Consider the following 141,379-nt stretch of genomic DNA (forward strand, 5'->3'; position numbering starts at 1 on the left):
AAATGTCTCCCTTCAAACACACCGCAAAGTCCCAACTTCGGAGACCAGCAGTTAGTCAGTAATGACTCTTCAAACCTTGAGGGGAACATTAATTGCATTGAACCTATACACACTCCACTGATAAATGAGCAGAACATTGGAGCAAGAATCCTGAGGACACCGACATCGAGTAGACAGATAAAGAACTTCAAACCCGCAGCAGTTTCAAGTGAACCAATTGTTCTTTCCACTGATGGTGAAGATGCAGATAAGGTCGACCCGTCTATCCATTGTACCACACTAACCCCAGAGGTTAAGCAGTTATGTCTGGGGAGTATAATGTGGGCAATTGAGAACACTAAAAGAGAGACTGTGACTATGCCAGTCCCAGCAAAATCAGACCCAGAGACTATGAAGGCATGTACATTAAACAAAGATACATATGAAGTCACTGAAAAGAAAACTGAAACGGAATGTTCTTTGGAACATAGTACAATGTCGAAAGAAACATTGGATCCAACATTCAAGGCCATACATATGGGAGAACTTGAGGGTAATAAACAAGGTTCTGCAATGTCTGGGGGAAGATTTAAAATTCCAAAGAAGAAAAGCCCAAATGAAGGACAACGGCAAGACAATGACAGTCCACCGACATGGTTTGCACCACCAGATGAAAACTCTGACAATTTACCCAACCCTAGTGAACAGCAAGCTGCCAGTGAGGATCCATCCACTTCCCATGCAGGGGGTGCAAAGTGACGGACCTCGCCTAGTGCGTACGGAGGCACTCGACGATCACGGTGGGACCACTGACAACTGCGGTGACACCGCACCACTTCCACCCTCAATGGCTCGAACCTCTCTACTAATCAATGCACTCCTGCATGTCCCGACTCCACAAGTGCAGCTTCACGAAATCTCAGCTGCCTCCAGTGAGCCTGCTGGGACTCTGGACGGGGAGCATCGGCGGAAGATGGACCGGACTCCAGATGGGGAGCGGCCAGGCGCCGACTCTGATTCACGTACGCCAGACTTTGCTCCAGACGGGCAGTGTCGCGGCCTTGGTGGTGGCACGCTCAGGGTGACAGCGGATGCCACAGCGACAGGGAATGGATCACGTGACAATCACACTGGGTCAGCAATAACAACCAGCACCGACAGTCCAAGACAGATACACCAATTTACACCACAGCTATGTCCACACATTTGTTCCACACCGACAGTGCGGCCAACGACAGCTCATGCTGGACAAACCCAGTATTCAAGCCTGCAGCAGCTGGCAGTCTATGCAGCATATTCTCAAACAGGCCAACACTGCGGATTGTCCACTAATGAAATCAAGACCGAAGGAGGACTACCGCCAGCGCAATCTGCACTACAGACTGTATGCCTTAGTTACTGCCCAGGATTTGCTGCACCACAGCCTGGCCAGATAGCGTTTTCCTATCTGGTGCAAGGTTCCAGTTTCACACCATCACCAGACATTGATGCGAGCAGCAATTCTCTCTCCAAGGCGACATGCTTCGACGCTTCTCAGCAGAATCACCCTTCCAGCACAGCATGTGGCCAGAACCAGCATGCACAGTCTCATCCGACTTCAACATCTGGCACATTCATCGCCTTGCATGATATTAATGATGGTACCTCTTCAATGTCAACGACCCATCAGCTACAAGATGCCATCCAACAGCACCACCACAAACATAAAAAGAAAAAAGACTCCACCTCGTTCCTGGTATGCATGGCGAGTGGATTGGTGCGTAGGCACAATCGGCGAGCCTTGCGCCGCCTTCCACGCTCGCAACTGAACCGTGCACACACGCCGGATCCTCCACTGGTTCCCAAGGATGACTTCGTGGAGCTGCCGCAGATCACGCCCCTTCCATCGCCACCCGTGGCCAGGCTTGCACATCAGCCGGTGGTTCTTGACCCACCCTTGAGGCGGTCAACCCAAATTCGTCGCACACCAATTAGACTGGACTTATAACACTGTTCATACATTTAAACGTTAAACACTACTGTATGGTAACCTGTTGTTGTTTTATCGTTCCAGATATCGTTTGACCAGACCACTATTCAAAGTTTTTTTGCATTCATGTTTTGTTATGGTACAACCTCATTAGCATGACACACCCGACATCGCCCCATGTATATAGTTACGTCGTATGCACATGCTGTAAATAACACACACACGCTTCCTTAGATGCACACACGACACGATTATATTTATAACCAAGTAGGCACATATCTTTGTAAAAAGGGGGGATGTCATGATATTCAAATACACACATCATGATAGACACACCAACAGACAAATCAGAACACACAACACCACAACCAATCACAGACAAGGACAGGGACAGTATAAAAGGACAAACACGACACCTGGTGGCCCGTAGAGCTGGAGACCAGGACAAGGACAGGACCTGTTACACTACACACTCAGGGAGACACCACGTGCAGAGTATCCAGACCGAATTGTATATAGCAGTTGAAATAAAATAGAGTTGTACCAAATACAACTATGTTGGTTCATCTGTGCATCAGAGCACCCAACACCACAGGTGGGATTACGGGGATAGGTTGGAAGTGTGGGCTTAAGTAGGGTACTCTTTCCAAGGGCTGGTGCAAACTCGATAGGCCGAATGGCCTCCTTCTGCACTGTAAATTGTATGCCTGGAAAGAGAGGAAACCTTATTTAAATACATTTTAATAAATATTTACCAACTCCCCCCCCCCCCCCCCCCCCCCCAATACATGACCCTCCCTCACTGAATTACTCGATGAAGTTCACAACAGCTATTTTAAAAAGTGCTGCTGGAGAGGGGGCCCGGTGGAGGGGGGTTGGGTGCGGACGGGCTGGCCTTACCAACATTAATGAAGTACTACTGGGCAGTGAATGTCGCCATGGTTAGGAAGTGGGTGGTGGAGGAGGGGTCGACATGGGAGCAGATGGAGGCAACCTCATGTAAGGGCACAGGCTTAGGGCATTATTGACAGTGCCTCTGCTGTTCTCACCGGCCAAGTACTCCACGAGCTCCATGCGGTAGCGGCAGCATCTGTGGTTGCCTCGGTGTGGGCACCGATCTGCGGGACGCATAGGTTTACACTGGGGCGCTTAGATGCAGGGTTTCGAAGGTGACTGTGGGCGGGGATCGAGCGGTTTGGGGACTTTTTTGCGGGGGGCAGCTTTTCGAGTTTAAAGGAACTGGAAGAGAAGTATGAGCTACCCAGCGGAAATGGGTTCCGGTACTTACAGGTGCGGCATTATCTGGGGAAGCAGGTGTCGTCCTTTCCCGACCTGCTACCCCCAGGGCTGCAGGACAAGGTGGTATCAAAATGGGAGAGGGTGAGGGTGAGGTTTTGGAGATTTAAAAGGAGTTAATGGACTGGGAGGGGGCCCCGATAGGAGAAGTTAAACGGATGTGGAGGGAAGAGCTGGGGTGGGGAGTAGGAATGAAGGCTGGGTTGTGGGAAGAGGCTCTTCTTCGTGTGCTAGGCCTAGCCTTATTCAATTTAAGGTAGGGCACCAATGACGGTGGCCAGGAAGAGCAGGTTGTTTGAGGGGGTGGAGGACAGGTCTTGATGGTGCGCGGGGAGGCCTGTGAACCATGTTCACATGTTTTGGGCATGTCCAAAACTGAGGGGGTTCTGACAGGGGTTCGTGGACGTAATGTCTAAGGTGCTGAAGGTGGTCCCGAGTCCAGGCTTGGCGATATTGGAGTGTACGAATGCCCGGGAGTCCAGGGGGTGAGAGAGGCCAACGCCTTGACCTTTGCCTCCCTGGTATTCCGGAGACAGATCTTGTTGGAAAGGCGGGACTCGGGGCCACCAAAGCCGGAGGGTGTGAGTGAGCGACCTGGAGGAGTTCCTTCGGCTGGAAAAAGTTAAATTTGCCTTGAGAGGATCAGTGGATGGGTTTGCCCAGAGATGGAAGCTATTTATCGACTTCTTCAAGAACAGTTAAGATGTCAGGGGGTGGGGGGTACACAAAGGAGATAAAATGGGCGGAGGGGAATGGCAGAGAGGGTGGGGCAGTAGGGTGTTAGTTAATTGTTTGTTATGAGGTTTCCTGTTCTCATTCTGGTTTTGGTTGAGTACAATGTATATACAAAATACCTTAATAAAAATATATTATTTTAAGAAGTGAATCAGTCGAGGAGATCCTCCCAGGGTTGCAAAGGGGGGAAAGGACATGCACAGGCAGTACCTAGCACTGCCCCCTGGCAATGCCAAACTGGGGCAGAGGTGGACCCTCTGGGAGAACCCCATTGGGGGCCAGGTTCACGTTATTGTTTGTTGTGGGGGAGGAGCGCCCGATGCTTGTGGTTGGTGGGGAGTCCGTGTGGGCACCACTGATGTTGATGGCTGTGGGGAGAGTCTCGGTGTTGATGTGATGGGGGGTGTCCCGGTGCTGACGAAGGTGGAGAAAGCCCTCAACGATGATGGTGGTGGGGATGGGGAGTCTATAGTGCTGATGGTGGTGAGGGGGGAAATCTCTCAACGATGATGGTGGTTGTGGGGAGATCCCCGGTGCAGATGATGGTGGGGGCACAGGGCCTGATGATTATGGGGAGGGGGTTGGTTTATTTTCTATGCTCCGATCTCTGTTCTATCAGGCCACGCCGCAGTGACTACATAAATTACGTCCACTGAATAAAAACTCGGCTCTGCAGCTGGAGAGCTATGCACCGGGTTTCAGTCTGAGCCTGACATTCTGAAAAATAGGAGAAAACTCCAACCGCACGTGTCTGCAACTTGCTGAAGTGCAATGGAGTATTCCTTCTGTTCACAGTCATGGGTTCCTGTTGCTCAACATTCAGTCCTTGACCACTGACGTGCTGCCTCTTTCAATTGTTTCAAGCAGCCAACTGGCTGGGAATAAGATATCGGAGCAGAATTAGGCCACTTGGCCCATCAAGCCTGCTCCGCCATTCGATCAGAGCGGATTTCATCCTAGCCTTAATTCTACTGTCCTGCCTGTTCTCAATAATCCTTCAACCCATTACCAATTAAAAATTTGTCTTATCTCCTCCTTAAATTTACTCACTGTTCCAGCATCAACCGCACTCTGGGGTAGAGAATTCCACAGATTCACAACCCTTTGGGAGAAGTAGTTTTTCATCAACTCTTTTTAAATTTGCTACCTCTTTTCCTAAGACTATGACCTCTCTTTCTAGAATGCCCCACAAGAGGAAGCACCCCTCCATGTCTACTTTATCCATACCTTTTATCATCTTGTACACCGCAATTTGAGCTCCCCTCATTCTTCTAAACAGTTCAATCTCTCTTCATATGACAAACCCCTCATCTCTGAAATTAACCGCATAAACCTCCTCTGAACTGCCTCCAATGCCACATCTTTCCCCAAATAAGGGGACCAAAACTATGCACAATACTCCAGGTGTGGTCTCACCAATGCCTTGTATAGTTTCAAAACACTTCCTTGCCTTTATACTCTATTCCTTTAGCTATAAATGCCAACATTCCATTTGCTTTATTTATTACATGCTGTACCTGCATGCTAGAATGCAGGTGATACTTCAAGGTTAAACTGTTAGGGACTAATGCTGGCTAAGTCAGTCCAATGGTGGTTTCTACAATTAGGAAGAAGTTATTCTGAAGTTAACGGAAAATGTTGGCTCCTGAAAGAACAACAGGTTCTTTTTGTTCATTTATGCTATGTTTGTAAAGCGTTATACAAATTTCATCTGCGAATTAGCACTGTGTTGTTGTCATCTAGTGGTCTATGAAGGTGTTACAATTTTGATGTCATTTTCATTTTTGTGCCACATTCATCCCAGTCACCAATAAATTTGTATGTTGTATTTTTCCTGGGCAATTAAATGTTTGGAGATTTAATTTCTAATCCTATTATTAAAGGAGTAGAAAATTTAGGGGAGCTCTATTTTTAAAAGTTGCTAATCTAATGCAAAATTAAGTGGAACAGGATATGCTGCAGGCAGAGCTGATATTGCTTGCAACTACTACATGGTCAGGTGATAGTGACTTTTCCAAACTCAGGCTTGGGTTTTGGGCAGTCCATAGTACAAATTTGTAATGACATTTCTCAAACACAGTGACCTGTAAAATAGGGCACCAGAAAATTTGAACATAGGGGAACATAGGAAACATATATAAAATATCTTCCCAGGTAATAAAACTGTAGCACTTTTCTATCACTGATTAATTTCCCATTATGCAAGTGTGGATGGAGACTGAGCAGCAAATTGAATCCAACTTTGTGAGAACTGTTGCGGGAACTGTTGCAATTTGTCAGATTCACGAAAGAGGGCAGTGTTGGACAACAATGTCTTCTAAAATTGACCAAAGTTGTTTTTCTCCCTGTTCTATTTTTTCCATGGTGCAGTGTTTCAGAAGGACAATCCATTTTTAAAATCTTACGCTGGCCTATTGTTGCTTATACTATCAAAGAAAAATAGTCCTGTCGATATTGTCCGATTTGTGTTTTATTTTATTTACTGCTTACAAAGAATTCACAGAATCGTAGAATGGTTGCAATGCAGAGGCCTTTGGCCCATCATTTCAGTGCCAGCTCTATGTGAGAGCAACTTGGCTAGTCCCATACCCTGCCCTTTTCCCAGAATCTTTTAGCTCACCTATGCCTGCCACATGAAAACCATGGTGGGATTTGAGCCAGAGGCCCCAAGGCATCGCTCTAGGTTTCGGGGATACTAATTCATCCCTTTTCCAGGGCCCTGCAAATCGTTTGTCTTCCGATAATTATCTAATTCCTTTTTGAAAGCTTCAATTGAATTTGCCTCCACCACACTTGCAGGCAGTGCATTCCAGATTTTAACCACTGACTGGGTAAAAATGTTTCTCATATCGTCTTTGATTCTTTTGTAATCAAGGTCCTTTGGTTCTCAACCCTTCCACCAATGGGAACAATTTCTCCCAATCTTCTTTGTCCAAACCCCTCATGATTTTGAATACATCTATTAAATATTCTCTTCAGGAGAACAACACCAACTACTAATGAAAGCACTTCAAATTAATCCAAGGGTTCTAATGATGTTGGAAATTGTGAAAAGAAAGCTCAAGTGTTGTAACCCGTATTGGAGCCCTGAAATTAAATTACTTCTTTACTCGTTCTGATATCAACAATATATTGACATTTACTGTTAAAATTTGCATTGTAGTATCAAAAAATGGAATCATATTCTACCAAGTTTTGAAACTTGAAATGTTAATATTCAGAGACTTGGGTGTACTTGTGCAAGGAACACAAAGTTAGCATGGTGATGTGGCAAGAAATTGGGAAGGTAATTTCTGCAGCAAGTAACTCGCAGAATGACTGAATGGGTGTGCTGCAGGCTGCAGACACCCCCTCGAGACGGGCGTCACAGTGGTTAGCACTGCTGCCCCACAACTCCAGGGACCAAAGTTCAATTCCGGCCTCGGGTGACTGTCTGTGTGGAGTTTGCACTTTCTCCCCATGTCTGCGTGGGTATCCTCCGGGTGCTCCGGTTTCCTCCCACAGTCCAAAGATGCGCAGGTTAGGTAGATTGGCCATGCTAAATTGCCCCTTAGTGCCCAAAGGTTAGGTGGGGTTATGGGGATAGGGTGGAGGTGTGGACTTAAGTAGGGTGCTCTTTCCAAGAGCTGGTGTAGACTCGATGGGCGAATGACCTCCTTCTGCACGGTAAATTCTATGATTCTATGAGATCATGTTGTTTGGCAAATGGACAATGTTCAGGTCAATGAAATTTTGCTGCAGGATTACATTGCTGTCAAGGAGAAATATGCCAGGTACCTCCCAGGCAGTTCTAGATGCTATGCTGCAAAACATTTCCCACAGTCCCATCATCGAGTGCCTGGCCAACTCCATGATGATGCACGCGTACAACAATGGCATGAGGCTGATGTCTGTATGATGAAGGTGAAGCACACCTTCAAGATCATTCACTTACTGACCGGTGAGAATCCACTGCAGGTTCTGGTGAATGCCATCATCAACAGTGATTCTCGTGAAGACTCCACCCATGTTGGCCATACTGGCACCATTAGGCGACAGACTGTCGATGTGTCCTGTTATGGTCGAGGCGTTTTCAGAACCCCAAAATGTATCATGGATTTCAACCAACCTCCCCCGGACAATATGGCGGAGCCCTACAGGGGCCCGGCGCGGGGTACAATTGGCCCCCACGAACCAGCCCGCCCGCCAATCGGTAGGCCCCGATCGCGGGCCAGGCCACCATGGGCCCCCCCTCCTCCCTCCAGGACAGCCTCCGCAGACTCACCTTCTAAGTCCCGCCGTGTGGGACCTGAGTAACTCACGCCAGCGGGACTTGGCCAAACCTATTGGCCACTCGGGGCCCAGAGAATCGCCGGGGGGACCGCTGTCAACGGCCCCCGACTGCTGTGGCGGGAATCCCGCGGACGCCCGAGAATTGGCGCCGGAGAATGGGGAACCCGGCGTCCGGGCGCGATTCTCGCATCTCCCCGGGGATTCTCCGACCCGGCGCTGGCCATTAAATCCATTGCATAGTGTGTGGCTGATGAACTCATCAATGCTGCTCAGGGTTCCTCCAATGTTTACGCCATTAAGAAAAAGGATGAGCATGTGGCCAAGTCTAACCATTAGTTTTGTAACTGGGCATATGCATTCTCGAATAAAATGTTTAAAAGATCTTTAAAAACCCGCCTCCTGACTCCAAATCCCGCCCCAAAAGCCTGCTCACCATTTACAAAGCACAAATTAGGAGTGTGATGGAATACTCGCCAGTTAGTTGGATGACCAGGATTTTATGGGTGGTGTTGACCCCATACACAAGCCAGAAAGCTGGGGCAACCCTGTCTCAGCAGGTCATGAAAGTCCTGACTGAATTTTAAATTCTCAGGCAATTAATTGCCTGCAGTTGGGGCTTCTGCCCCCAAGAGCTGCTGCTCAATTGTAGGGCTGGAAGTTCTATTTTTATATCACTTAAGGCCTTCAACTGGCCTAAGGGTGGTCAGACAGGTTGCCACCTTTCCTGGTAATGTCAATGGTAGTAGGAGGGTGAAGGTCACAACCCCCCACCAACCCACCGATTTACCTTTCCCCCCCCCCCCCACCCCTAGACTTCCCAGCACATTCCTTGGGGCCCTGTAAAATTCTGGCAACGTGTGCAGCTCCAGCAACACTCCATATCATCCAAGGCAAAGCAACCTACTTGCTCAGCACCTCGCCCATCACCTTAAGTCTCCAGTAGACTCCTTCATCACTGATGCACAGTGGCATCAGTGAATGCCATCTAGACGTTGCACTCGCAATTTGCCAAGGCTCTTTTAACAGCACCTTCCAAACCTGTATGTTAGGCGTTTTAGTTGCTGTGAAATGAAGAGTCTAAAGTTCTTGTTCCTTTTCACCAAACACCATTTATTTCACTTCCACAGCCTCTACACAAAACTCTTAACAACACACCACCTGACAGAGGCCACCTGAAGCCCCTTTACATATCAGTGTCAATTAATGGATACTTAACATAAATGAGACAACTAATTGCAATGTCTCTTAACCCATTACGTAACAGTCTCCCCTTCCTTGGAGAAAAAAAAATTAGGTGAAAACAAAATTTCAAGAAACTCAAGAACACACACATGATGCCCCCACCCTTTTTTTTTTGTTTGGACGAGAAAAAAAAAAAATGGTCACAGAAACAAGCGCCCTTCATTAACAATATCCCAAAGTTTCTGTGAACTCGCCCCTCTTTTCGTAAAACAGTCTGACAGTTTGATAGTTCCTGTCGACCCATTTAATTTTTGTTATTTCCCCTCTGTCCAACATCTGCTTCAAACTTGCGATGTCTATCCGTAACCTCTTTTCATTGACACTTTTTGTAGAGTGCACATTTTCCCACAGGGATTTATTGTCAATGTGACAGTCAATAGGTATATTACCCAGATCCCCTAATCCCAAAATTTCTGTCAATATCATACTTATATAAAAAACCATATCCACCGCCTCTACAAGGCTTAACGTCTCAGCAGCCAAAGTGCTTTTTACCACTCTCCTTATTTTCTTTGTTTCCCACACAAGTGAACAACATTTACCATTGATCCCCAAAAGGAAAATTATAAAACCTCCTGCGCTTGAAACCCCATCACATAAATTTGCGTAGGATGCATCACTATAAATTATGAGTTTCAAGTGCTAAAGGTCACCTAAAACCGGGAACTTCAAAACACACTCCTGCATTTTTAGTTTGGCCAACGCTTTATTTGCTCTTATTATGTCTTCCATTTTGGGATCATTCATTTTTGTACTCAACTCTAAGACATCAAAACTCACGTCCGGTCTAGTCTGTCTACCTAACCAGTTCAGTTGCCCAATTAAACTTTGCAGTTGCTCTTTTTCTATCTTTGAAACCATTGCGTCTTTTTGTGAAACGACGCCACGACGAATTGCTATTGGGGTGATGCTTTCCAAATAAGATTGTGGACGTAAAGTTGCCTCTAACTTAGTCCGTCCAATTTCCAGTCCAATATATTTAAATGCACCGGAACAGGCCTGACTTCCAACCCTGAATTCTTTCCTCAAACCAGAGATTACAATAGCTTCAAAATCACTAGTCCCACCCCACAAAAAACTATCGACATGCATCATAAAAATGCCAGAAAGATTACCTTTATAATGCCAGTAAAACATTGCAGGATCTGCTTTCAACTGGCAACAGCCTAACGTTAAGAAAACTGACCTTACCGAAAAATACCAGACTCTAGATGCATCATTTAATCCATATACACATTTGTTCAACTTCCAGAGTACCCCTTCTGTGTTAGCTGCTTCTTTAGGAGGACAGAGAAAAATGTCTCTCTGGAGCTGGTGCCCCTGCAAAAAGGCAGCTTTTATATCTATAGATTTGGATTCCCATGCCTTTGTGGCTAATAGAGCCAAGAAGATCTTTAAAATAACCTTTCCTGCTGTAGGTGAATCTACCCTTAAATCCTGATCTAAGTTTTCTTTAAATCCCCTTGCCACGAGCCTGGCCTTTGCCTTACAAGTTCCATCCGGAAGAACCTTTTCCGTGCAAATCCATCTGTGGGATAGAGCTCTTTGTCCCCTATCCGGTACTTCCGTGTATACCCCAAATTCACTCCAACTATGCAATTCTTGCTGTTTAGCTTCTTTAATAACTTTTTCATCTAATTTATTTGAAGCCACCAAAATCTCACGTGCATGTGGGCTTCTACTCCTATTTGTATTCGTAGTCTTACTCATGTTCCGAGATCTTGACAAACTACGTCCCCTCTCCCGCCTGGTATCTCGTTCTGTACTGCTACTGCTTGATCTTTCCCTTCTGCTGTGGGATGTCCTTTCAATAGTTCTCGACCTTTTCCTGCAGACCTGTTCACTATCCGATGTACTATCTGAACTGGCACTGCGTTTCTGTGCCCTCCATTTTTGAACTTCGTTTTCCCAATCCATTGTCTTGACTCCTTCCCTGAATGCTGTACATTCAACCAATGTTTATACTTTCCAGTGGCCTTCCCTGCTCTACTAATAACAGTTGCATCCTTCCATTGACTAGACCCTTCAGGCAAGTGTGTCACTTTTGTACCAACTTTTGGAAGTTGCCCTTTCGGAAAAATGGCCTGTTTTAATTCACCAGAAGTGTTGTGTTCCTCCACAGAAACCCTGTCTATATCAGTTAATTGGTCCTCATAGTTCTGTAACACATGTGTACCAGATGACTCTGGTTCCTCGTCATGTCTGTCGGCTCTGTCTAAATTTGAAAATTTGTAATCTGTACCCATTATCCTTGATGAATGGACCCTAACAGTTTGATTACCATGTTGCAAAATAATTGTTTTGCCATCTATGCCTATGATCTTCCCTGGGCCTTTCCATTCATTAGAATTGTCTCTCTTATAGTATACCATGCTTCCTTGCTGAAAAAACGGCATCTGATGGCCGTACGTTATGTCTTAAAGCTCTGCGAATTCATTCAGAGATTTCTGCTTCCAAAAAAGCTTTTCTACTGCTATGTAATGCATTTAAATGTTCAGCAAAACCAGAGCTAATTGTAGTCCCCTCCCAAGCTGGAGGCTGGTTATCCAAAATGGACGGAATTTTAGGATTTCTACCAAACACTAATTGATAAGGACTATAGCCCCCAACCATCTGCAATGAATTCTTTACATGTACTGCCCATGCTAAAGCTGAATTTAGCCTGCAATTTGGTCGATCTGCCAAAATTTTCCGAAGCATGTCATCAATGACAGCATGATTTCTTTCACAGACACCATTACTAAATGGGCTTTCTGCAGCCGTATTCATAACTCTGATATTCATGTTTTCACACATATCCCTAAACTCATCATTAGCAAATTCTCCCCCATTGTCAGTAAGGAATTTTGCCGGTGGACCCATTCCTGTCCCTATCTATTTTTCCACGATTTGATCCAGAATTACTCTCTTTTCTTTATTTCGTACAATCGTTGATTGACTAAATCTGGTTGTTAAATCTACAAAATGCAAAATAAATATATGATTTGCTTTATCCCAGATCTTAAGGTCCATGGCCACAATGTTGTTAAAATCCCTGGCCAAAGATAGGGTTACTATCGGTCATGCTGGTGTCCTTCTGTACTTCCTACAAACTTCTCAGCAGTCACTAACCTGTTCTATCAGTTTAGTATAGTCGTCATCCCTTACCCCTGCATCCTTTAATACATTTTTCAGCCTCTTATATAGTCTGCCAAATTCCATTATATAGTCTTCCATGGAGATATCCTCCATTTTCCGGAACTTATCAAAATCCGACCATGCTTCATACGCACTTAACAAGTCATCTTTCTTATAAATCTTATCCATATAATGTAATAAAGTCTCTAGACATTCTTCTGAGTCTAACTCTTCCAATTGCAGCTCAGAAAGCACTTTGTTTTGGATTTTACTGTCATAAGGTAGAGAAAGAGCCAATGCCATACCTTCTTTTCTCTTTCCCAAAGCAGTTACTTTAGTCCACATAACCACTGCATTTCTCCATTGGTTGTACGATTCCCTTTCAGAAAATAAGGGAGGATAGTCATATCCAGCCATCTTTACCCTGGGTTCAGCCATGTAACTTCTTTTTTTTTCCTTCTCACTCACTCCTTGGTTTGATCAGGAAAAGTTGTATCTTTCAAACCTTCACATTTGCACAGCAACCATCCTCTGCTACCATTGTTAGACGTTTTAGTTGCTGTGAAATGAAGAGTCTAAAGTTCTTGTTCCTTTTCACCACACACCATTTATTTCACTTCCACAGCCTCTACACAAAACTCTTAACACACCACCTGACAGAGGCCACCTGAAGCACCTTTACATAATCAGTGTCAATTAATGGATACTTAACATAAATGAGACAACTAATTGCAATGTCTCTTAACCCATTACTTAACACTGTAACCCCTACTATCTAGAAGAATAAGGGCAGCAGCCACATGAGAACACCACCTGCAGAATCCCTTCCAAGTCACACACCATTATGACTTGGACATTTATCACTGCTGCTTCACTGTTGGTGGGTCAAAACCTGGAACTTTCTCCCTAACAGCGCCATGGTATACCGACACCACACAGACTGCCGATGTTCAAGAATGCAACACCACCTTCACTCCAGGGCAGTTAGGGACGGGCAATAAATGCTGCCATTGTCAGCAATGCTCACCTCCGATGACCGAATATAAAAAACAATAACATGTAAGGAACTTGGAATACAAGAATAAGAAAGGCTTGCTTCAATTGTGTAGGGCTTTGGAGAGCCCACACCTTGGGTACTGTGTAGAATTTCCATCTTCATATTTAAGGAAGGATATACCTGCATTGGAGGCAGTACAGCGAATAATCACGAGACTGGTTCCTTGGACGAAAGTGTTGTCCTATGACGAAAGGCTGAATAAATTGGATCTAGATATGCTAAAGTTTAGGAGAGTGAGAGGTGATCTCGTGGTAGTATTGTAAGAAATCACTGAATAATAACTTATAAAATCCTACGAAATGAATTGAATATTATAATAGCTCTCTCTCAAGAAAAGACCCATAACAGCTCCTGGGCTGACGAGCATGAAGGACATTCTATCTGACAAAGGCGTTTAGCTAGGCATGGAAACAAAACATAACCAATCCTGATGTAGGTGGGTGGGAAGAGGGAGCGGTGACCTCTTAACTCAAATGTAAACAAACTGTCTGAAAGTTAGACAGGAGGCGTGATCGAACGGAAAATTTCTAACTGTTATTTGTGGCGTGTTTTGCTGGGAGTTTCCCGCCGGCTCGTTCCCCACTGTTATATAACCACACTTTGTCACTTTTTTAAGCCCTGGGGAGTTTCTCACTGGTTTAGAATTATTTTCATCACTAGGGACCTAAACATGCTGGCTAGACCTGCTCCTCAGAGATCAGGTCACCATTTTGAAACCTTACATGCTATACATCACCAAAATTACTTACTTCCATCTCCGTAACATTGGCGCTGCCCTCATCTTATTCTTATTAATTCTCATAATTCTACATCATTCTTGTACCCAGATTCTACTTATTCACACCCTCCCTAGCCGACAAAGTTCTCTTACACAATTTGTCAAAATCTGCTGCCACATTGTCCCTATACTATTCCTATATTGAATTCTGTCTTCCCAGTATCTCATCCTTACCATTACCTCCCTTGAGTCCTGATACTTTCAAACTCATTTTGATATAGTTCTTCCATGGCTTTTCCCTGTCCTATCTTCCTAAACTTTTCCAAGCTTGGTCTTCCATGCAACTTTCAGACCTCAAACTCCGGCTCTTGTGCATCTTGTCCTGCCTCGCCTGTCATCAGTGGCCAAGTCTTCAGCTATTTTAGCATTAACCTTGGAGCTCGCTACCTAAACTGTTTCACCTTGTATTTCTCTCGCCACCTTTAGAAGTTTCCTCAAAGCTTATCTGCTCCGCCAACTCTCATAACTCTTCTGGTAAAACTCGGTATCCATTTCTCATCTGTGAGGTTCCTTGATGTTAAAGGACTATTAATGTTAATGGTTTTCATTTTGATTTTTGGGGAATTCTAATGTTTCTTGTTATCCTCCGAAGGGTGTCAGGCCAGTTAGAGATGTTATTACTCCTGGTTTAGATGAAAATCATTTGCACAAAAATATCTGATCTAAAATGGTGCAAAGGAGGCCCGACCAACCACGCCCACATGTTCTGGTCTTGCCCCAGACTTGTGGAGTACTGGACAGCCTTCTTCGAGGCAATGTCCAAAGTGGTGGGGATGAGGGTGGAGCCTGAAAGTGGCGGTCTTCGGGGTTTCGGACCAGCCAGATCTATTCCTGGGGAGGAGGGCGGACGCCCTTGCCTTTGCCTCCCTGATTGCCCGCCGTAGAATCCTGTTCAGCTGGCGGTCAGCAGCACCACCCAAAGCTGCAGACTAGCTGTCCGACCTCTCGGAATCTCTCCAAATGGAGAAAATCAAATTCGCCATCCGAGGGTCAGACGACGGCTTCCACAGAAGGTGGGAGCCCTTCACCCAATTGTTCCGGGACCTGTTTGTGCCCAACAAACAAGCAGAAGAATAGCCAGGTAGCCAAGAACCAGGGGAAAGTAGGCAAAGCATGAGAGGGAGAGATAGACCGGGGGTGGGGGTGGGGGAAGCTAAATCTAAGAGGAAGGAAAGGCGAACCATGGGGGAGGGGGGGGGGAGAGAGACAGGGAACAATAGAGAGCCAGGGAGGTAGGTGGGGGGAGGAGGCAGGGAAACGTTAACAAACTTGGCATCCACAAGGAACAGAGAAAAAGGAGAATACAGGTGGAAGACAGGAGGGCCGGCTGAAGCGGTAGTGAGCACGAGACGACAACGGCAGCGAAATCCGTCCGGGAGAAGCAAGGGACAACACCAGCACCAGACCCATTCGAGGATTGCTCTCCGTAATTGTCTTTCCGGCACCCAAATGTATATCTACCACCCACCCCCCCCCCCCCCCCCCAAGTCTCTGCCACCCCCCCACCCCCACAAACAGATGCCTATTTATTTGTGTAAATAATTTTGCCAAGTGTACAGAGTTGCTGCTGTTGAGCGGGTGCATAATACCCTACCAGTAACTTTATTTGATTTTGTATTTCTCTCGTGTTGTTACTTTTTTTTTTCTTTTTTCCCTTTGTGATTTGTGTGTATGTGTGCCCTTCTCTTCCATATATATAGATATCATATCCTGTGTGCATAACGGCAAATATACTTTGTTCAAAAACTCAATCAAAAACATTTATTTTTAAAAATATATCTGATCTAAAACAAGCTTTTACATCCTTCCTTTTCCTTAGGTTTAAATTTAGGGGTTTAAAATTATACTGCAACTAGAATACAAAAGTCCTATTTGAAATGTGGAAGTGTTGCTATTGAATGTATCCAACAATGGGAGAGTTTGTGTCCTTCACAGTCAAGAAGTTTCTAGGCAGCTGTACACTGGAAACTCTTGGTTACATTCCAAGAGAGTTATCCTGAACAGCAGCAGACAAAGAATATTCTTGCCAAGTTTGGCCCTACGTTGACAACACACGAATGACAAACTAGTGTGTGTTCTCTGTGCTACTGAATAGACGTGTGTTCCCCTTTGGAGTTACTGCTGCCAAAGCGGGTTTTACAAATGGTTTGTTTTGACAACAGTACATGCAGTGAAAATGCCCCAGACAAATCTTGGAACAAGTCAACAAAAAAATGAAAATCTTGACCGGAAATATGTTTTGATTATCTAACAATAAAATTAACCTTATTCAGCAAAGGAATCACGTCTAGATCACAGTCTACAAACTAGAAGGAAGCACTTGATGGAATGCAGCCTTTTGCATAATTGTAGAAAGCAATCCTACGGAAATTGTATCATTTTGGATTGAATAAATACACACAAAGCACAAAATTATATAGTATCTCACTCCCGAGACTCAAACATAATGGGGGCGATTCTCCGACCCCCGCGCCAGGCCGGAGAATCACTGCAACCGCGCCACGACGCCCCGACGCCGGCGCGCTATTCTCCGAGGAGCAGAGAATCGGCGCCATTTGCGCCAATGCATTTGGCGCGGCGCCGGCTGCGGGAATTGGCGAGACCGCCGATTCTCTGGCCCGGATGGGCCAGGTGGCCGCACCGATACGACAGAGTCCCGCCGGTGCCGTTCACCCCTGGTCGCTGCAGGCGGGAACTCTGCGTGGACGGTCGGGGGGCGGCCTGTGGGGGGGGGGCCTGTCAGCGGGCTGGCCTCTCCCCCCCTGGGCCTACTTTCTGGCATGGCCGGCCCCTGAACACCGACGCCATGTTGAGTCGGGGCCGGCACGCTAAAGAAGTCCCCCACGCATGCGCAGGTTGGCGTGAACCGCTCCAGCGCCGTGCTGGCCCCCTGTGGGGGCCAGAATCGGTCATACCCGGGCCCAGTTCGCGCCGTCGTGAGATGCGGCTCCCTATTGGAGAATCGCCCCCAATGTTTCCTTATGTAACACATTTTCTGACAACAATGGAAATTGTGCGCAAATACAGATTTTCTAAACCTTTCTGGGTGGGAGAGCGGGGGGAGAATAAAAACAGTTTTGGTTAAATGCCAGCTTTTTTGGTGTTTTCTTATTTTTTGAGGTTGGTGTGTGGTTGCTGTTGAGTGATTTGTTATTAAATAAAAAACAGGAATGTCTTGTGGTGGAAGCCATGAGAAAGCTCAAAGCAGCAGTTTAGTGGAGACATTAAAGTTGATTTTTCAATTGACTTTTGACTGATCCATGGTCACTTTGAGTTTTCAGAACATTTCTGGTGTTGGGTTAAATCATAGAATCCCTGCAGTGCAGAAGGGGGCCATTCGGCCCATCGAGTCTGCACCGGCCCTTGGAAAGAGCACCCTACTTAAGCCCACACCTCCATCCTATCCCCATAATCTCAGCTCACCTTTTGGACAATAAAGGGGTAATTTAGCATGGTCAATCCATCTAACCTGCGCATCCTTGGACCGTGGGAGGAAACCAGAGCACCCGGAGGAACCCAATGTAGACACGGGGAGAAAGTGAACTCCACACATCCACCGAGGCAGGAATTGAACCCGGGTCCCTGGAGCTGTGACACAGCAGTGCTAACCACTGTGCCACCCAATGGTGCAATGGAATCTTCATTTTGATATTTAAATAAATTGCAATGGCTCGGTGGTAATCCTTTTACTTCGAGTCAAAGATTGTGACTTTAAGTGGAACTCCAGATACATGAGTGCATAATGACACATTCCAGCATTGAGGGAGTGCTGTCTTTTGGATGAGACTCAACGATGACCCATCTTCCCTCTCGGGTAGATGGAAAAGATTCTGTGGAACTATTTGGAGAGCAGAGCAGTGACCCCTGGTGCCCAGGTTAATATTTCTCCCTTAAGCAACATCAATAAGACATAATATTTGATCAGTAACACATTGCTGTTTCTGGGGTCATGCTGTACAAAAACTGTCTGCTACATTTCCTGCATTACATTACAGTACTGGCTACATTTCAAGAGTACTTTGTTGGCTGGAAAACACTTTGGGACATCATGAGAAAACTACGGGCGGGATTCTCCGTTCAACAACGCCAGATTCACAATCGGGCGTCAGCCGAAAATCGAGGTGGCCGATGGTTGCCCAACGGAGCACCATACTGCAGTGCCTCAATGTCGGCATGAATGCTTTCCACACCCCATGCCGGCGTGAGCATGCAAAGAGTGCAGTAGCATTCGTTAACCTATCATTAACGGGCCTGACCCGATAGTCTCTGGCCTTCTGCGATGCTCCGCCTCTGTCAGGCGGAAGTGACGTTGTCTGCCGAGGGAGCGAGGCAAGAGGTTTCCAAAGGCGCAACGGTGGGCTGACCGTTGTGCCGCTGACTTGGGGGGGGGGGGGATGAGGTTGGCCTCGCACGCTGCCGACTGTGTCCCATAACTGTGCAGAGCCGGTCGGATCTGCGGCCCCCCGCCTGCCCACTGTGCCCCAGCTCCCATCCATCCTGCCCCCAGACAGGAATGCACAACCCATGCATCACCAAGAGGACGCACATCACCACTGCAGCTATGGTCCCAGTGGGTGCTCACATCCCTCGCCCAACCTCATCCATAGGCCCTAGCCACATGCTTGCCACCAAGCATGGTGCCAGTTGGTGACACAGGGTGGTTACCTACCCACTCACCCACCCCACAACCAGATGCCACCCTGATGGTGGGGTATCACACGGCCCATCAAAGGAGGACACTCACGGTAAACCCCACAGGAGGGCAGGGTAGGGGCCACAGATTGTATTGCTGGCATGGGTAGCGCCAGTCATCGGTACCCCTGCCAGCAGGGACAGGTGGCACGGTCAGCGTATTCCGCTGCCAGGCACCAATAGGGCCAGGGACGTGATCTGGAAGGCAGAGTGTCAGGGCGAATGGCTGGGGGTGGGGGGTGGAGGGGAACATGCGGAGGCAGGGGCTGCAGTGCATGCCAAGGCCACTGTGTAGCTCATTGGACCTAGATGGGCATGAGTGTATGCACCATGCTAACATGTCTGCCTTTACCCCATGCAGACAATGGATTTCGGATTCCAGCCAGGAATGGTAGGCCATCTACCTGGCCGTGTGGGCCCCTGCAAACGCAATGATGCTGCACGAACAATAGCTGCTCGGCGAGGGCCCTGCAGAATGGGGGAGCAGAGGCCAGCCGGTAAGGCAGAAGAACCGGCCATCCAACAGGCCAAGGAGGAGGTTGAAGGAGGAGCTGCATCAGGCATTGTGTATATCGGCAGTGCCTGTCCTCGAGTATCTGCCGGACCAAACGTGTCACCGACAACTGCGGCTGAGCAAGGAGACCATGCAACCTATCTGCCAGGTGATGGCGGACCTGGAACCGCTGGGGGTATGAACCGTCAAGGTGACAGTCACCCTGAACCTTTACACCATGGGGTCCCTCCAGGCCCCGAGTGGGGACCTGTCTGGGATCTCGCAGATGTCATGCACAGGTGCATCTGCGCCGTCATTGATGCCTGGGCGGCACAATGTATCAACTTCAATGTGGAACGTGTCCACCAGGTTGCTGGTGCAACAGGATCTGCCACCTTTGCCGGCATGCTCCAGGTCCGGTGGGCGATCAATGGGACACACGGTGAGTCATGGCGCTGTGGCTGGGGGCATGGGACCCTGGACAGGGCTGCCCCGTTGGGAGTGACCCTGCAAGTCACAAGACAAGACACATGGTGAGATCGTAGGTAGGCATGATGCAGGGATGGGGGGGGGGGGGGGGGGGGAGATGGTGACACGTGCCATAGGGACATCGCTCCGCATTGGGGAATCACCTGGTTGTGCCATGCCAACTTCTGCATTGGCAACTCCTGCTCTCCCACTCCGCCTATCAGGTCCATTGCCCTCTGCTCCGCAACAGTGAGGGGCCGCAGATCCGACCGGCTCCCTCCGGTCTTCTCCCACTCCCAATGTTGTGGGCCACCTTTTCCTGGGGGACAGATAATGCCATGTGAGACACTCAGACATTGGTAGCGCAGGTCTGTCCGTAACTCGTGGCCTGTGTGTGCAGGCACCTAGCCCTGGTGGGTGGCATGTATGTTGGCATGTGATGCAGGGTGGGGTGCGGGGGTGTGGTGTTTGCTTGCCATCTCGGAGGGGGGAATGGGTTAGCGAAGTGTGAGACAGGGGTGGTGCCAGTAATCCACCCTGGCTGGCCTGGAGGTGTTGCCCATTCTTACCTAGCACTGCCTACCGGTCCACTTGGTGGGACTGCATTAGAGGTGATGGGTGTGGGACGGTGGTGGGTGTCAGGAGCATGAAGCTGGTGACTCACCCGGGTTGCCGTGAGGTCGTGCAGCTTCTTTCTACACAGCTGTCCAGTCCTAGCGGTAGGGGCCCATGGTCTCGGCATCCAGCAGTAATTTGAGCTCTGCGTTCATGAATCTCGGGGCCGCTCTCCATGGGGCCATCTTCTTAGCTAGAATGAGGGGATGTGGGGAGCAAGTGCTTTTATGCGGCTGCAGCTTGTCAGGCTCTCGAGTGCCATTCCCCACCCCAGCGAATCACAGACCAGCGTACGTTGGAATTGCATTGGTTCCACGTGGTGCGAGTACTGGCACATTAGCATGTCCTGCATGGCTCGGACAGTGCCCCCCCCCCCCCCCCCGCCGCCATCGGGACCGTGAAACAACCCCCATTCAGTCCCTGCGTCAGCATTTGAATTCCACCCTACATAAATGCAATTTCTGTCTTTCTGATGTAATGTTAACTTTCTGCTGTACGTGTTTTCAACCTGCATTTCTACCTACTAATATAAGATGGGGTTTAGAGTTGCTATGGAGTCATCTGAATATATAAATGTTAATAAAGAGATTCAGTAAACAATTTTCAGAACATTCTTGCACTATTTTTCTTGCTGTAATTTTTCTATTATTACTCGGATTTCCATCAGCCTTTGTGGCAGTGTCTATGCTATTGTGTATTCCCGAAAGCACCAGAATGGACTTTCCTTTTCTAAACCTTTTGAAAAAAACGAATGGAGGTGTGCCCAAAGTGGGGTAGGCTGCAGCAGACTCTTCTCACACATCAGAATTTACAGGCAAAGTATCCACGGGTGGGATCTACCTGAATTGGAACAGAGTTCTGTAGCGAGTGCGTTTAGCCGAGAAACACAACGCTATTGAAAGCCCATTCAGGCAGATACGGGCCCTCAGCAAGAAACGCCCCAACACCGCCCGCAATTAGTCCCGTTTTCTAACTGAGGAGTTCCATGCTACCTTTTAGGTGCGACGCGGCCGGTAGATCGCGCCCCTCGGGCGAAATTCTCCATTATTGGCGCAAAGTCCACCAATCGGCGCAAAAAATGGCGCAAATCCGACTTGCGTCACGCCGCAAAAATCGTCGCGAAGTCTCCGGCCCGGAATGGGCAAGCAGCGACGTGACGGGATCCGCGCTTGCTCACGTGGTTCACGCCGTGCAGCGTCATACACGCCGCACGGCGTGACGGCTCATAAGGACGCGCTGCTCCCCCCCACCCGACCGGAACACCCGACCGGAACACCCGAACGGATGGCTGGCCGCCGCTCAGCCCAGAGGTTCCAGTCACGGGATGCGGAGGCGCTCCTGGACGCAGTGGAGCAGAGGAGGGACGCCCTGTATCCCGGGCACGACCGCAGAGTTGCCCCACGCCACAGCCGGCGTCTGTGGAGGGAGGTGGCAGAGGCCGTCACCGCTGTGGCCCTGACACCACGGACAGGCACCCAGTGCCACAAGAAGGTGAACGACCTCGTCAGAGCAGGCAGGGTGAGCCTCCCCCCCGCCCGATATCCATATCCCCCTCCCCATATCCCCCCTCCCCATATCCCCCCAACCCCATATCCCCCCTCCCCATATCCCCCTTACCCCATATCCACCCTCCCCCATATCCCCCCTCCCCCGTATCCCCTCTCCCCATATACCCCCTCCCCCATATCCCCCTCCCCCATATCCACCCTCCCATATCCCCCCTCCCCCAAATCCCCCCTCCCCCATCCCCATATCCCCCCTCCCACATATCTTTCCTACCCCATATCCCCCATCCCCATATCCCCCTCCCCCATATCCCCCTCCCCATATCCTCATATCCCCCCTCCCCCGTATCCTTCCTACCCCATATCCCCCATCCCATATCCCCCCTCTCCCATATCCCCCTCCCCCATACCCCCTCTCCCCATATCCCCCTCCCCCATATTCCCCCCTCCCCCATATCCCCCCTCCCCCATATACCCCCTCCCCCATATCCCCCCTCCTCCATATCCCCAAGTGAATCCAGCCCTAACCTTAACCTCTGCAATACACGCGCAACCGATGGCGTGCATTCATATACCTGTCTAACACTGTTGCCTTTTACCCCTGCCACCCCCACCCACCCCCGCCACAGGAGAAACGCGCACACAACACCAGGGAGCATGTGAGGACTGGAGGAGGCCCTGCTGATGAGAGGCCACTGACTGAACACGAGGAAAGGGCCCTGGAACTGGCTGGCGGACCTGAGGACCGGGAGGTTGCTGATGCAGAGGTCGGGGGCGTACTAGCAAGTGAGCCACTGACAGCCCGTCCCCATATCCCACCTCCCCTATATCCCCCTCCCCCATATCACCTGATCACTGCCTGCGTGTCTAACCATGCATGCTTGATTGTGTATCGCAGGAGCAAGCGTCGAGGCACCCATCCCCGCAGATGCAGACCGCCCGCAGGATGCCCCTCGGAGGCCACGGGAGACGGAGAGACCCGGACCCTCCGGCATGCGACGCCCGCAGGATGCCCCTCGCACACCACGGGAGACGGAGAGACCCGGACCCTCCGGCATGCGACGCCCGCAGGATGCCCCTCGCACACCACGGGAGACGGAGAGACCCGGACCCTCCGGCATGCGACGCCCGCAGGATGCCCCTCGCACACCACGGGAGACGGAGAGACCGGGAGCAACAGGGAGACGACGCCCCCGTCACGTGCGGGTGCGACGATGCAGGCGTGTGCCACCCAGCGACGAGAGGGGCAGCCACAGGCCCCCGTCACAGCCGAGCCAGGACACCACTACCCAGGACACCCCTACCCAGGACACCCCTACCCGGGACACCCCTACCCAGGAAGACGAAATACCGGACAGTGACACAGAGTGGATGGGTGGAGACGAACCCCCATCCCAAAGTGCCATGGACTCAAGAGTGGGATGAAGAGCACGACACAACACCACTGCTGTCACCAACACCCTCCACCATCGCAGAAACACTCACCTCGGTTGGGCACTTTAGTGATGAGGCGTCTGGTACACTCACTGGTGCGCACAACACAGCCATCCCGGTACAGCAGGTGGAGGTAGGAGCAGCAGAGGGGCCGGGCGGTCAGGGGGCAGCCCAGCCCAAGCGAACATCTGCTGCCCAGATGGATCCCGGGTTCCTGGAGTTACCACACCCACACATAGATCCGATGCAACCACCGACCCGGAGACGAGCGAAGAGGGTGACGGGCGGCTTGCGGCGGCTGAAGTCGCAGGTGGAGGAGTCCACCCGCGTCCAGGAGCTTGGAGTGGTGCCGGTCTTACGTGCCACCCAGGCCGACACCGCACGGGTGGCGTCCGCGGTGGAGGCAATGGGTGCGACGGTGTCAGACATGGAGAACGGTTTGCGAGGCCTGGGGCTTTCCGTGCAGGCGGCGTCTGTGGCCCAGGACATGGCTGCCCTCTCACAGGAGGCCATGAGCCAGCGCCAGCGGCAGATGCGCTCAACGCCATAGCCACATCTCTGCAGGCCATGGCCCAGTCTCAGCAGGCCATAGCCCAGTCTCAGCAGGCCATGGCCCAGTCTCTGCAGGCCATCGCTGAGGGCATCGGCGCCATTGGCCACGTGCGAGCCGGCGTCGCACAGTCACAAACAGGGTTTGCCAATCCCCTGGGCTCCATGGCTGCAAACCTGCAGACCCCTGTCCATACCAGCACGGGCCTCCAGGACTGGCAGCGCCAGATGTCGGGGGGGCGTCAGATGGCCAGTCCGTTCGCATCCCCCACCCATGTAGAGGCCTGGGGGCCATCGGGCACCCCGAGGGAGGAGGAGGTGGTGTGGTCCGTCCCGGGTCCCCCTGTAGGGGAAGTCCCGGAACACCGCGACACCTCGGACTCCCCCCCTTCCGTCCCAGGTGCATCGGGTGGGCAACGGGCAGGACAGGCTGGCAGCTCGCCATCCCAGTCGCCCGGGCCGCAGCCTGGCCCATCTAGGCCAGGACGCCCCAGGAAACGGCCGCCACAGGGATCCCGTGTCAGAGGGCAGGAATCACAGGAGTCCACCTCCAGTTCTGCTGTACCGTCTGGGGAACCACGTAGACGTAGTCAAAGGGCCCGTAAGGCCAAACAATTAGACACTGAGTAAGTTGGCATGGGTGCAGGTCACAGATGAGTTTTAGGGGCTAGGGTATGTGCATGAACTCCTTTGGTTATTAAAGTCAATGTTACACCTACAGAAGCTGCCTTTGTGCTCTGTCCAAAGCGTGCGGGGGTGTCATGTACGTTGAGCGCAAGTGTGTGTGTGTGAGGGGTGGTCTTACCTCAGCCCCAGGTGAGTCTGCCCCTTCCCCCTGGGCCGCCATCAACATCCCCCCGGGCAGAGGACGGGACCGTGCGCTGCAGTGTCACAGCCGCATGCAGGGATGGTGCGGGTGGATGGTGGTACTGTGGCTATGGGTCAGACATAGTCCAACGATGTGGAGCCAGGAGCTCATCGCAGGGCGGGTTGTCATCATCCTCCATGGCCTGCAATAGACACGTGTCCACCCGCAACTGTGTGAGCCCGGCTGTTGTGCCGCAGGTGGATCGGCAATGGGGGGGTGGTGTGCATGCGGGTGGGGTTGGGGAGGGGGTGAGGGTGCTGGGTGGGTGGATGGGTGGGGGGTGTGGGTGGTCAGCTGTTGCCATGGTGTGCGGTCTGTGGCCGTACTACCCGATTCCCACGCTCATCTAGTCAGTGACGCGGGCGGCTATCAGCATGTCCCGTGCCCGCTGGGCCAGCCGGTAACGGTGGACAGCCACCCGCCTGTGTCTAGCCCATCTGCCCTGGCCATTGCCCCCATCCCCCTCATCTGGGGAGGACTGCGCCTCTTCCTGCTGCTCCTCCACTCCGCCCTCCTCTGCCTGCGGCACATCGCCCCTCTGCTGGGCTATGTTGTGCAGGATGCAGCACACCACAATGATGCGGCCGACCCTATCTGACCGATACTGGAGGGCGCCCCCAGAGAGGTCCAGGCACCTCAGCACGCCAAAGCATCTCTCTATCACTCCCCTTGTCGCTACATGGGCATCAATGTAGCGGTTCTCCACCTCATTGCGTGGCCTCCGTATAGGCGTCATCAGCCATGATCGCAATGGGTAGCCCCTGTCGCCCAGCAACCAGCCCCTCAGCCGGGGATGGCGTCCCTCGTACATGCCGGTGATGGATGACCGCGACAACACGTATGAGTCATGTACACTGCCCGGGTAACGGGCGCTGACGTGCAGGATCGTCATGCGGTGGTCGCAGACCACCTGTATGTTCATCGAATAGGTCCCCTTCCTATTGGTGAACACGGCCGTTATCTGCAGGTGGCCGCACGGCGACGTGCATCCCATCAATCGCGCCCTGGACCATGGGGAACCCGGCCATGGAAGAGAAGCCCACGGCCCAGGCATCTTGGCTGGCCCGGTCCACAGGGAAGCGGATGTAGCGGTGCGCCATGGCATATAGGGTATCTGTCACTGCCCGGATGCACCGGTGCACCAATGTCTGCGATATGCCGGACAGGTCCCCACTCGGTGCCTGGAATGACCCCGTTGCATAAAAGTTCAGGGCCACCGTAACCTTGATGGACACGGGGAGAGGGTGTCCCCCGCCAGTGCCACGCAGTGACAGATGTGCCAGCAGGTGGCAGGTGTGTGCCACGGTTTCCCGCCTCATCCGGAGTCTCCTCCTGCATTCCCGGTCCGTGAGGTCCTGGTATGACTGCCGGGGCCGGTACACACGGGGCGCCCTCGGGTGCCTCCGTTGCCATGGGGCCGCGACGTCCTCCTCCCCGTCGGTCAGGTGTCCCTCCAGCCTGGGCGGCTGCCGCCTGCCCCTCTGCGGCAGCCTGCGCCGCCTCTCTGGCACGCTCCTCCTCCACATCCAGGGCAACAAAGACATTAGCGATGCCGCCACGGCGGCCAACATCACTGGATGATCGGAAAACATGACGGCCTGGTGGGGGGGGGGAACGACGACATGTCATCATTGCCCATACTGCCTCCTCCCCCCAGCCAGGTGGCATGGACGGCATGGGGCCAACTGTTGGAGGCTGGCACCTGGCCAGGTGGACCAACTCACTTGCCCTCGCACCCCCCCTCCCCGGCACGGACCCCTCCCCATCCCCATCCTCCACCCCGGCACGGACCCCATCCTCCTCCCCGGCACGGGCCCCCCCATCCTCCTCCCCGGCACGGACCCTCCCCCATCCTCCTCCCCAGCACGGACCCCCCCCCATCTTGCTCCCTGGCACGGACCCCCCCATCCTCCTCCCCGACACGGACCCCCCATCCTCCTCCCCGGCATGGGCCCCCCATCCTCCTCCCCGGCACGGGCCCCCCCCCCCCCATCCTCCTTCCCGGCACAGGCCCCCCCATCCTCCTTCCCGGCACGGACACCCCCCCCATCCTCCTCCCTGGCACGGACCCCCCCCATCCTCCTCCCCGGCACGGACCCTCCCCCCCATCCTCCTCCCCGGCACGGACCCCCCCCCATCCTCCTCCCCGGCACGGACGCCCCCCCATCCTCCTCCCGGCACGGATCCCCCCCATCCTCCTCCCCGGCACGGACCCCCCCCATCCTCCTCCCCGGCATGGACCACCCCCATCCTTCTCCCCGGCACGGACCCCCCCCATCCTCCTCTCCGGCACGGCCCCCCCCTTCCTCCTCCCTGGCACAGACCCACCCCCCCTTCCTCCTCCCTGGCACGGACCCACCCCCCCATCCTCCTCCCTGGCACGGGCCCCTCCCCATCCTCCTCCCTGGCACGGGCCCCTCCCCATCCTCCTCCCCGGCACGGACCCCATCCTCCTCCCGGCACAGACCCCCCCCCTTTCCTCCTCCCTGGCACGGACACCCCCCCCCCCCATCCTCCTCCCCGGACCACCCCCCCCCCCCATCCTCCTCCCCGGACCACCCCCCCCCCCATCCTCCTCCCCTGCACGGACCCCCCCCCCTCCTCCCCGGCACTCCCCCAGAGCCCAGCCCACTCTAACCACCCCCCCCCAGGCCGTCACCCACCTCCACGCTGGGCGGCGTAAGCCTGGAGCACAGGTTGACGCCGATTAAAAGGTTTGATTTACGTCGACGGGACTTCGGCCCATCCGGAAGGGAAAATATCGGCAGGCCCAAAATCGGCTGCCTTGCGCCCACCTGTGCCATTCTCCGATGTCAGCGGCGCCATTAACACCCCGCCGACTTTTCTCCCTTCGGAGACTTTGGCAACCAGCGGGGGCGGGATTCACGGCGGCCAACGGCCATTCTCCGACCCGCTGGGGGGTCGGAGAATGACACCCCTCATGTCTGAATTTGTCAGAGGAGCTATATCTGTGGAGGCTAAGCTTTGCAAGGCAGATGGTGATAGGATTATCCAACCAAATTCAGGTCCAGGCACAACTTTTGATGCTGGCTGTCAAAGTCACTCACAAACACCCTTAACTTTTATGTTCCTGGAATAATTTAGGTTTTCACACAGGAATTATCAGAAGCACAGATGTGCAATGCAAGTGACCAGTCTCTAATTTGCTCCAGCAAGCAATCTTATTTTGTTTTCTGTGGCAACATGACAGAAATATGCAATGTTACAATGGCAGAGTTCCAAAAGGTCTGGAAGGTTATAGTATACAGTGTGGTGCTCTTTGTCCCAAACATGCCAGTACCTGCCTCAATAAGAAAGTATCCCACTCTCTGTCACTAGGTGATTTCCAACCAGCAGAATTAAATTATGGAACTCAATGTCTGGTTCATGTGTCATTTTTATTTGAAGATAATCCATCTGCAGGTGCCTAATAATCCCTTGGAACTCAGGTATTCCTTGACTATTAGCTGCTTCATAAGCTATTGCAAAATAGCTATTGCATAATTGCATATGGGCAGCACGGTAGCAGTTACTTCACAGCTCCAGGGTCCCAGGTTCGATTCCCGGCTTGGGTCACTGTCTGTGCAGAGTTTGCACTTTCTCCCCGTGTCTGCGTGGGTTTCCTCTGGGTGCTCCTGTTTCCTCCCATAGCCCAAAAATGTGCAGGTTTGGTGGAGTGGCCATGCTAAATTGCCCTTAGTGTCCAAAAAGATTGGGTTGGGTGGTGCTACGGGGTTACGGGGATAGGGTGGGGTACTCTTTCCAAGGTTCCGGTGCAGACTCGATGGGCCCAATGGCCTCCTTCTGCACAGTAAATTCTGAAGCTGTAATTAACAGGGCAATAGCTCCCTGACAGCGAGATGTCTGGATTGTTTATTTTCATCTCCCTTCACGTTTGACTGCATTTCAAGAATCCTGCTTTGAAGCTAACCACAATATTTGTAAACATCTATCTATGATTGAAAGGTCCTCATCACATCAAAATAAGTCGTGCTTTCTGGTGAGAAAAATACTTATTTCCTAGATGCTTATAAACATTGGGCTGGATACTCCAAAAATGGGGCTATGTCCCTACGCCGGCATAAAACACTGGTGGTTTCACTCCCCAGTTTCCTGAAATAAATAAAGAGCTATCCACTTACCTGCAGGGGGCTAGCAGGAACCCGGGGAGCTTCAAGCAGCTTTGGCTGCGGATATATGACTTTAACATTTAGACTGAATTAAATTAATGTGTTCTGATCCAAGTATCCGCTATTTTTATCCGTTTCACTTGCAGCTGACAGTGGGTCACAACTCCATGTGGGCCATTTAGACTTTGGGCAATAGTGTTAAGTGGATGATACAGGATTAGCCACCCATTATTTGTCTCTCCCAATTTTCACTCCCATGAGTTTTCCTTAAGACTAGTCAGAGCTCAGGTTACATTTCATTCATCTTGAGCAGCCGAAGTAGCAGACTTTACAGGACAAACTACTGTCCATAGTTGAGAGTATAGGAAAATTAAACATATGCACTGTTCCTTAAGCAATTTCTCAGAAAGTACAATTGAATAAACAGCAGAATGCACCCCTGGACACTTTTACTTCCAAAACCAAAATTGCATCCAAGGGTCAAAATTAGCATTTGAGGACAGGAAGTGTTATCACCTCAGTCACTGGATCAAGAGCAAGGATTAGTGATCGTTATGCAAACAAGAGTAAAACAAATATAAAATAGCTGCATTCTCATGTGAGGATAGTGATGAGTCCCAATAATGTTCAAAATAGTTACCAATTACAAGTTTTTAGAAGCTAAAATGTTATTTAGAAATTTGATTAAGTGTACATCCATCCACAAAAGGCTGTAATTTACTGAAAATATAACAGCATGTGAACGATGCAGATGTTGTTAACATGCAAATTAGCTACCCACTCATGGTGAGGAAGAGATATGTGAATTGCAAATCCCTACTAATTAATGGGCAATTTGCACATTTTGCTGTTAGCTCCATGAAAATAGCATTTCATTTTTAACTGCCCTGCGATTTTCATGAAAATTATGCCATATTTGCACATTAATTGGCCATTAAATTCACCACAGAAGGTCTAGCAAATAATTTTGATGAATTTAAATTCTGATAAAAGGTCATCTCGAGCTGAGATCTTAACTGTTTTTCTCTCCACAGATGCTGCTTGAACTGCTGAGTATTTCCAGCACTTTGTTTTTATTTCTGATTTCCAGCTTCTGCATTTTTATGCATCCTTGTTAATACATTTTATTTTCCTTTTAATTTTCGGACAATTGCTAATGACCGCCAATTAGTCTATTTGGCTTAGAAAGTGAACAATTATTTGTATGGAGTCTCATTCCTTTAAGAAATGAATAGTTGTTGGAGATTTTAAAAATGTCAATTTTAAATTTTAAGTTTTTTTCTCATTTTCCTGTCTGTTTCCTCCCACACTTCCCTATTTTCTCCCTTTATTTCTCTTTAAGCACTTGATTTGACATTGAATCATCCCATTCGAATTCATTCTCTCTGTCAGTTCTTTCACTGTTTGGGCTTATTCTCTGATCCCCAGCCACAGGTTTCTCGGCAGCACACCATTCGCTGGTGACTGGATTCTCTACTCCCATTGTTTGTCAATGAGATTCCCCATTGAAGCCACCCTACGCCGCTGGAAAACACACCGGCAGGGATGCGCTGCCAGCAGAAACAGAGAATCCCTTCTCCGGCCGTTATTTCTCAATCCTTAAATTCAATGGTTAAGGAAATACCGAGAGATTTTCTCTGGCCTCCCAGTGGGGTGTCGTTGGCTGGCGGCAGGGGTGTGCCATCAGTGGGAATGGAACATCCCGCTGGCGTGAACAGTCGGAAGATCTTGCCCACCTTGTTTGTTCCTTTACTCACCAATATCCAAGGTACCCTGTTGCCCGTTACATTATCAGCTTGCACTTCCAGCTATTTACAGAGCAAAATATCGTTTGAGCAAAAGGTTGTTGGAAAATGGCGAACTAACTGGCACACAGTGAATTGCCCTCCTCCAGCAAATTTTGGCCTATAGAATTTCACATCCCATCATATCTCTGCCAGGTTTCCACAAAAGCTAAGGCCATTCTCCTGTCCTTTTCAAAATGTGTCTTTTCCAAATATTTTGCCTCTGCAGGTTTTTAAAAGTTTCCTACATTACAACAGTGGCTACAGTTTTGTACTTCATTAACTCTAAAGCACTTTCAAACACTTAATGATCATGAAAAGTATAATATAAGTGCAATTTTTAAAAAAAATGTTTTGATTCTGGTAGAATATTCTGTATCCTAACAACTGATTTCTTCAACTTCTCCTTTCATTATTTTGGCGATTTTAAATTTATGGAAATCTAAATTAATTTTTCACATAGTTGTAGCTGTTGGAGGCCAGTCCCAAAATATGGCTACAGGAGATTCTCAGGACAGTGTCTTAGACCCAACATTCATCAGTTGCTTCATCAGTGACCTTCACCCCAACATGAGGTCAGAAGTGGAGATATTTGTTGATAACTGTACAGTTTTCAATTCACAATTCTTCAGATAATGAAACAGTCCCTGTTTGTATGCAGCAAGACCTGGACAATACCCAAGCTTTGCCTGATGCCTGGCAAGTGACATTTGCCAGCTCATGACCATCTCTAACAAGAATGTCTAATCACCTCCCGTGACATTCAATGGCATTACCATTGCAGAATGCTGCATCACTTAACATCCAAAGCCGGGGGGGGGACCAACTGGACCTGGCACATATATACTTTGGCTCCTGGAGTAGGTCTGTAGTTGGGTATTTTGAGTTGACTGGCTTACCTCGTGACACCCCACAGCTTTTCTATCAGCTGTAATGGATGTCAGGAGTGTGCTGGAATATCACCCACTTGCTTGGATGAGTGCAGCAACAACAACACTAGACCTGCAATACCATCCAGGACAGAACAGTTTGCTTGGTTGGCATTCTATTTTTTTTTAAAAGGTAAAATTTCTACTTATAGTTATACCTTTGTCAGAAGTACAATTTTAAAAATGAGACACCCCTGCTAGTTAAACTAGGTTGCCATTATACATGAGTGGTCTGCATCTTGTTGCTCCCTCCCACCTGTAGTCTACTTCCATTTCCTAGTCACTCCAGCTGATTAATATAAATCAGTTATTCAAATAACAATACACTTCACATCACGTCTCGGAAAAATGGGTTAAAGGTAAATTATTTCAAAATATGTTTAAAACATCTATTCCCACATGAAAGTTGCAGAAAACATCATGATAATCATGAGTAAACAGATGGGATAAATGTTAATGCTAATAATTATGTAAGTGTTTGCAGGGACTGCTTTCATCTACCAACTCGTTCTAAGAATGTGACTGTTTATTATGCATTATCGCCTCTTCTTTTGCTAATCAGAATTTATGATTATAGTTATCCATGTGCAAATTATTAGTAACACATTGCTACATCATTGTTTAATTATGGAGATACTCAAGAGTGTATTTTACATATTTTGTCAACAGATATTCCAATAAACTTTGTATGAAAAGGTGAAACAGAGAGAAGTAATCATTTTCTGGTAGAATTTTGATACAAGGTGTCAATTCTTCAAAAACTTTAGTAAAAACTGGATTTTTTCTCCCATTCTTTTCATTTATGCAAATGTTCCTTGAGCAGAGAGAGGTACTGTGTCATCTTCACCATGATAATAATTACAGTTCCACAAGCAAACATACACATTGGCCAAAAAGCTGAATTTAACAAAGCTGTAGGAAGATCAAACCTTGTCAAGAGAACATTATTTTGTTGTCCTTCTGGGTCATAGTAACAAGAAAAAGGGTTAGGCTGGGATTGTGTGTTGTTTTCTGTTATAGAAGCTATTAGCATTTCAGTTTCTGAATAATTTATATTACACTTTGTAGCACAGAAACACTGAAAAAGAAAAAGAAAGATTATTCATTTTCATCTTGCAAATTTAGAGTATTCAACATGATGATTCACAGCAGCTAAATTGAGATAGTTTAAAAACTATACATAATTTCCCACTAAAAAATTATAATCTACAGGCCGCAATCTAGCAGCCCTGTTAGCCGCAGGTGAAAATCCCATGATGGGCACTAAATCTCGTGAGCAACCAAAAACGGAATTAGTGTGGGGACATTCCCTTCTCTGCTGGGGTGTCCCAATCTACATGGGAGAGAGAGGGGGGGGGGGGGGGAAGGAGGAGAAGAAAGAGTCCGATTGGGGCACCCTGTAAAAACAACAGCCCAATCTCAGAGTCCCGGTGTTGCTGGTGTGTTTCAACTCCGCCCCTCCAGCTGAATGTGTAATTTCAAAGTGCTGCCAATCAGAGTGCTGTTAAATCAGGCCAGAAAAGGTGTCTGTAACACCAGCTTTTCTCGCTGTGTTGTCCTACATTTTGAAATGAATGTAAAGTTGATAAAACTGCCGAGACACTTGCCCAAATCTGGCCTTGGAAGACCTGAGCCATTTCACGTGTGCAATGCAGTCCTTGAGCGGGGATGCAAAATGAATTCTGATTGTTGTGGGACAGTAAATAATAAAATTATACAATGCTATAATATAGAATGAGGTCATTCAGCCCATTGGCTTTCAACAAACGCAATTCATCTAATCCAACTCCCTCACTCCCTATGCTGAGCCAGCTGGCAGTTTAGGTCTATGAGAAGATCAGATACAATTACTGGGATGGGGGTAGTGGTGATGCGAGAACAGGTTGGCAAGTTGTGGGAATACGGATTTTCACTATCCACATACTTCAATGTTGCTCTCAATTTGTGGGATCAGCACTTGGTAGTTCTGAACTAAAAGGCAGAGAAACTGAAAAATTGGGAACGTCACTCAGCCATGCCTCAAGGGTCTGGGACATGTTAGTTTGGTCACTGTGCCTCGAGTAGTAAAGTCACTGTGCTTGTAACAATGTTAACAAGGAGAGGCTGATGAACCTGAGTGCATCTTACTGACTCCATGGCCGGGATTCTCCGCCGGCATGATTCTCTGTTGTGCCGGAGTGCATGCCAATGTAGAGATCAAAAAGGTAGAATTGGTACATGAATGTATACAGCAAGCCCCTATTTACTGTAATCACGCTGAAACCGTGAAACGTGGCATTTTGAGCTCTTGGAGTGAATCGTGAACTCAATAATAAAGAATTGAAACATAATTCCATAGAAAACTGGAGGAGTAGGCCATTTTCCCCGGGGAGCCTGCTCCACCATTCCATTCATTATCATGGCTGGTCATCTAACTCCGTAACCTCTTCCTGTATCCCCCCTTATTCTTTGATCTCTTTAGCCACAAGAGCTATCTCTAACTCCTCGAAAACATACAATGGGCGTCATTCTCCGACCCCCCCAGCGGTTCGGAGAATGGCCGTTGGCCGCCGTGAATCCCACCCCCGCCGGTTGCCGAAGTCTCTGGTACCGGAGATTGGGCGGGGGCGGGAATGGGGCCGCGCCGGTTGGCGATCCCGCCCCGCTCGATTCTCCGGCCCGGATGGGCCGAAGTCCCGCCAATACATTGCTTGTCCCGCCGGCGTAAATTAGAGTACCTATTTACCGGCGGGACAAGGCGGCGTGGGCGGGCTCCGGGGTCCTGGGGGGGGCGCGGGGCGATCTGGCCCTGGGGGGTGCCCCACAGTGGCCTGGCCCGCGATCGGGGCCCACCGATCCGCGGGCGGGCCTGTGCCGTGGGGGCACTCTTTCCCTTCCGCCTCCGCCACGGTCTCCACCATGGCGGAGGCGGAAGAGACTCTCCCCACTGCGCATGCGCGGGAAACTGTCAGCGGCCGCTGACGCTCCCGCGCATGCGCCGCCCCGACATGTCATTTCCGCGCCAGCTGGCGGGGCAACAAAGGCCGTTTCCGCCAGCTGGCGGGGCGGAAATCCCTCCGGCGCTGGCCTAGCCCCTCAATGTTGGGGCTCGGCCCCCAAAGATGAAGAGCATTCCGCACCTTTGGGGCGGCGCGATGCCCGTCTGATTGGCGCCGTTTTGGGCGCCAGTCGGCGGACATCACGCCGTTTGGGGAGAATTTCTCCCAATGTTTTGGCCACTGCTGCTTTCTTTGGTAGTGAATTCCACAGGCTCAGCACTCTCTGGGTGAATAAATTTCTCCTCAGCTAAGTCCTAAATGGTTTACCCTGTATCCTTAGACTGTGATCCCTGGTTCTGGACTCCCCCACCATCAGGAACATCCTTACTGCATCAACCCTGTCTAGTCCTGTTAGAATTTTATAGGTTTCTATGAGATTCCCCCCCCCGCCCCATATTCTTCTAAACGCCAGCGAATATAATCCTAACTGACTCAATTTCTCCTCATACGTCAGTATGTCTGTTTTGACTAAGTACTGATGTTGAATTTTGTATAATGAAGTTCTTGAAACAAATAGCTAATTCTTAGTTGTTTTAACTGATGCTTGTGTTTAATGAATGAAAATATAAAACAGGAAAACAATCCAACTGAGCAAAGGGCTGCAGTGTATTTTGAACCAGGCTACTTGTCCCACAAAAAGGAAAAGAAATTGAGTTATTTTATAGATGGCCACCACAGATTAGCCCACTCAATGCCTGCAACATGCTCTGTCCATCTGTACTTCAAAATTACAATTGCGTCCAATAATATATAGTACCCTGGTTAGACATTTAAACAGCATCCCACCAGAAAAATCTCTTTGCCCATATATAGGCCCACCAGAAATTGCACCAGAGAGGCCTTCAGCGTCCAAAAGGTCACTGAGGTGCTCTTCCTCAATTTTCTACTGCTAGCCTCCCAATTTATAGTCGAGAAATGGGTGGCGTAAACATTTATCACATTTGACAATTGCAGTTACAGGCCTTTGGACACCAAAATAGCCATTTTACCAAGCATGCTTTGTATTCTTTGTACAATTTTAACCAAAACAATTTTACTGCCATTTATTTTTAAGATTTGAATTCTTTCTCTACCTGAATAATGCCCTTGAATGCTTGTGGCATAATAATGGTGTTACGTGTTAAGAATTAATCCAAGCTATTCCACAAATTATTCAAATACCTTAACTAGTCGAGCATGGAACCTATAAGAAAACAAAATTCTTGCTGGCAAAAAGATCCCTTTAGGTGGAGTGGAGATGCAGTTTATGCAGGCTTTGTAGAAACACATCAGAATCAATCGGCCTACATTAGACATAATGAGCATACAACACCCATGGAGGTAATTTTCACTTTGGATATGAGCAAAAAAACTGGCAGTCATAGATTGGCTGCCCATTACATGCCCTGCCTGATTTCTTCCTGGTCCATCAAGATGGAAAAATAATTTGTCTGGTGCAGTGGCTCCTTTAAAGAATACTGGTAAGGGTTCTCTCTGCGGGACATCATTGGATGGGTTGTGCTCGATGCATGGCCTGCCTGTTAATCCACAAAAATTACATCAACAACAGAGAGAGGATTCCAATTTACAATTTAAATAAGGCTTTAGGAAATGGGGTGGGCTGTTAATTTTGAACAGTAGCACTATTGTTATGCCTTAAACATTCAAGAGCGTTATTTAGGTAGATGGGTAGATAGAGAATTCAAATCTTAAAAATGCCCCACTATTTTCTGTTGGCAAAATGTAATTACCAATATTGTGTTAGAAAATTGTTGTATCCTTAGTTGACTATGCTACATTTTAGGAACTTAAATTATAGAAAACATGCCTGGATCCAAACATGGGGCGAAATTCTCCCCAAACGGCGCGATGTCCGCCGACTGGCGCCCAAAACGGCGCCAATCAGACGGGCATCACGCTGCCCCAAAGGTGCGGAATGCTCCGCATCTTTGGGGGTCGAGCCCCAGCATTGAGGGGCTAGGCCGGCACCGGAGGGATTTCCGCCCCGCCAGCTGGCGGAAACGGCCTTTGTTGCCCCGCCAGCTGGTGCGGAAATGACATGTCGGGGCGGCGCATGCACGGGAGCGTCAGCGGTCGCTGACAGTTTCCCGCGCATGCGCAGTGGGGAGAGTCTCTTCCGCCTCCGCCATGGTGGAGACCGTTGCGGAGGCGGAAGGGAAAGAGTGCCCCCACGGCACAGGCCCGCCCGCGGATCGGTGGGCCCCGATCGCGGGCCAGGCCACCGTGGGGGCACCCCCCGGGGTCAGATCGCCCCGCGCCCCCCCCAGGACCCCGGAGCCCGCCCATGCCGCCTTGTCCCGCCGGTAAATAGGTACTCTAATTTACGCCGGCGGGACAGGCAATTTATCGGCGGGACTTCGGCCCATTCGGGCCGGAGAATCCAGCGGGGGGGCCCGCCAACCGGCGCGGCCCGATTCCCACCCCCGCCAAATATCCGGTACCGGAGACTTCGTCAACCGGAAGGGGCGGGATTCACGGCGGCCAACGGCCATTCTCCGACCCGCTGGGGGGTCGGAGAATGACGCCCATGAAGTATATTTTTATTTCTTTTTCCTCATACAATTTAGGGATAACTTTGTTCCAGGTGGTGTGCCTTGCACACAGAGTCTGTACACAGGAAATTCAGATGAACATTGTTCATGATTTTCCAAGCATTAAGATTAATGGTCAGAAACTTTGATATTTTCAGGAGGCGTGAAGTTAAACAATTGCATATCATTTGTAAGCACATCACAGAAGGAGAAAAAAAGCATCTTTATATCTGTCAAATAAGCTATCTACAAAGAATTTTGTCCTGATTTAACCTTCATATATTGCCAGGCCATGATCTCTTCTTTGCAATACCACCATCCACCTCTGAACTCTCTCACTTGTCTTGTCACACACACATATTTGATTCACTCATTACCATTGGCTCATTATCATTATCAAGACAATGAGATCATGCAGCATTGTTTCCTACCTCAGAATTGACGCGTACACTATCTTCTGAGAGGTGTAGCAGAGCCCTCGACCCTGAAGCTGATAGGTTAACATATATCTGGATGCAAGGATAATGTAATGCCTTCTGACAATTTGACACACAGCTCTGTATGCAGTTTTTGCAGTTTGTAATTCTTGTTTCAATGACAGTACATTTTGATTCCCCTTTCCAAACACTAAGTAACACAAAGAAAACTGTATATCAAAGTATTGTCTTTATTCCTTAGTTAGTTGCCGAGCAAACATATTTAGGAGCTGCATTATTGTTCCAATAATACTTTTTGTAAATAAATCTAAATCCATTCCATCACTCTCTCAATATGAATTTCAGTTTTCGTAACTGATAACCAAGACCAATAATTCTTAAGTTTATCGAAACTGCAAACATGTAAAAATGCATCTTTACTTGATGATTAAGTGTTTTTTAGTTCATAAGGAATTAAATAGTCAGTTGAAATTTCAATGTTTTTTTTGAAAAAACTGGCATTGCATATTTTGTAAATGATAATAATTAGACAATGAACTTAGAGACTCTAGTATTTAAGGTCTGGATTCTCTATACTTCGCCGCTGCGATCTGGAATTGCGATCGGGTTGAGAATGGAACACTGGCTGAATAACGGGTTCTCCGCTCTTCTGCCATTGGCCACAGTGCGCTGCCTGCCCCATGCCAGCAGAAGCATGCAAATTCACGATAGGTATGCAATTAACAGGCTGGAAATCCAATTCTCCACCCCCAACGTAACGCTCCGACCCCTACAGCAGGCGAGATTTGGTGCGAGGTTGGCCAGGCACAGCCCTGGCGCGGTAGAGCCCAAGGGTGGTCTGGGCACTGATAATGTGCCCCTCTGCCGCTGCCAAGCTACAGAGGGAGAGTTCCTCAAAGGTCCTGGGGGTTGGTTTTGCTTGGGCTGTGGGTAAGAGAAGTTGAATGGAAGTTTTGCTTTTCAGGGGATTTGAAACCTTTTCAAGTGCTGTGGACTTTCGTGGAAGCCTCTGACACTTGTAACAGCTGCTGTTTTGTCTGAGGGTATAGATGTCAGGAAAGGGAAAGTGTTTCTGCTTTGTCAAGAAGGACAGTTCAGACTGCGAAGGCCACATCAGAATTTAAAAACTTTGACCGGGAGGATGCTGTTGAGCACAGGGCTGCCCGAGATCACCATGTCAAGGGAAGGGGAGTCTCACCCCTCACCCACTGCCCTCGCTTACCCCCCCTCCCCCCACCAGGTTGCAAGGCAGCAGGACACATTATTCATGCCCTGATCCCTTTGGGGTCCACCACGCCAGGCATGGGTTTCAGGTGGGGTGGCTAATGGGGAGACTGGGGAGTGGTTGTGTCACCCTTACGCAAGCATGGTATGTTTGGGGGGATGGGAGACATGTTATTCTCGTGGTGGGGGGAGGATGCCTTCCTTTTATCAGCAGGGGCGGAGGAGTCAGGATTTGCATTGTGGGGGGTGGGGCCTGCCTGTGGAATTTATGATTGGGTTGCCCGCTCAAAATGACGACCCGATACTGGAATTCTGATGGAATCCAGTGATCTCCCCATGCATAAATTTGCATGGCTAAACAGTGAGTCTCGCTCCTGGACACTGCTCTTAATGCCAACAGGGATCAGTCCTGATTATCTGCTGGTGGGAGCACCTCGACTCAGGAACGGAGAACCCCGGCCCCAGTCTTAAGTGTAGATTCACACCACAAGTTTCCTGCATCAGAAATGTGGCTGGCAGAGATGTGGAGGAAATTGTCACGTCCTTCATTTTTGTCATCTTGTTGGTAAACCAAGGACTTATAGTAAGGGGTTTAGAGATATTAATATTTGCTGTCCTTTTTTGTGGGTGAATATATCCCAGAATTGAGCTTTTTTTCAAAATTTAGAGTAACCAAATATTTTTTTTCCAATTAAGGGGCAATTTATCATGGCCAATCCACCTAACCTGCACATCTTTGGGTTGTGGGGGTGAAACCCACGCAGGCATGGGAGAATGTGGAAACTCCACACAGACAGTGACCCAGGGCTGGGATTCGAACCCGGGTCCTCAGCGCCGCAGTCCCAGTGCTAATCACTACGCCACATGCCGCCCCTGGAATTAAGCTTAACATGAAATTTTCATGTATAATTTTACTGTGGTGGTATGTATTAGGGGTAGTACGGTACCTGTGATGCCAAGAGGCTATTGGTAGACAGACACTGGGTCCTGATTGGATCTGCCGCCTGCTCGCTCCACCCAGTAAGGCGGAGTATAAGAACCCGGGTTCTCCCAGCAGCCGCATTCTGTAACTGAGCTGCTGGGGAACAAGTCTGCTTAATAAAGCCTTTGATTGACTTCATCTCTTCTCGTCTCGTGAGTAATTGATTGTGCTACAATTTATTAAGCAGACTTAAAAAGACAATGGAGCTCCGGATCGCCCCGGAGTGTCTGCGAATCAGCCCCCATGCAGCAAACTCAGCGGCCGTATTTAAACACTGGCTAGCGTGCTTCGAGGGATACCTCCGAATGGACCCCGGCCGGATCACAGAAGACCAGAAAATGCAGGTCCTGCATTCCAGGGTGAGCCCGGAGATCTACACGCTCGTCGAAGACGCGGAGGATTTCCCAACGGCGCTCACCATGCTGAAAGGAGTCTACATTCGGCCCGTAAACTAAGTCTACGCACGCCACCAACTCGCGATGAGACGGCAAATCCCCAGAGAATCGCTGGACAAGTTCTACAGCGCGCTGCTAATATTGGGAAGGAACTGCAACTGCCCATCAGTGACCGCAAACAAACATACGGAGCTCCTAATCAGGGATGCTTTTGTGGTAGGTAAGCCCTCATCCCAAATCAGCCAGCGACTGATGGAGAGGGGCTCACGGAGGCACGGGCCCTTGCGGCCTCCCTCGATGTGGCCTCACAAAATGCCCGCGCTTACGGCCCCGACCGCCCGGCAGCCCCTTGGGCTCCGTGGACCCCCGCTGCGACCGACTCCCCGGCACCCCCCATCCCCCCGCAAGCCTGCGCGGCCAGAGCACCAGACCACCCGGGGGGGCCCCGCTGCTATTTTTGCGGGCAGTCGAAACACCCCCGGCAGCGCTGCCCGGCCCGCTCGGCCATCTGTAAACGTTGCGGGCACTATTCGGCGGTGTGCCAGTCCCGGGGGGTCGCCGCAATCTCCGGGGGAGAACGGGGACAGCAGACTCAACCCCCCCAACGATCCATGTGCGGCCAACGGGCGCGCCATTTTGGGTCCCGGACTGCATGCGGGGAGGATGGGCGCCGCCATCTTGTGACCCTCCGGACATGTGCGATCCATGGGCGCGGCCATTTTGTCCGCCCCCGACCGCGTGCGATCCATGGACGCCGCCACCTTGGCTGATAGCCAAGGACTCCAGCATGGACGGCTCCACAGGGTCTGAAGAAAATGCCCCGATGCAGCAACCACGATTGGCTTCGGTGACCCTGGACCAGTCGCGGCTCCGGACACTCCAAACGACAACAACGACGGTGCTGGTTAACGGGTACGAAACGCCATGCCTGATCGACTCTGGGAGCACGGAAAGTTTTATCCATCCGGATACGGTAAGACGCTGTTTTCTTTCAATCCATCAGAGTACCCAAAAGATTTTCCTGGCAGCGGGATCCCATTTCGCAGAAATCAAAGGGTTCTGCATCGCGAACTTAACAGTGCAAGGGAGAGAGTTTAAGAATTATCGGCTTTATGTCCTCCCCCACCTCTGCGCTCCCACTCTCCTAGGGTTAGATTTCCAATGTAACCTCCAGAGCTAAACGTTCCAATTCGGCGGCCCAATACCCCCACTCACTATTTGCAGCCTCGCGACGCTCAAGGTTGAACCGCCTTCCTTGTTTGCGAACCTCACCCCGGATTGCAAACCCGTCGCCACTAGGAGCAGACGGTACAGCGCCCAGGACCGAACGTTTATCCGGCCAACCTCCGCAAATTCCTCCAGACCGCTAACGCACTGAAGCTCACCTATAACGAGGGAAAATGCGTGTTTAGCACCGACCGTCTAGCCATCCTTGGCTACATGGTGCGTAATGGAGTGATAGGGCCCTCCCCCACTGCTCCAAAGCCCTGAAACGCTGCCTGGGCTTCTTCTCTTATTACGCCCAGTGGTTCCCCCACTACGCGGACAAGGTCAGCCCGTTAATTCAGTCCACTACCTTCCCCCTGTCGTCAGAGGCCCGCCAGGCCTTCTGCCGCATCAAAGCGGATATCGCAAAGGCCACGATGCACGCAATCGACGAGTCCCTCCCCTTCCAAGTCGAGAGCGACGCATCCGACGTAGCTCTGGCGGCCACACTCAACCAAGCGGGCAGACCCGTGGCCTTTTTCTCCCGGACCTTCCACGCTTCAGAAATCCGCCACTCCTCAGTGGAAAAGGAAGCCCAAGCCACAGTGGAATCTGTGCGACATTGGAGGCATTACCTGGCCGGCAGGAGATTCACTCGCCTCACTGACCAACGGTCGGTAGCCTTTATGTTCGATAATGCACAGCGGGGCAAAATCAAGAACGACAAGATCTTGAGGTGGAGGATCGAGCTCTCCACCTATAACTATGAGATCTTGTACCGTCCCGGAAAGCTGAACGAGCCGTCCGATGACCTATCCCGCGGCACATGTGCCAACGCACAAGTAGACCGCTCCAAGCCCTCCACGAGGACCTCTGCCACCCGGGGGTCACTCGGTTCTACCACTTTTTGATGACCCGCAACCTCCCCTACTCTGTTGAGGAGGTCCGAACAGCCACCAGGAACTGCCAAATCTGCGCAGTGTGCAAGCCGCACTTTTTCAGGCCAGATAGAGTGCACCTGATAAAGGCTTCCCGACCCTTTGAGCGCCTCAGTCTGGATTTCAAAGGCCCCCTCCCCTCCACCAACCGCAACACGTACTTCCTAAACATGGTGGACGAATACTCCCGTTTCCCTTTCGCCATCCCCTGTTCCGACATGACCGTGGCCACGGTCATTAAAGCCCTCTGCACCATCTTTACACTGTTCGGTTTCCCCGCATACATCCATAGCGATAAGGGGTCCTCCTTCATGAGCAACGAACTGCGTCAATTCCTGCTCAGCAAGGGCATTGCCTCGAGCAGGACGACCAGTTACAACCCCCGGGGAAACGGTCAGGTAGAGAGGGAGAACGGTACGGTCTGGAAGACCGTCCTACTGGCCCTATGGTCCAGAGGTCTCCCAGTTTCCCGTTGGCAGGAAGCCCTCCCGGATGCCCTCCACGCCATCTGGTCGCTGCTGTGTACCACAACTAATCAAACGCCTCACGAGCGCCTCCTCGTCTTCCCTAGGAAGTCCTCCTCCGGAACGTCACTTCCGACCTGGCTGGCAGCCCCAGGACCCATCTTGCTCCGAAAGCATGTGCGGGCGCACAAATCGGACCCGTTGGTCGAGGGTTCATCTTCTCCATGCAAACCCCCAATACGTCTACGTGGCATACCCCGACGGCCGACAGGGCACGGTCTCCCTGCGGGACCTGGCGCCCGCCGGAACCACACACACCCCCCAAACACCAATCACCCCCTCCCTCCCACCGGCGCACCCCACGGCCGCTCCCTTCCCGGGTGGATCGGTCCTCCTCCTGTGCCCGCCCAGGAGTAGTGAAACAGGAACAAACAGCGCGACACTCCCAGAGACGACAGTGCCCGAGCCAGCACCTGCACCACCACCGGGGCTGAGACGATCGACAAGGACGACCAGGGCACCCACTCGACTCGTGGAATCCGCGTGACAAAGCAAAACATGTAAATAATTCAATAACCCAGTAAAGCGGCAGTGTAAATAGTTCACCGTTGAGATCGATGCATAGCACTGTGTTAAGATAATTCCAGTACCAGCTTTGTATACCCCTAGCACCATGCGATCCACCACCCCGCCGGGTTCTTTTTTAACAAGGGGTGAATGTGGTGGTATGTATTAGGGGTAGTACGGTACCTGTGATGCCAAGAGGCTATTGGTAGACAGACACTGGGTCCTGATTGTTTCTGCCGCCTGCTGGCTCCACCCAGTAAGGCGGAGTATAAGAACCCGGGTTCTCCCAGCAGCCGCATTCTGTAACTGAGCTGCTGGGGAACAAGTCTGCTTAATAAAGCCTTTGATTGACTTCATCTCTTCCCGTCTCGTGAGTAATTGATTGTGCTACATTTACCAAACAAGATTCTTACTTCATAGCACTTCTGAAATCATATACACAATTTTTTCCTGAGTATTTTATGCAGACTGCTGCAGAACAACAAAGTATACTGTCTGTTTAATCTTAATTTCAGCATTTGCAATGCAAACAATACAATGTAAATTTGGAAGAAATTAAAAAATTATATTGACTCAATCCAACATTATTTAGTTTCCAATTTTACTTAAAATCTACATAATAATTCAGCTAACTTGTTTCAGAAATTGGATAACTATGTTTATTAATTCTAACACTATAATTCAATATCTACAGATCTATTTTAAAAAAAATTTCCCAGTACCTCTCGTTGTAGGAGCGAACCAGTTTTGTTCCCAATAGGAAGGCAAGCACTATTGAACATATCAGCATTCCAAGACCCAGATATGTGGCCCTGTCCTCTCCTGCTTTCAGGGCAGAAACTGCATTCCATTTTTCCAGATCAGAAGGAGTAAATTTTATTTTGCTTCTGAAATGCAAGCAGACGCGTTAGTATTGCTTATCTATTGCTCGTGTAAAAGCTTGGGGCCAATGCAGATTTCTGTACACTTGTATCATTAGCTGTTGAGTCACAGGCATGAAGATGGCAAGCCCAGAGTACTGGCTTACAATTGAAAAAGCAGATTGAAAATGAATAATTTAGCGAAACATAGGTGATCAAATAGGCAGCGACCCCAATCAATCCCGGCACAAATGCCAAGATTCACCAGCTGGTGGCCACACCAGAATGAAGGGGAGGTTACCTGATTTAAATAGTTCAGATGACTCAGTATTTCAGACTGCTGTAAGGGGCAAAAGAACATAAGGTACAATTGGGGGTGGTGCTAGATCTGGAGGGACAAAGGGGCGAAGGTCGGGTGGTTCCCCTTCCTCACCCCCACCCTGCCAATTGTCCAAAATGTTCCAAATAGTTCTCTATACAAGAAGGCTACAAAATAACTAATGTTTCATGCCTGAAAAGTTGAGCATTATCTGGACAGCACAGTGGTTAGCACTGTAGCTTCACAGCTCCAGGGTCCCAGGTTCGATTCCCGGCTTGGGTCACTGTTTGGGCGGAGTCTGCACGTTCTCCCTGGATCTGCGTGGGTTTCCTCGGGGTGCTCCGGTTTCCTCCCACAAGTCCCGAAAGACGTGCTATCAGGTGAATTGAATATTCTGAATTTTCCCTCGGTGTACCCGAACAGGTGCCAGAATGTGGTAGGGGCTTTTCACAGTAACCTCATTGCAGTGTTCTCCTTCTGCACTGTAAATTCTATGATAATCTATGATAATCTATTTGTGACAATAAAGATTATTATTAAATAGATAAATTGCTCCTACCGAGAGGGTGCACAGACACGATGGGCCGAACGGCCTCCTTCTGTGCAGTTACAATTCTGTAATTCTGTATGCCTGCAACTAGTTACATCACTGCCAATATAAACAAATACAAAGTGGAATGTTGATGGTAAATCAGAAAATAATATTTTCAGATTAATATTCAAAAATATTTTAAAACCATCATCTCCAAATCACACCAGTACATACATATCTTTGATGTGATTTAATCTGCCTTCCTAGCTGCCGTCTCAAGTTTCGCCCATAGGTGTGCAAAGTTGTTGTTTTAGGATCCAGTTGCCTGGCCCCAAGCTGAAATTCCTTCCCTGCATCAGTTTGCTACCCACAGTAATCTTCCATCAATTCTCTGATATCAGCCTATATTCTGCCCCTACCTCTCCCCATTGTGCCAAAACCCTAATCCATTCACAAAATAATTAGATGAAAAGGCCATTAGGCTCATTTAAATTCATCCATATAACATTAACACTTTCCAAAAATTACATCAGTTGATTCCCAAATGATTTCAGCTTTTTTGCCTCCATTGCTCTATCTGGAAGTTTATTCCACACATTGGTAATTTTGTGTATGAGGAATTTTCTAATATCAGTCGGAACATTTTATTGGTTGGAACCTGTCACATCCTTTTCTGCTCCCATATGGTTCATTTAAAGCAATATTCTGAGTTAACCTTTTGTGTAACTTTAGCAATAGAATATACTTAAGATCACCTCCCAGTTCTCTTCCCAATCCTCTTCAACATATACACCAGTGGCTTTCCTTCCACAATGTCACAGCTCTTCGCATATGCTGATGATCTGACCTGAGCATTCCAAACTAAAGAACTTTGGGACATTGAGAAGACACTCACTGAAGATCGACATTCTCTGGAATGTCTATTTCAGATAATGGAGACCTCGACCAAACACTGCCAGGACTGTTGCTTCAACCTTCCACCTGAACAACTCGAAGGTTGGGGGAAAACTTCACATCCAGTTCTGTGGCCGATCACTCCAGACCGCACATTAACCTACCAGCAATACCTCCAGAGCACCGTAACCAAGTTTAAGACGAGAACAAATCTCACACGAAATCCAGCTGGTACCATCTGGGGCAGCAAGGCCAAAACACTCTGCACTGTTCACTCACTCTGGTCTACCCAACAGCAGAAAATTGTTGCTCAATCTGGCTCAGGAGCCACCACACAAATGCAGAATATATCCACCTCGGGGAAATCGGGGGCGGGATTCTCCACTCCCGCGCCGTCGTGAACGCCGGCGAGGTTCACGACGGCGCGGAACGGCCCCGGTCCCGACTGATTCAGGCCCTGACAATGGGCCAGGATCGGGGCCGCGTCATCTACACGCGTCAGGCCTTGTCGCCCGCGTAAAAGCGGTGCCGCATAGATGATGCGGCCAGCGCCGCATAACGGGCGTCATCCGCGCATGCGCGGGTTGGCCGGCACCAACCCGCGCTTGCGTGGTTGTCGTCCTCTCTAAATCCGGCCCGCAAGAAGATGGGGGACGGATCTTGCGGGGCCGCGGAAGGAAGGAGGTCCTCCTTCAGAGAGGACGGCCTGACGATCGGTGGGCACCGATCTCGGGCCACCCCACATTTCAGGTGAAGCCCGGTGCAGGATCCCCCCTCGCCCCCCCACAGGCCGCCCACCCAGCGTTCACGCACCGCCCACGACTGCAGCGACCAGGTGTGGACGGCGCCGGGGGGAACCCGCCGTTTTGGCCTGGCCGCTCGGCCCATCCGGGCCTCAGAATAGTGGGGGTGCCGGAGAATCGCCATTTCCGGTGTCTCCGGCGATTCTCTGGCCTGCGGCCAGCGAAACTCGACCGGGCCGGTCCCGCCGCTTGGGAGAATCGCGGGAGGGCGTCGGACCGGCGTCCCCGGAAATTTTGGCGGCCCAGTCGATTCTCCCAACCGGCGTGGGAGTGGAGAATCGCGCCCCATGAGTTTTATTTCTGGAACATCGAGACTGATATAGCTGGAATCGATACTGATATGGCTTCCTGTGCTAAAACACACAAACTCCTGATATCCACAGGGGAAGAAACCTCCCCCAAAGAACACCACTAGCTGACAGCTCATGAAGCCTGACAAAAGCCTTTCAAAAAAAAAACAGGCACGGTTTGAAAACTCGCAGTCTCTAGACACTCCCCATCCCACAAACCATGACCACCTCATCTCTCGATGGCTGCAAAAATCACCAACTGCAGCCTGGTTAATGACCCGAGTGGAGACACCTCAGGTTGGAACCTTCCACAGAAAATCTGGCCAATTCTCGACTCCTCGAGAACAGGCCAGGGAAGACATAGATGCTTGTTCCACAATTGGAACATGAGGAACAGCTCAAATTGTGACTGTGGCCATCAGAGTCAGACCATTGGCCAATTACTGAACTCCAGCCCCGAGAGATCTATATCTCGTGCAACCATTCACACTGCATCTGGTGAAGCTGTTGAATGGATTGTCAACCTCAACATTAAACACTTCCTCAGCCATATGAAAACAAAATTTCTCAGGCATCTCATTTCTAACTGAAAAGCCCAAATTGTCTATCCAATCTTTCCCTGTATGTCAGATGTCTGATACTGGGAATCGACCACATGGAACTAGTATGCACTGACTTCAGCATTTGAATGTCTCCCATGTTTCATGCTGACTCCGGAACTAGATTCTATATTCAAGGGAGGTCTGACCAGAGCACTATATAGTTTCAACTGTACCTTCTCTGATTTGTTTTTTTTCATCTTGGCTGTAAAGTCCAACATCCTTTTAGCAATGTTGGTTGCTGCTTAGCACTGAGTCCAAGGTCTCTTTCAGCTTCATCCTTAGCAATTGCATCACCTTTCATGGAATATTTAAGTCATTCTTTTCCTTTCATAAATGCAGCATTTTACATGTATCTACATTACATTTTATCCACCATGTATATATTTTCTCCCAAGTTTATTCCGACAGAAAATAATTGCAGAGCCATTTTGGTTAATTATGCTAGGGAGGGGAAGATGCAGTCTGATCAGGAATCTGTTGGACCACTCACGAGGACCATTCCTGAAGCATTTTACTTGGTGTAAAACTTATATTTATACACTATTAACAAAAGACAGAATAAAGTACATAAATATAATACACTGTTAATATAGTGTGTTGTACAACTATGTCTATGGTGGACTGGGAAACATTACTGAAAGAAAGGACAGCAGACAGTCAATGGCAGGCATTCAAGGAACGAATAGGTGAACGCCAAAAGTTGCTTATTCCTATTTGGCGCAAGAATAGAAAGGGAACTGTGGCCAAACCATGGCTCACAAGAGAAATTAGAGACAGTATTAGATTCAAAGAAGAAGCTTATAAATTAGGGACTGTCATGTGAGGAGACACTAAATCGGATGGGATTATATTCATTGGAGTTTAGAAGAGTGAGTGGGGATCTCATAGAAACTTACAAAATTCTAACAGATTAGACAGAATAGATTCAGAAAAAATGTTCCTGATGATGGGGGAGTTCAGAACTAGGGGTAATAGTTTGAGGATAAGAGGTAAACATTTTAGGACTGAGGTGACAAGAAATGTCTTCACCCTGGGAGTGGTGAATCTGTGGAATTCGCTACCACAGAAAGTAGTTGAGGCCAAAACATTGTGTAATTTTAAGAAAGAATTAGATATAGCTCTTTGGGCTAAAGGGATCAAGGGATTATGGGGAGTGTGGGTAGGGGGGGGGATCAGGGTATTCAACTTGATGAACAACCAGATGGAGGGTGAGAAGGTAAAATCAAATACTATTGTTTTGTGCTTAAACAAAGGATATTACAATGGGATGAGAGAAGAGCTATTTAAGGTGGACTGGGAGCAAAGACTTTATAGGGAAACAGTTGCGGAACAGTGGAGAACGTTCCAAGCAATTTTTCACAGTGCTCAGCAAAAGTTTATACCAACAAAAAGGAACATAGAACATAGAAAATACAGCACAGAACAGGCCCTTCGGCCCACGATGTTGTGCCGAACCTTTGTCCTAGATTAATCATAGATTATCATAGAATTTACAGTGCAGAAGGAGGCCATTCGGCCCTTTGAGTCTGCACCGGCTCTTGGAAAGAGCACTCTACCCAAACTCAACACCTTCGCCCAACACCAAGGGCAATTTGGACATTAAGGGCAATTTATCATTGGCCAATTCACCTAACCCGCACATCTTTGGATTGTGGGAGGAAACCGGAGCACCCGGAGGAAACCCACGCAGACACGGGGAGGACGTGCAGACTCCGCACAGTCAGTGACCCAAGCCGGAATCGAACCTGGGACCCTGGAGCTGTGAAGCAATTGTGCTATCCACAATGCTACCGTGCTATAGGGATGTGTGAAATGATGTGTGAAGGACGGTAGAAAGAGGGAAAATCGACCGTGGGTATCTAAGGAATTAAGGAAGAGTATCAAATTGAAGGAAAAAGCATACAAAGAGGCAAAGATTAGTGGGAAATCTTTAGGGGGCAACAGAAAGCTACTAAAAAAGCTATAACGAAGAGTAAGATAGATTATGGGAGTAAACTTGCTCATAATATAAAAACAGATAGTAAAAGTTTCTACAAATATATAGAACAATAAAGAGTGGCTACGGTAAATATTGGTCCTTTAGAGGATGAGAAGGGAGATTTAATAATGGGAGATGAGGAAATAGCTGAGGAATTGAACAGGTTTTTTGGGTCAGTCATCACAGTGGAAGACACAAATAACATGCCGGTGACTGATGGAAATGAGGCTTTGACAGGTGAGGACCTTGAGACGATTGGGGGGCTAAAGGTAGACAAGTCTCCTGGCCCCGATGGAATGCATCCCAGGGTACTAAAAGAGATGGTGAGGGAAATTGCAAATGCACTCGTGATAATTTACCAAAATTCACCAGACTCTGGGGTGGTCCCGGCGGATTGGAAATGAGCAAATGTGACACCACTGTTTAAAAAAGGAGGTAGGCAGAAAGCGGGTAATTATAGGCCAGTTAGTTTAACTTCGGTAGTAGGGAAAATGCTGGAATCTATTTTCAAGGAAGAAATAGCGAGGCATCTGGATGGCAATTGTCCCAGTGGACAGACACAGGATGGGTTCATAAAGGGCAGGTCATGCCTAACTAATTTTTTCAGGACATTACCAGTGCAGTAGACAACAGAGAGCCAATGGATGTGGTATATCTGGATTTCCAGAAAGCCTTTGACAAGGTGCCACACAAAAGGTCGCTGCATAAAATAAAGATGAAATGAAATGAAAATCGCTTATTGTCACAAGTAGGCTTCAAATGAAGTTACTGTGAAAAGCCCCTAGTCGCCACATTCCGGCGCCTGTTCAGGGAGGCTGGTACGGGAATTGAACCTGGCCTGCCTTGGTCTGCTTTCAAAGCCAGCGAATTAGCCCTGTGCTAAACAGGCATGGCATTAAGGGTAAAGTAGTAGCATGGATAGAGGATTGGCTAATTAATAGGAAGCAAAGAGTGGGGATTAATGGGTGTTTCTCTGGTTGGCAATCAGTAGCTAGTGGTGTCCCTCTGGAATCAGTGTTGGGCCCACAATTGTTCACAATTTCCATAGATGATTTGGAGTTAGGGACCAAGTGCAATGTGTCCAAGTTGGCAGACGACACTAAGATGAGTGGTAAAGCAAAAAGTGCAGAGGATACTGGAAGTCTGCAGAGGGATTTGCATAGTTTAAGTGAATTGGCTAGGGTCTGGCAGATGGAATACAATGCTGACAAATGTGAGGTTATCCATTTTGGTAGGAATAACAGCAAAAGGCATTATTATTAAATGATAACATCTTAAAACATGCTGCTGGGCAGAGGGACCTGGGTGTCCTAGTGCATGAGTCACAAAAAGTTGGTTTACAGGTGCAACAGGTGATTAAGAAGGCAAATGGAGTTTTGTCCTTCATTGCTAGAGGGATGGAGTTTAAGATTAGGGAGGTTATGCTGCAACTGTATAAAGTGTTAGTGACATCACACCTGGAGTATTGTGTTCAGTTTTGGTCTCCTTACCTGAGAAAGGACGTACTGGCACTGGAGGGTGTGCAGAGGAGATTCACTAGATTAATCCCAAAGTTGAGGGGGTTAGATTACGAGGAGAGGTTGAGTAGACTGGGACTGTACTCGTTGGAATTTAGAAGGATGCGGGCAGGTTGTTTCCACTGGCATGTGAAAGCAGAACTAGGGGGCATAGCCTCAAAATAAGGGGAAGTAGATTGAGGACCGAGCTCAGGAGGAACCTCTTCACCCAAAGGGTTGTGAATCTATGGAATTCCCTGTCCATAGAAGCAGTTGAGGCTCCTTCATGAAATGTTTTCAAGGTAAAGATAGATAGTTTTTTGAAGAAGAAAGGAATAAAGGGTAATGGTGTTCGGGCAGGAAAGTGGAGCTGAGTCCACAAAAGATCAGCCATGATCTCATTGGCCTACTCCTGCTCCTAGTTCTTATGATCATAATGAATGGCAGAGCAGGCTCAAAGGGCCAAATGGCCTTCTTCTGCTTCTATTTTCTATGTAATGTTTTATTTCTATTAGAAATAGTCAGAGAACTAAACCAGCAACACTTGAACAAAATACTGAGTGTTAAACATGTGAAACTGTCTGATCACACCTTCTGCTCTCTTTGAAGTTTACTCCTTTGGCTCACGGTGTGCCACACTGCAGCTATTTTGCTAAATGAAACACTGCAAATCACTGCTTTATATAGTCTTCGGGTGCGTTACACTCGCACTCCAGCGTAACAAGGCTAGTGAATAGCGGGAGAGGCCAAAAATGGAAACCGCGCCAGGCGCCAAACAGTTTGCGATACAATCGGCCCGCTCCCGTAGGCAAATTCGGAATCTCGCTTTAGCGAGGCGATAAACCAATTATCACCACTTAAGCCCTATTTCCATACAATTAACAAGAGCCACCCGTCATCCAACCGCCTCCTGTCATTCAGCGGCCTCCCCAGCAAGTGGTCATGTTGACGCCTTTTTAAAAATGTTAACCTGATGGAAGGGTTTCAGTGGGGAGCCGAGGAGCAATCTTTGCTCAAAGACAAAGAGCCTGTGGGCGCTGGGCTTGCTGGCCCTGTGCTCAGTAGGGGGGAGAGCGATGTGGGGGGGGGCAACAATTGCCTGCATCTCCATGCCAATCCCTGGATCATGTGTACCCGTTCCGGAGCAACCCTTGCCCTGCCAGTCTGCCCACCTGGACCACCCATAACCACCTCTGGCTGTGCAGCTGAAGGCTATCGCCAATAGAGAATTTGCAATTGTGGTTAAGTGAGCATTTCACACATCCCAAGTGTATTCACATGGGTGGACGGGCCATATAGCATGAGGGAGTCATTGTCTGGCATCCCAAACGGACCGTGATGCCTGGACAGTATACCTGAACACTGTGGGAGGCAACACCACACATGCAGCAGCAAACATCCGAACACCCAGGGGATGGGGCACCGCTCCAGCGACATGTCCACAGCCGGCATGTGGGTGAGTACCACGAGGAAGGGACCAGCACCCGGTCCAGGTGGTGTTGTGAGCGGGAATTCAGAGTACAGGGTCTGGGGCTCGGTGAGGGGGGCCCCCGCTGCGGTCAGGAATACATGGAAGGGCGTTCGGGTAGGGCGGTTGGGGGGAAAATCAATGGGGGAATGGAGGGTCCCGGTGTCGGAGCCACCGCTGTTTGTCAGTCTAACACCCTCTCCTAGTGTCTTAAATATATTGAATGTTATGGTAGGGATGTTGGGAGCAGATGTTGCCCTGGTGATTCTGGTGCTACACGATGCGGCCAGACGCCGGAAAAGGCAGCAGCAGCAGCGTATGCAGATGCTCGAAGCAGTGGACCATGTACCAGACCCCGCCCCACACCCTGAGGACCTGGCCGCCCATCAGGCCAGGGAGGGACCCAGAGGGGGAGTCCCGCGACGGCCCAGGGTGTAGAGGTGCCGTTGATCATTCGAACAGATGACAGGAGGCTCTGCCTCAACAAGGAGACGGTGTGACAGCTGTGCCATAAACCTCGCAGCTTAGCACCACGTGGAGGAGGAGGCCACCCGCTTCCGGTGGCCGTCAATGTCACTGAAGCCTGAATTTTTATGCCACAGGATCATTCCAGGGCTCAAGTGGGGATCTGTGTGGTAGGCCACAGCCCACAGGGGCATCCGGCAGGTCACGAATGCCCTGGCGGAAGACTACATTGTTTTTGACATGGACCAGGCTCAACAGAATGCCCGAGCAACAGGTTTCTCCGTGATCGCCAGGATGCCCAGGTCCAGGGAGTCATAGATGCCACGCATGTTGCCCTGCACTCACTGGGCCATCTGGGGTGCCCTTTGTTAACAGAAAGGGGTTCCATTCCTTCAACATGCAGCTCGTGCGTGACCACCAATTGCAGATAATGCACGTGTGTGCATGCTTCCCGGGGAGTGTGCACGACAGCTACATCCTGGGGCAGTTGGTCACCCCTGCCCTCTTTGAGGAGCACCCCAGGATGGACAGTTGGCTCTTGGGGGATGAGGGATATCCGCTGAGGACCTGGCTATTGACACCAGTATGGAGGCCGGAGACTGAAGCGGAAATCCGCTACAAGGCCCATGCAGCCACCTGGGGCGTCGTTGAGCGGTTTATCGGACTCCTCAAGATGCGGTTCCGATGCCTCAACCACTCTGGAGGTGCACTCTAGTGCACCTCCCGGAGGGGCGCCCGCTTTGTTGTGGTCTGCTGTGTCCTCCACAACCTCGCACAGCAGAGAGGCGACAAGCTGGAGGTTGGTGAAGAGGTACATGTGGCCACCTCGGAGGAGGACGGGGACGAGGATGATGATGAGGCGCCGGACCAGCAGGGGCTGGAGGACGAGGCCGGGAAGGAACCGGAGGCCCTGAAGGAGGCTGTAGGACATGCGGCGACAGGGAGGGCCTGGCAAGCCCAGAGGGCCAGGGAGGCCCTCATACTGGCCCAATTCACCTAGGACGTGGCCTAGTCCGTCACTCCCCATCTCTATTTCCCATCTTCCCAGGGTATGTCTCACATCACTCCAGGGTGCTGGGACTGTCGGCACTGTCCACGGTTCTCTCTCGAGGGCAGGGGGATGTGATGATAAACCACAGAGAGTTGGGCGCTGGTGCTCCTCAATCTATGCCATAATCTGACCCCTGCCTGTCCGCTGAGAGCTCGCTCACACCCATCATCTGCATGCAGCAATGCATTGTGGAAGAAAGTGACAGAGGCTTCCTACTGGTTGTGCACAGGGGAGTTTATTGTGCAATATATGCCCCATTCTCCCGATGGTGCATTTCCCCCTCCCACCCCTCACTCCCTACCTACCCATTTCTCCCTCCCCCAGTGCCCTCAGTGATGCTTGATGTGCTTTGCCCTCCTAGCTCTACTACTCCATCTAGTTGTGTCCCCAGGATACACATCGGAGGTGGAGGCAGCCGGCTGCCTTCCTCGTCCCAGGCAGCACTGGCTGCCTTGTGACTCACCCTCCGGGACCCGCAGGGGAACAGGGCACCCCTCCTGACCTCCACTACGTCCTGGAGCCTCCCCAGGTCAGCATCCCCAAATCTTGGAGCTGGTCTCCTCGTCGCATTGTTGCGGGCTGGCTGGGATTGGTTGGGCAGGTGCAGCTGAAGGGCAGCTCGACATTGTTAGCGGGGAGCTGGCGAGTGTGGTTCCGGCGAATCAGCTGGCAAGCCGCCATTCGGGCCAGGAAGCACGTGAGGCCTCGTTAAGAGTACCAATTGACGTTGAATAATGTTGCCGGCCTCGCCGGGAACATTCGGTAATTCCTGCTCTCTGCAGCACTTGGACATTTTTCAAAAGAATTGCACCCTTCATGTCTTTTGTAACTTTGGAAACATTGCTGGCATATTAATGGTCTTGAATTGCTTTTATAACCAGTTTTAAAAATCTGAGTGTCCAGTCCTTGAAATGCAAAGGATGACCACCCTTTCTGGTTTACTTTATCGATTAATTTCCCTCAATGGACCAAATTGTGCATCTGGCCTGGGGCATTTATTTTGTCAAGATACAGACTGAAGTAAGACTAACTGGTTTATGTATTTTCAAAATGAGGGGGTAAATTGTCTTAGCTCTTCTTCTGTCACAGAAACCCTGTTTCACTAAACTTCTACCAAGGTTGCAGTAGCAGTGCATGAGCTACCCAAGGGAATTCACTCCCACTAGCATGGAGAAGGTGAAAATCACCAGCTGCCTTTAATGGCAGTCAGCATGCCTTGTGATAAACTCAGCGGCACTTCATTATAGGCAGAAGAAGTGATTTTGTAAAATCAAAAGTGCTATCTTTTCCTATTACTGCCAATGAGAAAATTAATGTAGTGTTAATACTGGTGAACTTGGTACAGCATTATACTATAAATTCTTATTCACCTATGACTAGCGAGGAGATAATGATAATATTGTTGTTCTCACTTACAATTTGCCAATTATATGTTGAGATTTATGTCACGTCTCACATAACAGGTTTTGTGGGAACTCATGACTGTCAGGAATGTTATCTTCCTCCTATAGCAATTTATCAAAACAAAGCATCAATGGGAGTTGGGTTCTGCGATAATACTTTTGTCTCGGAATCAGAAGTTGCGGTTAAAACAATATTGTGGTTTTTGAGCACAGAACCCAGGCTAACTTCAGTTTAGCACTAAAGGGGTGCTGCAGTGTCAGAGGTACCATCTTTCAGGTCAGACGACAGACCAAAGCTTCACCTGCTGCTCAGAAAGGTGTGAAAATAAACACATGCGTTATAAGGTTCTTTGAATGCTTACAATGTCTAGCAATTCTACAGCAGGGCACATTTTCAAACTGACAACCCCAGCAACATGGGCAAATGAACCTCGTGTCACACTGGCGGTTCAACCAACAAATCCTCCGAACACATTGTGCATGCACATTTTGTTCGCAGACATAACGTCTGAGGAAGCGCCCGGATTGCAAGCCACGGAGACCGTCTGAGGAGGCTGCATGGGGTATCCCAGAAAATCAAATAAGCTGGGAAGAATGGCCGAGGGTGAAATCATGTTGTACAACATCTCCTCTCACAAGCTGCTCCTCCAGTCAAAATCATACGAAGTCAGAAACTTCCAACAACCGGGTGAACAACAATGTCTAATTGATGTCCAATTCCCCGCCCCTGTTTCCAACTTTAAAAATACTTCTCCTGGCCAGGATTTCTAGTCAACAATTTTTGTCTTTCCAAATTAGTTGAGGCAACCCGGTCCCGACCTAAATTTGGAGTTTCTTAAATTCCAGTCAGAACGCACATCAATCGACCAATATAGAAATCAAAACTAATCTTTTTTTTAACGAGTCGGCCCTCAAAAGCTTCCTTGAACGTACATTTTTGACGGCATCCCCTTTTACCTCCACCTGTCCTCCTGCTCAGACACACTTGTCGTTGACAAACTCAGGGCCATTAGCAACCACGAGGACCAGAACCGTCAACCCCGTTACAGCGCCACAGGCGGCCCGGCCTGCAATTACACGGGCGCTCCAAAAAAAAACTCCGGACAACTGGTGTTTTCGGAGTTCCGGATTCGAGAGGTTATGATGCAATTTAGCAATCTTATAATAATAATCTTTATCAGTGTCACAAGTAGGCTTGCATTACCACTACAGTGAAGTTCCTGTGAGAATCCCCCAGTCGCCACTCTCCTGCGCCTGTTCGGGTACACTGAGGAAAAATTCAGAATGTCCATAGATCATAGAATCATAGAATTTATAGTGCAGAAGGAGGCCATTCAGCCCATCGAGTCTGCACCGGCCCTTAGAAAGATCATTCTACTGAAACCCACGTATCTACTCTACACCCGTAACCCAGTAACCCCCACTTAACATTTTTTGGACACCAAGGGCAATATAGCATGGTCAATCCACCTAACCCGCACATCTTTGGACTGTGGGAGGAAACCGGAGCACCCGGAGGAAACTCATGCAGACAATGATCAGACTCCGCACAGACAGTGACCCAAGCCGGGAATCGAATCAGGGTCCCTGGCGCTGTGAAGCAACAGTGCTAACCATTATGCTACCATGTCACCCATAAAATTACATTTATTTACTTTTCCTTGTGGTGGCTTCATAATTTGAGAATTCCTGACATAAAGCGCTGAGTTTTTGTTGACCTGGAAATGGAGCATGGGAACATGAGCAGGCCATTCAGCCCATCAAGCCTGCCCCACTATTTAATGAGATCATGGCTGATCTGTGGCTTAACTCCATATACCTGCCTTTGGCCCAGATCCTTTAATATCTTGGTTGATCAAAAATCGATCGATCTCAGATTTAAAATGAACAGCTGTTCTAACTTCAACTGCTGCTTGTGGGAAAGAGTTCCAAACCCCCACCACCCTTTGAGTGAAAAAGTGCTTCCTAACATCTCTCCAGAAGGGTCTAGCCCTAGTTTTGGACTATGCACCCTAGTTTTAGAATCTACAACCAGTGGAAATAGTTTATCTTTAACTACCCTGTCTTTCCTTGTTAATATCTTGAATACTTTGACCAGATCACCCCTTAACCTTCTAAATTGTAATGAAAACAGGCCTAGTTTGTGTAATGTCTCCTCGTAACTTAACCCCCGTAGTCCACATATCATTTTTGTAAACCTACGTAGGGCGGCATAATGGAGCAGTAGTTAGCACTGCTGCCTACGGCACTGAGGTCCCGGGTTTGATCCCAGCCCCGGGTCACTGTACGTGTGGAGTTTGCACATTCTCCCTGTGTCTGTGTGGGTTTCGCCCCCGCAATGTGAAGGGTAGGTGGATTGGCCACGCTAAATTACTCCTTCTTTGGAAAAGAAATAATTGCGGACTCTAATTTTATTTAAAACATTTTTTTTTTGTAAACCCACGTTACACTCCCTCCAAGGCTAAAATATTCTTCCTCAGGTGTGGTGCCCAGAACTGCTCACAGTACTCCAAATGGGGTCTAACCATGGTTTTGTATAGCTGCAGCATAACTTCTGTGTCTTTATACTCCAATCCTCTAGATATAAAGGCTAGCATTCTATTAGACTTTCTGATAATTTTCTGCACTTGTTTGTGGTATTTTAAAGATCGATGCACTTAAACCCCAAGTTCCTTTGGACATCCACTGTACTTAATCTCTTCCCATTTAGAAAGTACCCCGCTCTATCCTTTTTTGGTCCAAAATGGATAACCTTCCACTTACATTGAATTCCATCTGCCACAATTTTGCCCATTCATCTAGTCTGTCAACATCTCCTTGCAATTTTATGCTATCATCTAGGCTGTCTACAATGCCACCTAATTTTGCATCATCAACAAATTTGGATTTATGACTTTCAATGCCATCATCCAAGTCATTAACGAATAGTGTGAATAATTGAGGCCCCAACAAGATCCCTGGGGCACACCACTAGTCACGTCCTATCAATGAGGGTAATTACCCATTATCCCTCTCTTTGTTACCTGCCTCTCAACCAATTTCCTAACCATATCAATAATTTGCCCTCAACCCCTTGGGCTTTCGCCTTGTTAACAATCTCTTATGTGGGACTTTATCAAATTCCTTCTGGAAGTACATATGAATAGCATCCGTAGACATTCCCCTGTCCGCTACTTTAGTCACCTCTTCGAAAAATTGAATAAGATTAGTCAATAAGTGGCTTTGTGACCTTCCCTTCACGAATCCACACTGGCTCTCCCTGATCAACCAAAATGTTTAGCAGTGTTCAGTTACCCCATTACTAATTATAGACTCAAAAAATTTCCTCTTCATAGATGTCAGGCTGACCGGTCTGTAATTCACTGGTTTCCCCTTTCACCCTTCTTAAAAAATGGAGTGACATGTGCAGTTTTCTAATCGAGAGGGACTACTCCTGAATCTAGGGAAATCTGAAAGAGTATAGTTCGGGCATCTACAATGTGCTCCCCTCAGATGGAAACCATCAGGTCCTAGGGATTTGTCACTCTTTAATTCCATTAATTTTCTTCATGTCAGCTAGCGTTCTGACCCCATGTCACGTCGATATGGGGAGATGGTGGAGTAGTGGTATTGTCATTGGACAAATATTCAAAACATCCAGGGTAAGGCTCTACGGACACGGGTTAGAATTCCACCACAGGCGATGGTGAAATTTGAATTAAATAAAGAAAAATGAATCTGGAATTGACCATGAAACCATTGTTGACTGTCGTAAAAGCCCACCCGGTTCGCTATTGTCCTTTAGGGAAGGAAATCTCCCGTCCTTACCTGGTCTAGCCTACATGTGACACCAGATCCACAGCAATGTGGTTGACTATTAAAAATGCCACTCAGTTTGAAGGCAATTAGGGACGTGCAACAAATGCTGGCTTTGCCTGTGACGCCCACATCCTATGAAAGAATAATGATGCCATGCACGATTTCAACAGGGCAGGCCAATTTGTGGGGTGATCAATTCTCACAGAGAGAATTAAGGGACAGCCTCCCTTGGGGGTCCGTATGAGCTGTGAGAGTAGGGGGTGAGGGTAAAGAGATAGGGAGGGGGTGTTTCTGCCAGGGCTGCAAGAACACGTGAACAGGAGGAGAGTGCGTACTGTGAATGGTGTGCTGCAGGCTGGGTTACACTCAAATCTCTGCACCTGCAGCTCTGTGCCTGCTGCTGCCTGCCCTCTTAAGACCATTGCTCCTCAACAGGTTGGCCTCATTCATCCACATCCTGTGGTACCCGCCCTGTTCAGCTAGCTTCTTCACTCCTTTTCCCCCTCACTGGAGGCAATATCTCCAAAAAATAAACAATGCCCATTATTCGTAATTTGGGAAATAAGCAATGTTAACAATGAACTTGAGATGAAAACAAAATAACAGACAAGTAACAAGACCAGCAGGTGTCTAGATAAATAATGAGATGCGATTTTCCCAGTAACAAGATTAGCAAGCGCTGAGAGACATTCATTTGCAAATGGCCATATCAGAAACCTCATTTACCAGAGATTAGTGGGGCTTTATCTCTTGAGGGGTCTGGACAGTTGAATCCACAGAGTGTAATATCAAAGAGATTGAACACTATAATTGCTAGCACCTTCACTGGGGAAGAAGGCTAATTCTCCATCCAAAAGCCAGTTCTATCTATAATTCCAGCCTTAGAGGCCTGTTTCATCGAACATTTAGAGCGACGGCAGATTGCAAATATTCTCCTCTAAAAGACACAGTTCCTGCCTTCGCTGAACCAGGAAGATATATTTTTCCAGGCATAGTCACCTAAGCAGTATTGTGTCATGCCTATGAGCTGGATTTGACCTATATAGAGTTACTAAAATTAGATGGTGCTCAAATCGGAAAAGGGGTTTCTCAGTGAGTTCAGGGAATGTGGGTTTATTTTGTGAACAATAGGTAACTTCAGGTAAAATGGTGTGTTTAGTTTTTAATTTACTTAAATGCCATGGCGGAATTCTCTGCTCCCTGCCGCTATGATCAGGAATCTTGATTGGGCAGAGAATTCTGCGTTGGCCCAAAAATGAGATTGATGCTGGGCGGCAGACCCGTCCCCAGCCTATGTTCCCGCCCTGCTGGCCAAAGTGGGCTTCCCGGCAGGAATATACAACCATTCATTTGAATGCAGTTAACAGGCTGGAAGTCCGAATCTCGACGCCCTCCTCCTGCTTTGCTCCAATTCTCTCTCTCTCTCCCCCCGCCCCCCCCACCTCCTCCCCACCGCAATGGAAACTCCACGAGGCGGGCTTTGGTGAAAGTATTGACAAGTGCCATCCTGGCGAGATGCACCCTGTAGGGGGTCAAGGAGATTAATCTCGGTCTCATGTGCCCCTCTGCCGCTGCCAGGCCCAAAGGGTCTTAGGGGTTGGATGGGCTCAGGCTGTGGGTAAGGACCCTGGAACTCTCCTCCGGGATTGGGGTCCCAAGTATGGACTGCCACTTCCAGCCCCGGGCAACCTGAAGATTGATCATCTCAGGCACCCCTCTGTTAAAATCATCATCCTTGTCTGAACTGTTTAAACACTGAAGTGGTCTTCTTACTCTGAACTGCTCTGCCAATCAGCTGATGAACAGATCAGACAGTTCATTGAAAATTCCAGCCAGGAAGACTTTCTCTTTCCTCACATCTGCTCTCTCAGCCCAGTGCTGTTAAAACTGCTGCTTTTTGAAGTGTCTGAGCCTTCTTAGAAATCCCACAATTCTTGAAAAGCTTTGAAACACCAGAGATCCTTTGAAATGCTATGCATTCTTTCAATTTCACAGTGCAAGTACCTTTAACTGGCCTTTGATAGCTTAATGTTTTAAACACAGCAGGCAGGAGGTTTGTTTATTTAACTTTCCCTTTATGCTTGCCTGCATCTGAAGTACCCTACATTGATCCTAACCCCAATGTTTATAAACAACCTTCTCCTGAATGACAGCTTCTGTCCACTTCAACAACACTAAGTGCTTTCTGTGGTTAGAAAAGAGGTCCAGTTAGATAGATTCTTCATTGACAAGTGACTCAAAGGATATAGTGGGTAGACAGGAAAGTAGAAGTAATCAGGTCAGCCATGGTGGAGCGGGCTTAATGGGTGTCGAATGGCCTACTCCTGTTCTTCATTTGTATGTTCATATGTTGGCTGGGGCGATGGTAAACAGGGTGTCCATCCAAGGTAGGATGAAAAGATCTGAACACCTTCAGGTGATGGAGATGGAACTCCCTCCTCCCAGGTCTCCTTCCTACCAAAGCAGTAGTTCTAAGGATGTGCTTCAGTTCTGCAGAAGCAGATAATAATAGAGGCAATATAGCATAACCACCTTCTTATTTCACCCACCGGGTCAGATGTGACAGCATAGGAATCATCTACAAAGGAGGAAGATGCAAACAAGCATGTACCACACACCAGTCAAGTGCATTCTCCATCAGTGCAGATATCTGCACTGCATTAACAGAGAACTGGTGGCACATGATGAGCAACATATTTTGGAGGAGGTGAGCGAGACAGTGGCAACAATGGCAGTCTGAAACATCCTTGAGAGAGCTTGGTGGAGGGTGCACCCTGACAGGTCAATGCCTGCTTAATTGCTGCTCTTGTATTGAGGTGGCAGCCGTTTTGGCACCTCTGTGCCTCTGTCAAAGGGTTACATATGGGTTAGAGCAGTGATCTCTTCCTTTGATAGCCTTTATCGCCTTGCAGCCGTCCATGTCTTCTCTCAACTGGCATGAACAGCTGCTACATCTGCAATTGTCCAAGGGTGAAGGAGAAGTGGCAGCTGCCCAAATACCGTGTATTGATCTGGAGGAAACACTTTCGGTTGTCACACATCAGTCCATCTTTGAGATTGGAATCCCTTCCTACCATTGAATGACCCAGTTGTGTTGCCAGTACCTTGATCACCACGTGGGTGCAGTCAACCTGAAGGAGTCCAACGATTATGAAAATCCCTTGTGTTGTGTCTGTGTGGTAAACTCAAAGTAATCCCATGGCCCTCTAACAGGGAATGCATCATCTCTTGTATGCTGTGATTGATAGCTGACTGACAATGCCAGCTACTGCCCTTACGGTAACATAGTGGGGCAGCACGGTAGCATAGTGGTTAACACTGTGGCTTCACAGCGGCAGGGTCCAGTTTCGAAGCCCCACTGGGTCACTGTCTGTGCGGAGTCTGCCCGTGTCTGCGCGGGTTACCTCAGGGTGTTCCGGTTTCCTCCCAAAGTCCAAAGCCATGCAGGTTAGGTGGATTGGCCATGCTAGATTGTCCTTCATGTCCAAAAAGCTTAGGAGGGGTTATTGGGTTAGGGGGACAGGATGGAATTGAAGGCTTCAATTGGTCGGTGCAGACTCGATGGGCTGAATGGCCTCCTTCTGCACTGTATGTTCTATGTTCTATGTGAAAGGACCCAGAGGCAAAGAAATTCCATGTTTGCTCTTTGACAGCTACTGGCAGTATGTGCAAATATGGCCCTCCATCAGCAAACACAATTCTGCTACCATCTATCTTGATAAGTTTTTCCTTGAGTGACTTTGATACTCTATTAGATTTGGAAAGCTAATTTATTGTTGATATACCTGATCTAGAGGGTATCCCCTTGTTTTCCCCTCCAACCCCTCATCCATCACCTCTGCATGCCTCAGTGCCATTCACAAAGCACTTGCTGTGTGAGCAATGACTTCTCATTGCTGCTCGTCCGAAGTCCAGACAACGAAGTCCATATTTGGTCTTCCTTGCCTCTAGAAGCAATGTTCCAGCTTCCTGGACATCCCTACTGTGCTCCTGTAGGGTCACTCCTCCCTGCTCCAATTTCTCCAGTGCCTACAGTTTCCTCTATGCCACTTTGCACACTCACTGCTGAGCGGCTCTCTTGCTGAACTATTCCCACAATGATGTAAAATGGACCTGTCTCCATGACTCTTTCTGAGCTGCCCCCTCCCACTCAAGCACATGATCACAACCCTACATATTCCCCGTGCCCCCAATCCAAAATTGATTCAGTTCTTTAAGTGGCTTTTTAATTGCCTCAGTTTCAAACTTAAGTACTGAGCCGCAGCATTTGTGTGTCATCCAGTTCCCAATGCGTTCACAAAAACTGTTGGGAGTCAGCTTGCCACACCTATATTTTGTGCACTTGTCCAACTTGGCTGAAACATTCTGCCCAAAGTTTACAAATATTAGTCGCTGCAGCTTTAAACAGTACTGACATATTTTAGGCCTGCAAACCTCGTGATCAGATAGGAGGCGGATGATAATATTTCAGAGAGAAAGATTTAATTGGTGAAATCTGATGGAAGTGAAAATTAATATTTAGTGATAAAAATATCACCACACTGGCAAAGTTTCACTTCAGATATATATATTTGAAAAGTTTGATATTCGTAGAGTTCCCATTCCCCTAAACGTCTGTTGTGTCAGACACATGTTTACTACTTACGTTACAGAAGAGGAAATAGAGTCTTTAGATCTTACCTCCCTTGTTGTCTTCTGTGTTGTTGCCTGGACCACAAAAACATTCTAGACATGGAACCAGCACTGGTATATCTCACAGGAGAGGAGGAAATCACATTGCGTCGAAGGGACCTAGAGAGAAAACCCCTGAAATCCATTAGAACGGTCGAGTTTAAAAACTCAAGAGTTTTGCAGTCCCTCTGTGGTTCAGGGTCTCAAGTCATGTAATAGGCAGGGCTCATTGTAAATTTCTCATAATCTTTTCCCTTAATGGGTTATGTTTTTCAAGCAAGGTTGATTTGTTTTTTTGATTATTTGATGCAATATGTTCCTTAGGTACCGGTTTGCTGCCATAAAACTGCAGTTTCATTATGACTTAAAGCCCCATCCTTCACAGGCCTTCGGGTTGGTCCTGACGGACGAAGCCATAGCAACATGATGAGGTGCACAGGTGCTTCTATGCAACAAATCATTGCTCATGTGGAAAGTAAACTTTGTGCTTAAGCTCCCTCATGTTGATTAAGAGCTCTGGTTTACAATGGGAACAAGTGAAAAAACAAAGGATTGGAGACAGGAAATCACTCGGCTTCTCGGATTAAAACCACAAATGTGACAGTATGACTGCAATTCTATAATAATTCAGGACTATCCGTCCTTACATTTTCCAACAAGGGACATGAGCATGACAACCTAATTAATGAACTGCATCATCATGTGCTACATCGCCCAAAGCCATTTTTAAGAGCAAGCAATGTCGCAAAGATTAAGTTCATTTGATGTTTGTAACCTAAGGACAATCCAATGAATCACAATATTAAGCTATTCATTCCTGTGTGCTTTGCTTGAAAACAGGTCCTTAATTGTCTGCTAATGCTTCATTCTAAGTTGTTTTCTTGGCAGTTTTTGTTACTGGGCCTGGATGGGAGGCCAACCAACTGTTGGTGTTACTCTGAATTGAGCTAACCAGTCCCATACAGGTGTATAGTTGGGAAAAATCATTATACCAGGGCACTGCGATCAGATAAAAATAATATAGGCTCAAATCACCCAAATTGGTCATACCCCTGTTCTGGATTCTTCACCCAATCAGGGTCATATCCCTGTTCTGGATTCTGAGCAGACAAAATGTTACCCAATTGGCTTCCTGTTTTTTGAGGCAAATATTCCGTTGGAGAATCCTACAGATCTCACTCAACACAGGAAAGCTCAGAAAGCAGTGGTGTGTGCGTGTGCGGGGGGGTGGGGGGGAGAGAGAGAGAGGAGGGGGGGGGGGGGGCACGTTCAGTTATATAATTTACCCAGGAGTTAGATTAGGATTTTTCTGTCTAACATTTCCCAGATAATTATTCAGGTAAGTAAATCAGAACCATCCAAAGTCTTTGACCCAAACTCAGTGTTTGAGACTTTTTTGTAGGGTCCTGCGGAGCAGGGGAATTGTCAATCCGAATTTTAAATGTCACAGGCAATTTCAATGGAGTCAGTGCTTTGGGGCTTCTGGCGGGTCCTGGAGAGCATCTTAGGGGGTGCTTCCGGCATCCAATGATTCAGAGACTGGAGGACCTGGGCCTAATCTCCATGAAACGATATGACTAAATTGTGGAATTAAGATTACAGACACATTATTATCTCAGAAAAACTCATTTTATTTCTAAAGTTACAGCTATAGAATGGTAAAGGTCTTCCGCAGTCCACAATTACTGCACCTTCCCTTGTATCAGACTAAAGTCCAAGGGCACGATTCTTCCAAAACATTCTACAGTAAGAAGTCTTACAACACCAGGTTAAAGTCCAACAGGTTGATTTAGAATCACTAGCTTTCGGAGCGTAGCTCCTTCATCAGGCAGGTAAAAGCTAGTCATTCCAGATAAACCTGTTGGACTTTAACATGGTGTTGTAAGACTTATTACTGTGCCCACCCCTGTTCAATGCCGGCACCTCCACATCAAAACATTTCTCAGTTAATTTGTGGCAGGTTTTTCAGGGAGATTCCCGCCGGCTCTGCCGGTGAGTTCCCCACCGTTATTCAATGCCACATTTTTGTGTCCTGGTGAGTTTCTCACCGGTTTAGCCCACATTGAAGAGGTCATCTTCCAGCCACGCTGTGCCCGAAAAGCATCTCGCTGCAGCGCAGCGTGGCAGGTGAAAGCCGGGAGACCCCACTCCCGGGATCCACCCAGCTCACAACACCTCGTGAGATTCAATGCAATCTCGTGAGATGTTGCAAGGAGAATCCCACCCACAATGGACAGGATCATGATTTGGCAAATCTGCATATTAGAGTGAGCCATAAGCACGCGCGCGATTGGGCCGGTGTTGCACACCATCGGTGTTAGAGGGTGCGGGGGGTCCAAAGTATATCATGAAAACTCCAAAGTATATCATGGAGTTCACCTGACCTACAATTGTTTATTGTTTCTGGTTACGATAAATTTCATAAACCAGAAACCCCTTTTCAAAGGTGTGGCCCAGCACACAGCACTCAAGACCTGGTTTGGATGCTCTTGTGTCCTTTCCAAAACAGCAGGTTTGAATTTCTTCCAGAAAACAGTTGTTTCTTTTCACGTTAACAAGCAGTCACAAAACAGCTTTTAAAATGCAGATAGAGGGAAACAAACCTTCTTTTTCAACCTGTGCTGTACAAAACCAGTTCAAACTCAAAGCGAAAGTAAAACTCAGAGCCACAGCCCAGCTCCACCCAGACAATGACATCACTGAAGCCATGTGATAGGACAAAAATATTTCTTAAAGGGACACTCCCATGACAGGCAGGACACACTCATCCCCAGAGTGGGCAGGTGGCTTCAGCCCGCTGGATGCCAACCGGACCTTAGTGGAGGCAGAGGCGACGAGTACTGTGGGGCTCACCAGGCGGACTGGCAAGCAGTGTCGGAAAAAGATGAATGACTTCATTAGGTCTGCTTGGGTCACCACCACTGTGCCCCTAGCTTCATTCCCGTCACTCACTCCTCATCCACCGCCCCTGTGGCCAATCAAAACCAATCTCCTGCTATCCTCCTTAATCCCACCTTGCACCAAAGCCCAACACCTATATCATCCTCTTTGGCCAGGTGCCTCCACCAACTACAAAGCCCTCGTGTAATCGTGCCTATGTGTCTCACCATGTTCTTACTGTGTCCCCGAGGAAAAGATGGCCCATAATTGCCGGGAGTGGGGGAGGACCAGAAGGGTTGAGTCAGACCTCAGGATCCTCACTGTCGCCGAACCGAGGGCTATGGAGCTAGCCATGGAGGTGGAAGAAAGGGTGCTCTCCCAGGCGGTGGTCGGAATGGGATAACCAAATGAGCCCCGAATGCAAAGTGATGTCCCTAAAGCAAGTGTGTCACCCCTGTCCCCCAGACATCTCACCTGAGATCTCACCATGTGTCTTGTCTTGTGTCTTGCAGGATCACCAACAGATGAAGCCGGCCTGTCTGGGGTACCTCGCCCCCAGCTACATACCCAGAACACCCCGGAGGACCAGTCCAGGGATGACAACGAATTCTTTGCACTGAATTCGCTTGCACCCTCCACCAACCCAGAGACTATCACCTCGGTGGGTCATATTAGTGAAGAGGCTCTTGGGTCACCTTCTGGTGCGCACATCACAAATGCTGCAGCACATCAGGTGCTAGTAGGGACTCCTGGGGGGGGGGGGGGGGGGAGCAAATGGTCAGCGGGCTGCCTGATCCCGGGAAGCAGCTGTAGTCCGTTCAGGTATCACACTTCTGGAAAGAGTGATCCCACTACTGGTGGATATGCAGACACAGAGCCACGGTTTACAGGAGGGGGTGTCATCAACCTTCCAGGTGGAGGAGTCCAACCACCTTCAGGCGCAGGGGATGGTGCCAACAATCTGTAGTACCAGGCCAACACTGGTGTCTGCGGTGGAAGCCTTGGGTGAAAAAGTCCCAGCCATGGGTCAGGAACATCCAAGGTTTGGGGAAATCTGTGGGGTCGATGGCTGAGGGTCAGGACAGGGTAGCCCAGTCACAGGCAGCCATGTACCGGACCCACATGGTCATTGCTGCGGTGCTCCACAGCTTGGCCCAGTCACAAAGGATCATGGCTGAGGGGGTCCAGAGCATTGGCAGGGTGATGACTGACCTGGGCCAGACACAAGAGGGACCTGGTACAGTCCCAGAGGGACCTGGCACAGTGCCAGAGGGACATGACTGAGGCAGTGAGGAACATGTCTCATTTGCTGAGGGACATGTCCAGTCTCAGTGCTCCATGGCTGAGGGCATCGAGACCATGACTCAGATGAGAGTGTGCCTCCAGAACTGGCAGCACCAGATGACCTCTGGAACTCACCCCAGCCTCATCCCCATCCCATGGAGTAGCTCAGTGTCCAATGAGGAAGGAGGAAGTGATGGGGCCCATGCCAATAACTACCGCAGGGAAGGTTCTGGAACACCTCAGTGCTTATGGATGCCGCCAACCCCCCCCCCCCCCCCACCTGAAAATGGCTCATCTGATGGGCAGCAGGCAGAACTGGGTGGCACACCATCACCTTTGACACTTGAAAGTGTCAAATTAGGTTCAGGCCCTCCAGAGGACGGGCACCAAATGCATCTCAGTTCAGCGGTCGAGATACGCAGCAGGCCGCCTCCATGCCTGATGTGCTGTCTGGGGTCACACCTAGAAGGGATGATAGGCCACGTATGATAAGAAAGTTATACACCAGTTAGGTTGACACAGGTGCAGCACATAGGTTTGAGGTAGGGGCCAGGGCACAATAATGTATATAGTCACTCTCAAATACCTTTACACCAACATTCTGATCTACCTCAATCCTCTGTCTGAAGGGTGTGAGAGATGGGCTGGGCTGTGTATAGACGGTGTGCCGTGAGGGTGTGGGAGGTTAGAGGTGCAGGGTGTGGGTGCTGGGGCAGGGCCAACAGGAAATTGGACATTCCACCTGGGGTCATCCTCAGAGGCACAATGTAATCCTAAAGGCAGGAGTCAGACTTTGTCAAATGATGAGGAGCACCAGAGCTCAACTCACAGCAAGTCGTCGTCATTCTCTGTCCTCTTGGCAAGACCCGCAGATCCTGCCAGCCCAGGGTCAACACCCTGTAGTGATGCTGGTTGGGCCCTCAGAGGCGAGGGGGGAGCTGGGGTGGTGGGATGGAGGGACAGGGGAGAATATGAGCAGCTATGGGGAAGGTGGCGCTACTTGGAAGTGGGTGGGGGGGGGGGGGTGCTGGGAGAGTATGGAGAGGTGGGACAGGGTGGCGGAGTTGCCAGTGTCCAGGTCTCTTCGTTGGAAAATCTGGAGATAATGATGTTGTTCTGTTTACGGCGTTCCTGGATCACATGTTGGGCGGTTCCCCGTACCAGCCGGGCTCCATGCCTGGTTATCCTCCTCATCCTCTTCATCGGATGAGGCCTGGCATTCTTCCTCCTCCTCCAGCATAACCTCCTCTGCTACACAATGTTGTGCAGGATGCAACAGGCCACCTTGATGCCCTGGGCTATATTGGAGTGCCCCACCAGAGTGGCCCAGGCATCGGAAGCGTATCTTCAGGATGCTGATGCACCGCTCAACAGCGCTCCTGGTTACTTCATGTGCGATGTTACAGGAACATAGGAAAAGAATTAGGAGCAAAAATAGTCAATTCAGCCCTTTGGGCCTGCACTGCCATTCAATCAGATCATGGCAGATCATGGTTATAATGGGTCGTTCAGGGAGTGGAAGCCCTTCCTATTGATGAAGCGAAGCCTGATGAGCCGGTGCTCATAGGGGGATATGTGTCCATTCTATCACCCTCTGGATTTGGGGCAGGCCAGTAATGCCAGTGAATCTTGCTGCCTGGGCATCCTGGAGGGCCTGGTCCAGATTGAGTTTACATAGTCCGTTGCCAGGGCAAATAGGGCTCCCGTCTCAGTGCAGATGCCCCTGTGTACAGATGACTGTGATATCCTAGACAAGTCCCCGCTTGGCGGCTGGAAAGACCCAGAAGCATAAAAGTTCAGGGCGGCCGTCAGGGCTTGACGAACACCGGGAGCAGGTGTCTTCCTCCATACCCCCGTGGTGCCAAGAGCACCACCACCAGGCAGAGGTGGCGCACAATCTCCTTGGATAACTCTGGCACATGCGGTCTGGCAGGTACTCAAAGGACAGGAGCTGATGGTAAAAACGTGGCCTGATGCGGGGCCTCCTTCGCACCTCCGTAGCCTGTTGGACGGCTAGCTCTCCAAACTCACCAGCAGGACCCTGCTCTTTTGGGGCAGGCTCTTCTTGTGCAGGATCCTCCCCAAGCAGGCCCTGTGCCTCCAGTCTCCATGTGTCCGCAATGGCTGCTGCGGCCAAGTACAAAGCAAGCATTCCTGTCTGAACTCCGAAATCCGTCCTCTGCAGGGGGTAAAACGGATGACATGCTAGCAAGATGAGTATTCTGTTACCCATCCAACAGGCTACATGGTGATCCTGAGTTGCACTTCAGCTCCACCCTCGACATGCCCCCCACTCAACCCACCCTCACCCCTCAGCCATTCCCTCAATATTTTGCATTTCACACTGCATCCTTGTCCCAAGCAATGAGTGACACCGGGGAGCATCTATCCTCACCCCTCGTCCCTGTCAACAGGGGTACCGTTGGCTGCTACAACCCGTGGTAGCAATATGCTCTGCAGCCCCTGTCCTGTCTCCCCAGTGGAGTCCATTGTGGGTGTCCTTATTTGGTGGGCCATGTGTCATCCCGCCAGCAGGGTGGCACCAGGTTGTGCGGTGGAGAGGGTCATGGTGTGCCACCAACTGCCTTCTTGTTAAAGGCTTGTGTGGGGGCAGGTCCTACAGATGAGGATGAGCGAGGAAGGTGGGCATCTGCTGGGGACTTAGCTGCAGTGTGCTGTGTGTCATGATAGCCACATTAACACATCATGGAGCAATCACGCACACACTGATGGACAGGTAGTTGGACCAATCAACACACACATAACATCGCAGCCAATCACCAGTGAGAGCACACGCACTATAAAACAGGGAACACCACAGTTCCCGCTCATGTTACCAGGAGATAGCTCAGAGCACAGAGCACAGAGCTCACAGCGGGCCACTCAGACATACACCATGTGCTGAGTGCCTCACTAAGATAGTGCTAGGGCTGGGTCCACAGGTTAGCTGGTGAAGTACGAACCACAGCCAGAAGTTAATAGTTATTATTGTACAGAATAATAAAACAGAGTTGTACCATCTACAACCCTGTTGGTTCGTTTGTGTATCGGAACACCCAACACGACACTGTGGTTCCTGGGTGTGACACACAGGCTGTAACAATCTGACTGGGGACAGGATGGATGGGAGCAGGGGCACATTGGACAGGCCGGGCTTGGAGGCAGCTGGTGATCCTGCAGAATGGGCTCGCTGATAATGTCACTGGTGAGGGCTCTGCACTGAGAGGGGCAGTGTGCCAGGGCGGGTGCCAAGGCCACGGAGCATGTGTCCTTTGGGATGAGCTCTGCCATTCCTCTGCTTCCCCTGCAGTGGGGCTGGGCCTGGTGGGCCACTGATTCAGCTTGGCCATGCCCAACCCATTGATGGGTCAGTTGGGGTCTGAGGATTTCCAGAGGAGTTGCCTTCATGGGCTCCCAAATGACCAGAGGCTGTGTGAACATTTACAGGACACGGTGAGCAGTCAGCAGAGTGAGCAGCCAGGGGCCTGTGACTTGTACTGAAAGATTGATTTTAAAAGAAATACTGCAGCAACGGCGGTCAGTGCCCGACCACCCAGAGGGTGACACCCCAAATCCATTGACGTGTCTGCAAGTTGCTCCCCGCTTTTCAGCGGATGCCCAATTCTCCGCCCGATTGAGATTTGCGTTTCCGGCGTCGCGAGAACCCAGGCCATCAATATTCGTGTCACAAAATAAATACCTAACATTTAGTTAGGTCACAGTCATGGCAAACAGAATAAAATAATACATTTGGTTTCTATGTGAACTGGCACTGCAATAGTAATGACAAAAACAGCAGCTGTTCATGTATCACATCATTCAAGGCGCAGTGACTGAGCTAATGTGCATGGGTCTGGCTGATGGTTTGATTGTGAAATGTGATATGTGGTTCACGTTTGACATTTAGCTGTTTAATGGAGAAAAGCTCCAATAAAACCACATGTACTTGGAAGTGAGAGTGTAGAACTGCGGTTTATAGAATTACCAGGACAAAAGACAATGACGCACAGAGGTGCAGAGAGAATGCAAAGAGAAAACCTGACAAATGCCTTACTATTACATTAACTAGTGACCAGTGAAAACAGGCAGTTTCAATCTGACATTACCCTATCTGACATGCTCTATTCGTACAGATGGAGCAGCTGCTGCCTCTTTTGCCCCTTTCTGAGTGCAACTCAGATGAGAAAGTGAGATTAAATGTGTCCTCTCTCCGTCCATCTGTGTGTGTTGTAATACTACAATCCCTCACTATCCTGAGGGAGAATCCAAAGGTGAATCATGATTGACGGGAGGGCTGGTGTAAGCAATCAAATGGATGAAAAACAACAAAGCCTGCGGCCGTGAGCTTATTTCAGCTGAGGACTTCAAAGCTGGTGGACCTTTACTCGTATCACGGATTTAGGAGGTAAAAGAAATACCTCCCCTGACTTCAGGAATGGAACCATTGTAAATATATTCAAGAAGGGAGATAGATCATGTTGCGGAAACTATCTAGGTATTTCCTTCTTGTCCAAAGCAGGGAAAATCCTGACACGGATTCTCCTGAAATGCCTACTGTGGCTGAGGAAATCCATCCAGAGACACAGTGTGGCTTCAGACTTTCCAGAAGAATCTCTAACATTGCCCGTGATTTACAATAGGCGCAAATTCTGTAATGGCCACTAATTCGTGTGAGAGGCCAGAAATGGGATTTGCGCCGGCAAGAACTCAGAATGCGAAGTTCCCAGGCCCTCCTTGCTGACATAATCATGTTCATGCCCAGCGAGGGTGTTAACCTGATTATCATAGATTTAAATTAATTTAAATATGCTTAAATGGCTTAACGCAGTTGCTTCTGGGGATGTCAGATGTTCCCAAAAATGGAAACCATTCATGATGACCACCCAGATTCTGAGGTGAGTATGGCTCCCAGGCGGTGAGGGAGTACAGTGGCAGTGCCCTCTAGCACTGTGGCAGTGACAAGCTGGCAGTTTAGGGCTGGGACCAGGGGCGGGGACTCCAGGGAAACTCATTGTGGGGGGTTCCCACTATCTGGCCATGTCAGCGATGTGGGGGAGGGCCCTTTACATTCATTTTGAGATTGGGGCACCCTTTAAAAGGGACATCCCAATCTCTATAGAGCCAGACTTGCCAGCTCTATGAAGCACCACCCCGCAAAACACGCCAGACTTGCTTTTTTTTTACAAAGCGTCAGAAAATCTGGAGAGAAAACCGGCGTGTTTGTCCCCAGAGAAACACCCAGTTTTCAGTCAAAACCTGACACTTTGCCATTTTGGGGGAAAATTTAACCCACTCGAAGTGATTTAACTAAAAAGGAACAAAATCCCGTAGCGAGCGCGTTTAGCCACGTGTTTCCCAGCACTTGCAGCACCGTGAAACATACCATTATGAAATCTCACTTGGGTTAGACAGGGGGCCTCAGTGTGGACATGAGACCGAGGTCACACATAGTCCTGTTTTGTGTACTGTGGAGCTCTACTCAGTGAACTCCTCAGTGTAGTGCGAGATCGGGATGCTATTTTTAAATGGCGTTCCAATCTCTGGAGCCTCCAACAAGAACCCCGATCCCCCCCCCATGCGCCAACTCACTTTGTCCCGCTGTTATAACCTGCCTACTGACGATTGGCTGGGGACTAATGACTATCCCACAATCCTATGGGAGTATGAACTTCCCCAATGAGGGGTGGCGGAGAAAGTCCGACTATAAATAAGCTGGCCAGTCCAGGAACTAGGAGGAAGGAGAAGGTAGCAAGGGACGTTACTGCTACTGCTATGTATATATTGTTATAGTAAATAAACGTTATTATTTTGTATCCTTAAAACTCGTGCTGGATTCTTCGGGGCCCTTACAAAACCCGCTCACCCCCAACATCCGCACAGGGCACCCTCGCCCCTATCCCAATGCCTCAGGTGCCTTGGGAAACTGCATATTTCAGTGAGACTAGCTGTCTCACTCTAAAATGCAGATTTGCCAAAAGTGATCCCAACCACAATGGGCGAGATTCACTTTGCAATGTCTCATGAGATTGTGTTAGATCTCGTGAGATGTTGCGAGCTGGGCAGATCCCGGGAGCGGGTTCTCCTGGCTTCTATCGGCCACGTTATGCAGCAGCCCATTGCTTTTCGGGTGCATCGTGGCCGTTCGATTGCACCCACAGTCTTTGTTGCCAGATAAATCCAAGAAAGATGTCAAGAACAAGACCCAGACCTCTTCATTCATTGACCTGACCAAATCACTGGACTCAGATCATGGGGATCTGTGCTCTGCGCTCCAAAGATTTTGAAACTCCATCACAACTCTGCAATTTCTTCATGATGATGTGACTATAATTGCCTTGAGTGGGAGATAAAAGAACAAAGAACAAAGAAATGTACAGCACAGGAACAGGCACTTCAGCCCTCCAAGCCCGTGCCGACCTTGCTGCCCGACTAAACTACAATCGTCTACACTTCCTGGGTCCGTATACCTCTATTCCCATCCTATTCATGTATTTGTCAAGATGCCCCTTAAATGTCACTATCGTCCCTGCTTCCACCACCTCCTCCGGTAGTGAGTTCCAGGCACCCACTACCCTCTGCGTAAAAAACTTGCCTCGTACATCTACTCTAAATCTTACCCCTCTCACCTTAAACCTATGCCCCCTAGTAATTGACCCCTCTACCCCGGGGAAAAGCCTCTGACTATCCACCCTGTCTATGCCCCTCATAATTTTGTAGACCTCTATCAGGTCGCCCCTCAACCTCCTTCGTTCCAGTGAGAACCGAGTTTATTCAACCGCTCCTCATAGCTAATGCCCTCCATACCAGGCAACATTCTGGTAAATCTCTTCTGCACCCTCTCTAAAGCCTCCACATCCTTCTGGTAGTGTGGCGACCAGAATTGAACACTATACTCCAAGTGTGGCCTAACTAAGGTTCTATACAGCTGCAACATGACTTGCCAATTCTTATACTCAATGCCCCGGCCAATGAAGGCAAGCATGCCGTATGCCTTCTTGACTACCTTCTCCACCTGTGTTGCCCCTTTCAGTGACCTGTGGACCTGTACTCCTAGATCTCTTTGACTTTCAATACTCTTGAGGGTTCTACCATTCACTGTATATTCCCTACCTGCATTAGACCTTCCAAAATGCATTACCTCACATTTGTCCGGATTAAACTCCATCTGCCAGCTCTCCGCCCAAGCCTCCAAACAATCTAAATCTTGCTGTATCCTCTGACAGTCCTCATCGCTATCCGCAATTCCACCAACCTTTGTGTCGTCTGCAAACTTACTAATCAGGCCAGTTACATTTTCCTCCAAATCATTTATATATACTACAAAGAGCAAAGGTCCCAGCACTGATCCCTGTGGAACACCACTGGTCATAGCCCTCCAATTAGAAAAGCATCCTGCCTTCTATGACCTAGCCAGTTCTGTATCCACCTTGCCAGCTCACCCCTGATCCTGTGTGACTTCACCTTTTGTACTAGTCTACCATGAGGGACCTTGTCAAAGGCCTTACTGAAGTCCATACAGACAACATCCACTGCCCTACCTGCATCAATCATCTTAGTGACCTCCTCGAAAAACTCTATCAAGTTAGTGAGACACGACCTCCCCTTCACAAAACCATGCTGCCTCTCACTAATAAGTCCATTTGCTTCCAAATGGGAGTAGATCCTGTCTCGAAGAATTCTCTCCAGTAATTTCCCTACCACTGAAGTAAGGCTCACCGGCCTGTAGTTCCCTGGATTATCCTTGCTACCATTGGCTATTCTCCAGTCCTCCGGGACATCACCTGAAGACAGTGAGGATCCAAAGATTTCTGTCAAGGCCTCAGCAATTTCCTCTCCAGCCTCCTTCAGTATTCTGGGGTAGATCCCATCAGGCCCTGGGGACTTATCTACCGTAATATTTTTTAAGACACCCAACACCTCGTCTTTTTGGATCTCAATGTGACCCAGGCTATCTACACACCCTTCTCCAGACTCAACATCTACCAATTTCTTCTCTTTGGTGAATACTGATGCAAAGTATTCATTTAGTACCTCGCCCATTTCCTCTGGCTCCACACATAGATTCCCTTGCCTATCATTCAGTGGGCCAACCCTTTCCCTGGCTACCTTCTTGCTTTTTATGTACGTGTAAAAAGCCTTGGGATTTTCCTTAACCCTATTTGCCAATTACTTTTCGTGACCCCTTCTAGCCCTCCTGACTCCTTGCTTAAGTTTCTTCCTACTTTCCTTATATTCCACACAGGCTTCGTCTGTTCCCAGCCTTTTAGCCCTGACAAATGCCTCCTTTTTCTTTTTGACGAGGCCTACAATATCTCTCGTTATCCAAGGTTCCCGAAAATTGCCGTATTTATCCTTCTTCCTCACAGGAACATGCCGGTCCTGAATTCCTTTCAACTGACACTTGAAAGCCTCCCACATGTCAGATGTTGATTTACCCTCAAACATCCGCCCCCAATCTAGGTTCTTCAGTTCCCGCCTAATATTTTTATAATTAGCCTTCCCCCAATTTAGCACATTCATCCTAGGACCACTCTTATCCTTGTCCACCAGCACTTTAAAACTTACTGAATTGTGGTCACTGTTCCCGAAATGCTCCCCTACTGAAACATCTACCACCTGGCCGGGCTCATTCTCCAATACCAGGTCCAGTACTGCCCCTTCCCTATTTGGACTGTCTACATATTGTTTTAAGAAGCCCTCCTGGATGCTCCTTACAAACTCTGCCCCCTCTAAGCCCCTGGCACTAAGTGAGTCCCAGTCAATATTGGGGAAGTTGAAGTCTCCCATCACCACAACCCTGTTGTTTTTACTCTTTTCCAAAATCTGTCTACCTATCTGCTCCTCTATCTCCCGCTGGCTGTTGGGAGGCCTGTAGTAAACCCCCAACATTGTGACTGCACCCTTCTTATTCCTGATCTCTACCCATATAGCCTCACTGCCCTCTGAGGTGTCCTCCCACAGTACAGCTGTGATATTCTCCCTAACCAGTAGCGCAACTCCGCCACCCCTTTTACAGCCCCCTCTATCCCGCCTGAAACATCTAAATCCTGGAACGTTTAGCTGCCAATCCTGCCCTTCCCTCAACCAGGTCTCTGTAATGGCAACAACATCATAGTTCCAAGTACTAATCCAAGCTCTAAGTTCATCTGCCTTACCCGTAATACTTCTTGCATTAAAACATATGCACTTCAGGCCACCAGACCCGCTGTGTTCAGCAACTTCTCCCTGTCTGCTCTGCCTCAGAGCCCCACTGTCCCTATTCCCTAGTTCTCCCTCAATGCTCTCACCTTCTGACCTATTGCTCCCGTGTCCACCCCCCCTGCCATACTAGTTTAAACCCTCCCGTGTGACACTAGCAAACCTCGCGGCCAGGATATTTATGCCTCTCCAGTTTAGATGCAACCCGTCCTTCTTATATAGGTCACACCTGCCCCGGAAGAGCTCCCAGTGGTCCAGATAACGGAAACCCTCCCTCCTACACCAGCTGTTTAGCCACGTGTTTAGCTGCTCTATCTTCCTATTGCTAGCTTCACTGGCACGTGGCACAGGGAGTAATCCCGAGATTACACCCCTAGAGGTTCTGTCTTTTAACTTTCTGCCTAGCTCCCTGAACTCCTGCTGCAGGACCTCATGCCCCTTCCTGCCTATGTCGTTAGTACCAATATGTACAACGACCTCTGCCTGTTTGCCCTCCCCCTTCAGGATGCCCTCTACCCGTTCGGAGACATCCTGGACCCTGGCAGCAGGGAGGCAACATACCATCCTGGAGTCTCTTTCAGGTCCACAGAAGCGCCTATCTGTGCCCCTGACTATAGAGTCCCCTATTACTATTGCTCTTCTGCGCTTTGACCCTCCCTTCTGAACATCAGAGCCAGCCGTGGTGCCACTGCTCTGGCTGCTGCTGTTTTCCCCTGATAGGCTATCCCCCCCAACAGTATCCAAAGGGGTATACCTGTTCGAGAGGGGGACAACCACAGGGGATTCCTGCACTGACTGCCTGCCCTTTATAGTGGTCACCCATTTCTCTGCCTGCACCTTGGGTGTGACCACATTTATATAACTGCGATCTATGACGCTTTCCGCCACCTGCATGCTCCTAAGTGCATCCAATTGCTGCTCCAACCGAATCATGCGGTCTGTGAGGAGCTCCAGTTGGGTGCACTTTCTGCAGATGAAGCCGTTCGGGACGCTGGAAGCCTCACGGACCTGCCACATCTCACAGTCAGAGCACTGCACCCCTCTAACTGACATTGCGTCAATTAATTAAAATTAAAAGTTTTAAATGTTTTAAAATATTTTTAAAAAAGCAGAAGGTATTGAGCACTTGCCACATATTGGTAGTCTCCTATCTCAAAAGGCCACCATTGACGAGGAAATCCAACACCAGATCAGCTGTGCCTGTTCAGACTATTACTAACTATGACAGTATGATTTTGACAACAAAAAGAGCTCTGAAAGTCTTGATTACAGAGCAGTGTCATTACCATACTCCTGTGCTGCAGTATCATTGGCATATAAGAGTACTAGAGAAATTCCACCAGCAAAGCCTCGGCCGCAACCTCTGGATTCAATGGGAGGACAGTTGAACAATCCTTCTTAATGACGACTCCACAAGCATTCAGGCAAAACTCTTGCACAATCAACTTTGATGGACTGGACACTCTGCCCAGATGACTGAAAACCATCTTCCCCATCAGGGGAGGTTTTCTGAATTGTCAAATGGCCAACATGGCGGAGAAGGTCAAAGTAAGCTCTCCAAAGACTCTCTGAAACTCTCCTTGAAGTGTGGCAGAATTGACATTAATGTCTGGGATGAGCTTGCTATCAATTGTTCAGAATGGCAACAACTTCATCAAAGTGCAGCAGGCTTTGAGTCACAGCATCTTAATAATGAGGCAGATTGGTGACAGAGAGACAAAGAAAGGGAAGAATGTTCTTCACTTAGAATCTCACTAGCTCGTGGACATTACAGCCCCATATGCCCAAAAATATGTGGGTTGGGAATTGATCTGTTCATCCATACGTGAGACCCATGTCAGAAATCACACTCCTGACTAGACGTCATCCTTGAATCAAGAGACAGCCAACAATGACGAGAACTAATTCAATTTATTGGCACAACCCTACAACAAACTTGAAAGCTGTTGCTACCATTAACAGCTGATTATGTCATTAATTTATTTGATTTATAAAGCATCTGGTGCAAAGTCTTACGACATGAATCATATTATAAGACCTTCAGGCCAATTTTTTTCCCATAGGTTATAATCTAAAGAGTAGACGGGAATATAATCATGAATGCATTATATACATCTTACATTCTAAATAATACTTGAATAAAATCATACCAGAAAAGCACATTCATATTCCATTTCAAAACAAAGATTTAAGCGGCACCGTAGCACAGTGGCTAGCACTGTTGCTTCACAGCTTCTGGGTCCCAGGTTCGATTCCCGGCATCGGTCACTGTATGTGTGGAATCTGCACATTCTCCCCATGTTTGCGTGAGTTTCCTCCGGGTGCTCCGGTTTCCTCCCACAAGTCCTGAAAGACGTGCTGTTAGGTAATTTGGACATTCTGAAGTCTCCCTCAGTGTACCCAAACAGGAGCCGGAATGTGGCGACTAGAGGACTTTCACATTAACTTCATTGCAGTGTTAATGTAAGCCTACTTATGACAATAAAGATTTATAAAGGTTTATCATTGTCAGCCAATCTAAATGCAAGATAAATTTACAAGCAGCATCAGTAAGAATCCATTAAATTAGGAACAAAACCTACAATTAGTTGCAGAAAGGAACATTAATTGTATGATATTGGGTGTACTTTTAAACACCAAGAATGGGTAGGTTTGGATCAAGTTCGAGGTTCAAAAAATATAAATTTCAAACCCAACCACAAACCAGATTATGAAGATTAGGAGTGTCTCAGCAATCTTCAGCCTTCTCCACTCCATAACCTCAGAGACATCTCATCTAGTCCTGGTTACTTCTCATTTGTTTAAGTACAACCAGCCGATCTGATACCCCCACTTTATCAATCCTTAGCTCATCCATGTCTCAACTGTGTCCTCTTGGGCAATTTTCCTTGATAAAGATTTAAAAACTTTAAAAACTTAAGGAAAATGCTGGACTGTGGGGACGGAGCAGAGGAGTGAAATTAGTTTAGATTGCTTCAGCAAAGAGCCAGCTTGTCCACACTTCCTTCAGTTTTGTAATTTTTATAGTTAAAACTTATTAATCACAGAAACATTTGGGCAAGATTTAATGGAAAATAAAACAGAATTCCGGTTTGGGCTTGCAACACTGAGAATAACCCTGCTGTTAAGGGGAATCTGCTTCTTTTTCGGGCCTCTGCGAGGACCGCCCTGCCGAGGCCACACTTAGACCCATTTCCTGCACTCATGAGCTCAGCTCGCCAGTTCAGGAAGAGATTGTGGCACCATTTTAAAATGGCACCTCCATCTCTCCATATAATGATATAATGTTGGATATGGTTTGAATACTTTACTAACCAAAGCAAACATTTTCTGGAATTCTTGTCAAAATGTATGAGCAGGAAGAGTGACACAATGACAGCCATCCACTATGACTCAGTTGGTGATATTTACCTCTGAGTGTTCAGTAACTTAGGTGCAAACGTCTAGGCTGGCACCCCGGTGCAGTACTGAGAGAGAATTGCAACACCAACGATGCTATCTTTCAGATGATATATTAAACTGAGGGCTTGTTTTCTCTCTCATGTAGACATAAAAGATCCTGCGATAATATTTTTAAGAGCAGCAGAGTTATCTTCAGCCCCGGCCAATATTTATTGTTCAATCAACATCACTAATATTTGGTGGTTATCACATTGGGAGCTTTCTGTATAGAAAATAGCTGCCGTGTTTCCTCCATCACAACAGTGTCTACACTTTCCCAACAGTGTCTACACTTCAAATGTACTTCATTATCTGTAAAGTGTTTTGGGATATGCTTAGGCCATGAAAGGTGTGATATAAATTATTTTCTGATGCTACCTGTAGGAAACTGCAGCAGCTGGCGATTTTAATCTTTTGGAAACTGGAAGTCTTGGCCCTATAGGTATTTCCAATTGCTGTTCCAATAACCTGGTTCAGTTTGGTTTACCTCTGTCTATTTTCTTATAAGTACCAGAAATATCTCCCGAGAACATTACTTTTGCCCTTAGTACTATATTTTTCATGATTTAAGATTTGTTTCCTGATTTGCTTGTGATTTAAGTAAAAGATGAGAAAGCACAGGCTACATATAGGAGGTCTTGTGGCACAGTGATAGCATTCCTATCTCTGAACCAGGCCTCTGGATTCAAGTCCAACACCAGGGTTTGCCAACCATTGCTAGTCACAGTGCAGTTGAATTGGGCTCATAATCTTGCCACTATTTCCCAAAAGCAAAGTAAGTGTGTGAAGATGCATTTAAAAAAAAGGCCACCTTGAAAAATTCAACACTTTTTTTGTTTATGTTATTTCTAAAGAAATTACATTCTCGAAAACAAACTACCACACAACTTTTTTTATAAATGAAGATCATGAAAACTATCCACTGCAGTTGTTGAAAATTAATCAGAAAGAGAGATGTACTTACATTGTCAACAGGCAGGTAGAAGACTTGCAGGAATATATATTCTGTGGGATATATGACATATGCTTGTTGAATAAATGCATGTATTCAATGTTTAAGACACGTGGTACTTTCCCCTGGGGAGATACTCTTTCTAAATTTCAAACTTGTTTACTGACAACAGAGTCATTAAAATATAATGAAAAACATTTCTGGTAATCAATCATGATGATAATTCTAAAACAGGTTTTATTCAGATCTGCACCTGAGTAGATGAACTCTTTCGAGTCATAGAATCATACAGCACAGAAAAGGCCCTTCGCCCATCGTGTCTGCGCCGGTCAAACATGACCACCAATGGGAGAAAATGTGACAAAGGAGGAGAATAAAAATATTTTTTTAAAAACATGACCACCTAACTATTTTGCATATTAAAGTGAGACTAGCTGTCTCGCTCTAATATGCAATTTTCCTTAAAAGTGATCCCGCCCACAATGGGTCGGATTTACATTGCGATGTTTCGCGAGATCACATTGGACCATGCTTCTCACGAGGCATTGCGAGCCGGGTAGATCCCGAGAGCGGGGTCTCCCAGCTTCTATTGGCCATCGGCGAGCTGCTTTTCAGGCGCAGCGTGGCCATTGGGTCGTGCCCAATACTTTTATAGATTATGTTATGATGTCTGTCATTATGACTTCCATGTTATAATAACCCTCTTTGTGAAAATATTTCCTCTAACCTTTCCCTTTAATTATCTGGTGATAATCCTGAGATCATGACCATTCAATTGCCGTTTCTAATTCAAATACTACAATTAATTTACTATACATCTTAAACCATTGCAGCAGGAAGGGTAGGCCTTAGTTTAATGTTTCCTCTGAATTACTGCACCTGCGGCAATATATTGGTCTTGTAATCGTGTCAACCTTGAATATTTGCTGAAGTTGAACTGACCCTCTGATCCCAAGGGAAGGATTATACCAAAGGCTTCAGCTGGTATATCCAAATCTCTCATATGGCTAAGTTGATTGGTTTTGTGCACTCATTACTTGGAAGGTGAAGGTCTAAATTGGGTATGGGAATAAAGAGATCTTTGAGAACAAATACACCAGTCACTAAAGTTTACTCCAAAGGTTAGCAAGGGCATCAAAGAGTAAACCAAGCAGTAAGTTTTATTTCTAAAGGAATGGAATTGACAAGTATGAGAGCCATGCTAAACCTGTATCGAACTTTGGTTAGATTATGCTTAGAGTACTGTGTGCACCTCTGGTCACAATATATTACAAAAAAAGGGGATATAGAGACCCATAAGAGGGCACAGAGAAGATTTACTGGGTTGATACCAGACATGCTTGGATATATATATATAAATATATATCAGGAAATGATTCACAGACGTGGGGCGCGATTCTCCGCTCCCGCGCCGGTTGGGAGAATTGCCTGGGTCGCTAGATTTTCCCGCAACGCCGGTCCGACGCCCTCCCGCGATTCTCCCAAGCGGCGAGAATGGCGAGTTCGTCGCGGTGCAGTCTGGAGAACCGCCCGAGACACCCAAAATGGCGATTCTCCGGCACCCCTGCTATTCTCAGGCCCGGATGGGCCGAGCGGCCAGCCCAAAACGGTGGGTTACCCCCGGCGCCGTCCACACCTGGTCGCTGCCGGCAGGAACAGCGCGGGAACGCTGGGGGGGCGGCCTGCGGGGGGGGGGGGGGAGGTGGGATCCTGCACCGGGGGGGCCTGAAATGGGGTCTGGCCTGCGATCGGTGCCCACCGATCGTTGGGCCGTCCTCTCTGAAGGAGGACTACCTTTCTTCCGCAGCCCCGCAAGATCCGTCTGACATCTTCTTACGGGGCGGACGCAGAGAGGACGGGAACCACGCATGCGCGGGTGACGGCAGTTATGCGCCGCCGGCCGTGTCATGTATGCGGCGGCGGCTTTACATGGCGCCAAGGCATGGCGCGCGCAAATGATGCGGCGTCGCTCCTAGCCCATTATCGGGCCCTGAATCGGTCGGGATCGGGGCCGTTTCACGCTGTCGTGAACCTTGATGGCGTTCACAATGGCGCAAACACTCTGCCTCCATTTCGGAGAATCCCGTCCTAGGTCTCCTTTCTCTTGGAAAATACTTTAGTGTTATAAATGTTTTGACAAAGTAGATCCGGAGAGAATGTTTCCTCTTTGTGGTGTTGGGCGTTCTGACACACAGATGAGCCAACACAGTTGTATTTGGTACAACGCTGTTTTATTCAAACTTACTATCTACAGTTTTGTCTTGATACTATGCATGTGGGGACTCCCTGTCTGTGATGTTAAAACAGGTCTTGTCGTTGTCCTTGTCCCCAGATCTACTGCCCACCAGGTGTCGTGTTTATCCTTTTATACTGTCCCTGTCTTTGTCTGTGATTGGTTGTGGTGTTGTGTGTTCTGATTTGTCTGTTGGTGTGTCTATCATGATGTGTGTGTTTGAATATCATGACATTCCCCCTTTTTACAAAGATATGTGCCTACGTGGTTATAAATATAATCGTGTCGTGAGTGCATCTAAGAGTGTGTGTGTGTGTTGTGTACAGCATGTGCATATGACGTAACTATTTACATGGGGCGATGTCGGGTGTGTCATGCTAATGAGGTTGTACCATAACAAAACATGAATGCGAAAAAAAACTTTGAATAGTGGTCCGGTCAAACGATATCTGGAATGATAAACAACAACAGGCTATAATACAGTAGTGTTTAACTTTTTAAACGTATGAACAGTGTTATAAGTCCAGTCTAATTGGTGTGCGATGAATTCGGGTTGACCGCCTCAAGGGTGGGTCAAGAACCACCGGCTGATGTGCAAGCCTGGCCATGGGTGGCGATGGAAGGTGCGTGATCTGCGGCAGCTCCACGAAGTCATCCTCGGAAGCCTGTTGAGGATCCGGCGTGTGTGTACAGTGTGGCTGCGAGCGTGGAAGTCGGCGAAGGGCGCGCCGATTGCAGCGACGCACTGAACCATCCGGCATGCGTATCAGGAACGAGCGGGGAGCCACACGTCGGAGAACTTCGGCCGGTGCTGACCAGCCACCATGCGGTAGATGGATGCGTACTTTGTCTCCGGAGGACAGGGGGGGAAGGTCCGTCGCCCGTGTGTCGTACAGACTCTTCTGGCGATCACGCTGTATTTGCATCTTACGAAGAACCGTATCATGGTCCGTTGTTGGTGCCAGGATGGATGGCACCGTCGTCCTGAGGGAGCGACCCATCAGGAGCTGTGCTGGCGAGAGACCCGTGGCTAGCGGGGCCGATCAATAGGCCAGCAAGGTGAGGTTAAAGTCCGATCCGGCAGCAGCCGCCTTGCAGAGGAGCCGCTTGGCAATGTGAACGCCCTTCTCTGCCTTCCCATTCGACTGTGGATGTAGAGGGCTGGACGTCACATGAGTGAAACCATATGCTGCGGCAAAGGACGACCAATCACGGCTGGCGAAATAGGGTCCATTGTCCGACATGACAGTCATTGGAATGCCATGGCGAGCAAATGTTTCCTTGCAGGCCCCAATGACTGCGGACGACGTCAGATCATGTAGAGGTATGACTTCCGGGTAATTGGAAAGTAATCTATAATAATGATGTAATCTCTGCCGAGCGGTGAAATAGGTCAACACCCACCTTCACCCAGGGGGACGTCACCATCTCGTGTGGTAGAAGCGTCTCCGGAGGTTGCGCCAGCTGAAACCTGTGACAGGTTGTGTAATTGAGCACCATGTTGGCTATGTCTTCATTAATACTCGGCCAATATACCGCCTCTCGGGCCCTCCGTCTGCATTTCTCGACTCCCAAGTGGCCTTCGTGTAGTTGATTAAGAATCATCTGGCGCATGCTGTGTGGAATGACAATCCTGTCTAACTTCATAAGGACCCCGTCAATGTTGGTAAGGTCATCTCGCACATTATAAAACTGCGGGCACTGCCCTTTGAGCCACCCTTCCGCCATGTGGCGCATCACTCGCTGTAGAAGGGGGTCAGTCGCTGTCTCTGCGCGTATGCGGGCCAGACTTGGGTCGTCAGCCGGCAGATTTGCTGCTGTCAGAGTAACGTGTGCCTCAATTTGACATACGAACCCCTCCACATCTGGTGGTGTGCTCACTGCTCGGGAGTGCGTGTCCGCCACGATGAGATCCTCCCCGGAGTGTAGATCAGTTCAAAATCATACCTCCTGAGTTTAAGTAAGATGCGCTGGAGGCGAGGGGTCATGTCGTTCAGGTCCTTGTTTATTATGTTGACCAGGGGACGGTGGTCAGTTTCGACCGTGAATCGTGGAAGACCATACACATAATCGTGGAGCTTGTCCAATCCGGTTAACAAGCCCAGGCATTCTTTTTCTATTTGCGCGTAGCGCTGTTCCGTAGGGGTCATGGCTCGTGAGGCATATGCAACCGGGGCCCATGACGACGTGCTATCTTTCTGCAAGAGTACTGCTCCAATACCAGATTGGCTGGCATCCGTTGAGATTTTTGTGGGGCGAGCCGTGTCGAAGAACGCCAACACTGGTGCCGTGACCAGTTTGTGCTTGAGCTCCTCCCATTCCAGCTGGTGCGATTGTTGCCATTGGAATTCTGTTGATTTCTTCACGAGATGGCGCATAGCCGTTGTATGAGAAGCAAGGTTGGGAATGAACTTCCCAAGGAAGTTGACCATGCCCAAGAATCTTAGGACAGCCTTCTTGTCAGCCGGCCGTGGCATGGCTGTGATGGCGGTAATTTTGTCTGCATCGGGACGGACCCCTGATTGTGAGATGTGGTCCCCGAGGAACTTCAGCTCAGTCTGGCCAAAAGCACACTTGGCGCGGTTGAGACGCAGGCCATTTTGTCGTATGCGGGCGAAGACGCGTCGTAGACGATGCATGTGCTCCTGCGGAGTGGTGGACCAAATGATGATATCGTCCACATATACACGTACCCCTTCGATGCCTTCCATCATCTGCTCCATGATTCGGTGGAAAACCTCAGATGCCGAGATGATGCCAAATGGCATCCGGTTGTAGCAGAATCTGCCGAAAGGGGTGTTAAACGTGCATAGCCTTCGGCTGGCTGGGTCCAATTGGATCTGCCAAAATCCTTTGGACGCATCCAGTTTGGTAAATATTTTGACTTGGGCCATCTCGCTGGTGATTTCCTCTCGTTTGGGGATGGGATAGTGTTCCCGCATAATGTTGTTATTTAGATCTTTAGGATCTCGCCAGAGGGCTTTTTTACACAGACCATGGAGCTGACCCATGGTGTGGGCTCCGTGACCCTGGATAGGACCCCTTGGTCCTGAAGAGCCTGCAGCTGCAACTTGAGGCGGTCTTTGAGTGGCGCAGGAACCCTGCGAGGTACGTGAACGACCGGGATGGCGTCCGGTTTGAGGCGAATCTTGTAAGTGTATGGCAATGTCCCCATGCCTTCAAATACCTCCTGGTTGTGAGCAAGGAGGGAATGGAGATTTGCGTGGAACTCAGCATCCGGGAAGTCGGATATCTCATCTGGAGAGAGAGACATAATGCGCTGAGAGAGACATAATGCGCTGTACCAGGTGAAGGACCTTACACGCCTGTGCGCCCAGTAACAAATCTTTTGATGAGCCAACAACTTCGAAGGGGAGTGTGGCCGTGTGCGTTTTGTGAGTTACCTGTAGCTGGCAAGAACCCATGGACGAGATGACGTTCCCGTTATAATCAACCATCTTGAGCCGGGATGGCGTGATGGGTGGTTTGACCTTCATGGCCTGGAATTCAGAATATGCAATCAGGTTGGCGGATGTGCCGGTGTCCAGACGGAAGGTGACGTGCGATCGGTTGACCGTTAGGGTGGCACTCCACTCATCGCCTGGATTGATGGCGTTGACCCTGTTTACATCGATGACGGAAACCCGGAAGGCATCCTGGTCACCTGCATCATTTAGCTGGAAGTCTTGATGCATGGGCTGGATGGTCCTGACGTGTCTGCGAGGTTGTCGGAGATGTGTAGGATCCATGGGTTGAGCCGCACGACAGTAGGCAGCATAGTGGCCCATCTTGCCACATCAGAGGCACTGTCGGTTTTGTACAGCTCCACAGTTGCCGCACGTCATGACGTCACGGTGTTCGTTGCGCCACTGCGCATGCGCAGTGCGATCTTGCATTGGGCGCGCCTGCGCGGTGCGTCCCTCGATGTTGCCGTTGGTTTTGGCGTGCACAAGCGCGGGAGACCGCGAAAAGTGCGGGAAGCGGCCGCTCTCGTCAGGGCCGCGGGTCGGGAGATAATCGATGGCCTGGATGCGTTCGGCGTCGTGGGCAGCCTGGCTTGCCGATTCAACGGCTGGGGACCCTCTCCGTGCCAATTCGGATGCCTGAAATCGGGCAAAACGGCTGGTTGCATTCTCGTGGAGGACACAGGCTTCCACTGCAAATGCTAAGGTGAGGCTTTTGATTTTAAGAAGCTGCTGGCATAGGCCACTGGAGGCAACGCCAAAAACAATCTGGTCCCTGATCATGGACTCTGAGGTGTTGCCATAACCGCAGGACTGCGCTAGAATTCAGAGGTGCGTCAAAAAGGGTTGAAAAAGCTCCTCCTTACCTTGCAGGCGTTGCTGAAAGAGATATCTTTCAAAACTTTCATTCACTTCAACATTAAAGTGCTGGTCTAGCTTGAGGATGACTATGTCATACTTGGATTGGTTTTCGCCTTCTTCGAACACCAGTGAGTTGAAGACATCTATGGTGTGCTGACCTGCGTAGGAGAGGAGCATTGCAATCTTTGTTTCGTCCGAGGCACTCTGTCTTTCATTGGCTCGGATGTACAGGTCGAATCACTGCTTGAAGAGCTTCCAATTGGTACCAAGGTTCCCCGCGACTTGCAACGGCTGCGGTTTATTGGTGAGGTCCATGTCCAGAATGGCAGGTTAGTCGGCAGGTATCGATCCACTCCTGTACCATGTGGTGTTGGGCGTTCTGACACACAGATGAGCCAACACAGTTGTATTTGGTACAACGCTGTTTTATTCAAACTTACTATCTACAGTTTTGTCTTGATACTCTGCACGTGGGGACTCCCTGTCTGTGATGTTAAAACAGGTCTTGTCGTTGTCCTTGTCCCCAGATCTACTGCCCACCAGGTGTCGTGTTTGTCCTTTTATACTGTCCCTGTCTTTGTCTGTGATTGGTTGTGGTGTTGTGTGTTCTGATTTGTCTGTTGGTGTGTCTATCATGTTGTGTGTGTTTGAATATCATGACACTCTTTGTGGAAGAACATAACAAGAGGCTGTCAACTTAAGTTAGTCACAAACAAATCCAGTTGGGAATTCAGAAGAAACTTCTTTTCCCCAAGAGTGGTGGGAATGTGGAATTCACTGCCACAGGGAATGGTTGAAGTGACTAACATGGATGCATTAAAGGGAAATCTATACAAACATCTGAGGGAGAAGAGATAGATATATTTAAGTTAAGATGGGACGTCTCTTATATGGAACTAAAGTGCCAGCAGGGATTGGTGCGGCCAAATGGCCTGAAACTGTGCAGCATATCCTATGTAAGCATGTTTTATGGCACTGAATGCAGGAAGAAATTATATATATTTTTAATTCTGTGCTGGCTACTTAGGTCTTACATTCAAAACCATCATGTGTTATGAAGCATGAGGTATGCTTTGAAAATACCTACAATCCTGTTTTATTCCGAATTGGAGGAAATATTGTAAAAGTTGTTAAATGAACAATTTACTTGGCCAGGTAAATCTTATCTTACAATTTCTAATACAATATTTTCCAAGCAATGCTCCTGAATAATGAAGTTAGGAACATTCAGTAGGCAGCTACTTTTTTCCCCCCATTAAATGGTAACCATCGCTGAAAGTAAATGAGATCTGATTTTTACTTCGTACATGACTTTTCTCAGTGGAGCATATTTTGATCTCTTGAGGCTTTTCACTTGCGTTTCCCACATCCTTCAACAGAATAATCAACCAAAAACACAGGTTTCTGTGACTTCCTGTCAGTTCAGACGGTTGGAACCTGGCTCTAAATCTATCAAAACGTAAAACTTTATTTCAGTTATCCACGAACAGTTTAGAAACCCACAAACACACCTCAGGAGAAGGCTATTCTTGGAATTTTAAAAAAAGGTTGAAACTTACCCTATCTTTTTCTGTGGCTTCTTGAGAAAGAAATTTGTTTCATCTCTCAGCGTGTTATGGTTTGTCTCTGGTTTCAACTTTGCTGCTCTGAAAGTCTTGATACTGAAGAAAAGGAAGGGTGGGCATTTGGGCATCATTCCAAGCTGAAACAAAAGCAGGAAGTTTTCTTAGTGCAGCTGTTATAACGATTTGCTTCTGTGTAGTTACCATCAAGCTATGTTCAACGCTGGTTATATTATGGCTGTATTGAGTGACCATGCTTATTTCCCCGCCCCCTCCCACCCCACCCCCAAGACACACAAAAAAGTTACATCAATAACCTCCACATTTACAAATGATAACAAAACAATTTATCAATTAATTGTAGAGTTTCCAGTTGTCATATATTAAATCAAATTACATTCAGGTCTTCCTTCTTGCTTGAATGAAGCATTATATTAGATGACTTTATTTTACAATGCTGCTTTAATGTCACAACACATGCAGACAGAATGGTGACATTACAGGACGTTGTGTCAAATTGATAGCCGAGCAGAATCAGTGATATTCTTGGGATGTAGACAAGGCTGGTGAAGACGGCTCTCAGAAGGTGGAGATGGCCCTCTCCTTCTTATTCTTTACAGTGAGTTGATACATCTGAGTGGCTTGCCAGGCTACATCAGAGGCTAGTTAAGGGCCAACCTCATTGGTGTGGGAGTGCAGTCATGTATAGGGGGTAGGGATAGCAGGTTTCCTTTCCTAAAGGGAAGTTGGGATTTTCCGGCAATCCAGCAGTTTTACACTTTTGCTGATAGCAGCGTTTAATTTGTAGATTTTTAAACTGAATTTGATTTGTCAAACTCCCATGGTGGGATTTGAGCTCACATTCACTAAATTAATAGTGCAAGGCTCTGATTACTATTCCATTTTCATTACCCCTCATCTACAAATATTTCACTCACTACAGTACTTGAAACTGCAACAAATTTGGATAATAATATTCACAGAGTCCACTGGAGGTCACTACTTTGTAAATAATATTAGTTGTGATATCAATGTACAATATCAATAACGTGAATTTAGTCAGTATTATTGTTAGCACCGCATCAAATGACATCAATATAATGAATGTGTGCTGTGCATTTTGTCTGACGACATTGCAAAGTCCTGGTTAACTCCAGGAGGTGTCTCTGTTTCCATAAAACACAAATGTTATTGCAATGTGTGTCCAGGGAAGGTAATTGTGACTTGGCACAAATTAACAAAATTAGTTGTGTGCCAGATGATAAAGCTGCACCATTAAGAACTCCTCAGGTTATTTTCTTAATAAGTTCTTAATATGTTTTATAAATTGGTGAGAGTTGTATGGTTTTACTTTGTTGAAAAAACAATATGTTGACGCTTATAAGCCTAACTTATAGCTTGAAAGAAATATGGCACGAATAGTTCAAAATTTTAAAATGAGAATTCCATTAAAAGCGAATAGGAAGGGATTCTCCAAACATTATATTGTGCCATCTTTTAAAATACTCTTTTTTACTCATAATGGGGCAAATTTCCTTAAAGTTGGTAGCGGGCAGAGTTGCACGACCCCTGTCCAAAATACTCAGCAAGGGAACCCTGAACCATTTTTGCTTTGGCGGTTAATAAGATATTTTTCAAGCTGCCAGTTCGAAACATGCTTCCCAACATGCAGCTTGTTGAAATGGAGGTGAGAAATAGGTTAGGCCAATGAATTTAGAAGGGTCTGCAACGGCATTTTAAAAGTGAGGTTAGAAGCAGTGGAGTGAGAAAAGGCAGCAGTCTCGAGATGTGTTCAACATTCTGTTACACCCAGAGCAACAAGGCCATTCACTGTGGAAGCCCTTAAAAGTCACAACTCAGGAACAACTGGAATAAAAAGTTGTGCAAAACCTGCAGCTACCTAACCCTGGCTGGAGCTGAGCACTCCTTCAATGGAAGCTGAAAATAGCTGCCTCCCATTGCCAGATTGGTCAGTGGGAGCAGGGTCTGACTCCGGATAGGTGGCCATTGATAGTGAAGTCACCGTGAGGTCACAATTGCACACCTGACCCTGATTTAACATATATTCATGAGAGTACTGTCTTTATCTGATTGCAATTCTGGCATAAGGAGGCAAAAATCACTTCCACTGTCTTTACATTTGGGCAGCAGAGAAGCTCTGCACCCAAGAATGACCATTCAACAAGAGTGAATTTGATCTCTCATAGAACAGTTGTTAGATGTTCTTATTATCCTTATTACATCATGTACAATGTCCACATTTCTCTTTTTTAGACTGTTTAAAAATTTGAGTTTGTAGTTCACGAATTTGAATATTTAGAACTAATGGATGGATAAGGATCATATTTAGAAAAATAGTTTTGTTAACATGTTAATATGTCAAAATCAAAATACTTGGGATTCTGGTGACTGCATGTGTAAGAAGTGTGTCCAACTGCAGCTATGAGCTAACTGCATTTTAGAGCTGGAACTGAGGGTGGATTCACTGTGGAGCAGCTGAGCTGTTGTGAAAGCCGCAGATAGCACATTACCTGAACTGTAATGGGACCAGCAGTCCTTTCAGGGAGGTTTTTATATTAACTTGGCAGAGGATTGGGATTGGGATCCTGAGAGAAGGTTCACCAAGGGGAGATGCACAAGTGAGTGAGGAAGGCATAGATGTTATAGGCCAGTTAAGTTACAAAGGAGTTTGGCAAAATTGGATGGTACTTATATTGATGCAAGGAGTCTGATAAACAAGGCAGATGAGTTAAGGGCACAAATTAACACATGGGATTAGGATATCGTTGCTGTCACTGAGACATGGTTGAGAGAGGATCAGCAGCTCTATATTCCAGGATATAGGATTTGCAGGTGAGAGAGGGAAGGCAATAAAAGAGGAGGGGCTGTCAGAATTTTGATCAGGGAATCAGGGGCAACATCTTAGAAGGCTCTTCACATGAAGCCATATGCGTAGAACGTAAAATCCAAAAAGGAGCAATAACTTTACTGGGAGTGTTCCATAGGTCCCCTAACAGTCTGAGTGAAATAGAGCAGATATGTAGGCAGATTTCGGAGATGGATGTGTAAAAGTCATAGGCAGTGAGAGGGCAGCACGGTAGCACAGTGGATAGCACTGTGGCTTCACAGCGCCAGGGTCCCAGTTTCGATTCCCCGCTGGGTCACTGTCTGTGTGGAGTCTGCACGTTCTCCCCGTGGCTGCGTGGGTTTCCTCCGGGTGCTCCTGTTTCCTCCCACAGTCCAAAGACATGCAGGTTAGGTGGATTGGCCATGCTAAATTGCCCTTAGTGTCCAAAAAGGTTAGGAGGGGTTATTGGGTTATGGGGATAGGGTGGAAGTGAGGGCTTAAGTGGGTTGGTGCAGACTCGATGGGCTGAATGGCCTCCTTCTGCACTGTATGTTTCATGTTCTAGTTGGAGATTTCAACTTTCCCAATATTAACTGGGGTAGTCATAGTGCGAAAGGTTTAGAGGGAGCGGGATTCTTAAAATGCATCCAAGATAACTTTTTAAACCAGTATGTGGAAGGTCCTACAAGAGAGGGGGCGGTCCTGTATTTAATTTTAGCTAATGAAGCCGGGAAAGTGGTTGAAGTATCACTGGGGGAGCATTTTGCTGACAGCGATCATAACTCAATCAGATTCAAGATTGTTATGGAAAAGAACAAGGACGGGCCTGAAATGAAAGTTCTAAACTGGTGGAAGGCCAATTATAATAAGATCAGATATAATTTGGCCACAGTGGGCTGGGAACAGACACCTTTAGGTAATACTGTGACAGAACAGTGAGATGCATTCAAGAAGGAAATAGGGAGAGTTCAGGGGTAACATGTTCCAATAAAGAAAAAGGGTGGGACCAACAAATCCAGTGAACCCTGGATATCGAGGGATACACAGCATTGGATAAAGAGAAAAAGGAAGGTTCATGGCAGATATTGAATGCTCAAAACAGCACGAGCCCTGGAGGCGTGTAGAATGTGGAAGAGAAATTTAAAAAGGAAATTAGGAAAGCAAAAAGGGGCATGAAGGAATACTGACAGGTCGAATAGAGGAAAATCTGAAGTTCTTTTACAAGGACATTCAGGGTAAAAGGATAACTAGGGATAAGAGGAGAGCCCAGTTTAGGGTGGAGCTCAGTTTGTGTGTGGAGCCGAAGGATGTAGGTAGGGTTCAAAATGAATACTTTGTGTCAGTGTTACTGGTGAGAGGTCCTGCAGGGAAGAGTGTTGGGGCACTTGCTGTTTGTCGTTTACACAAATGATTTAGTCTTGAATGTAGGAGGATTGATCAGTAAGTTCGTGGATGATATGAAGATTGTGGGGTGTAAATAGTGAGGAGGATAGCCTATGATGACAGGAGCATATAGAGAGGATGGTCAGATGGGCTGATCAGTGGCAAATGGAATTTAATCCGGATTAGTGTGACGTGATGCATTTGGGCAGGACAAATACATGATAAACAGCAGGACCTGGGATGCACCGAGGATCAGAGGGACCTGGGTATGCAGGTACACCGGTTCCTTAAGGTAATAGTGGTCATTGTGGACAAAGTGGTTAAGAAGGCATATGATTTACTTGCCTTTATTAGCCGAGGCATAGAGTTTAAGAGCAGGGAAGTTATGCTGGAACTGTATAAAACGTTGGTTAGGCCTCAGCTAGAGTAGTGTGTGCTATTCTGGAATTCACATTATAGGAGGGATGTTATAGCACTGAAAAGGGTGCAGAGGAGATTTACCAGGATGTTGCCTGGGCTAGAGAGTTTTAGCTATGAAGAGAGATTGGATAAACTGGGGTTGTTTTCCTTGGAAACCGGTACCTGCTTCCCTGTCGGGAGGGAAGCCGCGTACCCCCCGTCGGACACACGGCGACTCCGAGCCGGTGTGTCCCGAGGGTCTTGCCAGCTTGACCAACACGATCGTGTTCACCGGCAGACAAGACTGAGTGTGGACATAATTGAGATGTATAAAATTATGAGGGGCATAGATGGTATGGAGAGGAAGAAACTTTCCCCTTGGCGGAGGGATCAATGACCAGGAGGCATAAATCTAAGGTAAGGGTCAGGTGGTTTGGAGGGGATGTGAGAAAAAACATTTTCACAGAGGGTGGTGGGAGTTTGGAACACATAACATGTAAGAAGTATTTAGATGTGCATTTGTGATGCCAAGGCATACAAGGCCATGTGCTGGAAAATGGAATTAGAATACTTAGGTGTTTGTTTTTGACTGCACAGTCGCAATGGGCCAAAGGGCCTTTTCTATACTGTAGTCCTCTGTGACTCTATTAGAGACATTGAAAGGTCTATACATGATTAATCACTCCACAGCAATGGGTACTGGTGACATGGATAGCTGTGGAAATGTCTTAATAGGGGTTATTGGGTTCTCTCTTAACACTGTTCACAGAATCCCAGAATTTACAGTGCAGAAGGAGGCCATTTGGCCCATCGAGTCTGCACTGGCCCTTGTAAAGACACCCTACTTAAGCCCACACCTCCACTCTATCTCCGTAACCCAGTAACCCCACCAACCTTTTTGGACACTAATGGCAATTTAGCATGGCCAATGCACCTAATCTGCACATCTCTGGACTGTGGGAGGAAACCAGAGCACCCAGAGAAAATCCACGCAGATATGGGGAGAACATGCAGACTCCGCACAGACAGTGACCCAAGACAGGTATTGAATCTGAGACCCTGGAGCTGTGAAGCAACAGTGCTAACCACTGTGCTACCATGCCGCCAATTGAGGACAAAGATGCTGATTTGGGGGCCCAGATACTTGAAGTTAATTATTTGTAGTTACATTAGGTATTGGAAGGCCTGACAAGGAATTTCACCACCGGAACTCCCGCCAAAGGGGAGGCAGGACAGGGTAGTTTCTCGGGGAAAGGTGGGAGAGGGTAGAGTTTCAGACGTCTACAAGGAACTAATGGGAGCTGAGGATACGCAGACCAAGGACCTGAAGCTTAAGTGGTAGGAGGAGCTCGGGGGGGGGGGAGCTGGAGGACGGTATTTGGGCAGAAGCCCTGAGCAGAGTAAACACAACCGCAACATGCGCCGGGCTCAGCCTGATCCAGTTTAAGGCCGTGCACCGGGCCCACATGACGGTGGCCCGGATGAGCAGATTCTTCGGGCTGGAGGACAAGTGTGCTAGATGCACCGGAGGGTCGGCTAACCATGTACACATGTTCTGGTCGTGCCCTAAACTCAGGGGGTATTGGCAGAGATTCGCAGATGTCATGTCCCGGTTATTGAAAACTGGGGTGGTAATGAGTCCGGAGGTGGCAATCTTTGGGGTTTCGGAGGATCCGGGAGTCCAGGAAGAGAGAGAGGCCGACGTTCTGGCCTTTGCTTCCTTGGTAGCCCGGCGACGAATACTGTTAGCATGGAGGCACTCAAAGCCCCCGAGTGCTGAGGTATGGCTATCGGGCATGGCGAGCTTTCTTGGTCTAGAGAAAGTCAAGTTCACCTTGAGAGGTTTGCTACTAGGGTTCGCCCGAAGGTGGCAGCCATTTATTGACTTCTTCGCAGAGGAGTAAGCGTCAGCAGGGAGGGGGGGGGGGGGGGGGGGGGGGAGCAAGGGTAGAGTAGAGTGGAATAGGGGGATATTGAGGCAGGTCCGTGCGTGAACTGAGCCGGTTTGCACTATGTTTAATTTATAATTTGTGTCTTAACTTCTTTTTTTTTGTACTGTACAATGTATCTTTTTCTATATGCCTAAAATACCTCAATAAAATTGTTGTTAAAAAAAATGAAAGCGTGGAGGAACACACCTTCTCTCTTTGCAGTATCAGGTCCCAGGACATTAGCATACTGTACATTTTGAAGAGTACAGCCATCTTTAGAAGTGCAGCAGGTGGATCTTTACAACTGGAGCCAATGTTTCAGCCTTTACAGCTTTAATAGGAACCCAGATGGCTGCCATGCAGGTTCTGAGATTCACCTGAGAGAGATGGTGTTATAACCTGCCTACTTACCATTGGCTGGGGACTAATGACTATCCCACAATCCTGTGGGAGTATGAGCTTCCCCAATGAGGGGGGCGCAGAAACCACTAGTAAACTCCTAGTATAAATAAAGCTGGCCAGTTCAGGAACCAGCAGGAAGGAGTATGTAGCAAGGGAAGTTACTGCTACAGTTATGTATATATGTTATAGTAAATAAATGTTATTACTTTGTATCCTTAAAACTCGTGCTGGATTCTTCGTGGCCCTTACAAAACTGGCGACGAAGGTTAAAGTGAATAGTTGTCTACACTGCCACCTCCCTGGATTTTTGTCGGATACAGGTTGGAAGTTGTTTTCTATTATACCATGCCTCTGTACGGACGTTTGGATGTTTTTGATGCTGCGCTGGAAAGCTGGAACCAGTACACACAACGGATGCGTTACTATTTCTGGGCAAACAATATCACCGAAAACGAGCGCCAGGTGGTCATATTGCTCACCGCCTGCGGCCCGCATACGTTTGGGGTGATTAGGAGCCTTACGTACCCAGCTGCACCCGACACCAAAACGTTTGATGAACTTGTGCATATAGTGGGGCAACATTTTAACCCAACCCCGTCCACAATAGTCCAGCGTTACCGGTTTAATACTGCTGAGAGGACCCCTGGAGAATCCCTTGCCGATTTTCTATCCAGGCTACGCAGGATTGCGGAGTACTGTGACTATGGTGAGACCTTGTCAGAAATGTTACGCGGCCGTTTGGTTTGCGGTATTAACAATGCGGCCACCCAGAGAAAGTTGTTAGCGGAGCCAACATTGACTTTTCAACAGGCCATTCAAATAGTATTGTCCCGAGAGAGCGCAGAGCGAGGAGTACAGAGCTACAGGGAATGGAAGTGCATGCCTTGGGGTGCAACCCCTTCCATCCGAAAACGTCCCCCCGCACTCCTGCGGTACCTTGGGCGAGGCAACGTCCGGACCGACGCCAGTGGCCGTCGGACGTTCCTCCCCGAAGGGAGTCTTCTCCAGAGCCAATGGATGAGGAGCCATGTCCGTGTCAGACTTGTAGGCGCCGACCCTGTTGTGGACGGTGGTCCTGGGGGCGCCAGAGGCTCCGTCGTTCTGACCGAAACTGGGACCAGCCCAGGGGCCGTAACTGGGACCAGCCCAGAGGCCGTACCTTCCATGTGGATGAACCTGCGGCGACTACTCCTGAGGACGTGGAGACGGAGGACGACTGCCTGCAGCTGCATTGTGTGGCAGCTCCCCGTGTGGCCCCCATTAAGGTGACAGTACGGGTCAATGGCCACCCGCTTGAGATGGAGTTGGATACTGGCGCAGCGGGCTCCGTGATCGCCCAGAGGACATTCGACCGCATCAAGCAGGGTATACAGACCCTTACATTAACCGACTCACAGGCCAGGTTGGCCACCTACACGGGGGAACCACTGGACATTGCAGGAACTACAATGATCCCTGTTGTCTATGGACGCCAGGAGGGGCGTTTCCCACTTATCGTGGTGCGCGGCCATGGGCCCAGCCTGTTGGGTCGGGACTGGTTGCGCCATTTGCGGTTGCAATGGCAGCACATTCTCCAAACAGTTTCTTAAGGGTTGACTGAGGTGCTACGACGATACCCAGATGTATTCCAGCCTGGTTTGGGGAAAATAAAAGGGACCGTAGCCCGTATCCAAGTTGAACCAGGAGCAACGCCGCGCTATTTCCGGGCGCGCCCAGCGCCTTACCACTTGCTCGAGAAGGTAGAAGGGGAGCTCACTCATTTGGAGAGTTTGGGTATTATCAGGCCCGTCCGTTTTGCTGACTGGGCAGCACCAATTGTACCTGTAATGAAGCCAGATGCCACAGTTCGCTTGTGTGGCGACTATAAACTTACAGTGAATACGGTTTCCCGACTCGACCGATATCCAATGCCTCGCATAGAGGATCTCTACGCGAAACTTGCAGGTGGATACTCGTTCACGCCTACCTGCACTTGGAGCTGGACCCTGCCTCCCGACCATATGTAACGATTAATACACACCGGGGCCTGTATGAATATACACGGTTGCCCTTTGGAGTATCCTCTGCCTGCGCAATATTTCAACGTGTTATGGAGGGCATTTTGAGAGGTTTACCATGTGTGGCTGTCTACCTAGATGACGTTTTGATTACAGGGACGTCGGAGCAGGAACATTTGGAAAATGTCCTTAGACGCCTTTCGGAGGCTGGAGTCCGTTTACGTCGCACAAAGTGCGTATTTCAGGCAAAGGAAGTAGTCTACCTAGGTTATCGGGTGGACCGCGAAGGTCTGCACCCCGTCGCAGAGAAGGTGCATGCAATTCAACATGCCCCCGTCCCGACTGACACTTCGCATATTCGTTCTTTTCTCGGTCTCGTAAACTATTACGGGAAGTTCCTCCCCAATCTGGAAACTACGCTGGCCCCTTTGCACCTTCTGCTAAAGAAAAATCACACCTGGGTTTGGGGTCAGCCGCAAGAAACCGCTTTCCGGCGGGTAAAGCAACAATTGTCGTCGTCTGGGTTACTAACCCACTATGATCCTGGAAAGCCTATGCTCGTCACATGTGATGCATCCCCGTATGGTATTTGGGCCGTCCTGTCCCACAAGATGGAGAACGGGGCCGAACGACCGATAGCTTTTGCCTCCCGCACATTGACTGCAGCGGAGAAAAAGTACGCGCAGATCGAGAAGGAGGGCCTGGCAGTGGTTTTTGCGGTGAAACGCTTCCACCATTCTCTGGAGCACAAACCAGGTACGCAGATAGCAAATGCCGACGCACTGAGCCGATTGCCTTTATCGACCGGCCCCATGTCGACCCCCACGACCGGTGAGGTGGTTCCAACCCTACATTTTATGGACACCTTTCCTGTCACGGCATCACAGATCCGTGAGTGGACCCAGACGGAGCCAGTCCTGTCAAAGGTTCGGCACATAGTCCTGTATGGTGGGCAGCATAGACAGCTCCCAGGCGAGTTGCGGGCATTTTCCTCCAAGCTGTCAGAATTCAGCGTGGAAGACGGCATCCTCTTGTGGGGGACGCGTGTGATTGTCCCGCAAAAAGGCTAGGAGCTGATACTAACAGACTTGCACAATGGGCATCTAGGTGTGACCAAAATGAAAATCTTGGCCTGGAGTTATGTCTGGTAGCCAGGCCTCGACACCGACATTGAGAAGGTGGCCCAAAACTGCTCCATTTGCCAGGAGCATCAGAAGCTTCCGCCGGCCGCGCCCCTACATCACTGGGAATGGCCAGGGCGGCCTTGGGCGCGCTTGCATGCGGATTTCGCAGGCCCTTTTCAAGGATTCATGTTCCTTCTATAATCGACGCCCAGTCCAAATAGCTAGAGGTGCATAAGATGCAGGGGACAACGTCCTGCGCAACAATTGAAAAGATGCGTTTATCATTTAGTACGCATGGCCTCCCCGAGGTGCTGGTCACGGATAACGGCTCTCCATTCACGAGTGAGGAGTTTGCGAGGTTCACGAAGATGAACGGCATCCGCCATATCCGCACTGCCCCTTACCACCCGGCTTCAAATGGGTTGGCAGAGGGCGCAGTGCAGACATTCAAAAGAGGCCTAAAGAAGCAGTCTTCCGGATCAATGGACACAAGACTGGCTCGTTTTTTGTTTACGTACAGGACCACCCCCCATGCAGTGACTGGGGTAGCTCCCGCAGAACTCCTAATGGGCCGGAGACTTCGCACCCACCTTAGTATGGTTTTCCCGGACATTGGCGCAAAAGTACGCCGCGCACAAGAACGGCAGGGACAGAGATTTTCTCGGCATCGGCTGATTCGGCAGTTTGCGCCCGGTGACCCTGTGTTCATTCTGAATTTTGCTGGTGGTGCCCAATGGGTTCCTGGTGTAATCTTTCGCAAAACGGGCCCTATATCTTACCAAGTGCAAGCCCAGGGTCGTCTCCAGCGAAAACATGTAGACCACGTTCGGTCCAGAAGACCATCCCCTCAAAAGATTCCCCGCCCCCAGAGCTCATTTCAACAGCCGCAGAGACCAGAGACAAGGGAAGGTCGTCCTCACAATCTTCCACTGGTGCCTCACTCGAAGCCTGCGCAGGTCGTTACGGGACCGAATGGAGATAGAGACGCTGACATGACGGAGGCAGCAGACTCTGACTCCGAGATGGAGACACAGGATGCATCAGAGGGGGAATCCTCGGGTCCACGGGCCGTGGATGTACAACCGTTGCGCCGTTCATCCCGGAAGCGCCGGTCTCCGTCTCGTTACACGCCGCCTGATCCAGCGCCGCGTACAAATGGTGTCCGGCCTGCGGCCAAACGAGTCCGACGCCCTCCTTCGCCAGGGTCTTCGGTGGATTCCTTAGACTTTGGGGGGAGGGATGTTATAACCTGCCTACTTACCATTGGCTGGGGACTAATGACTATCCCACAATCCTGTGGGAGTATGAGCTTCCCCAATGAGGGGGGGTGGAGAAACCACTAGTAAACTCCTAGTATAAAGAAAGCTGGCCAGTTCAAGAACCAGCAGGAAGGAGTATGTAGCAAGGGAAGTTACTGCTACTGTTATGTATATATGTTACAGTAAATAAATGTTATTACTTTGTATCCTTAAAACTCGTGCTGGATTCTTCGTGGCCCTTACAAAAGATGGGTATCCACCTTGGTTAGATTTGTGGATCCAGATTCACTTATCTTCTGCAGTCTGCTCCCCTGGATCAATTAACATAATTAGTTGCAGTCTAAAAGACTGATACTGGTGCTTTGGAGCAATGTAAGTTGATCCCTCTCAGGACGTCAAAAGGTCCCTTACAATCCCCTCAGCCAATACTAACCCCGGTGTCAGAAAGTCAGCTGGACCAGACTGCCCTAACAGCTCAGGAGTAATACAGCCTAGGAGGTTAATCTCATAATTGAGTTAATGACATTTTAGGGGACATTCTCCATTTGGGAGAGTTTTGATGTTGGGACTGAATTGTTTGCAGTTCACGTTCTCGTTTAGTGCGCTATTTGGCGCAGTGATGCAACCCATTTTTTCTGGGCATGTAATGTACAGAACCCCCTGAGCTGTCAGGCATTTGAATCTTTGCTTCAAAATGCCAATGATGTTCATGGCCATCCAATGGCTATAATTGTACTTGTGTTGTTGAGACAAGGCAGGGTGGCAGAGGTTGGGGATGAGGAGGTCATTAGATATGTGTAGGGAATATGCATTGCCTCCTAGCAACCATCATCTGACTTTGCTGGAGAAATAAGCAAGGAAGCATGAATGAATCTTGGATAAAATTGCCATGAGAGCCTTCCAATGAAACTGATATAGACTAGCATTAACGTTCTGTGACGATCACGTACCAGTTGAACGTTGATAGAGTAGATACTGCAAAAGCACTTTTCCCATCCACTGAACACGAGCAGCTAGGTAAAATGGCCGCCTCAGCATGCAATACACGGAATTTCAAAATAGCCTCTTGATCAAGACTTAAAACAGCCAGGACATTAACAAAGAGCCATTTACATACAACATTCTCATTTGATATTTTTGCACACAAACTCTGAATTAATATATATTTATGAAAATGCCATTTATACAATTGTACAACTGCGTGGCTACATAAGCCGTTGCTGAGGGAAGTATTTTGACAGTAGTAATAAAAAGGAAGTGGTAAATCATTTCTAATTTATCCCCAAATGCTCAATGTTATGACATCAGTACAGCCCGTCCCATCAATTGTGCAAAGTGAAAAAGAAAATCTGTGTCATCTGGTCCTTCCTCTTCAACAAAGTTAAGGAGGATCAAACATCGTTTCACGGAGACGGAGCTCCTTTAGCTACAACATGTTTAAGGAGTGAATTTAAACTAAATGGAACAGAGAGAACATTTGCTCGGGCAATTGCTCAAAGGTTCTTTTTCTACATTCTTCACTGCTGGGCATAGTTAGACAAACAGGCTGCACATTTGGTAGAAATAAACACAAGGCTCATTTCGCTTAATGATGAGCACTGATGTATAGCCAAAGAGTACAGAACCTACTGCCTTGCACTGCAACCAGCAAATAATTTGGGGCACTAAATGGTAGTACTGTGCATTATTTTCCATCTGTGGTTTCCCACATAGGGTGAGTTCTTAATCAGAGCAAGGCTAATTAGAGAGTTGCTGAGCAGAGATCAGGTATTTCCCTGCAGGAAGAGTACTCAGAGGGTGTCTCTCAGCCCACTCCTCCACATCTAGCGACTGGCAGATGAACAAGGCAATAACAGAGAATACTCGCTTCGCCATCACTATTCTTATGTTCCCAATTGGTGACAGTAGCGGTTGCATTTAAAAGGCAGTTTGTCATCCTAAACAAGTCACCTGAGTATAAACCCTGTTTAAATGCAAATGCTCAAATTGAAATTCTAAGCAGGTTCTCCTGACTCTCGGCAAAAACAACACACTAAATGCGCAGAAGGAACTCCTTTGAAGTTAAGTAATTGCATTTGGGATGCTGGGGGGCAGCTTTAACTCCTTGGAGGAAAGTGTTCCAGTGAGTGATCAGCAAACACAGTGGGAAGCCCAGGCAATTTTAACAGCTGTATCAGAAGAACAGCTGTATCAAAAGGGGGAAAAGAACATGCAGGGGCAGAGCCCACAGGACCAGCCGGGTCCACCATGTACCCCGGTGGACCTGGTTAGGCACAGGGGTATGCACCATGCGAACATGTCGACCTTTCACCCCCTGCAGACAATGGATATTGGAATATAACCAGCAATGGTGGCTTTTGTGAGGGCCACGAAGAATCCAGCACTGGTTTAAAGGATGCAGCAGCAGCAGCAGCAGCACTGGTTTAAAGGATGCAGCAGCAGCAGCAGCACTGGTTTAAAGGATGATGCAGCAGCAGCAGCAGCACTGGTTTAAAGGATGCAGCAGCAGCAGCAGCAGCAGCACTGGTTTAAAGGATGATGCAGCAGCAGCAGCAGCAGCAGCAGCAGCAGCAGCAGCAGCAGCAGCAGCAGCAGCAGCAGCAGCAGCAGCAGCAGCAGCAGCAGCAGCAGCAGCAGCAGCAGCAGCAGCAGCAGCAGCAGCAGCAGCAGCAACGTCCCTTGCTGCACACTCCTTCCTGCTGGTCCAAACTGACCAGCTTTATTTATACATGGAGTCTACTAATGGTTTCTCCGCCCCCCTCATTGGGGAAGCTCATACTCCCACAGGATTGTGGGATTGTCATTAGTCCCCAGCCAATGGTAAGCAGGCAGGTTATAACATCCCTCCCCCCCAAAGTCCAAAGAATCCACCGAACACCCTGGCGAAGGAGGGCGTCGGACATGTTTTGCCGCAGGCCAGACACCATTTGCACGCGGCGCTGGATCAGGCGGCGTGTAACGAGATGGAGACCGGCGCTTCCGTGATGAACGGCGTAACGGTTGTACATCCACGGCCCGTGGGCCCGAGGATTCCCCCTCTGATGCGTCCTGTGTCTCCATCTCGGAGTCAGAGTCTGCTGCCTCTGTCATCTCGGCGTCTCTATCTCCGCGAGGTTCTGTGACAACCTGCGCAGGCTTTGAGTGAGGCACCAGAGGAAGATTGTGAGGACTACCTTCCATTGTCTCTGGTCTCTGTGGCTGTAGCAATGAGCTCCGGGGGCGGGGAATCTTTGGAAGGGATGGTCTTCTGGACCGAACGTGGTCTACATGTTTGCGCTGGAGACGACCCTGGGCTTGCACCTGGTAAGATATAGGGCCCGTTTGGCGAAAGATTACGCCAGGAACCCACTGGGCACCACCAGCAAAATTCCGAACGAACACTGGGTCACCGGGCACAAACTGCCAAATCGGCCGATGCCGAGAAAAACCCTGTCCCTGCCGTTCTTGTGTGCGGCGTACTTTTGTGCCAATGTCCGGGAAAACCATACTAAGGTGGGTGCGAAGTCTCCAGCCCATTAGGAGTTCTGTGGGAGCTACCCCAGTCACCGCATGGGGGGTGGTCCTATACGAAAACAAAAAGCGAGCCAGTCTAGTGTCCATTGATCCAGAAGACTGCTTCTTTAGGCCTCATTTGAATGTCTGCACTGCGCGCTCTGCCAACCCATTTGAAACCGGGTGGTAAGGGGCAGTGCGGATATGGCGTATGCCGTTCACCTTCATGAACCTCGCAAACTGCTCACTCGTGAATGGAGTGCCGTTATCCGTGACCAGCACCTCGGGGAGGCCATGTGTACTAAAAACCTCTAGCCATTTAGACTGGGCGTCGATTATAGAAGGAACATGGATCCTTGAAAAGGGCCTGCAAAATCCGCATGCAAGCGTGCCCAAGGCTGCCCTGGCCATTCCCAGTTATGTAGGGGCGCGGCCGCTGGAAGCTTCTGATGCTCCTGGCAAATGGAGCAGTTTTGGGCCACCTTCTCAATGTCGGTGTCGAGGCCTGGCCACCAGACATAACTCCGGGCCAACATTTTCATTTTGGTCACACCTAGATGGCCATTGTGCAAGTCTCTTAGTATCAGCTCCTGTCCTTTTTCCGGGACAATCACACGCGTCCCCCACAAGAGGATGCCGTCCTCCATGCTGAATTCTGAAAGCTTGGAGGAAAATGCCCGCAACTCGCCTGGGAGCTGTCTATGCACCATACAGGACTATGTGCCGAACCTTTGACAGGACTGGCACCGTCTGGGTCCACTCACGGATCTGTGATGCAGTGACAGGCAAGGTGTCCTTAAAGTTTAGGGTTGCAACCACCTCACCGGTCGTGGGGGTCGACATGGGGCCGGTCGATAAAGGCAATCGGCTCAGTGCGTCGGCATTCGCTATCTGCGTTCCTGGTTTGTGCTCCAGAGAATACTCGTATGCAGCAAGCAACAAAGCCCAGCGCTGGATCCGTGCAGAAGCAATGGGCGGTATTGGCTTATCCTCTCTGAAAAGTCCCAGCAGCGGCTTATGATCAGTCACGATAGTGAAATGGCGGCCATACACGTACTGGTGGAAGCGTTTCACCGCAGAAACCACTGCCAGGCCCTCCTTCTCGATCTGCGCGTACATTTTCTCCGCTGCAGTCAATGTGCGGGAGGCGAAAGCTATCGGTCGTTCGGCCCCGTTCTCCATCTTGTGGGACAGGACGGTCCCAATACCATACGGGGATGCATCACATGTGACGAGCAAAGGCTTTCCAGGATCATAGTGGGTTAGTAACCCAGACGACGACAATTGTTGCTTTACCCGCCGGAAAGCGGTTTCTTGCAGCTGACCCCAAACCCAGGTGTGATTTTTCTTTCGCAGAAGGTGCAACGGGGCCAGCGTAGTTTCCAGATTGGGGAGGAACTTCCCGTAATAGTTTACGAGACCGAGAAAAGAACGAAGATGCGAAGTGTCAGTCGGGGCGGGGGCCTGTTGAATCGCACGCACCTTCTCTGCGACGGGGTGCAAACCTTCGCGGTCCACCCGATAACCTAGGTAGACTTGAAATACGCACTTTGTGCGACGTAAACGGACTCCAGCCACTGAAAAGCGTCTAAGGACAGCCTCCAAATTTTGAGTAAACCTCTCAAAATGCCCTCCATAACACATTGAAAAATAGCGCAGGCAGAGGATACTCCAAAGGGCAACCATGTATATTCATACAGGCCCCGATGTGTATTAACTGTTACATATGGTCGGGAGGCAGGGTCCAGCCCCAACTGTAGGTAGGCGTGACTCATATCTAATTTTGTGAACGAGAGTCCGCCTGCAAGCTTCGCGTAGAGATCCTCTATGCGAGGCATTGGACATCGGTCGAGTCGGGAAGCCGTATTCACTGTAAGTTTATAGTCGCCACACAAGCGAATTGTAGCATCTGGCTTCATTACAGGTACAATTGGTGCTGCCCAGTCAGCAAAATGGACGGGCCTGATAATACCCAAACTCTCCAAATGAGCGAGCTCCCCTTCTACCTTCTCGAGCAAGGCGTAAGGCACCGGGCGCGCCCGGAAATAGCGCGGCGTGGCTCCTGGTTCGACTTGGATACGGGTTACGGCCCCTTTTATTTTCCCCAAACCGGGCTGGAATACATCTGGGTATCATCCTAGCACCTCTAGTCAACCCTCCAGAAACTGTTTGGAGGATGTGCTGCCATTGCAACCGCAAATGGCGCAACCAGTCCCGACCCAGCAGGCTGGGCCCATGGCCGCGCACCACGATAAGTGGGAAACGCCCCTCCTGGCGTCCATAAACAACAGGGGTCATTGTAGTTCCTGCAATCTCCAGTGGTTCCCCCATGTAGGTGGCCAACCTGGCCTGTGAGTTGGTTAATGTAAGATTCTGTATACCCTGCTTGATGCGGTCGAATGTCCTCTGGGCGATCACGGAGACCGCTGTGCCAGTGTCCAACTCCATCTCAAGCGGGTGACCATTGATCCGTACTGTCACCTTAATGAAGGCCACACGGGGAGCTGCTACACAATGCAGCTGCAGGCAGTCGTCCTCCGTCTCCACGTCCTCAGGAGTAGTTGCCCCAGGTTCATCCACATGGAAGGTACGGCCCCTGGGCTGGTCCCAGTTTCGGTCGGAACGACGGCGTCTCTGGCGCCCCCAGGACCGGCGTCCGCGACGGGGTCGGCGCCTACAAGTCTGACACGGACATGGCTCCTCATCCATTGGTCCTGGAGAAGGCTCCCTTCAGGGAGGAATGTCCGACGGCCACTGGCGTCGATCCTGACGTCGCCTCGCCCAAGGTACCGCAGGAGTGCGGGGGGACGTTTTTGGATGGAAGGGGTTGTGCCCCAAGGCATGCACCTCCATTCCCTGTAGCTCCTGCACTCCTCATTCTGCGCTCTCTCGGGACAATACTATTTGAATGGCCTGTTGAAAAGTCAATATTGGCTCAGCTAACAACTTTCTCTGGGTGGCCGCACTGTTAATACCGCAAACCAAACGGTCGCGTAACATTTCTGACAAGGTCTCACCATAGTCACAGTACTCCGCAATCCTGCGTAACCTGGATAGAAAGTCGGCAAGGGATTCTCCTGGGGTCCTCTCAGCGGTATTAAACTGGTAACGCTGGACTATCGTGGATGGGGTTGGGTTAAAATGTTGCCCCACTAAATTCACAAGTTCATCAAATGTTTTGGTGTCCGGTGCAGCTGGGTATGTAAGGCTCCTAATCACCCCAAATGTATGCGGGCCACAGGCGGTGAGCAATATGACCACCTGCCGCTCGTTTTCGGTGATATTGTTTGCCCGGAAATAGTAACGCATCCGTTGTGCGTACATGTTCCAGCTTTCCAGCGCAGCATCAAAAACATCCAAACGTCCGTACAGAGGCATGGTATAATAGAAAACAACTTCCAACCTCTATCCAACAAAAATCCAGGGAGGTGGCTTCAGCAGTGTAGACAGCTATTCACTATAACCCTCGTCGCCAGTTTTGCGAGGGCCACGAAGAATCCAGCACGAGTTTTAAGGATACAAAGTAATAACATTTATTTACAATAACATAAATATATATATATATAACAGCAGCAACTTCCCTTGCTGCACACTCCTTCCTGCTGGTTCCAAACTGGCCAACTTTATTTATACATGGAGTTTACTAATGGTTTCTCCCCCCCCCCCATCATTGGGGAAGCTCATACTCCCACAGGATTGTGGGATTGTCCTTAGTCCCCAGCCAATAGTAAGCAGGCAGGTTATAACAGTGGCTTTCCTGCTAGTCGCTGCAGCCCTGGGGGATGCCCTGTGGCTGTATGAGCTGGAGCTGCTTGAGGAGGAGTAGGAAACTTCAGCAGCAGAGTGTGCAGCAGCGGAGCTGGCTGCAGCGGAGTGGGCAGCAGCGGTGCGTGCTTCAGAGGAGCAGGTAGCAGGTAACACCCGCCCAGGTTGAAGAGCCGCTTGCGCAACAGGCCGTGGAGGAGGAGGTGCCAAGGATGCTCCGCCGCATGAGGCCTCATGTGTACCGGCACAGCCTGTCATTCGAGGACCTGCCAGACTGGGCATGCCGTCAAAGACTCCAGCTGAGCAGAGATACAGTGCAAAATATCTGCCAGATAATGGCACAACTGGCACCGCGGGGTTATGGGGGAGGATACCTGCTCCCGGTGGCCATCAAAGTGACGGTTGCCCCAAACCTTTATGCAACGGGTCCTTCCAGGCGCCGAGTGGGGACCAGTCAGGGATCATCTCACAGATCTCGGTGCAAGGTGCATATATGCCTGGGCATATATGCCCTATATGCCCAGATGGATCAATACATCCACTTCAATGTGGACCGAGCCCACCAGGATGCCCGGGCAGCAGGGTTTACTGCCATCGAAGGGATGCCCCGAGTGCAGGAGGTGATGGACGGGATGCATGTCCCCCTACGAGCACCGGCTGATGACAGAACGCTCTACACCAACCAAAAGGGGTTCCACTTGATGAACATGCAGCTGATATTTGACCATCAGCTGTGCATCATGCACGTCTGTGCCCGGTACCCGGGCAGCGAGCACGACGCTTTCATCCTGGCACACTCGCTGATTCCTGACATGTTTGAGATGTCCCGCTGGTTGAGGGGTTGGCTCCTGGGTGACAGAGGTTATCCGCTGCGGTCATGGCTGCTGACGCGTATCCGGAGGCCACAAACCGATGCTGAGACCCGCTACAATGACACCCATGCAGCGACCAGGAGCGTAATCGAGCAGTGCTTTGACCTCCCGAAGATGCGGTTCAGGTGCCTGGAGCGGCCCTCCAGTATGATGCTGAGAGGATCGCCTGCATCGTGGCTGCCTGCTGCATCCTCCACAACATCGCGCAGCAGAAGGGCGACGTGCTAGAGGAGGAGGATGAAAGCAAGGCCTTGCCTGATGAGGAGGATGTGGAGGAGGGCAACGGTGGGCAGAACATGGAGCCCAGGCAGGCATGGGAGGCCGCACGATGTGTGTGCCAGGACCAATGCCCACGGGACAGTCTGATTGCCTCCAGGTTCACCGACTAGGCAAGAGGGGAGGGACTGGCCAGGGACATGGACACCACATCCCAACCCCACACTCCCTCACTCCTCACCCCTCCCTCCGGACACCCCCTGCCTCCAATCCCCTCCATGATACATACCTGCCACACTACAGGTTGAGGGTTCTGGGTTGGCAGTAACACTGGGTCTGGTCTTGGGTTGGAAGATGTTGACTACCCGCTCTGTTAGTGGGCAAACCAGTGCTGGCCGCCCCAGACTTTTCTGACCAGTTAAAATGGCCATAGATGGCAGTAACCCCTGGGTAGGGGCAGTGCTATTAGCTCTTCCACATTTTGAAGTATATGCCTGACATGACAATAAATAAAGCTTAGTTTATACCGACCATAATCCGCTTGCATTTACTGACAAGTTTTAAACCCGGAATCAAGATTATTGCTTTGGAGTTTATTACTGCAACTGTTCAATGTTAAAATTGTACACATCCCTGGGAAGGATAATGTAATAGCAGATGCTTTGTCACGGGTTTAAGAGCTGACTAGTTACCAATGTAGAGACTAGAGGGGAACTTATATAATGGAGATGGAAGAATGGATATATGTGTGTGACTTATGTCTTGCAGACCTCATAATGAAAGTCTGTGTCCTGATGTTTCATTCCTTTTAGGGAGTTATGTAAGGGTCCTTCCTGTTGATTCCCTTACTTTCCCTTTCTTTATTTTTGATCCATGGATGCTTAATGGGCATATATCTTAAGTCGACCAAGTAAATGAAGAAGTTGGAAGTTACAACTATTACACTGTGCTAGCTTTGGACAGCAAAACTCATACTTTTCGGCACCCAAGAGATCGGTGGGACTCGATTCGATTGGTTGGCTGTTGGCCAATGAATTGGCCAAAAGGACATATTCTGCCCAGTAGCAGCTGGTGATTGGATCCTGCCTGAGTGGGATAATTTTCAGAGTCCTACGGAAAGCAGAATTGGAGGCCTGGACGCTGAGAGCCAAATGCCTGCACTCTCTCTTCCTTGTGTTTTCTCCAGATAACTGCTGTATTTCTGAAACAGCAGAGACCTGAATGAATCTACAGTGAAAACCATTACAGACTGGAAACCTGAGACATCAACCTGAAAGCCTTGTTTGAAAAAAAACATACTTAAGACAACCATCTGAAGCAAAGAAAAAGAACAAACAAAGATCAACAAAGATCAACAAAGAACAAAGAAAAGTACAGCACAGGAACAGGCCCTTCCGCCCTCCAAGCCTGCATCGACCATGCTGCCCGTCTAAACTAAAATCTTCTACACTTCCGGGGTCCATATACCTGTATTCCCATCCTATTCATGTATTTGTCAAGACGCCTCTTAAACGTCACTATCTTCCCTGCTTCCACCACCCCCTCCAGCAGCGAGTTCCAGGCAGCCACTACCCTCTGTGTAAAAACTTGCCTTGTACATCTCCTCTAAACCTTGCCCCTTGCACCTTGATCCTTTTACTTATTATTTTCACCCCTCTCTTCCCCTCTGTGTTTGTATGTCTTGTGTGTGTGTAGTGGGTGGGGGCAAGTTAAAGTGGGGGAATTAGGAATTAGATGATAGCTAACCAGTTGTATTTGCAGCATATTTCATTGTAGTTCTTGTAGTAAATAAAAAGTACTTGTGTTCAAATTTACAAACCTGGTGACTGTAATTATTGGGCAGCCAAGGAACAAAGATGTTGGGTATTTTTATAAGAATTATCGGTTAATTCAATTGTATTGTGACTCCTGGTCAAGGGGGGCTGGAATTGACCGTGTACTAGCCCACGGTGACGGTACAACATATTGATCATTGACATTACATTTACATTTAACCTAGTTACTGTTGCATTAACAGTAGGCTATTTGTCCAAAAATGTCTTCAAGCAAAAGATTAATGGCTGGACAGAAGACAGGACCACCATCAAAACAGCCATATGCCAAGGTCCATTGTAAATAATTCAGTTCCAGCTCCCTTGTGTACAATGCCGACCTATGCACCCAGGACTGAATTAGAAAACATGGAGAACTAAATCACAAGTATGGGATGCAGACCAAACTTAATTTATTTTAGTTCAAAATGGATTATATCTTCATGCATGGGTAAATTAAGAACAGCCAAAGGAATTTATGGTTCTCACAGTAAGCAAATGGTTTAGCTTCAAGTTTTGAGTTGTGGTAAGCATTTACAGTGTAATCAAGTCAACATTAAAACTGTGGGGTCTGTGATGATATGCATCACTGTAAATACACAAGGGGTTAATGTGAACACACTACACCTAGCTAGACACCAGAGGGAGCAACAGAGACATCATGACACACAGACATTCAACCAATAGGTCAGTAAGATAGGACACGACCAATGGGCAGTCACGACACACCCAGACGTGACACTACCACATTACACCAACCCATATAAAAGGACACAGCACACATGCTCAGTCTCTTTCCAGTGGAGACACTTAGTGAGTACAGACAGGGTTGATTGAAACACATCACACCCACCAGGTGGATTGTAGCAGACTGGGTAGTTAGTCTGAGTAGCTACAGCAGCATTAACAGGAGAGTCGAATCCAAGTAGGAGAATTGTTAACAGTAATAAATGTGGTAAAGCTATCTCCAAGTCTGAGCCTTCCTTTGTCAGAGTGCACATCAAGGAAGCAGCTTATGCTACATCAAGAGCATAACAAAACATGGTACCAGTGAGTGACTGTTTAAATCTATATAGTTTCAACTCAGCAAACAGTGACAACCAGCAACAGCACCCAGGCAAGATGGTGTTCGAGATTCCGGTTCCACAGCAGCTCAGGTACCAAGGCAAACTCAGTGAAAACTGGCTTGCGTTCAGGTAGAGATTCGAGGTCTACCTGGTAGCATCCGACCTAGATGGCGTAGCGGATGCAGAGAAAATAAAGCTTCAACTTACCATCGCGGGTGAAAAAGCAGCAGAAATCTTTGAGACCTTCAAATACTCAAAGGGGCAAAACAAGAGTGACTTCCAGGCAGTCCTGGACAAATTCCAAGAATTCTGCGAGGAAGGTACAAGAAAAAACAGTAAAAGAGGCGCCAGTACTGACCACAAGGCGAAGGTAGGCTTTCCATTGCAGAAAACGGCAGTTTTGATTTGCAGCCATTTTGGAAAAGGAGCTGCACATGCGCTGTTGCACGAAGAGCGCACAGAACGGGAAGGTCCGTTTGCCGATGCACGTCTCCACACAGAAGCCGCGCATGCGCAATTGCGAAAAAGACCCCAAGTAAAGGAACAGCGATCTGAGCATTCGCAACCGCTTCCTACGCTCTACGTCACAAGCTTTGTGACGTCCGAGGCCCCAGACCACACCCACTTAAAGGGGAAATGTCCCAAAACAAGAAAAAATATTTTTAAAGCCTCAAAGCAAGATTCTTTCTCCTGGAACAACAGCACAATGCCTGAAATTCGACCAGTAGCTGAAAGTAACCTCCGCAGAACCCTGCAGCAAGCAGTTAGCAGAGCCCTAGAAGATGATATGTTTTTTGTCGTCAACGACTCAGACGAAGATTTCATCTTGGGAGATGGCTACCCCAGTACCAAATCCGAACCGCAACTAGAGGTGTTGTACCGTGAAGACCCCGACGATGAGTTCTTCGGATTGGGGTATCTTCAGCCCAGCAGTTATGACACCCCGACTCGTGAGTGCAGGATTATGCTGCGGCCTGAAGCCAAGAGACAGAGAGCGGTACAAGCCCACAGAGAGCGGCCTGCTGCCACACAGAGAGTGGTCCACGCACCGCGAAGAGTCCCCGACTCCACACAGAGAGTGGTCCACGCAGCACGAAGGGTCCCAGCCTTCACACAGAAAGCGATGAAAGACTCCACAGCGAGACAACTGCACATCTCCACACAGAAAGTGACTCCAGTGACGTAAGCCTCCACAGCGAGCTCGTGGACAGGCTCCACGATAGAAGCAACGCAAGACTCCAGAGCGCAGTCCCTGCATGACCCAAAAGTGACTCCAGTGACATAAGCTTCCACAGCTAGCTCGTGGACAGACTCCACGATAGAAGCAACGCAAGACCCCAGAGCGCAGTCCTTGCATGAACAAGAAGTGACTCGAGTGACACAAGCCTCCACAGCGAGCTCATGGACAGACTCCACGATAGAAGCAACGCAAGACTCCAGAGCGCAGTCCTTGCATGAACAAGAAGTGATGACAGTCTCCACAGCGAGACCAATGCGTGATTCCACACAAGGAACGCTGCAAGACTCCACAGAGGGAGTGACACAAGCCTCCACAGCGAGCTCGTGGACAGACTCCACGATGGAAGGAACGCAAGACTCCAGAGCGCAGTCCTTGCATGAACAAGACCATGAGGGTCTAGCAACGTCCTCTGAGCAACCAGCAGCAGACGATGCAAGTCTGCCATGCTCAAGTGAACAACAGAAAGACTATGACAGTCTGCCACGCTCAAGTGTACAGCAAGAAGACTATGACAGTCTACCACACTCACGTGTACAGCAAGAAGACTATGACAGTCTACCATGCTCAAGTGAACAGCAAGAAGACTATGACAGTCTGCCACGCTCAAGTGTACAGCAAGCTGACTATGACAGTCTGCAATGCTCAAGTGCAAAGCAAGACGACACTGAGGCTCTACTCACTGTATGTGCGACAAGTGACGACGGCATCGCACTTCCCATACCAGATGTGCAACGTGACAGACCTCAGCTGGTGTGTACAGAGGCACTCGACAATCACGGTGAGAATACTGGTAACTCCGGTGACACCACGTTAATTCAAACCTCATCCGCTCGAGCCTCTCCACAAAAAAATGCATTCCTGAACCTTTTGACTTCGGACGGGGAGCATCAAGAAACCTCAGAAGATTCAAGTGAACCTGAAATGACTCCGGACGGGGAGCGTCAAGAAACCAAAGCTGGTTCAGGTGAACCAGAAAGGGCTCCAGACGGGGAGCATCGACAAGCCAAAACTGACTCAGGTGAAACAGACCAGACACCAGACGGGGAGCATCGACAAGCCAAAACTGACTCGGGTGAAACAGACCAGACTCCAGACGGGGAGCATCGACAAGCCAAAGCTGATTCAAGTAAGCCGGACATGACTCCAGATGGGGAGCGCCGCAAACTCAGAGACGGCACGCTCAAGGAGACAGCAGATGCCACAAAGGACGCTGACACGAGTAACTATGTGAAGGACTCGTATTATCCACAGTGTGGTCCTTGAGCGCAGCAAACATGACAACAAAACCAACAACACAACAACAACATCAAAGACAAGAGCAAGAAGCGTACCAGAGGCAACAACATCGACAGCAAGCATGACAAAAACAACAACAATGGAACTACGACTGGTACGACATGGTACAACTCTGCAAATGCGGGACACTGTTACTGCTCAGCTCAGTACAATGACACACCATGGCAGGACGACACAGATTGCGTACATCGCTACCACAAGCATCGAAAGAAAAATAGAGTCTACATCAGACAACAAAGTGACTTGGCCACGTCTTGGTTCCTTACGCACAGGGACACTGACGACGTTTACAAAGCAATGCCACCATCAACATCACCACCTCACCAACCAAACAATTAAGACACTCGATCAGAATAATTAATGAACTTTGGACTCGTACATATGATTTGGACTGATTGTGTAATCATCACTCATCATGATTTGCACGTCATCACTTATCTACCTATTTTGTTCAATTTTCTTTAACACTGTACAGAAAATATGTAACACGAAAAAAGGGGAGATGTAATGATATGCATTACTGTAAATACACAAGGGGTTAATGTGAATACACTACACCTAGCTAGACACCAGAGGGAGCACCAGAGACATCATGAAACACAGACATTCAACCAATAGGTCAGTAAGATAGGACACGACCAATGGGCAGTCACGACACACCCAGACGTGACAATACCACAGGGGGGCATTACACCAACCCATAGAAAAGGACACAGCACACATGCTCAGTCTCTTTCCAGTGGAGACACTTACTGAGTACAGACAGGGTTGATTGAAACACATCACATCCACCACGTGGATTGTAGCAGACTGGTTAGTTAGTCTGAGTAACTATAGCAGGATTAACAGGAGAGTCGAATCCAAGTAGGAGAATCGTTAACAGTTTAATAAATGTGTTAAAGCTATCTCCAAGTCTGAACCTTCCTTTGTCAGAGTGCACATCAAGGAAGCAGCTTATGCTACGACAAGAGCATAACAAAACAGGGTCGAAGAACAACAGTAATCACATCTTCCTGGGACTACAGATTTGATATCGGGTCTTGACTCTGGATTGAGGCTGCATTTGATTATTGGGAGAAATGTTCTGAGACTCTATGGTACTAGCAGGGTCTCATATGCAACAGGAATGTATAGGTAAATCGCAAGCATGCCGCCTTTAACTTTCTGTCAGTTGATTTGTACAAGAAAATTTAGCTCTACAACTGTTGCATTGGTGTGAACTAAACTAATTTACACCGATGTTCAATGTGCACTGAAGTCCTCTGTTCTGGAGTCCATGTCCAATGGCAGGTGCGGAAGTTGGAGTGACATCTTCAGGAGAGCAGGGCAGTTGAACATGGTGAAATCTTGCACTGCACATCTTGTTAATTATGCATCCACGAGGAGCACATCAAATCTCATGGCGCGTTAGGCAGGAAGCAACTTCCATCACCTCATAGTCTCCAAAGCCTGGGTGCTATTTTTAAATGTGCCAATACAGCCATTCACTCACTGCAGGCCAGGATCTCCAGATTCCTCCAGACTGTTCACTCCTATCACCAGTGCTCCGAGTTCTCCCCATAGGACCCCACCAACGACAGCACCAGCACCATCCTCTACGATGCTTCCCGCGGGGCCTCCCTTTCCCAGACATATTCTGCACCCTTTCCACTCTCCCTCCACTTACCCGCATAGCCTGCCCCCCCTGCCCAGTCTCTACTCCATCCTTCCAGTCTTAGCCTGCCCCCCCTGCCCAGCCTCCCTCCGTCCTTCCAGTCTTAGCCTGACTCCACTCTCCAGCCTCCGCTCCATCCTTCCAGCCTTAGCCTGACCCCACTCTCCAGCCTCTACTCCATCCTTCCAGCCTTAGCCTGACTCCACGCTCCAGCCTCCCTCCAGCCTTCCAGCCTTAGCCTGACTCCACTCTCCAGCCTCTACTCCATCCTTCCAGCCTTAGCCTGACTCCACTCTCCAGCCTCCCTCCATCCTTCCTGCCTTAGCCTGACTCCACATTCCAGCCTCCGCTCCATCCTTCCAGCCTTAGCCTGGCTCCACATTCCAGCCTCCACTCCATCCTTCCAGCCTTAGCCTGACTCCACTCTCCAGCCTCCAGTCCATCCTTGCAGCCACCGTCGGGTAAGGATTTCCTGCCAAATCTAGCTCTCCCACCCACCACAATTCCCACAACTGGCAGGAGCGGAAGATTCTCCCCGTGGAATGAATGCATCCCTATTTACTAAACCGATACCAGCAGAATGTCCCTCCACGTATTCAGTGATTGTTAACAAACTGTCAATGTTCAGAGCAAAATGTCTCTTCTGAACTCTCACACGATGCCTATTTCTGGAACCCTTGTGCAGATTGTACTTCTGAGACCACCCACACACACATCTCTCTGTTCGGACAATTCCTTCAGTAAGTCACTGCTATTAGATTTCTACTCCTGTGAATTTTATTTCCCAATGGCTTGACCTCTGTGCAAACTAAATTAGTTTAATGAAGTATTTTATTCTCTGATGGCACAGCTCACTATGAAGGTATTCTCAAGTTCTCCAGTAGCATAATTTCCCATCTAGAGCAAAGACTGCCAGTGGAGCTCCAACCATTTTGTAGTATTCATTGGTTTTCAGCCTGACTCTTTTCACAGCCTTGGAGGTGAAGGTATAGGTAATGGCACAGGTTTTCAACCAAAATATTTAAAGAAAGAACTTGCATTTCCATTGTTCTATCACACTTTCAGGATGTCCTAATGCATTTCAGAGCTGACTTAATTATTATTGAAGAGCATTCGCTATTACTCCATGGGCAAATATGGCAACCAATTTCCACACAGCAAGGTCCCACAAACAGTAAATGAGATGAATGACCAGTAGTTATTGGGGACTAAATTAGATAGCCCATAATACAGGCAAATGGATTGTACTGTGTGATTAATTGATGTCCATTGATTGAATTGCAGGCAGCATACCAACTATGTACTCCCTGCTCATTATAATAATTTTTACGTCTATCCAGCGCTAACCATGCTGTTTATTCGCTGCATTCATCAGCAGGGGTCCAAAATCGATACTTCCTGTCAGCACTTAAATGCTACTCTGCGTTGCTTAAAGCTAACCTGCATCCCTTAAATTGTGGATAGCACATATGCTGAGGGTCATGCAGTAATTAATATGTCCCGGGGAAAAGTGAGGAATGATACGAAGTAAGAGGGGGGGTCCAAAGTTTTAGGACATTACACTGGAGATCTTTGGTGGAGGAGGTGGAAAGGAGGATAGATGTCCTGTATCTGCAGGAGTGAAGGCAGCCTTCTAGATAGACGCATGGTCAAATGGCAGTGGGAGCAGAAGACCATGGAGGCCATGCTAGAGGTAAAACTACAAGGACCTGAATGGAGTGCTATAAGAAGCTCATTAGCCTCACATGCATAGTTAAGGTCTGCGAATGCAGTTTCAAATGCCGTATCCGACCAACTGCACAACTAGCCTCAAACATTTCTTAATTCACTGCGCCCCTCATTTACCAACAAACTCTATCAATCAGTACTCATACCTGACATTCACATGCTATTAAATATTCAATTAGTGCTGCTGCAAGCTTCACACCCACATCCTGTGGATGTCTGCACATGCTGCCAGGCCACCAAAACAAATGGCATGGCACTCGCTGGTACATTTTCCTCTTTCTTACAGGAGAGGGTGGCATATAACTTGAGACAACAGAAGCTAACTGAGGACAGAAGGCTCCCAATTATTGAGACACCATTGTTGAGGCCAAAGCTAGAGGTAGGGCTGAAACATTTGAAGATGATAATATTCACATACTTAGTTCTCCTTCTCACATCTCATCTCACCCTCATCCCACAATCTCTTCTGATTTACAAGCTGCAGATGGTATAAGCATGCATCTATTACTTTTCCCTGCTCTCTTCACCGCAACCTTACCTTTGTGCCTTTTTCCTTTCAGGTAACCATGAACTGCAACCTGGTCAGGCAGTGGAGGGACAGCACGAAGATAGTGATGCTGAAGACACACCATCACTTGTTACAATGACAGGAAACTGTGATTGAATGAGAGCTACCTACAACTTCACCAGCTGATGGCAGACTTATTGAACTGTTTAAAGAAGACCTGTTTGTAAAAAAACAAGAAAAGACACTGATTACAGATGTCTGCCATGAGTCACCTGATGGCTGATACTGTTAAATTGACAATTTCCTTGGAAAGTGTATATCAATTGTATTGCAGACTTGCAACATGGAATTTCACACCTGGGCAGTCTCAAGGCCAAATTTAACAGCGGCATACACGAAAGCAAGAATTTAAAGAAGCAAAGTGCTCGACATTGATCAGATACTCATCGGACATTCAAAACCCCGAAGGAGGATGAAACAAGCCCCATCTTGTATTGATTTGTATCTTGAAATGCGGCAAAGGTTTTGGAGATGAAAAGGTCAGAAAATGGATCACTTGGTCTACAAAAATGATCGCAAGCCAAGCCAATTGAATTCCTTTCTGGAAATACACAGAGAGGAATTTTAAAAACCAGGGGCGTCATTCTCCGCCGGCGGGAGTCTCCGTTCTGCCGGCGCCCGGGGGTTTCCCGACGGCGTGGGGCTGCCCCACAATGGGAAACCCCATTGACCGGCCGGCGTTACGGAGACTCCCGCCGGCCGGTCAGCGCAGAAATGTGGCGGGGCGGGTAGGAGAATTTCGCCCCAGTTCTTCCAAGTATAATCAGAAAATAATTAGCAGGAGGAGAAACAAAAATGATCGTTATCAAAAACACAACTGGAAAAGAGTAGAAAAGATCTTTCTCTCTCTCCTCCCCTCCGGGAGCTAAAACGGTACCTTCAGCAAAATGTAGACCCTATGCCTCAAAGACAAGAAAAGGACTTAATTGTATATTCTTTTAACTTTCATTGGACTCTAACTTTCTTACTTCTGATATCTATGTGTATGCGTCATTGTGTCTTTATTATTTTTCCTGTGCTTAGTAACTAATAACCATACTCTTTCTTTGACACAAAAGCCTGATTTGATTGGCTCCTTATTAACAAATCCATACATTTAAATTGGAAGAAGTATTTACACAAAAAAACCTTTAAAACCTGGAGACTAATTGAAGGGGCTGAACACAAAGGGATCCAGCTCACTCCCCCTTATCCTTAAGTCCAGTTAGAATCATAGAATTCTTATAGCGCAGAAGGAGGCCATTCAGCCCATCAAGTCTGCATCGACCATCCAAAAGAGCCCCCTACCTATGCCCACTCCCCCGCCCTATCCCTGTAACCCCACCTTACCATTTTGGACACTAAAGGGCAATTTTATCATGGCCGATCTACCTAATCTGTACATCTTTGAACTGTGGGATGAAACCGGAGCACCGGGAGGAAACCCACGCAGACATGGGGAGAAAGTGCAAACTCCACACAGGCAGTCACCTAAGGCCGGAATTGAACCCGAGTCCCTGGCACTATGATGCAGCTGTGCTAACCACTGTGCCGCCGTGCCACCCCAGTCGTAACATACTCAATGCCACACTCACCAGCACAGGTACTAACAATATACACATTGTAAAGAAATGATGAGAGGAGCATGTAATGACACACCAAGAACAAGTGGTCTGCAACTAGGACAGGGCGCAAGGATAGCACAGGCTCCAGCTCACTTGGAGGGCAGATCCTGCGACAGGAGACTGAGATACAAATTCAGTTGAAGCAGCCTAGAGAAGGATGTTGATGGGTACGCAGAACAAAATGCTTGGTGCATTGGGAATCCTGCCAGAAAGTCTGCATTCAATATCCAGGAACAGAGAAGAGTCCAGCACCAACTTGGCACAGCAATTAAAGCCCACCTACTCCAGTGTAGAAGTGGTGGCCAATTTGGTTCTAAAACTTCCAGATACAACAATGATGCTGCATCGGATGGGTGATGTCATAACATCATTGCAGCATAAACTTGCAGCCACCCAATATCTGAGTGCTGAGGTGGAAGCTCAGGTAACTAGTGTGCAAGGTCAGCTTGTTGTCATGGAAGCTGAGACCACTGCAGTAGACCATAATGGACACAGGGGCTTTCAGTAGTTCAGCAATCTGTTCTCCAACAAATTACTAGGATTGCTTAGATGTTGTCAATGGCGCCATGGAACATGAACTGACTGCCCTTGCATGATCCCAGTATTTGTCCTCCCATACCGTCTCTGTGCCAGCACCATTACTGTTGTCTGTCTGCCAGCTATCCCGTCTCGGCCCATAACTGCTTGATGTCATTCTCTGAGTCCATCTGCAGTCCCCCCAATGAATATCAGTGGCCTTCCACCAGCCATACTGCCGCCCCTGGTGTAGCACTGTGTAGGAGAACTAAGATGTGGAGATGCCAGCGTTGGACGGGGTGAGCACAGTAAGAAGTCTTACAACACCAGGTTAAAGTCCAACAGGTTTGTTTCAAACACTAGCTTTTGGAGCACTGCTCCTTCCTCAGGTGAATGAAGAGGTATGTTCCAGAATGTTTCTGGAACATACCTCTTCATTCACCTGAGGAAGGAGCAGTGCTCCGAAAGCAAGTGTTTGAAACAAACCTGTTGGGCTTTAACCTGGTGTTGTAAGACTTCTTACTAGACGAACTAAGAAAGACAAAGGGCAAAGGAAAATAGGCAAGAAGGTAAATAGGCAGAAGTGGTTATGTTTACAATACGGTATGACTTAATTTATAAATTTGATTTGGAACATTGCCCAAATAAAGTCGCTGCCCACCATTAATATCAGATGGCAGGAGGCCATGTCTGGAGTAGATTTTCCCCAGACCCAGTGCTTCATTGGCAGTTCACATGTTAGCCAGCAGGCTCTATCACGTCAGCTTAATGAATTGCACAGTCTTCCACTTTGTATTTTAAAAAAAATATTTTTATTCTCCTTTTTCATATTTTCTTCAAAATTTACACCCCACCAACAAACAGTAAATGGTAACGAACACAATGTCAATCCCCTTATTAACAACAACGATCCCATCCTCCCGCCAACCCCCAAACAACGGCCCGCTTGACAATATAAGCATCAAATAAAAATAAAACCGCCCAAGAGAAAAAAGAAAAAGGAATCAGAAATCGCCCATGGTCACCATTAACATATATAGTCCACCACCCCAACCCCCCCCCCCACTTTGTTAATGTCCAACGGTTGTGCGATCACTGGCAGGTAACCAAGCAGGCATGTGCCTCTTTCCTGGAATCTTCATTACATGTTCCTACTGCATTGATCCATTATTCCTCCCACACACTGTCCCTGTGGTAGGAACTCTTATTTTTAAATAAGAGACGAGGGTCTGGTGGTAGTGCGAGATTGAGTTGATTTGCAAAAATCTAGTTCGCACACTTCAAAATCTACAAAAATACAAAATAGAAGAAGCAAAGCCCATCAGGGCATAAGAAAGCAAATAACTGGAAAGAGACCAAAGAGACAGAGAAGAGAGATACACAGACAACACACACTTGTGTCAGTAACCTTATACCAGTCTTTGATACCGCACCCCTCTCTGCCCCTAATTAGCTTACAAGTTTTGAATTGTGACTTCTGAATGGTGCTCTCACATTAATCACATCACTCACATTAATATCTGACTTACTAGCTGTATTTTGCAGTCTAGCTGAGAGGCTGGTGTAAGGTTTCACCGCCAAGCTGATCTTGAACTCAGAACAATGAAATGAAAAATGAAATGAAATGAAAATTGCTTATTGTCACAAGTAGGCTTCAAATGAAGTTACTGCAAAAAGCCCCTAGTCGCCACATTCCGCCGCCTGTTCGGGGAGGCTGGTACGGGAATTGAACCGTGCTGCTGGCCTGCCTTGGTCTGCTTTAAAAGTCAGCTATTTAGCCCTGTGCTAAACCAGACCCTTGTATTGGGCCCCAGTAATATTGCAAGTTTGTATTTCAACTGCAGTTACAATATTTTTAAAAGTTAGATTTTAACTATTTCCCTACAATTCCACCCATTGATTCTTCTAAAAATACTAAGAGAATGAATCAATAAAAGCTAGCAAGCAGGAAATAGCGAGAGGAACACACTCACAGATGCCTTTGATGTTTAGGAACAGCCTTGAACACTGGCTATTGTCTTACAGTTAGGGGTGCGAAGAACGGGATAGGGATGGAATAGTTTTATGTACTATGTTTATGTTGCTGTTATCATTATTAATATTATTATAAAAACTAGAAATACCCTTATAAAATGATTTTAAAAAAAAAACTATTTATTAATAATATAACTATGAACACAGAATGATACCAATGACTTAGATTCCCCGTGGTGGCAGGAGCGGGAAGGTCGGAGCCTGCCTTCTCAAAAAATCCCGTACCTGCAGATATCTAAACCCATTCACTGCTGGCAATTCAAATTTCTCCTCCAAAGTCTTCAAGCTAGGGAAGCTCGTGTCTATAAATAGATCTCCCATCCTCTCAATTCGTGCTCTCTGTAATCTCCGGAATCCTGCATCCAGTCTCCCCGGCACAGACCGATGGTTGTTGTAAATTGGGGCCCAAACCGATGCTCCCTCCGCTCTCCTATATCTCCTCCACTGCCCCCAGACTCTCAGAGCCGCCACTACCACCGGGCTTGTGGAGTAGTGGTCCGGTGAGAACGGGAGAGGTGCCGTTATCAGTGTCCCCAGACTTGTGTCCTTGCATGATGCCGCCTCTACTTGCTTCCACGCCAACCCCCCCTACTACCCGTTTCCTAATCATGGCTATATTAGCCGCCCAGTAGTAATTGCAGAAGTTCGGCAGCGCTAACCCACCCTCCCCCCGACTATGCTCCAACAATATTTCACTTGCAGGGTTTTACGCGTCCACACAAAACCCAAAATAACCTTATTCACCCGTTTTAAAAAGGCTCTCGGGATGAAGATGAGGTGGCACAGAAAGACAAACAGGAATCTGGGGAGGACTGTCATTTTCACGGTCTGTACCCTCCCCGCTAGTGATAGCAGGAGCATATCCCATCCCTTAAAGTCCTCCTTCGTTTGTTCTACTAGTCGGGACAGGTTTAACTTGTGCAATGTCGCCCATTCCCGAGCCACCTGGATTCCCAGATACTGAAAGTTCCTTCCTACCATTCTAACCGGCAGCTCTCCCAGTATCCTCTCCTGCCCTCTCGCCTGGATCGCGAACATCGCGCTTTTCCCCCATGTTCAATTTATACCCCGAAAACCTGCCAAATTCCCCTAAAATCTACATAATTTCCACCCTCCCCAATAAGGGTCCGAAATGTACAGGAGCAGGTCATCCACGTAAAGCGAGACCCGGTGTTCCACCGCCACCATCCCCCCTCCCTCTCCGCCCCCGGAACCAACCCTTTCCAGTTCCTAGAAGCTCTTAACGCCATAGCCAATGGCTCCATGGCCGGAGCAAACAACAGCGGGTGTAGTTTAAAATAGCCCAACATCAACCGATTCGTGCGCACACTTGCTACTGGTGGCTGATACAGCAACCGCACCCAGTCAATGAAGGCCTGACCAAACCCGAACCTTCCTAACACCTCCCACAAGTAATTCCACGCCACCCAATCAAAAGCCTTCTCCACATCCATCACAACCACCACCTCCATCTCCCACCCTCTGAGGGCATTATGATAACGTTTAAGAGCCTTCTAACATTGGCTGTGAGTTGCCTGCTGTGGTGAATGTATTGCTGTAACAATTCACCATGTGCATATCTGTATTACGCTCTTGCCCATGTGGGTTCCATCTATGGACCATTGTAAGGTATTACCTATGATGTAGCATGTTGTGGCCTGTGTGGGCTCCGCCCCTGGCTCCACCCTTTGAGGGGAGGTATAAAGGGCAGTCACCCTGTGGGCGGCTCCCACTAACAGATCAGTGGCAGGCAGGCACTGTTCTAGTTGATTAAAGCCACAGTTTACTTCTACTCCTGGTTTCGTGGGAATTGATGATCGCATCAATTTAATCTACTACAACGCCACTATGGATTCGGCCCTCAATCCTGACCGACTGGAACTCAATCCTCAGGCCGCGGAGGCGAAAGAGATTTTTTCGCACTGGCTCCGCTGTTTCAAGGCCTACCTCCCCACCTCCTCCTCGCCTTCCATCACCGACGAACAGAAGCTGAGTCTCCTCCACGCACGGGTGAGCCATCGAATCTCTGCTCAACTCGAGGAAGCCTCCACCTACGCAGACGCCCTCGCGATGCTAGAGCGCCTCTATGTAAGGCCCGTGAATGAGGTATACGTGTGGCATCTCCTCACCACTCGCCGTCAGCATCCGGGGAATCGCTGGAAGAGTACTTACGCGACCTCAAAGTCCTTCCATGAAGCTGCAATTACCAGGCCGTTACGGCCACTCAACATATGGACCTCGCCATCCGGGACACCTGCGTGGCTGGAGTCAGGTCCAACTACGTGAGACAGCGCCTACTCGAAAAGGGTGCCCTAGACCTGGAAGAGACGGTAAAATTAGCCTCCTCTCTGGAAGTAGCGTTCCAAAGCCTTAACGCGTTCCCGTTCGATCACGCGGCCCCCTCGTGGACCCCCGACCAAAGAATACCCCAGGCCTGTGCCGCGCGGTTGCCCGCCCACCATGGGGGGCTACCCTGGTATTTCTGCGGCCAGCCTCAACACCCCCGGCAGCGCTGCCCGGCCCAGAACGCCAACTGCAACGACTGCGGGAGAAAAGGACATTTTGCTAAAGTTTGCCTGGCCAGATCCAAAAACTCTAAATCGCAAGCCCGACTCTCAGGCTCACAGGCCCGCAGATCCCGCAGTGTGGCAGCGTGTCTGCCGGCTCTGCTCCCCCGGACGCGTCATCGGCCTCGTGTTGTCCGTGGGGACAGCCATCTTCCAACCCGTATAGCGTGTGCGACTCACGGAGGCCGTCATCTTGGCCGTCCTCGCCCACACGGCCCGTCACATGCGATTCATGGGGGCCGCCATCTTGGACGCCATCTTCCTCACCGCCCGACACGTGCGACCGACGGAGGCCGCCATCTTGGCCGCCATCTGCAACGCCGCCCGACACGTGCGACCAATGGGGGCAGCCATCCTGGAGCCGCCCCAGCACCTCCGACCACGCCGGCTACCCGCAACTCAGCATGGTCACCCTTGACCAGTCGCGACCCAAACACCTCCGGAGCTCTATGATGACCGTCCGGGTAAACGGACACGAAACGCCCTGCCTCTTCGACTCCGGGAGCACAGAGAGCTTCATTCATCCAGACATGGTAAGACGCTGCCCGCTCCCAATCTTCCCGGCGCATCAAACCACCTCCCTCGCCTCCGGGTCGCACCTGGTGCAGGTCCGGGGGTGCACTACTGCAACCCTCACAAAACAGGGTGCCGAGTACGCCAATTTTAAATTATATGTACCCCCGACCCCAAATCTATTGGGACTGGATTTCCTATGTAACCTCAGGAGCCTAAACCTGAAGATCGGCGGGCCCCTACCCCCACTCACCGTATGTAGCCTCGCGACCCTAAAGGTCGACCCACCCCCGCTCTTCGCAAATCTCACCACCGACTGCAAACCAGTCACCAGCAGAAGCAGGCGATACAGCATCCAGGATAGGACTTTTATCAGGTCCGAGGTCCAACGACTCTTGCGGGAGGGAATCATCGAGGCCAGCAATAGCCCCTGGAGAGCCCAGGTGGTGGTCGTCAGGACCGGGGAAAAGAACCGGATGGTTGTAGATTACAGCCAAACCATAAACCGGTACATGCACCTCGATGCGTACCCCCTTCCCCGGATTGCAGACATGGTTAATCAGATCGCACACTACCGGGTGTTCTCCACGGTAGATCTGAAGTCTGCGTACCACCAGCTCCCAATCCGCCCGGGGGACCGGCACTACACGGCCTTTGAGCCAGACGGCCGCCTCTTCCACTTCCTCCGAATCCCCTTTGGCGTCACGAACGGGGTCTCGGTCTTCCAAAGAACGATGGACCGAATGGTGGACCAGTACGGGCTGTAGCCACCTGAGTTGGCCAAGTCCCGATTTAAAATGGCGAACGGCAAAGGCTGAAGGGAAATTCAGCCAACACAGGCAGAAACCAGCAGGTGCAGGTTTGCTGTGTATCTAACTCTGCAAAAGCCCAGACAGCATCGATACCAGCGACCATCAGCATAATAATGTAGCAGCCTTCTACATATTAATGAGCAATCCCCAGGAACAATAGCAACATTTGGGACACACAAAACTAAGCTAGACTCCCCGGCACCAGCAGGAGCCAACACAAAAGAGGTTAACGAACACCTCAAGACCGGCCATCGATCAAGGAACCGCTCCAGTATTGGAGAAATTGAACCAAGCAATTGGAACGAAGTCCAATCACCTAGAACCAGGTACAGGGTCTGCCCCGAAAGGCGGGAAGTCCCTGGGGACTATAAAGTTAAGCCCCCAAGTTCAACTCGCTCTCTTGGTCCTGCCCGGGTCACCCAGCAACGCGAACCAACCTTGACCGTGACCGGTGCAGTGACCACCGAAAGAAGTAAGTCTTAATTCAACGCTCGTTACGAGATAGGTGCTCCTAGCTACCAATCCGTACCAACTTCGAATCCCACAGACTCAGAACCCGAACGAAAGGCCATTTGTTCCCCTGACCTGGTGGGCCAGTCCGAAGCTAAGTATAGGCCTGTTAGTTGTAGAAGTAGCTTAGACGTCGAATTTGTGCATGAGTAGCGATTACTGTGTATAATAAATGTGCTTTGATTTGAATCTTACTAATCGGTGTGTTGAGTTATTGATCATTACTTGGACTTGAATCTCGTGGCGGTATCATAAAGATACCTGGCGACTCGAGAGCAAAGGTAATAAAACAGAGCAATTGAACCAATCGGAAAGTTAGCAACAGGGCTGCGGGCCACATTTCCATACTTGGACAACGTCACCATCTGCGGCCATGATCAGCAGGACCACGATGCCAACCTCCAGAGATTTCTCAAAACTACCCAAACCCTTAATCTCACTTCCAACAAGGAGAAATGCGTTTTCCGCACAACCAGATTAGCCACCCTCGACTACGTCGTGGAAATGGGGGTCTAGGACCTGACCCCGACCGTATGCGCCCCCTCCTGCAACTCCCCCTTCCCTACTGCCACAAGGCCCTGAAACGGTGCCTCGGGTTCTTTTCATATTACGCCCAGTAGGTCCCCAACTTTGCGGACAAAGCCCGGCCACTAATCAAGGCCACCATCTTCCCACCGGCGGCTGAGGCCCGCCAGGCCTTCAGCTGCATCAAGGCGGATATCGCCAAAGCCGCGATGCGTGAGGTGGATGAGTCCGTCCCCTTCCAGGTGGAGAGCGACACATCAGAGGTCGCCATCGCCGCTACCCTCAATCAGGTAGGCAGGCCAGTAGTGTTTTTTTCACAAACCCTCACCACCTCCGAAATTCGACACTCCTCAGTCAAAAAGGAAGCCCAAGCCATCGTGGAAGCCGTGTGGCACTGGAGGCACTACCTCGCTGGTAGGAGGTTTACCCTCGTCACCGACCAACGATCGGTAGCCTTCATGTTCGATAATGCGCTGCGGGACAAGATCAAGAATGATAAGATCTTGAGATGGAGGATCGGGTTCTCCACCTATAATTACCGATATAGTATATCATCCTGGGAAGCTCAACGAGCCCCCAGATGCCCTGTCCCGCGGCACATGCGCCAGCGCGCAAGATGACCAACTACGTGCTATCCACGATGACCTCTGCCACCCGGGGGTCACCCGGCTTCTTCACCACATCAAGGCCCGCAACCTGCCCTACTCCACTGAGGAGGTCAGAGCCATGACCAGGGACTGCCAAATCTGTGCGGAGTGTAGGCCGCACGTCTATCGACCGGATAAGGCCCACCTGGTAAAGGCATCCCGGCCCTTTGAACGCCTCAGTATCGATTTCGAAGGGCACCTCCCCTCCAATAACCGCAACACATATTTCCTCAACATCATCGACGAGTTCTCCCACTTCACCCTTTGCAATCCCTTGCCCCGAAATGACCGCGGCCACCGTCATTAAAGCCCTGCATCGTGTCTTCACCCTGTTTGGTTTCCACGTACGTTCACAGTGACCGGGGCTTGTCGTTCATGAGCGACGAACTGCTCAGCAAGGGCATCGCCTCGAGCAGGACTACCAGTTATAACCCCAGGGGAAACAGGCAGGTGGAGAGGGAGAACGCGACGGTCTGGAAGACCATCCTCCTGGCCCTACGGTCTAGGAATCTCCCAGTTCCCCACTGGCAGGAGGTCCTCCCTGACGCACTCCACTCTATTAGGTCCCTACTTTGCACGGCCACAAACGAGACCCCTCATGACCGCCTATTCGTTTTCCCCAGGAAATCCACCTCCGGGGCCCCGCTTCCAGCCTGGCTGAAGACACCGGGGCTCGTCCTGCTACGTAAACACGTCAGGAACCATAAGTCCGACCCCCTGGTCGAGAGGGTCCAGCTCCTACATTCCAACCCCCAGTACGCATACATCGAACACCCCGACGGCCGACAGGATTCGGTCTCTCTCCGGGACCTGGCACCCGCAAGTTCCACTACCATCGCCACCCCATCTCACCCCGCCCAACCTACGCTGACCAGCGCCCCCGCCCCTACATGGCACCCGCACCGCCTCCCGCCCGCCATTCCCCCTTCACCGACCCACAGGAATGATGCCCCAGAAGACACGCTCCCGGAGTCCACGCCTGTGCCCCCACCGGCGACTTCACTACCGATGCCAGCATGGATGAGTTCGAAGCCCGGGCCAGCTGCGATACCAGAGCTTCGGCGATCACAGCGCACAATCCGTGCGCCGGACAGGCTGAACTTATGAACCCTTTACCCCCCCCCGGACTTTATTTTTTAACAGGGGGTGAATATGGTGAATGTATTGCTGTAACAATTCACAATGTGCATATCTGTATTACGCTGTTGCCCATGTGGGTTCCACCTATGGACCATTGTAAGTTATTACCTATGATGTAGCATGTTGGGACCTGTGTGGGCTCCGACCCTGGCTCCACCCTTTGAGGGGAGGTATAAAGGGCAGTCGCCCTGTGGGTGGCTCCCACTAACAGATCAGTCGCAGGCAGGCACTGTTCGAGTTGATTAAAGCCACAGTTTACTTCTACTCCTGATTTCGTGTGAATTGATGGTCGCATCACCTGCCCTTTACAAATCCCGTCTGGTCTTCCCCTATCACCCCCGGGACACAGTCCTCTATCATTGTGGCCAGTACCTTAGCCAGCAGTTTGGCATCCACATTCAATGGGGAGATCAGCTTGTATGACCCGCATTGCTCAGGGCCCTTCTCCTGTTTCAGCATCAGTGAAATTGAGGCCTGCGACATTGTTGGGGGAAGGACTCCCCTCTCCCTTGCCTCATTAAATGCCCTCACCAGCAGTGGGCCCAATATCTCCGAAAACGTCTTGTAGAATTCCACCGGGTAGCCGTCCGGCCCCGGGGCCTTGCCCGACTGCATGCCCTCCAGCCCCTCCATTATTTACTTAATTTCAATTGGGGCTCCCAGCCCTTCCACCAGTTCCTCCTCCACCCTCGGGAGCCTCAACTGCTCCAAGAACTGCCTCATCCCCTCAACCCCAGCCGGGGATTCCGACTCGTTTAATTTACTGTAGAAGTCCTTAAACACCTCATTTATCCCCAATGGGTCCAGAACTACATTCCCACCTCTGTTCTTTACTCTCCCTATTTCCCTGGCCGCCTCCCTTTTCCTAAGCTGGTGCGCTAACATTCTGCTTGCCTTTTCCCCGTATTCATACACCGCTCCCCTTGCCTTCCTCAGTTGTTCCACCTCCTTCCCTGTAGATAACAGCCCAAACTCCACCTGTAGCCTCTGCCGTTCCTTCAGTAACCCCGCGCCCGGGGCTTCCGAATACCTCCTATCCACCTGGTGTATCTCCCCAACCAACCTATCCCTCTCTACTCATTCCACCTTTCCTCTGTGGGCCCGTATCAAAATTAATTCCCCTCTGACCACTGCCTTCAGAGCTTCCCACCCCGTTGCTGCCGAGACCTCCCCCATATCATTTATTTTCAGATAGTTCTGGACTTACTCACCCGCCCACAGACCGCCTCATCTGCTAATAGCCCCACATCCAGCCTCCATAACGGGCGCTGCCCTCTCTCCATGCCAATCCGTAGATCAACCCAATGCGGTGCATGATCCGACACCGCGATTGCCGAGTACTCGGTATCCGCCACCCGAAGCAGTAGAGCCCTGCTCAGAATAAAAAAGTAGATCCGAGAATGTACCTTGTGGACATGGGAGAAAAAAGAAAACTCCTTCGCTCTTGGCCGTCCAAACCTCCATGGGTCCACTTCCCCCATCTGTTCCATAAGTCCCTTCAATTCCCTCGCTGTGGCTGGCACCCTCCCAGTCCTAGATTTTGACCGGTCCAATCCTGGATCAATGACTGTGTTGAAGTCTCCCCCCATGATCAGACTATGTGACTCTAGGTCTGGGATCTTTCCTCACACCTGCCTCATCAATTCCACATCATCCCAGTTTGGTGCATAGACATTCACAAGTACCACTCGCATCCCCTCCAGCTTCCCACTCACCTTTATGTACCTGCCCCTTGTATCTGACACGATTCTCCCTGCGTCAAATGTCACCCGATTGTTAATCAGGATCACAACCCCCCTGGCCTTAGAGTCCAGCCCTGAATGGAATACCTGGCCAACACACCCCTTTCTCAATCTGGTCTGATCTATAACCCTTAGGTGTGTTTCTTGTAGCATTGCAACGTCCGCCTTCAATCCCCTCAGATGCACGAACATGCGAGCCCTCTTGACCGGCCCGTTTAGCCCTCTGACGTTCCAAGTATTCAGCCTCGTCGGGGGGCTACCTGCCCCCCCTGCCGACTAGCCATTACCCTTCTTAGGCTAGCCTCCTGCTCGCGTCCTTCGCCTCCTCGAGCATTACATTGTTACACAGAGCATTACATATTTTTAAAAAAACACAGTTCCAACCAAGCCCAAAGAAAAGGCAAAGAAGATCCATCCACCCTTCCCCCACCAGCACCAAGTTAACTTACAAAACTAAGCAACAGCCCAAGAATCAATATTTAAAAAAAAACATTTCACATACAGTGCAAAAGCGAGAATAACTTTAACAAAATCGATACAGCATTACCCGTCTCGAGAGTTCAGTGATCTCAGTCACTTGCCAGCCCTGCACTTTTAACAAAGTCCATCGCCTCATCTGGCGTCTCAAAATAAAGTTGCTGCTCTTCATAGGTGACCCATAAACGAGCTGGATAAAGCAGTCCAAACTTCACATTCTTCTTGAAAGAGGCCGATTTTACTCGGTTGAATCCCGCTCTTCTCTTGGCCAGATCCGCACCCAGGTCCTGATAGATGCGCAGAATGCTGTTCTCCCACTTGCAGCTCCGTATCTGCTTGGCCCACCGCAAATCTGTTCCTTATCCAGGAACCGGTGCATTCGCACCACCATCGCCCTCGGCGGCTCATTCACACGCGGCCTCCTCGCAAGCGTTCTGTACGCTCTATCCACTTCCAAGGGTCGGGCAAACGCTTCTCGAACATATTCACCACATATGCCCTTGCGTCCATTCCCTCGCATCCCTCAGGGAGGCCGACGATCCTCAAGTTCTGTCGAAGGGACCCGTTCTCCAGGTCCTCTACCTTCACCTGCAACCTTTTCTTCTGATCCTTCATCAGTCCCACCTGTAACTCCAGCACAGTTAGGTGTTCCTCATGCTCGACCACCTTCTCCTCAACCTTCTGGATCGCCCGACCTTGGGTTTCCAACCCCTGCTCCATCCGGTCGATCGATGCCTTGATCGGGTCTAGACCATCCTCCTTTTGCTTGGCGAAACCCTCCTGAATAAATTTCACCAGCTGTTCTTTTGACCACTGAGCCAGTACCCTGCACCTCCGCCATGATTTTCTGTGCTGTGGGTTTTACACGTGCCTTCTCTCCTCGATTTCTCCTTCTTATCCGACCACTTCTGGCCCAAGTCACCATGTACTGGTGAGTGATTCCACCTCACTGTCCCATCCACTCCCAATTTTTCAATCGAGTAAAGATCAAGAGGGAGACTCAAGGGCAGGTAGGAGTAGAAAGAAGTTGAACCGTGACGTCAGAGCCTGCAGTTAAGTGATTGGCTGTGACTGGTAAATAGTTTCTCTTTTCCCTGAGGTGTTATCTTGAGGGGCGCAGTGGTTGCTGAGTGAGTGCTTGCTGAGAAGGGGAGTACATTTTTAAAAAAACTTACTGTTGTGAGTGTAAAAATGGCAGGAGATCCCAGACCCGTGTTATGCTCCTCTTGCTCAACGTGGATGTTCAGCGGCCGATGCCCCTGACTCCTTCATGTGCGGGAAGTGTGTCCAGCTGCAGCTCCTGTTAGACCACATGACAGCTCTGGAGCTGCGGATGGACTCACTTTGGAGCATCCGCGATGCTGAGGAGGTCGCGGATAGCACGTTCAGTGAGTTGGTCACACCGCAGATTAGGATTGGTAAGGGAGACAGGGAATGGGTAACCAAAAGGCAGAGAAAGAGCAGGAAGGCAGTGCAGGTGTCCCCTGCGGTCATCTCCCTCCAAAACAGGTATACCGTTTTAGATACTGTTGGGGAAGATGACTCACCAGGGGAAGGCAGTAGTAGCCAGGTTCATGGCACCGTGGCTGGCTCTGTTGCACAGAAGGGCGGGAAAAAGACTGGCAGGGCTATAGTCATAGGGGATTCAATCATAAGGGGAGTAGACAGGTGTTTCTATGGTCGAAAACGAGACTCCCGAATGGTATGTTGCCTCCCGGGTGCACGGGTCAGAGATGTCTCAGATCGGCTGCAGGACATACTGAAGGGGGAGGGTGAACAGCCAGTTGTCGTGGTGCATATAGGCACCAACGATATAGATTAAAAACGGGATGATGTCCTACAATCAGAATTTAGAGAGTTAGGAGATAAGTTAAAAAGTAGGACCTCAAAGGTAGTAATCTCAGGATTGCTACCAGTGCCACGAGACAGTCAGAGTAGAAATTTAAGAATAGTCAGAATGTATACGTGGCTTGAGCGATGGTGCAGGAGGGAGGGGTTCAGATTTTTGGGACATTGGAACCGGTTCTGGGGGCGGTGGGACCATTACAAATCGGATGGTCTACACCTGGGCAGGACTGGAACCAATGTCCTAGAGGGCGCTTTTGCTAACACTGTTGGGGAGGTTTTAAACTAATGTGGCAGGGGGATGGGAACCAGATTAGGAAGTTAGAGATCAGTAAAGAGGCAGCAACTAAAGCCAGTAAGGTACTAGATAATAAACTCAATGTGACTAAGGGGAAGAGTAGACAGGGACGAGATGATGAACGCAAAGGGACAGGTGGTCTGAGGTACATTTGTTTCAATGCGAGAAGTGTAGCAGGTAAAGCAGATGAATTTAGGGCTTGGATTAGTACCTGGGAATATGATGTTATTGGTATTACTGAGACTTGGTTGAGGGAAGGGCAAGACTGGCAACTAAATATCCCAGGGTATAGATGCTTCAGGAGGGATAGAGAGGAAGGTAAAAGGGGTGTAGGAGTTGCATTACTGGTCAGAGATGATATCACAGCTGTGATTAAGGAGGGCACGTTGGAGGATTCGAGCACTGAGGCAATATGGGTAGAGCTAAGAAATGGGAAGGGTGCAGTAACATTGTTGGGACTTTACTACAGGCCTCCCAAAAGTGAGCGTGAAGTAGAGGTACAAATATACAGACAGATTATAGAAAAATGTAGGAGCAATAGGGTGGTCGTGATGGGAGATTTTAACTTCCCCAACATTGAATGGGGCTCATGTAGTGTTGGAGATGTAGGTGGAGCAGAATTTGTAAGGAGCATCCAGGAGAGTTTTTTAGAGCAGTATGTAAATAGTCCAACTCGGGAAGGGGCCTTACTGGACCTGGTACTGGGGAATGATCCCGGCCAGGTGGTTGAAGTTTCAGTCGGTGATTACTTTGGGAATAGCGATCACAATTCCGTAAGTTTTAGGATACTCATGGACAAAGACGAGAGTGGTCCTAAAGGAAGAGTGCTAAATTGGGGAAAGGCCAAGTATAACAAAATTCGTCAGGTGCTCGGGAATGTGGATTGGGAGCAGCTGTTTAAGGGTAAATCCACATTTGAAATGAGGGAGTCTTTTAAGGAAAGGTTGATTAGAGTGGAGGACAGACATGTCCCTGTGAAAATGAGGGATAGAAATGGCAAGATTAGGGAACCATGGATGACGGGTGGAATTGTGAGACTAGCTAAGATGAAAATGGAAGCATACATAAGATCTAGGCGACTTAAAACTGATGAAGCTTTGGAGGAATATCGGCAAAGTAGGACAAATCTCAACCACGCAATAAAGAGGGCTAAAAGGGCTCATGAAATATCTTTGGCTAACAGGGTTAAGGAAAATCCCAAAGCCTTTTATTCGTATATAAGGAGCAAGAGGGTAACTAGAGAAAACATTGGCCCACTCAAAGACAAGAGAGAATTTATGCGTGGAGTCAGAGGAAATGGGTGAGGTTCTTAATAAGTACTTTGTATCGGTATTCACCAAGGAGAGGGACATGACGGATGTTGAGGCTAGGGGTGGATGTTTAAATACTCTAGGTCAAGTCGGCATAAGGAAGGGGGAAGTTTTGGGTGTTCTAAAAGGCATTAAGGTGGACAAGTCCCCAGGTCCGGATGGGATCCATCCCAGGTTACGGAGGGAAGCGAGGGACGAAATAGCAGGGGCCTTAACAGATAGCTTTGCAGCATCCTTGAGCACGGATGAGGTCCCGGAGGACTGGAGAATTGTTAATGTTGTCCCTTTGTTTAAGAAGGGTAGCAGGGATAATCCAGGGAATTATAGACCTGAGAGCTTGACGTCAGTGGTAGGCAAACTGTTGGAGAAGATACTGAGGGATAGGATCTATTCACATTTGGAAGAAAATAGACTTATCAGTGATAGGCAGCATGGTTTTGTGCAGGGAAGGTCATGTCTTACAAACCTAATAGAATTCTTTGAGGAAGTGACAAAGTTAATTGATGAGGGAAGGGCTGTAGATGGCATATACATGGACTTCAGTAAGGCGTTTGATAAAGTTTCCCATGGCAGGTTGATGGAAAAAGTGAAGTCGTATGGGTTTCAGGGTGTACTAGCTAGGTGGATAAAGAACTAGCTGGGCAACAGGAGGCAGAGAGTAGTGGTGGAAGGGAGTGTCTCAAAATGGAGAAAGGTGACTAGTGGTGTTCCACAGGGATCCACAACATATCACCACTGTTGTTTGTGATATACATAAATGACCTTGACAAAGGTATTGGTGGTCTGATTAGCAAGTTTGCAGATGATACTAAGATTGGTGGAGTTGCAGATAGCGAGGAGGACTGTCAGAGAATACAGCAAAATATAGATAGATTGGAGAGTTGGGCAGAGAAATGGCAGATGGAGTTCAATCCAGGCAAATGCGAGATGATGCATTTTGGAAGATCTAATTCAAGAGCGGACTATACGGTCAATGGAAGAGTCCTGGGGAAAATTGATGTACAGAGAGATCTGGGAGTTCAGGTCCATTGTATCCTGTAGGTGGCAACGCAGGTCGATAGAGTGGTCAAGAAGGCATACAGCATGCTTGCCTTCATCGGAAGGGGTATTGAGTACAAGAGTCAGCAGGTCATGTTACAGTTGTATAGGACTTTGGTTAGGCCACATTTGGAATACTGTGTGCAGTTCTGGTCGCCACATTACCAGAAGGATGTGGATACTTTAGAGAGGGTGCAGAGGAGGTTCACCAGGATGTTGCCTGGTATGGAGGGTGCTAGCTATGAAGAAAGGTTGAGTAGATTAGGATTGTTTTCGTTGGAAAGACGGAGGTTGAGGGGGGACCTGATTGAGGTCTACAAAATTATGAGAGGTATGGACAGGGTGGATAGCAACAAGCTTTTTCCAAGAGTGGGGGCGTCAATTACAAGGGGTCACGATTTTAAGGCGAGAGGGGGAAAGTTTAAGGGAGATGTGCGTGGAAAGATTTTTACGCAGAGGGTGGTGGGTGCCTGGAACGCCTTGCCAGCGGAGGTGGTAGAGGCGGGCATGATAGCATCATTTAATATGCATCTAGACAGATATATGAACGGGCGGGGAACAGAGGGAAGTAGATCCTTGGAAAATAGAAGACAGGTTTAGATAAAGGATCTGGATCGGCGCAGGCTGGGAGGGCCGAAGGGCCTGTTCCTGTGCTGTAATTTTCTTTGTTCCTTGTTCTTTTAAAACTAAAAAAAAGTCGGGGAAAAAGGTCCAAAAGGTCCGTCACAAGCGGGAGCTACCTCCTACTCCATGGCTGTCACCGGAAGTCTTTAATAAATGGTTTTATAATTACTCTGCTGGTAGTTGCCAATTTTCATGTTTGGAAAATGAAAAATTGTAGTTTCTTTTAAATTTGTGTTTGATGTACTTCAGTATATTATTATTATAAACAACATTGCTCAAGAAAAAGCACACTTTAAACCCGATTTGAAAAGTGGTAACATCGTGCAATGTCTTTTTCCTTCTTCTTTGCCCAGATTAAAAAATTTGCTACATATACATATATTTAATGGGGAACGAATGCAGTTCATAAAATGGGGCACTGTAATATTGTTTTTAAATTATTTATTCAATGTTCATTATGTATTTAGTGCCATAAGTCTGTCTGTGGCACAGACACTGGCATAAATCAAACTTAAGGCTTTATTATGTTCAATAACTTATATCCTACATTCATATATTCATAACATGAAGAATGATACAGACAATACATTTGGAATAATGATAACTTTTTAAAATCAGTCTTTTATTTTTAAATTGGCAACACAGTGGTTAATCCATGATTTATTTTCGGTCCAGTATAGTTTTTGTGCATGAATCATTCAGATTGTCGGCTGAGAGGTTCGCCAGCAGTATTTACAACGCTTCCAAGAAAAGGCAGCGTATAATCTTCAATTTTAGTGCAGCTTTATTATGCATGCTGTGCCCATCTAGAACAAGATGTACCAGTGCTCACTCTCCTGCATCTCTTTCAGAAGGTAATTACCAATCATTTCAGTCAGCTGTTATAACCTGGGAATGTGTCTCTGTAATTTATATACCCCAATGATGTTCAGCTCATGTGGTGCCAGCTTTATTCAAATATTCTCTATTTATGTAAAGTCACACATTTATTCGCCCTTTCAAACAGCGGATGTGCAACTTTAAACAAATATGAATAATTACTCAGTGCACTTTAATGACAATATAATCTTGTGATATGCAGTTAAATTAAAACAACAAATAACATCCAGCTGGAGTTCTCAGTTAATGAGGTCTGCTGGTTAAAATCAGCTGGTTCTCTCGCAGCCTCTTTTAGACAGGCTGGCTATTCACTGGGCTGTTTTCCCACCTGGGAGTTAAAATTCTCAGCAGTGTATGTGAAGCAGACTGAGACATTTCTGAAATGCAATTAGATGCCATATAAATTCAAGGACTTTTTTGCACACACTTGCTAAAGAATACCATGTGCATTAAGTGGCACTCAAGTATGAAACCTGTAATAGGAAAAAGAATTGTGTGGATTATGATACAGCACTTTAATGTTCCCTCACTCCGATCTCTTTTTCTTGTTACACTTCACATTACTCAATGTGCACATTTTAAGTGGGCTAGAAAGGTGTAACTAATTTGTGATTATACTTCACTGGATTTGCTCCGAGGCGTCATATCCCATTAGGTAGAGCAGCTACATTCATTCTATTCATTGTCAGAAATTTCTAAATGGTGAAGGAAGTAAATAAATAGTCACTCTGTTGTGAAGCCATGTTTCATACTGTAGATGACTTTGTATATTTACCAGCTGAAAGCCACTGAGTGAGTTTGCAGAGACCAAAACACCAGCTGCTGAGATGGCCACTGAGTGTCAGGTGACTTTTATCATTCTGCACAGACTCAGAATGACCTCAGGTCTCCGGAAAGTCCTTAATTTAGTGACCATGGGTGAGACATCGTCCCCGGACTGTACATGATAAGATAAAAGCGCTTTACACTTCCTGAGGACTTAATGAAACTCAAAATCCAATGTCTCTGAGCTTGACACTTAACAAAGAGAGCTGCAGAGAAAGTAGTTTATCATAAGTAGGTATGAACAACCAACCATGCATTCCTCATTGTATAATGAAGGCTTATAACTTCGATTTGTTTGTGTTATAACCCCATGAGACCTATGGGGATGATCCAGTTGATCTCCCTGTGGAACTTGTGGAATACTGATGAAGGGTGGAGGCTCAACACCGGACTCGTTAATTCCCTGAAATAAAAGTCGACCCGGGAAGGAACTGGCATCTCAGGATGGTCCTGGCTGGGATTTTGACTGTTGCTTCATTGCGGTATTTCCTAGCTGTGAGTAGGAAATAAACTACTTTTGGCTCTCCTTTTCGGGATGCCTCATTAACCGCAATATTGGCGACAAGGATACGATGGAACTATAGATGGCGCCGCAGGCCACTCAGGCCTCTCAATGCAAACGATCAAGGTTTGCACTGTTTCAAAAATACCGTTCTTCAGTAGACTCAACGAGAGTGTGGAAGATTAGGCTCAGCAGGCGGCGTGTATACGCTATTGCTTGAGGCCGAATGCCAGGAAGACCGCCAGAAGGTGATTCTTTTGATAGCTTGTGGGGCTCCCACTTTCAGTGTCATAAAGAGCCTAACCTACCCTGTGGCCCCAGACTCCAAGACGTTTGAGGAATTGGCAGCACTTGTGACAAACCACTAAGACCTTAAGCCGTGGGTCATTATCCAGATACTGATTTAATCTGGCCTCAAGAACCCTGGGGGAGTCAGTAACTGAGTTTCTAGCACGATTACTCAAACTGGTGGAACAGTGCGGCCACGGGCCATCCCTATCCGAGATGCTACAAGATCGCCTTGTATGCGGCATAAACAACATGGCAACCCAGCGGAAATTGCTAGCCAAACCTTTGTTGGACCTGAAAAGGGCCATCGAGATCTCCATCTCATAGGAGAGCATGGAGAAGGGAATCTAAGAACTCCAGGGGATGTCAGGGATGGAGGTGAATAAGGTAGGACGCCCCTCAATCAGACAAGCGGCATCCCCTAGGAGTGGAATCTCTGGGAGACTGCTCTTGCCTGAACACCATCGGGGCCAGACCCATTGGCCGAGGGCCATTGCAGCCAGATGAAACATCGACCCAGAACCACTGGAGGAAGATTCACAGCGATACGTCACCTGTGACCGATGGCACGGTGGCACAGTGGTTAGCACTGCTGCCTCACAGCGCCAAGGACCTGGGTTCAATTCTGGCCTTGGATGACTGTCGATGTGGAGGTTGCACATTCTCCCCTTGTCTGCATGGGTTTCCTCTGGGTGCTCAGGTTTCCTCCCACCATCCAAAGATGCGCAGGTTAGGTGGATTCGCCACTCTAAATTACCCCTTGGTGTCCAAAGATACGCAGGTTAGGTAGATTGGCCATGCTAAATTACCCCTTAGTGTCGAAAGATGTGGAGGTTAGGTGGGGTTATGGGAATAGGGCAGGGGAGTGAGTCTAGTTAGGGTGATCTTTCAGAGGGTTGGTGCAGACTCAATTAGCCAAATGGCATCCTTCTGTACTGTAGGGGTTCTATTCTATGTCTAAACCCCATGAACTGGCAACTCTAGGTCAGCCAACAAGTGCATCACGCTGGTCGGGGAGGCCACCGTCAAGAGTCAGGACTCTTTACCTAGCCCGACGAAGTTGAGTGCGTACAGTGTAATTGCACCACCGCACCATGGGTTTCCCCCATCAAAATCACTGTCCAGGTGAATGTTCACCCACAAGAAATGGAGCTGGACAAGGGGGCTGCAGTCCCAGTGATACGACGGCAGACATTTGAAAAGATCAGGACGGGAATCAGGGTTGTTGACCCATTACGACCCCTAAAAGGTCCTTTTGGTCACTTGTGATGCCTCTCAATACGGAATCGGGGCTGTGCTATTGCAATGCATGGATGATGGACAGGAGAGACCGATAGACTATGGTGAACTTTGGCTGCTGAGGAGTGCAACTTGGCTCAGATTTAGAAAGAAGAGCTGGCCATTGTCTTTGAGGTGAAGAAATTTCACCAAT

The 141,379-nt window shown here is 48.8% G+C and overlaps 1 protein-coding gene and 1 pseudogene across 3 annotated transcripts; one reads left to right on the forward strand and one right to left on the reverse strand.

The window, feature by feature from the left end:
• The first annotated feature begins 7,684 nt into the window (after positions 1-7,684).
• On the forward strand, positions 7,685-8,587 carry LOC140389034 (small ribosomal subunit protein uS7-like; annotated as a pseudogene).
• Positions 8,588-32,504: 23,917 nt separating this feature from the next.
• On the reverse strand, positions 32,505-119,380 carry s100p (S100 calcium binding protein P). 3 transcript variants are annotated; one of them, XM_072474362.1, is made up of 8 exons: positions 119,222-119,380; positions 90,197-90,339; positions 82,092-82,132; positions 64,334-64,444; positions 45,433-45,522; positions 44,417-44,581; positions 37,913-38,108; positions 32,505-32,990 (listed from the first exon to the last, which is right to left on the reverse strand). In XM_072474362.1, coding segments are annotated over exons 3-8 (846 nt in total). In that variant the 5' UTR covers positions 82,094-82,132; positions 90,197-90,339; positions 119,222-119,380; the 3' UTR covers positions 32,505-32,708. The 3 variants fall into 3 exon arrangements, with proteins under 3 accessions (XP_072330463.1, XP_072330464.1, XP_072330465.1); XM_072474364.1 differs by lacking the exon at positions 119,222-119,380 and having other exon boundaries at positions 32,808-32,990; positions 37,913-37,990; positions 90,197-90,426; XM_072474363.1 differs by lacking the exons at positions 45,433-45,522; positions 119,222-119,380 and having other exon boundaries at positions 90,197-90,426.
• Positions 119,381-141,379: the final 21,999 nt, after the last annotated feature.

This window comes from Scyliorhinus torazame, chromosome 14 (genome assembly GCF_047496885.1).
Source record: "Scyliorhinus torazame isolate Kashiwa2021f chromosome 14, sScyTor2.1, whole genome shotgun sequence".
NCBI classification, from domain to species: Eukaryota; Metazoa; Chordata; class Chondrichthyes; order Carcharhiniformes; family Scyliorhinidae; genus Scyliorhinus; species Scyliorhinus torazame.

Coding starts and splice junctions, on each gene's coding strand:
- s100p (XM_072474362.1), bottom strand. Junction 45,523..64,333: donor CACAGAAGACAACAAGGGAG/GTAAGATCTAAA, acceptor TTATATTGGCAG/TGATGTAACTAGTTGCAGGC. Junction 38,109..44,416: donor GTTCGCTCCTACAACGAGAG/GTACTGGGAAAT, acceptor TGTGTTACTTAG/TGTTTGGAAAGGGGAATCAA.